The 144179-nt window shown below is 35.8% G+C and overlaps 1 protein-coding gene across 3 annotated transcripts; it reads left to right on the top strand.

Moving 5' to 3' along the window:
* The first annotated feature begins 34860 nt into the window (after window positions 1-34860).
* LOC149788596 (glutamate receptor-interacting protein 1-like) lies at window positions 34861-136762 on the top strand. Of its 3 annotated transcripts, XR_016424177.1 has the most exons (20): window positions 34861-35010; window positions 49593-49652; window positions 66876-66953; window positions 74665-74728; window positions 79414-79559; window positions 82557-82719; window positions 84295-84440; window positions 86918-87065; window positions 90342-90535; window positions 92519-92692; window positions 93316-93505; window positions 94590-94807; window positions 96097-96166; window positions 103696-103841; window positions 110767-110908; window positions 112471-112622; window positions 118092-118120; window positions 119898-120707; window positions 125059-126878; window positions 126927-136762. XR_016424177.1 is itself a non-coding variant. In XM_089974647.1 (19 exons), the coding sequence occupies exons 1-19, from the start codon at window positions 34962-34964 to the stop codon at window positions 125308-125310; spliced, it is 3231 nt and encodes a 1076-aa protein (XP_089830773.1). In that variant the 5' UTR covers window positions 34861-34961; the 3' UTR covers window positions 125311-136762. The 3 variants fall into 3 exon arrangements, 2 of the variants coding, with proteins under 2 accessions (XP_089830773.1, XP_089830774.1); XM_089974647.1 differs by having other exon boundaries at window positions 125059-136762; XM_089974648.1 differs by lacking the exon at window positions 92519-92692 and having other exon boundaries at window positions 125059-136762.
* The last annotated feature ends 7417 nt before the right edge of the window (window positions 136763-144179 follow it).

The following is a 144179-nucleotide window of genomic DNA, read 5'->3' as shown; positions in this document are numbered from 1 at the left end:
TAAATAGTTAATTTTATCAACGACAAAAATGTTGACATATTTTTCTTGACAGAAACATGGCTGAAAACATCAGGAGATGAGCCCAAATGTGCGGATCTAACACCCACTGGTTACTCCATCAAGTCGTTCCCCCGTAATTCTCGCGGAGGTGGAATTGCTGTCATCACAAAGAACTCCATGATAGAACGTCTTAACTACACCACAACATTCAATTTCGACCACACATTGTTTGAACTAGTCCAAACCACACTCACACTGGATGGAGCAAAGATCAGTCCATTTTTTCTGCCTATACCGCCCTCCTCCTAGTAGAAAAGACAAGCTGGCTGACTCTCTCTTTTTGGAGCAGTTTCCGAATCTCCTGGACTATGGAAATTCAATAGGTGGCAACCTGATTATTCTTGGAGATTTCAACTTTCACTTTGACTGTCCCTGGAAACTCAAATATATCAAAACTCATAGATTCCATTAATGTTTTCAACCTCAAACAGTCAGTTAAACAACCCACACATAAACATGGTCACATTTTAGACTGGATTCTTCACAGACCTGATGATAACATTCTACGGTCCTCCCTGGTATCCCATGACCTTGCATCAGATCACCTCTGCATTATATGCCATCGTGACGTATCAGTCCCTAACCCTCCACCTTTGTCTGCTACTAAGAGAAACCTCCGTATGATAAATAGAACCAAATTAATGCACGACATCCAAGCTAGCCTAACAACTTGCTTACCTCCTACCGAAGAACTACTCGATAACTGTCTGCGTTCATTACTTGACAAACATGCCCCAGCTGCCAAGTGCAGAGTATCAATTCAAAAGTGTTCTCCATGGTATAGCAGTGTTAGGGACCAGCTTCGCACTGCTAAAAGAGATCGCCGTAAAGCTGAGAGGCTCTGGCTTTCCACCAGACTCACTATTCATAAGCAAATCTATGAAGTCGCTAAGAAGAATGTCACAAATATAGTCCATGCAACGAAATCAGCCCACTACACTACTAAGATCATGGAAACTTCCAGCTGCAAAGCGCTCTTCGAGATTACTAACAAGCTAATGTCAAGGAACAAATCAACACCACTTCCAACTACCTTCTCTCCAGTCGACATGTTTGCAAATTTCTTCCATGACAAAGCACAAACCATTAGAGATAAGCTTGACACCACAATTTCAATTGACTCGTCAGTAGTGAATGGGTGAGATTAGCGACAATGGGAATTAGCATTAAAAACACCCCCCTGGGTAAGATTAGCGACAATGGAAATTTAACATTAACCACCCTGGGTAAGATTAGCGACAATGGAAATTTAACATGGGCAAAAAACCCTGGGTAAGATTAGCGACAATGGAATTTAACATTGGAGAAAGGAAAAAAAAAGGAAATATTGATTTTAGCGACAATGGCATTCGAACAATGGAAAAACAAATATCGATTCTAGGGACAAAGGCAATTGAACATGGGGAATAGAGTTTGGGTCTGTCTAGGGACAAGGGGAATTGAACATGGGAATAGAGTCTGGGTTTGTCTAGGGACAAAAGGGAATTGAACATGTTAGAAAAAAAAAACTACTTTAGGGACAAGGGGAATTGAACATGGGATTTTTTTTTTAAAAAAAAAATTAAAAAAGGGGTAGGCAATGGAAAGGCTATCTCTTTTCGAGAAATGTGGGTGGCCCTGAAAAGGGCCTTTGGGTTTATGTTAATATTAATATTAACATAGACGGCATCTGTCACATCTTCTTCTTCTTAAACTCCTTCTAACTGCAGGTCCATACACAAGTACCCTCTTGAGGCATCCTTGTCTTTCTATGTAAACTCTTCTCATCCATAGACTAGTATCTGTCCTATCAACAACAGTCCACTTGGACCGGACATACATGAGCATGTCCGTCCTAAACATCATTGAAGACACAAGGGTGGATGATTCAACTGTGGTCCACATCGTGAGGCGACGAGAACAGGTGAATCAATGCAGTGAACTGCGCTTATTTATAGGTAGAGGAAGGATTGAAACGGATTGAGTTCATTCACCAATCCGAACACGCGTTACAAAATTCAGTCAGTCCGCATCCAATCCGAAGAGAGCAGTCTGTGACGTCATGTGGTCTATATAGATTCGCTAGCGCCTGTGTGCTGTCAATCTATGCGACAGTGATTCAACATGACGGAAACTCAGAAAACGATCCATTGGGGTGCATCAGCAGTGGAGACCGCCCAAGGGAACCCGGACTTACTTTCAGAAGAGGTACATTGGGATTTTGTGGATTTTCTTACCTCGCAAGAATTTGTTCCGGAACCTTCGTCTCATTCTTCATTACCGCAAGTGGAGAATTTTAGACAGAGACAGAAAGAAGAATTGGAGAAATTTATGCAACGACAAAAGGAAGCGGAACAAGCTTTTCTCCTACAGCAACAGCAACAGCAACAAGAAGAGGTAAAAAAAAAACAACAACAAGAAGAAGTAGCAGCAAAGAAACAAGAGGGTGAAAATCAAACGGCCACGGTACTGTTGGACATTTTAGCGGAGTTAAGAAGTCTGAAACAAATGTATCAGACTTCTTTATCACGACCGAAGAGAATACGACCTTCCCGAGCTAAACACGCCAACCCTGTGACTAAGCCTATCGTACCATCCTTAGTGATTTCAACCCAATCATCATCATCAGAAGTAGGCCTTGGCCGTGGCAAAGGCTTAAGGCAGTTAAAGTTGATTGCTTAAACTCACCCCTACACCAAAAAAGGCCCTTTTCAGGGCCACCCACTTCTCTCGAAAAGAGATAGCTTTCAATTTGCCAATAACTCAAAAATCAACAAAAAAAACCCATTTTACCCTTATAGTACATGTCTGTGTATGAGTGCGTGAGTGTAGCTTCTTATTTAAAATAAAACCTCAAAGACACTTACCTTATATACTTAATGTATTCTTTTCTCCATAGTTACAATCCAATTCACAATTCACAACAGAACACTTTATAAATTACATTCACTTCTTCTGTTTCTTTTTTTACTCTCTCTTTTTTTCAATTTCTTCACCGTCACAGTCTTTTCCTCCTCTTCCTCCTCACTTTCTTCCCTTCTTCTTTTCTTCTCCTGTTTCTTTTTCTTCACCTGGCTGCTTTCTTCCTCTGAAGAATCTCTCTCTTCTTCTGAAGAATCCCTCTTTTCTTCCGACTCCTCTTGTTTCTTTTTTGGGCAATCTGGAGACCAATGTCCTTTTTCTTGACAATAATAACAGGTATCTTGACTTTTGTCTTTTCTAGCCCCTGTTTTTGTTCTTTTTTGACGGTCTGGACACTTTGAAGACCAATGCCCTTTCTTCTGACAGATATAGCAAGTATCTTGACTTTTATCTCGAAAGGAAGGAGAGTAGTCCGTCGGCTGGTCTGAAGAGAATTTTCTAATGACCCCTCGCAAAGCTCTGATGAAACTTTCCATCTGGGTAGTCTCTTCCATCGTTGTGCTCGGTTTGAGAGTGAAATGAATAGTGAAAGGACAAGACACACACCCTTTTTATATACGCTGGTTTGCCATGACTATAAATTAGTCTATGGTTTTTTAAACTTGAGTCATTTGACGTTTTGCACTCAAGATGAAACGATCCTATTCATTCGAGAAGAAAGAAGAAGAAAGTAAGAGGCAGAAACGTGATCTATCGCCTCGTACCAGAGCTGAAGTCTTGGCACAAATTCATGCCAGTGATTTTGAAGAGGACATGAGTGAACCAGAATCCGAACCCTCTAAACAAAGTTCACCACCCTTAGTCAACACTGAAAAGTACTATTCCATTCGAGAGACGGAAAAGCGCTCCTCTAGAAAATTTAGAACCACGGCTTACACCTACACAGTGAAGTTTAAAGATTTCAAGTCCGACGTACCATTGGAGAAAGCAGAAGGGTTTATCACCGAGATGTGGGATTCTTTGCTCACTGCACTCAAGCGACAATGTCAACCCAAAGAAGACGATCGCTTGACACTATCCATAGATCACGACAGCTTGAAATCCCCTGTTTGGATCGAGTTTAGCAGACCCGCAGAACTAACCCCTTCCAAAGTCATGGATAAGATTCAACACGTACAACAATCTAATGACCAGTTTGACATCACCGATGGTAAAGCCACACTGAAAATGGCCCACGTCTCTCCTCCTCAAGGGACCGGACAACGCAATAAGGTGTTATTGGTGAACGACCTTCGCAACACCAAAAAGAGTCTCGTCCAAATTCACAATTCTCAAGACCAGATGTGTTTAGCCCGAGCCATCGTTGTGGGACGAACCTATGCCAACAAGAACGACACGGTAGAATGGAAAAGAGCCTGGAAAACTATTCAACGATCCGACCGAGCCAAACAACGAAACGAAGCAGAACTCCTGTTACAACAAGCCGGACTGTCCAAAGACACAACCTGTGGCATTCCTGAGATGCAAATATTGCAAGATGTCCTAGCTCCACTCTACACCTTGAAAGTGCACCCTCAAGAAATGCGCGGACCTCTGTTGTTTCGAGGGAAAGACTTTAAGGACGGAAAATACATTCATGTCTATTATCACGATGACCATTTCCATACCATTACCACTATCACTGGATTCCTGGGATACAGTTATTACTGTGAGAAATGTGACTATGGCTATAACAATCGAGAGCAACACAAACATTGCTGATGGAAATGCCCAGGATGTTTGGCCTCTCCACCCTGTCTGAGCGAAGGACAAGAAAGAGTACATTGTCCTGCTTGTCTGCGCACGTTTGTCAGCCCTGCCTGTTACCAACAACATCTGAAGACGTAAGGTTCACAGCAGAAATGTGCTTGTCAACTGCTGAGATTGTGCCCTACGTGTCGACAAGGCCTACGTACCAACAGTACCAAGACACACGTATGTTCAGGAAAAAAAAATGTCACATTTGTCACCACATCGTGGACCTGCAACACGAATGCTACGTGCAAAAATACCAACCCCCACCAGAGAAAGAGGACGGTCACAAGAAGAAAGGCAATTTCATCTTTTTCGATTTCGAATGCATGCAAGAGACTGGCATCCACATTCCTAATTTCTGCGTGGCTCATCGAGCGTGCGAGAAGTGCATTCAAGAACCTATCTTCAGTCATTGCCCTCACTGCAGCAAGTTCCCGGAGGGCGTGAAAAAATCTTTCGAGGACCGAACACGTTAGCCGATTTTGCCCAATGGGTCTTAGATCCCATCGACAAGACGTGGAGCCAAGAGGACATCGAACGTTACGGAGATTGTCATCGTCATGCCACAGTGATGGCTCACAATTTCTCCGGATACGATGGACAGTTTCTTCTTAGATACTATACGGAACAAGGCACCGAACGTCCTAAAGTCACTTTGAACGGAGCCAAAATCATTTTCATGCAAGTGTGACAAGTGCAGTTTAAAGATTCGATGAGCTATTTGGCCATGCCTTTGAGTCGAATGCCTAAAACGTTTGGAATGACAGAAATGGCTAAAGGGTACTTTCCACACTTTTTCAATACGGAAGCCAATCAACACGCTGTTCTACCCCATTTGCCTGAGGCTCACTATTACGACCCCGACAACATGCGTACCGAACAACGAGAAGCTTTCTACGCTTGGTACCAGACTCACGCCTCGGACCCTTTCGACTTTCAGGAAGAAATGCTAAAGTATTGTCGTTCTGACGTGGACATTTTACGGCGTTGCTGTGGAAAATTTCGAGAACTGTTCATGGAACACGGAGGGGTCGATCCTTTGAAGGAAGCTTGCACCATTGCCAAAGCGTGTTCCTTAGTGTATCGACAACGATTCATGCCTGAAAACACCTTGGCTGTCATCAGTCCTCAAACGACCCACTATGTCAAACGTTAATACTCGGTCAAAGCCCTACGTTGGTTACATTACTTGTGCGACAAGGAAGACAAATGGATTCAGCATGCCCGCAACGGAGGAGGCGAAAAGACCATCGGAACGTATTCGGTCGATGGCTGGGACTTAGAAAACCCCAAGATCGTGTACGAGTTTAACGGTTGTTTATTTCACGGATGTCCCGTCTGTTACCCTGATCGTAGCACTAAAAATCAGTTTTTACAACGAACCATGGAAGACTTGTACCAGGACACTTGTCAGCGACGCCTAAAGTTGGAACAGCAAGGATACCAAGTGGTGGAAATATGGAAACACGAGTACGATCACCGTATGAAAACCGATCCCGAGTTTAAACGTGCCGTGGAAAGTTGCAAGCTGATGGACCCCCTAAACCCGAGGGATAGTTTGTACGGAGGAAGGACCAATGCCACCTGTTTGCTGTACCAAGCGGACGAAGAGAAAGGAGAAGAAATCAAATACTTGGACGTGTGTTCGTTGTATCCTTACGTGTGCAAATATTGTCCCTTTCCTGCAGGGCACCCACAATTGTTGACGGAACACATCGACCTGAAAAACATTCGACAATACGAAGGCTTGATCAAGTGTAAAGTTTTGCCTCCCACGAACCTATACCATCCCGTCTTACCTCACCATTGTCAAGGCAAACTGATGTTTCCATTGTGCCGTACTTGTGCCGAAACGTGCAAGCAAGACCAACCTTGTCAGCACACCCAGGAAGAACGGGCCTTGACGGGAACCTGGGTCAGCGTAGAATTGTTCAAAGCTCTGGACATGGGATACCAACTGTTAGAAGTGTACGAAATTTGCCACTTTCCCAAGACACAACAATACCACAAGGGTGACCCCACTCAGAAAGGCATTTTCGCCGACTACGTGGATGCCTTTTTGAAACTGAAGCAAGAACCCAGCGGCTATCCTTCCTGGTGTCACACTTCCGAAGACGAAAAGACATTCAAAGAGAAATACTATGAACAAGAAGGCATCTCTTTAGACCACATCGAGAAAAACGAAGGCAGGCGGTCGTTTGCCAAAGTGATGTTAAATTGCTTGTGGGGTAAAATGGCACAACGACCGTGTTTACCCAAGACGGAATATTTGACAGAACCTTCCCGCTACTTCCAGATGATTCACGACAAAACCAAATACATGAAACACGTGGACGTCGTTCGCGAGGATTTGATCTTGGTCAGTTACGAAGAAGATCTGGACTTTGTACAAGACGACCCCTTTGGAAATGTCATCATTGCGGCTTACGTGACAGCTCATGCTCGCTTAAAATTGTACGAAGCTTTAGAACTGTTAGGGGAACTTGTCCTGTACTTTGACACGGACAGTTGCATTTACATCCATCACCCGAGTCAACAGCACCCTGACATCGAAGGAGACCGTTTAGGAGCCTGGACAGACGAACATCCCGACGACAAGATTCTAAGTTTCGTCAGTGGTGGTCCCAAAAATTACGGCTACGAATACCGGGACCCACAAGGAGAATTGCACACGACGTGTAAAGTGAAAGGATTGACTCTGAATTATCGTACCAGTCGTGTGGTGAACTTTGGGGTATTGAAAGAAGCCTTGCAATCGGGAGAGGATGCAAACTTTAAAGTGACCACCTATCAACCGAACAAAATTGTACGTTTACCCACTCACCACATCGTCAGTCGACCCTTGGAAAAAGTCTATCAAATCGTGTACCAGAAGCGAGTGCGACTTCCCAATCATTTCGCCTTACCGTATGGACACGTCGGTATTGGTCTGTATATAAAAAGGAACCCTAGGCAAGATCGATAGTTCATTGTGACTACCAAGACCGAGCGAACAAGATGAATACTTTCAGAGAAACACAAAATAAGTTTAGACAGGCACAATTCAAGTGTGGGGCTTCTGAAGTGGAATGCGATTGTGAGCCTTGCGACTTTTCAACCTGTGTTAGTGACGGTGCCAGAAGAACCCGTCACCCAGGACAGGACTGTCGTGGACAGGCCTGAAAGACCCTTTCTGGGAGGACACTTGTGTGACCTTACCCCTTATAGAACTGGTCAGAACATTACCCAAAACATGTTGTACAGACACTTGTGTTTATTCCACGTTAATGGTTATCATGTGCCTTTTATCCTTGTACTTAAGCCTTTGGCTTTTATGTATTTTTTTTGTCTTTCGTATTCATGTTTGAAACATTCAATAAACGTGTTCTGAAAAAAAGTATATAAACTCTCGTCTTGTTTGTTTTCGTGTCACAAATGACATTCCAGACACTATGGCTACCTCTGCTGTCTCTACTCCCTCTTCCTCTACTGTCAAAGTCATCGACGAACACTTAGATCGTGCCAGTTGGGAGGCTTTGTATCTTCGCCATCCCTTTAACATGCTCATTGCTGGACCTAGCGGTTCAGGCAAAACCGAATTCGTCAAACGTTTGATCGAACATAAACATCATTTGATCGATCGACCTCCTCAGCGGATCGTGTGGTGTTACAAAGAGTGGCAATCGGCGTACAGCCTCTTGCGAGAAAGTCAAGGCGATTCCATCGTGTTTGTGGAAGGCATTCCTAAAGAAGACGACGGCATCGTCTCTGACTCCCGTCAAACCCATTTGGTCATTTTTGACGACATGTTAGGAGAAGACGAAGAAGAAATTAAACTGTGGTTCACGCGCAAAGGGCATCACCGTAATGCCAGTGTCGTTTACATCACCCAAAATTTGTTTCAACAAAGTAAAACCCATCGCACCATCAGTCTCAATGCACATTACGTGGTCTTGTTTAAAAGCCCTCGAGATAAATCGCAAGTGCAAGTCTTAGCCAAACAGTTAGGAACGCCTTGGCTGACTCAGGCGTACGACGATGCCACTCAAAATCCACACGCCTATTTACTCGTCGATTTGAAACCTACGACCCCCGAGGATTTGCAATTTCGAACCCACTTGTTTCACCACTGGGGCCAAGACGGAGGGCCTGTCCTGTACACGTCTCCGTCCTCGACTTAATTTCACTCCACAAAAAAAGATCTATAAAAACCTCAGACCCTTTTCGTCTGTCTCACACACATTTTGAACATGACGTCCCTTCAGTCGCATCTTCCCGTCAAATTGATTCGTGCCTTGTATGGCATCAGTCGAGAAACAAATCCACAAATACGAGCTCGTGTCTTAGAAGCTAGTCTCAAAGAAGTCTTACGATGGTTCACGGTGACGGCATGTCAATTACTCCAAGGGATCATTCAGATTCCTCATCAAACCAAACGCTTTTTTGATCGAAAGAAAGTCGCTTTGGTCCAACTGGCCGATCCTCGCATCGACACTCAAACCAAAAAAACAAATCATTTTGAAACCTGGAGTGAGCGGTACTCTAGGAGGGGTCATCATTCGCTCTCTCTTAAGATGGGATCCTAATGCCCCCAAACTTCTCCCCAAGAAAAAAGTCAAACGAAGCTCCAAGACGAAGAAAAAGACCAGGTCCCCAAGGAGAACTTCTCCAGTGGTGGGACCCTCCTCTTACCAGACACCACCACCCCGGAAAAAGAAAAGAAGCCCCCAGAAAAAGAAAAGTCCACAGAAGAAAACTAGTCGCAAGAGAGGCACTTCTTCGGCCAGGACGCAACTTTACATTCGCAAACCACGACCTGCCACGGCGGTGACTGCGTCTCAGGCAGCCTCACGTTCATCCACTTCTCCGTTGATGACGCCAAGAACTGAAGAGTACTTGGAGACGTTGATCACACCAAGAACATCTCCGTTGATGACCCCAAAAAGAACTTCCCCAGTGGCAGGACCCTCCAATTTAGTGGCAGTGGCTGCTGCTCACAAAGTACCTTCTCCCAAAATCAAAGTCCAAGAAAGCTCGGGCATGTTACAAAGTTTACTGGATTTGTCCAAGCAAGAACTGGCTCGATTTAGTCCGTTACGTACCCCTGCACGACGTGTCATGCCTGTCCTCAAACTGATACGACGTAAAGACAATCAGTGGCGACGCGTTCCAGTATAAAAAAGGTCTGTGACCAAGTAGGGGTATCAGTGTTTTTGGTGCTGAAGACTCAAAGATGTCACCCTCCAGAAAACATCCCTCTTCTAAACAGCCCCAAGGAAAGAAAAGAAAAGGTCTGCCTCCTCGTTTAGTTAAACATGGGGACATGTTATCTGTCCTGTCCAAAGCTTCTCCACCCCTACGAAAAAAACTCATTCAATCGGCCTCCAAAGAGGTCATCGATACCGTGTGCGAATGCTGTTTGAACGTCTTGAAAGGCACGATCCCTTTGTCCAAACACCAGAAACAATGCTTAGGTAAACATCGTCACGTTCTTCGGCAAATGGTTCAAAAGAAAATTCCCATTCGTCAAAAGAAGAAGATGTTGGTCCAACGTGGAGGCATTTTACCCCTCTTGTTAGGTCCCTTACTGAAAGGAGTCTTGGGAACCATGGTGGGAGGACTGGTGGGAGCAAGATAAAAAGGCCCTCATAAGTCCCAAGATCTCAGAATCGACCCCTGACAACCCCATGGAAGGACGAAAACTAGCTTTAGTGCCTTACAAACGATGGATGGAATACCATCGTTGGCAAGAACAACGCACCCCGCATTTACCTCCCAATCCCCATTTGAGCGAGATGTCCCGGTTACAACAAGAATTGCAGTCCTTGATGGATCGCCAAGATTTGTCCGAAACAGAAGAATCGCAAAAGTACGGTCAACTCTTGCAACGACTGCAACTCTTTCACCAGAAAGCTTTAGACGAAACAGCTCTACCCACTCTGAAAGATTTTAAGACCTTGATGAAAAGTCCAGCACCATCACCAGTACCAGTACCACCACTACCAGTGACCAAGACAGAAAAAAGAGAAGAAGAAGAAGAAGAAGAAGAAGGGTTTCAAACTCCACCAGAAAAAGTACGCAAGTTAACAACACCACCTACCTCCAGAATTGGATGGATTAAAAAGATGATGGCCACCCCTTCTTCATCACAAGAGAAAAAGAAAGTGAAGACAGAAGTGAAGACAGAAGTGAAACAAGAACCGATATCCCCCGCTCAGACATCCTCCTCTTCAACACCTATTGCCGGTCGCACACGCAAAGCATTGCAATCCAAGAAAGTATCCCAAGAGAAAAAGAGTAGCATCCTCCAAGAGTGGGTGTCTTATTAACACACAAACACAAAAAAAAATGGAAAAAGTCTTAGCCAGCATTTACTACGATCCCTCTCATCCTGCAGGTTACACAGGAGTTCAAAAATTGTATCGTGCTGCCAAAACTCGATTGAAAAGTCTCCGTTTACCTCAAGTGCAACGATGGTTACAAGAACAAGCTACCTACACTTTACACAAACCCATTCGACGCAAGTTTGCCAGAAGTCGCACCCGAGTGGAAGGCATCGATCATCACTGGCAAGCCGATTTAGCCGATGTCTCTCATTTGGCCAGCTACAATCGTGGCTACAAATATTTGTTTTGTGTCATCGACGTCTTTTCCAAATTTGCCTGGGTCGTGCCCTTGACTTCCAAATCGAGCAGCGAGTTAGTACGAGCCCTGCAACGAGTGTTGAAACAAAGTGGCCGTCACCCTCTTCGATGGAAAACGGACAAAGACACCGAATTTCTGAACCAAGCTTTCCAAAAACAATTAAAGAAACGTGACATTCATTTTTTTACCACCGAGAATCCCGAAACCAAAGCCAGCATCGTGGAACGTTTTCAACGCACTTTGAAAGAACGCATGTGGAAATATTTTACGCATCACCACACTCTGAAGTACATCGACATCTTACCGCACCTGGTGCAAGCGTACAACCAATCTTACCATCGAAGCATCGGACGTGCCCCGCAAGAAGTGACTCCCGACAACGAAGTGCTGGTGTTTGAGCGTCTGTTTGGTACGTCCCCGACGAGGGCTGTCCCCAAGAAAAGTGGAGAGTTGACCGTAGGAGATTGGATGCGCATTGGCAAAACCAAACGCACTTTCGACAAAGGTTACTTACCTAATTGGACGACCGAATTGTTTCGTGTCACTTGACGAGTGCATGGCCGTCATCCTGCCGTCTATAAATTGGAAGACATGAACGGAGAAGTGCTCAAAGGAACGTTTTATTTGCCCGAGTTACTACGTGTCACCAAAAAAGAAGACGACGTGTACGACATCGAAAGCATTCTCGAACGCAGAACCCGTAAAGTGGGCAAACGACGTGTCAAAGAAGTCAAAGTACGTTGGAAAGGATATCCAGCCAGTTTTGATTCTTGGATCGACGCTTCGCAAGTCATTGACTATAAAAAGAAGTGACCATCATGCCCTTTCACACAGACGCAGCTACGTCTACCACTCCTTCACCTAGTTCTTCTGTGCAAGATTTACAAAAACAACCCTTGTGGGTGTGGTGCGCAGAACGTGTGCCTAAAACGCAAATCGTCTTTTTCTGCCAAATCTTCGTGGTGTATTGTGTCATCGGGGCAGCCATTGCCAATTTGAGTTTGCAACAAGGAGACAAACAATTGTGGACCATTTTATTGAGCAGTTGCATCGGTTACCTGCTTCCCAATCCCTCCCTGAAATTCTCCTCGAACGGAAACCACGGGAACCTTGTGTCCAGTGCCAGTGCCAGTCACCACTCCAACCACAACCAGAACCCCATTTTGAGCGGAGACACGCCTCTGACGTCCAGGAACCCCTTGGACAGCCACAGAACTCTGGAATTATGAGTCACCAAAACCAATTTTACTTAACCTTACCCAGTGACAGTTCCATGGAGGTGTTTCCCCACAACACGTTGTGCTGTTCCACGGCCAAATTACCTCAGGCCATCCCGTTAGATCACGAAGCCCATTGGGAAGTGGCTTTGGTAGAAATGATTCACCCAACACAAATCAAAAACATCACTGAAACTCAAAACACTTTTGACGTCGAAATTCTGGACCCAACAGTGCAGCAAACAATGACGACCACTTCTCAACATAAATCACTTCCCAAGACCCCAATAACCCGCAGCAGCAGTGACACTTCTCCTCCTTTTTACATTTATCATTTTAAAATTAATTCAGGCCATTATTTTAGTGGTCAACATCTGGTGGAGGCCATCGCTGACAAATTCTATGCAGCCTTTGACAAAGTTCTGACCGGACTAAAAAAAGGTGTCACCATTGAGTACCACAAACTGTCTCACCGTCTACTCATCAAATTTGAAAGTGAGGAAAAAAGTATACGTATTAAATTTTGCCCTGAATTGTATGACATTTTGGGTGGAGACCTCAATATGGTCACGGATAAGCAGACCAAAAAGATTCACATAGCAGACATTGACAACAACGGGCATTTTGCGAGGTATTTTCGTTTCCCGGTAGAACTGAACCAGGGACTGAATTTGATCTTCTTGTACTCCGATGTGGTGGAGTACAACGTGGTGGGACACACCTCCGTGCCGTTACTTTGTGTCATTCCTTTCAAAGTAAATTCTGCCACGGCCACTGACGAGGAAAGTGGAAACACTTATCACGTCCACCGCGAATTTGTTCATCCTCACTATTTGCCTGTCAGCAAGTCGTATTTGGACACGGTCAACATTGCTATAAAAGGAGATTTGGGACAAAATATTCCATTCACCAAAGGAAAAGTCACGGTGAAACTCCATTTTCGAAAACGGTTCTCTCACGACTCGTAAGTCATGTATCCAGTGTACCGAGGGGTTGCTCGACAGCGAGGACACGGTTTAGGAGATATGTTAAAATCGGACTTTCGTTCGGTGGCTCCGGTGTTGAAACCGATGGTGACACGCGGATTGCACGCTTTGAAAGATGCGGCACTGACGCAAGGCAAAGAATTTCTCCAAAATGTCATCATCGACAAACAAAACCCTAAAGAAGCTTTCATAAGGGCAGGCAAAAATGTCTTGCTGCAAACGGGTAAAGACCTTTTGGGCCAACGAGACACACCTATTAATGCCCTGCACGCTACCGAGTTAGGCATTCAGCAAGGACAAGGCAGAAAGAGACGACGAAGAAAACATCCTTTCACCAGACTTCACACGTCTAAAGAGAGAAAGATCAAGAAAAGAAGAACTGTTCGAGACTTAGACGTTTTCGATTATTGAGACACAGCAACAAAAAAAAAATGATGCACCGAGAGTCATGCGCCTGTTCCAAGTCGGAACTGGATCTGTTTGCCATGCCCCCCACCATGATGACGATGCAAGAATCCCAGTGGGTGGAATTTCATCCCGTCTCCTCATTGACGGATTCCGCTCCCATCGAGTTTGAAATCAAGGGACAGCCCGAAGATTACATCGATCTGAATAGTAGTTACTTGTACTTGAAAGTCAAAGTTCTAGATAAGGGAGGAGATTCTATTAGCGGCGAAGAGAAAGTAGCTCCCGTCAACAATTTCATGCATTCCTTGTTCAGCTCAGTGGACTTGTACTTGAATAACAAACTGGTCAGCAGCAGCATGGATACTTACCCTTACCGTGCCTACCTGGAAAATCTTTTGACGTACGGAATAGATGCCAAGAACACCCATCTCAATGCTTGCGTGCTATGGGAACCTGACGAAGCGGGCGATTTTGATAAAACAGGTATTAGTGAAGACCCCAAAAAAAGCAGACACCAATGAGGGATTTGTAGAACGAAGAAACAAAATATTAAATGGAAAGAATTTAGAACTGATGGATCGTTTGCATTTGGACATGTGGTTGCAAGAGAAATATTTGCTGAACGGTGTAAATGTCCGCTTGAGACTGAATCGCAGCAGTGCAGCTTTCCATTTGTTGGCTGATGGTGATGCTACTACTGGTGGCAATCCCAAAAGCGAAATCGAGGAGGCCAAACTCTACGTACGACGCGTGGAAGTGTTACCTAAAGTGGGAAACGACATCAGTCAGACGTTGAGCAGAACGACCGCCAAGTATCCCATACGACGTGTGGAAGTGAAAACGTTCACCATTCCCGCTAACCAACAATCCATGATCGAAGATCATCTGTTTCAAGGACAGTTACCCAAACGTTTAATCCTTGGTATGGTCCTGAATTCAGCCTTCAACGGAGCCTTCACTCAAAATCCTTTCAACTTTCATCACTTCGACGTGAAGAAAATCGAAGTCAGTCGCGATGGCAAGACCTTGTGTACCCGACCTTTCGAACCTAACTTTGACAAGAAGAATTACTTGAGGTCGTACTTGTCCCTGTACGAAGCCACCGGACAGTTAGGAACCAACACCAGTCATGGCATTACGTACGAAGATTACGCAGAAGGCTATGCTTTGTGGGCTTTCGATTTCACTCCAGACCAGGGCAGCGACGAGGGACATTTCCACCCTATAAAATCCGGCCAGATTCGTGTGGAACTTCAGTTTACAGAACCACTGAAAGAGACAGTGAACGTCATCCTGTATGCAGAATTCGATAATACCATAGAAATCAACAGTTTGAGAGAAGTCATTCTAGACTATTAGAAGCTATGGAAGACTGCTCTCCCTCTTTACCTAGTGGAGAAGCTTTGAAGATGGAATGTGAGGAGACCGTGGAAGTAGAATCCCAACACAAAGACGAAAAGGACATCGTGATCAAGTCGAGATGTCCAGAACAAGAACAGCAATTGGTCTCCTACTGTGCTACATACCTGGCAGACACAATTACGATATGGATGAAGCATGATTACTATGGATGTCAAAACATCAAGCAAGAAGAAAAATTCAACGAATATCTGGACGAAGCTTGGAGTCTGTTTAAAAAAGACGTGTTACGTTGGTGGTATAAAGACTTGCGTGAACATTTCTGTCCTCCATTAACGACTCGAGACATCCATTACATCAATGCCCTCTTTGACAAATTCAAAGAGAAAGTCGAGATCGAAATTGATCACTTATTATCAGGAAAAGAACATTTAGTGACTTATTTTGATCGTGATTTTTCTAGAAACGATGAGAAAGTAAATCGTTGATTTTGTAACTAGTATGCTTATTTTGTTGTCTTCAGATAGGAAACGTAGTGTCCATCCATGACTCAATGACTTGCAACAGTAGAAATCACAGTTTCATTCACAACGTTGCCAACCCTGTTCAAAGTAGAGTGTAAATTGAAAAAAAATGTTTGTCATTTGAAAAAAATGTTTGATGTTATATTGTTGGATTATTGTTAAAAAATGTTAGAGTTCTTGGTTAATGTTAAGTGATTTTGAATAAAAAATGTGTTTTGAAAAAAAAATGCCTTTTTCTTATGTTTGGCTATAAGAATGTTGATTCATGCTCTTTGACTTCTTACTATCCCTCTCATGACACTCATTGAACGTTGCGGCTCGAAAACCGTGAAAGGGATGTTTTCCTTCACGTCCGCACTTTGACTTTAAGAACCGGGTTGTTTCCAGTCTAACCATCCATTGTCGACTCATCCTCCTACAAAGATGTGCTCCAAACTAGCTAAGCTAAACGAAGCCTACGTGAATTTGCATAGGGTCAGACACAGTCTGATACCGAAGCCAGAAGAGATAGAGAATGTGAGAATGTTAAAAGTTACTGAAGACCTGATAGAAGAGCTCTTCAGAGAAGAAGTGAACAGGGAGAAAGAAGAATGGACAGAGAAGTACAGACTTCAGAGACAGCAGCAGCAACAGCAACAACAACAGCAACAGCAGCAGCAGCAGCAGCAACCTGAACCTGACAGAGGCTTTGTCGATTGTCGTATCGACACCAAAGAGTTCTTCTTCTCTTTCCGAAGAAGCAGACCTATCGCCAGAAAGTCTATCCTCAGAGGACATCGCATTTTTAGAAACTAAAAGATTGCCATAGCAAACAAAAAAAAAAAACAGCCCTTTTCAGGGCTACCCCAATACTCTAGAAAAGAAATAACCATCAATTTGCCAATGTGTGTAGGTAGAGTAGTGTGAATATAAACACTGACTCTTTTTTTTAATAGTGCGAGTGTATGTGTTTGTGTGTTTGTGTTTGTAACATCTCACGTACGTTGGTGTGGATAGTAGATTAAGATCATGTTTTTTGGCTGTTTGAGGTGTGGGGAGAGTATATTTCGGGGGGGGGGGGGTTGATTGGATTGCTTTGCGTATAAGAATAGTATATTGAAGTGATTAATGAAAAAAATTTTTAGAATAGGAATGGGTAGTATAAAAAAGTGAGTGAGTGTTTCTTTTAGGTCCGCGCGTTGTTTGGTCATGATCTAGGCAAGATCAATTTTATGTTTTTAGGGGGATGTTTTCCTTCACGTCCGCACTTTTAGTATAAATTGAAACTCGTTCGGCAGTCCAGCTACCCTTGTTGATTGATCAACACCAGAATGAACACCAGACAAGCGAAACTGTTGAAACTTCATGTGCATCTGGATTATGCCAGGCGCCTGTTGAATGAACTGGCCGCGGAAGCCATTGTGGAAGATAAGATGGAAGGATGAAAGAGGGGGAGAGAAGAAACAAAGAAGAGGAGGAGAGAAGATACAAAGAAGAGGCGGAGAGAAGATACAAAGAAGAGGAGGAGGAGAGAAGAAACAAAGAAGAGGAGGAAAAGGAGAGAAGAAGAAGAAATTTCAGAATCCCAGAGACAGAAAATTGGGATTCTGAAGCTATTTATCCTCCCTCTGCTCTCTCCCCAAAGAAAGTAAAAAGCAACTGGAGAACAAGATGTGTATGTGGCGCCAGGCCTGGAAGGTGCCATCATTAACCAGGTGTCCATGAAGTTCCAAAAAACAGCCCTTTTCAGGGCTACCCAATACTCTAGAAAAGAAATAACCATCAATTTGCCAATGTGTGTAGGTAGAGTAGTGTGAATATAAACACTGACTCTTTTTTCATAGTGCGAGTGTATGTGTTTGTGTGTTTGTGTTTGTAACCGCTCACGTAAGTTTGTGTGAATAGTAGATTATGGGTTTGTTTATTGTTTCTTAGCGTATGTGGAGAGTATAGTTTGGGTTTTGTAACCGCTCACGTACGATTGTGTGGATAGTAGATTATGGATTTTGTTTATTGTTTCTTAGCGTATGTGGAGAGTATAGTTTGGGTTTTGTAACCGCTCACGTACGATTGTGTGGATAGTAGATTATGGATTTTGTTTTAATGATTTGGGTGTGTAAATAGTAGATTTGGGGTTTGTTTATTGTTTCTTAGCGTATGTGGAGAGTATAGTTCGGGTTTTGTAACAGCTCACGTACGATTGTGTGGATCGTAGATTATGGATTTTGTTTTAATGATTTGCGTGTGTAAATAGTAGATTTGGGGTTTGTTTATTGTTGCTTCACTTATGTGGATAGTATATTATATGAAATGAGAAAAGTAGGGGGATGTTTTCCTTCACGTCCGCGCGTTGTTTGGTCATGATCTAGGTAAGATCAATTTTATGTTTTTAGGGGATGTTTTCCTTCACGTCCGTACTTTAACTATAAGAACCCACAAGGTTTGATGTTCGAACCATTCTACGGAATAATAAAAACGAAGATGGTGGTTGCAAGTGAGTTGTTCAACAATTTGGTACATATATACAATTGGATAATGGATGGTATCTATGTAGTGGAAAGACTAGAAAAAGAATGGAAGATAGCAGAGTATCTGGACTACGTAAAATGCCTAAACGTAGCAAAAGAAGTGATAGCAGAAATGATAGAAGAGGAGGAAAAGAGATTGAGAGGTATGATAAATCCCACCTATGTCTGAGTGGGAAGCCTAAAGGAAGCACTTGACAATGCAAGCAAAGTCAGGTGCTTTCTTGAAAATATGTCACATGGGACAGAGTGCTCTTTTGTGGAGAGAGGTCAGGAAAGACTGAGGAAAGGAGAGGAGTTGATGAGAAAAGTGATGGAGGTAGAGGTAAACAAGATTAAAGAGAGATGGAAAAAGAAAGAAAAGATCAGGAAAACAAAAAGAAACAGGCTGATTTTGAAAGGCTAAATCAGAATTGGATCAAAGTCCAGGAAAAGTTTAGAGCCTTGGGCCATCCAGACTGGATGCCAGAGGAGAAAAAGAAGAAGAAAGGAATAATGGAAAAAGTGAGGACTTGGTGGAAGAAGTGGAGGAGTTAGAAGAAGAAGAAGAAGAAACCCAAAAGGCCCTTTTCAGGCCACCCACATTTCTCGAAAAGAGATAGCCTTTCGATTGCCTACCCCATTTTTAAATTTTTTTTTTAAAAAGAAACCATGTTCAATTCCCCTTGTCCCTAAAGTAGTTTTTTTTCTAACATGTTCAATTCCAATTTGTCCCTAGACAAACCCAGACTCTATTCCCATGTTCAATTCCCCTTGTCCCTAGACAGACCCAAACTCTATTCCCCATGTTCAATTGCCTTTGTCCCTAGAATCGATATTTTTTTTTCCATTGTTCGAATGCCTTTGTCGCTAAAATCAATATTTCCTTTTTTTCCTTTCTCCAATGTTAAATTCCATTGTCGCTAATCTTACCCAGGGTTTTTTGCCCGTGTTAAATTTCCATTGTCGCTAATCTTACCCAGGGTGGTTAATGTTAAATTTCCATTGTCGCTAATCTTACCCAGGGGGTGTTTTTAATGCTAATTCCCATTGTCGCTAATCTCACCCCATTCACTACTCTCGTCGTCACCATACAGTTGGGATACAGACTTTGAGTGGCAACCATTAGCAGCATTTGAACCTGTCTTTATGGTTTTCGTACGTACAATCGTGATGAAGAGTGCACCAAAGTCATGTGAACGTGATCCAGTTCCAACATCACTGCTGCTTGAGTGCTTAGATCCAGTATTGCCTTCACTAACTGATGTTATTAATACCTCTCTCTCATCTGGGGATTTCCCATCATTTTTCAAAACTGCCGTTGTAAAGCCTCTGCTGAAGAAAGCAACACTAGACCATAACGATTTAAAGAACTACCGCCCAGTTTCTAATCTCCCATTCATTTCAAAAATCTTAGAAAAGGTTGTTCTATCCCAGCTTGTATCTCATCTAAATTCAAGCAGTCTTTTTAGCAATGTACAATCTACTATTCGCCCTTGCCACAGTACTGAAACTACTCTTCTAAAAGTAGTTAATGACATTCTCTCTGCGTTGGATAGCGGAGAGATTACAGTCCTCACCCTCCTTGATTTGTCTGCAGCATTTGACACAATAGGCCATGATATATTACTTCACCGTCTCCAGCATGTATTTGGCATTTATGATACAGCCTTACTGTGGTTCAAGTCCTACTTGGTCAACAGGACACAAATTGTATCTGCGAATGGAATACACTCCAGCCCAGTTGATCTATGTTGTGGTGTTCAACAGGGATCTGTTCTTGGACCTGTTCTCTTCATTCTGTACACTCAGTCGCTCTCAAGTGTCATAGATCATCATCCAGTGTCTCACCAGTTGTACGCTGATGACACCCAGCTATACAAATCTAGCCACCCAACTGAAGTTGATGCTACCATCCAAGGTGTAGAGAGGAGCATTTCTGATGTGAAATCATGGATGGCTTGTAACAAGCTGCAGATGAATGATGATAAAACTGAGGCCATTCTGATCATAACACAAAGACTTTCTCATTCACATCCTTTACCTCAAACAATAAATATCAAAAACGCCAACATTAAATCCACACAATCAGTACGAAACCTAGGTGTTACTCTGGACAGTACTCTCACATTGCACCAACATGTCATGAACATATGCAAGGCTGCATCTATTGAGCTGAAACGCATCAGCTCCATTCGCAAATATCTTTCAGTTGATGCCACTAAAACACTTGTGTATTCATTAGTACTTTCAAGACTGGGCTATTGTAACTCAATTATGTCTGGTTCATCTCAATATCTACTCCAAAAACTTCAAAAAGTTCAAAACACAGCTGCTCGGATCATACTTAGAGTACCACGATCAGAGCACACTTGCCCGCTGCTCTGTACCCTACACTGGATATCCATTCGATCCAGAATCAAACACAAAATGTGTTCTCTGTGCTACATTTCACTGTCGGACTCTAGTCCAACATGCCTATCTGACCTCACCCATGTGTACACACCAGCCAGATACTTACGCTCCTCTTCTGACAATCGTATACTCATTATTCCCACTATGAAAACAAAGTCATATGGACAGCGTTCTTTTGCATACCAGGGCCCAGCAACGTGGAATGAATTGCCCACTGAACTTAGACACAAAAACACAGTGATCACATTCAAGAGGGCTCTCAAAACTCACTTATTTCGACAGCAAGAACAAACTTAAAAACCTAATAATGTTTCCTACCTGAAATATTCTCAGCATGTTTTTTTATGTTTTAATGTTTTTCTAATTTCTTGTTGTTTGTTTTTGTAATAATATTATTATGTTTCTTATCTTATACGTATTGTCTAATGTTGTAAATCGCTTAGAGCTTCTAAAGATTATGCGCTATACAAAGTCATCATTATTATTATTATATGTAACAAAATGTATATATATAGTACTGATTGGGAATTATATTAAATATCAGCATGTATGTATTCCTACACCATATACAAGCTGCAAAGATGGATATTTATCCATTTTTTTAGAGAAAATATCTTTGAAAGTCAAAATGAGACCTCATTTAAAATACATGAAAACAAATTTCTATGAATTATTGCGCCCTTTGGTCAATCAAACTATTCATTTTGGATCCAAGCAGTTAATTTATGTGTTTATGATGGGGGTGACTTTCTAAGTAACACATACCTCCTGGTATAGCTTTCTGTAATTGTTTATACCCACATTTATATGATATTTAATCAAAGGACAGAAATGCAAACTTTATACTAGATGCTACTCAAGTTGTCTACTAAATCATTTTAAACTGTCAGAGAATGAAATACAAGTCAAGGGATAAAATATACTTTCACCTGGTATATGTACCCTTGGATGTAAGAAAACAGCAAAATGATATAAGTTGGACACAAAAAAAAAAGATTCCGTTTAATTGTTCAGCTGGTTAAGACATTGATTGATGTAGTGCGGCATTGTGGCCTGAGCTGATATTATGGGAATTCTAATTAACCATTTTACTTTATGCATTATTAATTACTACTAATAATTGTTAAATGTTATTCTAAAGATTACACCAGAAATATTTAAACAGATTATTTGAATTTAACTTTGTACTACTGATCTTTACATGGTTACGTATCCCACATAAGCAAATATCCATATATTTTAGAATGTTTGGGATCAGACGTTTACACAGTATAGGATGTCATTTTATCTATAGTGAATCTGTATGGCACATATCTGGCTGTGTGCACGTAAAATATCCCAAAATGTTATTTTTATCATGAATATACTAAGGTATGGTAACGACCGCTCCGTTGGCCAAGTGGTTAGAGCGTCCGCCTCGGATGCGGGAGGTCGTGGGTTCGATCCCAGGCCGAGTCATACTAAAGACTTACAAAAATGGTGCTAACAGTTGCCTCGCTTGGCGCTCCACATTAAGAGGTTAGTGTTAGGACTGGTTGGCCTGGTGTCAGGATAATGTGACTGGGTGGGACATCATGCTGCATGTCTGTGGCATGATGCCTGAGTGCTAGACATCACTATAAACTGCCACACTGCAGATATCGTAACGATATGACTGAAAAATTGTTAAAGCTACGTTAAAAAATCCAGAACACATCACATCACAGGTATGGTAACATGTTTTAATTTAGTACTTAGACAGAGTGCGATATTGTAGTTTCGGCTGATATCAGATTCTAATGAATCATTAAACTTGGTAACTATTAACCGAGACTCTTAAAAATACACTAATAATGTTCGAACAGATCATTTGAATTATGTTTGTACATTTGATTTTAATAAGTATATGGCACATGTCTCACACATCCAAATGTCCATCATTGTGTACAAGTTTTGGGGATCAGAATTTTCACATTTATTTGATGCTCTACGACCTATTAATACCTATAGTTGATCTGTAAATCCACATTTTCTTGTACTCACTTGTAATATCCTAGATTGTTATTTCCATCCTGAATAAGACTGCCTATAGTAGTATATTTTAATTTAGTACATTGTCACGTATTTTTCCTCTATAATGGAATGTACTAATGTTTGTCTTGAATTTTATGATACCTGGTGTACCTAATTACTTATTAAGCATGTAAATAAATGGCTAAGTAAAGTTCTGGGAACGTGGTATATTTTTGGGATGATTTTAACACTATAATACATGACCATCGCTTCACATTTCTGAGTGTAACTCTGAGAGCAGCACCATTATTCAGTAAAGAATAGCCTCCCCGGAACTGTGTTTTCATAATACATTGTCACCATTTGTGGTTATCGACATTGAAATGGAATGTATTTTTGCTTAAAAAAAAACGTGGTACTGGTCCCATCAAAATTTTTAATTTGAGTGCCATTATTTATTCTAACAACTGCCTGACTACCGGACACAATAAATGTTGATACTCGTACCTGTCATTGTTTCTTTAGTGTATAAACCTATATGCATTTGAACAGGCATATTGCAATTTGCTGCAAAATTCACTGTGAATTATCTTATTTCACTACCCCTGGGGAAAATGTTATCAGTTGTACAGATCCAAACTATCATTTGTTTTAAATACCATTCATTAGTCAACTTTGCTGACTAAAATTTGTCAGTTTGAATTTTAAAACTTGTATGAAAGTTTAAATTTTCTTTCAAATTTAGTTTTCTAAATTTAAATGTTTATTTAAATTTCTATTAAATTTAAGGTATCAATGTTTGTTAATTTCAAACATATTATGAGACAGTCTTCACCTTGTATTACAATTAAGTTTTACACTTCATTGAAACATTCCTATAATTAAGGAAGATGTAGCAAATATGATGATGGTTTCTCAGAAGCAACTTGCACCCTGTGCAACACCAGCACCACAAACTTTCTGACAGCTGTCACGTGTCTTGTTTGCTAGGAAATTCAAAAAGACTTCATGTATAAAGTTGAAATAGGTGTGGCATTCAAATATAAACGTTTGACTAAAATTGGATATAAATAGTTTGGCATGACTCTAATCAGATCACAATTATCAGTTCGGCTTCAGTACCCAATAATGTTTTCCCAGTCTATTTATAAAGCTTTTTCCTGTCTCCTTTTGGGCATGATACAATAGTTAGAGTTTGAAAATCTTGGTATGGGTTTAAAGTTAATTTGTGTTCTTCAGAATATGAGCTTATGGTGTGGTTGTCTGTGTGTGTTTCTGCGATAGAGCACAGTGAGTAATAAAGCCTTGTGGATGATCCGGAAGTGAAATCTGTGTTAAATTGCACTTTGTTTTGTTTACAGTCCAGCCTGTCAGAAAAATACCAGTGAATCAATGATAAGAACTTTACTGAGAGTTCATCTTTGAAAGTACATTATAATGAGATATGCTTTATTATCATTTGGACACAAAGAAAATTCCGGTACTAAGAAACAAATGTAGAGAATATTAGTAGTACAATTAATTGTGTTCTGATTCCAGATCACGGACCTTTTAGGTATCTGTTAGGTCTATTTGTTTTATACCTACATCTCTATTTTAGTTTCTTCATTTATAGGCAACATAGGGATATATGCAGTGCACGTTCTTTTAATTTAAAAAAAAAAACGAATGATAAATTTACATTGAGAGCAGCAGTACAAGGTAACGATCTAAAGCAATATAACTACAAATATTTGCCACGCCTTTGTATCAACGATTTTCATTGGTTAAAATCGAATCAAATATGGCAGAAAAACGGATAGCATTAGTTTGTAACACCAGAAATTAAATATGTACTTATTCATGAGTACTTCTTTATGATTTTATAACATTTGTAAACGATGGTTAAAATACATCTGTGTAATTTATTTTCTGAGATTCATTATTATTACAACAACTATGCCTAATTAAACGGAATGAACTTCATATTTACTTGAAAATCGATTGTACACTGTAAATGGAGGGTATATGCTTCACTACGGCCCTTCATGCAGCCTGTCATAGATTGTCACGCTGTATGACATCATCAATCCAATAAAATATGACTTTCGGTTCTAAATAAATAGCAAATTACAATTTTTTCTCTTGAAGATGAGATAATATATACAGAAATACCTCGTGCATTCGCGTTTCTGGATTCGCGAATTCACGGATTCGCGAAATTTTCATTGGTACCCTCTACGTACATGTTTTCTTTATTTTATTGAATTGAACCTTCGTTATATGACTTCTGTGACATATGAAGTTTACCTAGTTTACCTTCCTGACAATGACAAAGAAAACGTCAGTCATTAAGTTTACAGTCCCATTCGTTACTTGGTTTTACCTTACTGTGAGTGCAAAAGAAAACGGCAGCCAATGAATTAGTATAGGGGTAATATTAGTATACATGTACCGTACTGTAAATGCGCTAGTGTGGCAAATACCCATTAGGCGATACTGTACTCTATTTTTACGTCAACCATTTATTTCTCTTTTTAAGGGTAATGTATTAAGCTAACTTTTAAATGAAATTAAAGTGATTTGGGAGCATGATTTGGGTCATATTTAGGGTTTAACCCCTAGAAATAAGCATTTATTAGCATTTTTAGTGACTCGTACCAAACATTCGCGATTCCTCCTGATTCGCGACTGGTTCTGGAACCTAACCTCGCGAATGTTCGAGGTATTACTGTATTGCCATAAGAACACCATTAAAACTATCACAGAATGAATAAGACCAATATTTTCAAAATGTGTCCTAGTGTCAGTTCTCATATATTGAATATATGTAATGATACTAGAGGCGTCGTAACTATTGACTGTGATATTAATGGTACTAAAGGCGTCATACCTGTTGACTGTGATATTAATGGTACTAAAGGCGTCATAACTATTGACTGTGATATTAATGGTACTAAAGGTGTCATAACTATTGACTGTGATATTAATGGTACTAAAGGCGTCATAACTATTGACTGTGATATTAATGGTACTAAAGGCGTCATAACTGTTGACTGTGATGCATATTAGTTCTAATTTGACATGATTTATTCATTTTATTATAATTTTTGTTTTAAGGCTTAGGAATATTTAGGTTCAGCAATACTTCGGATAGCCACGAAATCCAATCAACGGGATCGAGAGAAGGACTAAAACAGAAACAAGTAGTCATACCATCCTAAAAATCTTCAGTCAAAAACCTGATGCACACAAATTATGGGATTTGTCTTACAAATTACGTCAGCTCAGTTGTCCAAATAATGTTTTGTTCGACTTTTAGAAAGTAAGTATCATCGGAAGAGTATGCTAAAATCCGATGAGACTACCATTGCTTTACTGAGAATAATGATAAACAATAACACAATAATAACATAGTTCGTGATGTATAGAAATTTATTTTTGTTTACATCTTGTCAAATACACAACGTCAGACTTGTGCGTAGTAATGGTAACTATTTTATATTTTCATATTAGTGGTATCCTATCTGAAGAAAGGTTCTTGGTAATAAACGAGAATATGCATTGAAAGGGAACTATATATATATATATATATATATATATATATATATATATATATATATATATATATATATACATACATACATACATACATATATATATATATATATATATATATATATATATATATATATATATATATATATATATATATATATATATATATATATATATATATATATATATATATATATATATATATATATATATAATTTCTGTCTGCATTATGTCTCAGAAACGTGAATGGATGAAACTGTTCCACTGAAGATCCTGTTTCCTGAAATGAATCATTCCAGCAGATTATAAACCAAGCTAACTTTCATAATATCATAACAAATGTGCTTCGTGAATGTTTGACGTTTCTTTCGATCGAATGTGAATGTGCCACTATACATATACAGGCACATGAAGCAATATATATTAATGTTTAACACACACACACACACACACACACACACACACACACACACACACATATATATATATATATATATATATATATATATATATATATATATATATATATATATATATATATATATCACGCAAATATTAATATAAATTGTTATAAGCATCTATACATATAAGTGAGCGTGTAGCTACAACTAATTGAAAGATTATTTGCTGTAAATACTGAACTCCGATCTCAATGGATGTTGTGAAGGGGAGTAATCACAATAGGTCTGTACTGGAAAAGTTAAGAGATATTCTGCAGTTACGACCCTTCTATTCACATTTTACCAGTAAGAATACCGATTATGGTTCTAAAATATGTTTGAAGAGAGTTATGTAATCAAGAATATCACTGACCCACATAATAAAACTATGTTCCTCAAATTAAAGTGTGCACACCCGTCCTAGAAAACCAGTACCTTAATGCGTCTTCCTATCTCAGGAAGGAAATAAATGCTATCCAATGTTGACTTCAAGGTTTCCATCGTTGACTTCGAAAAAGAGAATGTAGTGATCTGAAATTAATCTGACAAGAAGAATATTCTCGATGCACATGAACAAACTGAAAAAGGTTCCTCGCTATAAAGTGTGCACGCTTGTCATGGAAATCCAATACGATAATGCGTCTTCCTATCTGAGATAGGGACACAATGCTAGGCAATCTGTGTGTGTGTGTGTGTGTGTGTTCCTATAAATTTCTCTCTTTGAGCAGACTTCTGTAACCTAAAACATAACTGACGCACATGATGAAACTACAAAATTCAAAGCTGCCCACTTATCCTAGAAATCCAATAACTTCGTGCGTCTTCCTTTCTGTAGAAACGAAAAGGCCTCAAAGTTCTGTAAACTCCCTTTGAAGAGACATCCGCGTTCTGAAATCTGTGTTTTTTGAAAGAGTGTTCTCTAATTAAGAATATGACTATGACGTACATGGTAAAACTATGTTCCTCAAATCAAGGTGTGCATATTTGCCATAGAAATCGAATAAATTAATGTGATTCACTGAGAAGGGAATAAATGCTGAAGTCAATGTTTCCATCGTTAAAATTTGTGTCTTTGAAAATTTGTTCCATCCGATAATGAAGGGACTACAGTACCATCCGTCGAATGGTGAAATTGATAAGAGAAAAAGAAACTTACTGATTGATGGGAGTAATCCAATAAGTATTTGTCCTAGAAATCAAATTAGTAATTGTCCTAGATATCCAATAAGTAAATGTTTCTTCCTCTCTGAATAATGGAACAAATACGCGGCAATCCAATAACTTAATGCGTATCCTTCTGAGGAAAGAAATATATGCCATCCAATGCTGACTTCAAGGTTTCCATCGTTGAAAAATGCGTCTTTGAGACAATGTTCCATCCGAAAATAAATAGCCCGCAGTATCATGCGTAGAATCATTAAATTAATCCGACAAGAAAATGATTACTGAATAATGTGATGTATACAACGATGTGCATCAAATTAAAGTGTGCACACTATTCCTTGAAACTGAATAATTTAATGCTTAGTCCCCTGTGAGGAAGAGGACAAATCTCACCAATATTGACGGCAAGGTTTCCAACGTTGAAAATGAGTGTATTTTTATAAATATCTTCCATCCCATAATTAGAGACTGCAGTGGATTTCTGAAATGAATGCAACAAGAATAATATTATTGATGTAAATGATAAAACTATGTTCCTCGCAATAAAGGGTATACATGTGTCTAAGGAATCCAATAAGTCCTTGCCTCTTCCACTCTAAGTGAATAAATGGCATTCATTGTTGACATCAAGGTTTCTAACATTGAAAATACTCTCTCCGAAAATATGGTCCCTCCTCTCCTAAAGATAGTGCATTGCCATCCGTGAGGTTCTGACATTAACCCGACAAGAAGATAATGCATATGATAAAACTATGTTCCTCACAACAATGTGTGCATACTTGTCCAAGCCATTCAATAACATAATGCGACTTTCTCTCTGAGGAATGGAATAAAGGGAAGCAGTCTTGACGTCCATGTTTTCCGTCGTTGAGCACGTTGTGTATGTGTGCATGTGTGTGCGCGCACGTGTGTGTGTGTGTGTGTGTGTTCAATACAAGATCTGAAATCTGTGTTTGAAGAAAGTTCTCTAATTATTATCATTGATGCTCTAGAATGCCACTAATGCACATGACAATACTATGTTCCTCAAATTAAAGTGTGCACGCTTGTCCTAGAAATCTAATAACTTTATGAGTCTTTCTCTCTGAGGAATATTGTATCATCAAAAAAAAGTTCCATCCAGTAATAAAGAGACTGAATTACCGTAAGTGGAATTCTGAAAGTGATCCGGAAACAGACAATTACTGATATATATGATAAAAGTATGTTGATCACAATAAAGTGTGCACACTTGTTCTAGAAATCTAATAAATTCACGAGTCTTCCTCTGTGAGGAAGGGAATAAATGCAACGCAATCTTGACCCCAATGTTTTCCATTGCTGAAGAAATTGTGTTTGTGTCAGTATTCAACGAAAATTGTGTTTGAATGGAGTTCTGTAATCAAGAGTATGTATGTGGCACATAACAAATTAATGTATTTCAAATTATAAAGTGAACACTTGTCCTTAAAATCCAATAACTTAATGCACCTTCCTCTCTTAGTAAGGGATTAAATGCTATCCAATGTTGACATCATGGTTTCGAACGTTGAAAATAGTGTATGTCTTTGAAAACATTTTCCATTCGATAATAAAGAGACTGCATTGCCAACCGTGGAGTTCTGAAATTAATGCTACAAGAAGAATATTATTGATGCATATAATAAACCTCCCAACAAAGTGTGCATACTTGTCCTAGAAATTCAACAAGATAATATGTCTTCCTCTACGAGGAAGGGAATATTTGCAAAGCAATGTTGACGTCAAGGTTTTTTTTTATTGTTGAACAAATTGTGTTTGTATATGTGCTCAAAGAAAGGTCTGCAATCTGTGTTTAGACAGAGTTCTGGAATCGGAAACATCACTAATGTACATTACAAAACTGTGTTCCTGAAACTGAAGTGTGCACACTTGTCCTAGAAATCCAATAACTTAATGCGTCTCGTTCTCTGGGAAATCGAGCAAATGACATCCAATGTTGACGTCAGGGTTTCCATCATTGAAAAATCTGTCTTTGACAAAGTGTTCCATCCTGTCCTAAAGAGACTACAGTAATGTCCATCGAGATCTAAAATTAATCCGACCAGAAGAATGTGATTGATTGAAATGATAAAACCATGTTCATCGCAATAAAGTGTGCACACTTGTTCTTGAAATCTAAGAAGTGAACGAGGAAGGAGATAAATGCAATGCAATCTTGACATCAATGTTTTCCATCGTTGAACAAGATTTATTGTATGCGTGTTCAAAGAAAGTTCTGAAATCTGTGTTTGAAAAGAGTTCTTAATAAAAAATATGACCGAAGAAGGGAATATATGTCATACAATTTTGACATCAAGGTTTTCTTTATTGAACAAAGCTTTATGAAGATTTGACTTTTGTCGAAACAAGTCCTTCTGTCAAAATCATTTATGAAGATTTGTATTTTGTCTGAAGCGGCTCCATGAATATTATTTAAGACAATATGACCTTTGTTCAATGAGGCTCTATTAACATTATTTACGAAGAATTAACTTTTATCTAAACACGTTCTGTCAATATTGTTTATGAAGATTTGTCTTTTGTCTGAAGTATCTGCATCAATATTATTGAAGAAATCATGACTTTTTGCTCAAAGAGGCTCTATCAACATTATTTATGAAGGTTAAAAAACGCCAGATAAATAGTAGTTACGAATCAATGTACTTTCCTCTACTCTTTTATAAAGTCTCTACCGATACTGTAGTACACTGTAGAGACCAAACATACTTAGCAGTTATTAATATTATTATGGCATATCTATGATTTGACAATATTTTCCAAATCAGACTCAGAAAACTTTGATTACTTTTTATGAGTCATCAATTGAACTGAAAACACAAAGAAAGAGGTAATTGTTAATTTGTTCATAAATTGCAGTGCTTACATACACACTCCATAGAACAGATTTCTTTGAATATGCCAGTGTAGCCTCCGGACGGGAAGTCATTATCACAAGATAATTTCAACGATACAAATTAACTCTTAATTGGTCAAATTGGCTTCTGCCAGTTTAATTAAATCTAAACTTTTGTTATTCTGCACATTGGCCACGGCTGACCAAAATATGAAAAAGTTTAAAGTCGTGGGGGAAAATAAGGCGTCAGGGAGACGCATCACATAGAGAAACAGTGCATCCTTTCAAGCTTTCACGCGTATTTGACCCTGAAGCTAGGACACTGAGATTACAGTTTGTAATTCAGTTTCTGATTTGTTTCAATTGAATCCAATTAGTTTTACTCTGTAATCCATCAACGATATACCATGCCTATTTTGTTTCTTAATCAGATCTATTAGGGTCACTTAATATGAACATATAATTGTTTCTTGAATAATGCTAGACAGCTACTATTGCCCCTCTAATATTTATTACAGCCATTGTATTCAAGAATAGCATATTAGATAATGCAGCCATTTTCATGTCATGTCCCGACAGGCCATTCTTTTTTTTCCTTTCTCTGTTCGATAATTTACACAGTATCATATTGTTTTCTTCTAGACAAAAAATATATGTTTCTTACACACTACAAAGATCAAAACATTCAGTGACGCTTTTCTTTAAATATATTTTGTGTCAGGAAAACGTTAATTATTAAACCCAAGGAAATATAAAAACCAATGTCAGTGATATATATAAATCTTAGAGATTCAGTGTTCAACTTTATGTTGAGAACGAGCTCTTGCTGTAAAGCATTTATTGTCTGTAGCTTGAATTTAGAATAACAAAATGCAAACGTTGAACCCATCATATTTAAGTTGTGTCTAGGATGCAGTCCTTCGTTTGTTACATGAAGAATAACATCCCCTTGTGTCTTTATACAAACTGTCTAACTTCACTCTTAAATCAACATCACCCACATTCTTATGATTCAGTATTATTAGAAGATCGTAAAGTACCTTAAATCCAGACATTGGATTAGTATTCTGCATCAAATGAATCTTCTTTCTTTTTTCCCCCAATTATAATCGATTTTCCCCTTTTATGCCATCCTTCCTGACGTGTTATACTCATTTCTATCCAGCATTGAACGATCTATTTTTTTTTTATATTTCGGTTATTACTTCATCAGGAGTACCACTGAAATGGAAGACCCTGTTTTGTTTATTTCATTTTTCACCGCATTTATTTCTGTTGAAAACTCTTGATTCAAATCTGCTAAATTATTCTGTCACATTTCATAATTCTGTTTGTTTCCTCAATGCTATATTGAACAACCAGTTATATTGAACAACTTGTTTATTTCAGCTTTCATAGCATATGTTTCTGTTCGAAACTCTTGATTCAAATCTGCTAAATCATTCTGTCACATTTCATAACTATGTTTCCTCAATGTTATTTTGAAGAAAGTGTTGTGCACCATTATTACGTAGACTAGACACCAGTTATCAGGTCGGATGTCTCAGTGCTAACCTCTATCACGCAGTTCAAGACCTGTTCCTATTGGTCATATGTGCCCAAAATGATTGTTTTGCAGTTCTGCTTCTGGGAATCCTTGGGGTAGAACATCATTAGAAACTTGACGTCTGCAAACCTCTGCTAGTGGCATTCGAAGACGAGTCATTGGGGCTGGGACCGATCTGCTGTTGGAGTCAAACCTTTAGGGTTCCACTACTCGACGAAGCGGTCCCAGACGAGTCAGATTTTTCTTCTGGAATGAGCCCGAAAGCTTAGATCTGATGCCATTTTGAGGCCGAGAATTTAATTTCTTTCAGGCTTGGCTGGGGATCATCGATTCGATGGCTAGTGTTATGATCTATTTCTTCCTGTTGCTCGCTGACGACTTTGAAAACTTCCGATTGACCGAACATGAATTATGTTCTTGTTTAGGGCTATTAGGCATTGAGCAAGTTCTTTAAACCAGCACGGCTGGTTTCCTAATTATCTTACGAGAGGGAAAGAAAGCCAAACTCGAAGTGACTGGTTTGCTGGGGCTGTGATGGTTGAGAGGGCAAGGGTCTCTTCGGTTTAATAGCGGATTGCATTTTGTAGCTGCTTTAGTTGGTGCCGCTGCTGCTGCTGCTTTAGGCGGTGTCTTAATTTGATAGTTTTCTTCTTATTTGTAAACTCTGTTGCCTCAACTTTTTTCAAATATAATTATTGTTTTTTCCTTTCTTTCTTCTTTTCGTCCCCTTGCCTGGTCCCTTTTGGAGTGGAACTCACTGCAGATGTTAAGATTGAAGGCAATGGGGTTTGTAGCACCGTTACTGAGATTGATGCTGGGGGTAGATTAAGTCTTGGAGGAGTTATTGAAGCCTGGCTTCTGTAATGGGGATGCTTGGTGGCGGTCTGGTCTGCGTTTGTGTTTTTCGCTCCCTTTGTTGTCCCTTTATGATACCTCCCTGTTCCGGTTTTCCTTCGGATATTGTTGCTTGAACTATCCTCCCAGATTAACAATAGCGTAGTAGGTTTTGTCAGAACCGATATCGAGGCCTAAACCCGTTATCGCGTTAAGGAAAACACCGGCTGTAAGGGACATGCCTGCAACGCCATGTAAGTACTATTGACCAAATTCTGCCCAGTTATCTGTATCGGCTATCATTAACGACCAATTGTGTTTTAGCCAAACAAACCATTTTTTAAATTTTCCTAACCATCACAAATTTAGAATACAATTACGGTTACATAATGACGTATACTTAGGAATAAATTGATATAAACATCAGCTCCAGGCACCAATAGTTAAAAGTTTGGTCAAGGTAGTTTTAATCGAGAATTGATCTTGAACTGTGGCCAAATTTATGGATTACATTTGTAATTATGTAGATATTATCAAAATTGGTTTTTATATCAAAATGAAAACCCTACGGCAAACTGATATCTTCTTTTAGCCCTTAAAAGGGCTGCTGACTTCTTGAGGAGTTGTTATTGTTAGAAGAGGTGGCTGTTGGAATATTCGTTCTCTTTGGGGTGTATTGGTGGGGGTGTTCGCTAATTGGGTCTGCGTGAATTGCTCCCTATGTTGCTGAACTCTCCCTCTGGGGTGGGGTGCTTATTCTTGTACTTGTCTGTCTTGGAGTGATCATTTCCCATATCATAGTGGTCCTCTTTTCCTGGATCCTCAGACTTCAACCAAAAGCTTTTCAGGATTAATTTTGCTCAGTCTCCCTTCGCATTGCTTTCTTTTTGGTCAGATACAGCACGTTCCTCAAATCTTCAGTATGGTGTGCAGCAGATGGTTGGTCTTCATGTAAAATATTCGGTCCTCGCTCTTTGAACTGATAAAAAATGAAAGTAACCAGTTCGGCTCTTTGATGGGCAGTAGGGTAATGATTTGTCTCGCCTGTCTCGTGGAGTTGATAGCAGTCCCTTACACTGATATTTTCTGTTGCCTTGTCTTTGTTGTCATGGTTGAAGCAGTAGAGGTATTTTTTGTTGTTACTGCCGCTGTAACCGACGCTGTTTAATAATTTAATTTCACACATTATTTAGTAATGTTTTAAGTAGAATATATACTAATATAATTGTCACTTAAATACTATTATAATTAGTGCTTCGTTATTTTGATAAAATATTACATTCCTTTATTCTTTGTTTGTGACTGCCGTATTTTATAATTTAGATCTGATTGGTTGTTTTGTAAATACTTTCATTGCTGCCTAAGAGCAGGTATATTTGCTAGCATATGTACTAAAATCATTCGAAACATCAATGGCAGAAACTAGAGTACTTTGAAAAAGACGGTATTCATCTAAATGATGATGGACAGGTCTTGAATACTATTTTTAAACTTATTCTTGTGATTTTATGCACTAAAATACTTGTGTAGAGACAAACTATTTTTTAAATTTCGTTTTAGACTTATTATATATTTTTCTGATTTTAATGTTTTCACCAATTTTGCAACACATAGAATTAACAGATCATTAATATTAAATACGTTTATTTATTTCCTGTTGTAACCTTTCTTCAGGTCAAGGGCGAGGAACCAGAGCTTAACGTTCTACTACTTCAAGGGGAACGAAATTTATTTTAGCACCGGTATCGGCACTTGGGTGTTAATTTTATGAGTACACCGGTTGCAGTTTGTACCGAAAATGTTTGGATGATTGCTGACATTCTTTGGCGTACAATCATAAAATGTGAAAATTCAGTAAAAAGGAGCAGATCTACGGGACTAGGATGCCTCTTTGGAGACCAGACTGCCTCCGTGGGTCGATACGGGAGCCTGGTAAGTTGTACACTCAGAGTTCTCCACGCGATTTTGAAAGTTGCAGTGCTGCTTTCTGTAGTCAAGTCTCAATACTAAACAGTAGTCTCTTACCTTTAAAATAGTTGCAGACTTTATCCTTAAAGTGGGAGTCATAATAACGAGATCTTTTCTCCACATGCAGTAATTTAATTATGCGTGTATTGTTTTGTCGCCAATATAAATGTCACCAGATTGCTAATGCATTTTCATTGTGAATATTTATTAAAAACGATTGAAAATCAAAGCAATTAACAGTGATAATTGTGATTGATTAATTAACGGTTCTCATTGACCTTACCTTTTCATTAATTAATTTTTTTATCATGGTGTTATCTGCATATTTCCAATTAAAGTCAGTATCAACAAATTGATTAAAGTTCCACTTCTTCCCATGTACAATAGGGACTTGGAACAAATTACCATCAAAAATTGCAGAAGCTCCTGACTTGGTAACTCACAAACAGGAGCATTCCAAAATCACATTCTAATGAACTAGTCAGCTACAAGTAAGTTCTAGTGATTCTCATGGCTATGCCGGTTGAGATTCATTATCTAATCTCCACTATAGTTGCCTGATTGGTCTGAGTATTAAGGGATGAAAACGTACACTGACACACTTTTTCTTCTTTCTGCCCGTCATTACTCTTCTGACTGACCTTTTGCTTTACTTTATCTTTGACCACGTACCACCCATTGCTTAATAGTCTGTGTTAGCTTTTTTATAGATATTTACACCATAGGGCATGGCTTTTAATAGTCCTACAGTATACACGATATTTTTGTTTTGGTGCTATGTCTTACTGCCAAAATAATAGCCTTGTGTATCATGTTCCTTATTCGACTGACAGGAGAACAAGATGTAGCACTTTCAGGAGTATCTCACACACTTGGCAGCTCATATCAACCCTCTTCTGTAAATTTAAATCTAATTGATTATATACTTTCTTTGCTGTTTTATCCTGATAGAATCAAAATCTGACAATAGTAAATGGATATACATTCATGTTCTATTCATTTGATTGGAATGCGATGGAAGATATGAATTCTGATATCGGATTAGAAACGAATAAAAAATATGCTAATATTTAGATAGCTTCATTTTGTTTAAGATATTAAGGGTCACAGGCCATACTCTAACATTTTTCTTTTTTTATGTCAGATTTGCATTATGTGATTACAAGTAGTTACACTTGCACAAAAAGAATAAAAAAATGAGTAAAGAAGAAAGAATGTAATTACTCAAAATAGAAGTATACAATGCTATTACGTCCCTTTAGCAATGCTTTCCCACCTATAGAGGACACCACTCAGAAATGACGTACATTTATCCCCAGAAGACTAAGTAGAAGCTTCATTATTAAAAAAAATCTATACACTTAAAAGAATCCAAAGGAACCAAACTTGGCTTCCGTGTGTTGGCAGACTTTATTATTAAAAAAAAATCGGCAATATTAAAAGAATCCAAAGTCATTTTCTTGGGTTGGTTTGATTTTTAATAAAATAAACTTTGTATTTGATGTCCTGTCGTTAAGTTTAAGCAATGAGTTTATTGCTTGCTGCCAGTTGTGTTTATTCACCACCCAGGCTTCTATTTGTTTGCCATATGTAATCATAATTGATACAAATGGGCATTGATGTTTGCAGGGTAAATAGTATAAACAGCAAGAACTTGCTTTAATAATGCTTTTGTAATCCATGGTAGAGAAAAGATTAACATTTGCACTCACAGTGAATGTAATTGCAAATAATGATTTTCATTTGCGAGATATCATCATATAGTTAACCTGGATACAATACAGTTTTGCACCTTATAATGCATTATGTGTGAATGGCAGGTGCCTTCAAGGAATCATTTGATATTTCCATAACTTTTGCAATTTTCCTATCTGACATAAGCGATACATACTACAGTAAGGAAGCATAAGCCAGCCGGTATCTGCTGCATATACGGAGTTTGTGGATATAGTTTTTTTTCTCAATAATTTCACATGATGAGAAAAAGAAGGAATAAATTATAACAATGCAAGGGTAGTTTCTTTTATTTTATTTTCAAATAGGTGTTTTTTTAATCTATTTTATTGTAACGTGCAATGGGGGGGGGCAGGCACAAATTCAACACAAAATAATTTCGTTTCTTAAGTCTTGGGACATCTAACCTTGAAGAAAAAAGTTTCACCATAATTCTGGGACAGGAAAAAAGAATTATTTCATTGTGTCACATCCATATGTAACACAGTACACCATATTTGCTGTACAAAAGCATGACCATAAGATGTATCACCTATATACATGTATTTACATGGACAAATTAAACACATGATTGGCTAGGTTGAATAAAGGGGATAAATGTATGTGATATCTGTTTTTGGCATGCAGAAACTACTGATTGTTTACGAAGGTTGCCAAATAATTGTTTTCATTTTAAAAAGCGGACTTTTAAGCCTAATTAAATATTTTTTTGGTGTGCATACATATCAAATGTGTTTTTTTATGACTATTATGATATTACATGTTTGTACAATATATGTGGCCAGTGACCTTTGACAGTCCTTTTAACCAATTTTGACATTTTGGATTTCCATTGCATTCTGAAATGTAGGTCAACCAAACTAGAAAACATGTCCATTTGCTTGTGTGAGAATTTTAATTTATTTGAAAATAGACATTAGAGTAAGCAGAGTCTACCTAAATCAATATAACTTTAATTTCTGGGAATGCTTCATTATGTGCTGTCAAGTTTGTGAGATATTCTTGAAAATTTGGTTGCTCGTTCCAGTGTCAATCAACATCCGAATATGTGACACAAGGCCATTGTTTGAGCATTAGTATGTATGACCAAAACAAATAACATCTGATATGTCTTACATTGTAGGACTAGGCTGTCAAAATTGCTTATCTGGCATATGCACTGAAAGGAAGTTGCACATACCTGTCATAGACAAATGTTGTTGTAAGGTTTTAGTATGTATGACCAAAACAAATAACATCTGATATGTCTTACATTGTAGGACTAGGCTGTCAAAATTGCTTATCTGGCATATGCACTGAAAGGAAGTTGCACATACCTGTCATAGACAAATGTTGTTGTAAGGTTTAATGCCATTTTTCAGCACACAATAGGCTATACATGGCGGCCAGTATTAATGGTGTAGGAAGGACCCGGGAAATCCCCGGAAAGAACCACCGACCCTCGAGAAGCTACTGGCAAGCTTTCTCACATACCCACATTGGCCGAATCCGAAACTCGAACCTACGCAGACGGAGGTGAGATGGCAGTGATCCGTAATGGAGAGCGCTTTAGACTACTCAGCCACTCGTCTCCCCCATAGACAAATGTTAACATTTTTGGGAGATAAATAAGTTTTGAGGAGGTGATTAATATTGACAGTCACTGTGGTGAACGAACAACTGCAGTAACCCCACAAATTTTCTGCATGAGTGATGTATGAATAATAAGATTGATAATCAACATATTTTTACATTTTTAATTACATTTCATGAAGTAATATGCAATTAGATAGTTAAAACAGAAATAGAGGCAGATCATGTTCTCATTGTCTTCTTTCATTTATATAATTAATTATACATTTTTCAAGAATCAAGCCAGAAGTGTCTATGAGTGAATGAGAGAGACAGAATAGTGCATGCTGAAAGAAATCAGTATATAAAAAACCCCACATGAAAACTGTTGGTAGATGATGGATTTGGTTGAATTGATTTTATGTGCACTTACAAAATTAAATAATCCAGTTAGAGAGGTTAGTGTGTGCCGGATGAAAATGAATACAAACTACTAACACAGATAGATGAGGAAAGAGGCAGTTGCTATTTTGTGTGTGTGTGAAACATGATATTACCTAGTTTAAATGGTTGAGGGAGGGATGGATCCAAGATATTTGATACATGTATGTTTGGATTAACAGCAGAGTTCAGACTTAAGCATGTTCTTTTGACATTGACACAGTAAGAGTCACTGGCCCCATAGAAAAATCCTGCTTTGCTAGGATGGTGCATAGAAACCCATAAGTGATGCACTCTTGGTACTTGAATTGGCTGCTGCTGGTACAGTTACTGATAGTTAAAGAACGATCATCATAAATGGTAAACTTATGTAATTGAAGCAATGCAATATGAGATGAGCACACTGCTTAGCTATGACAATTTGGTTGAGAGATATTGCAGCACATGTATACAATTTTGTATATTAAGTGGGGCTATTTTGAACACAAGACCGTAGACCAGTACTCAGAAAAAGAGTGTTAGGAATGAGTAGCACTGTTTTGTATGATGACCGAGTTGGCATTTAGCAGTTACAAATTGGCCTGAAGATGATAATACTTGCAGTGTAGCCCTTACCTGAATGAATGGTTAATGCATTCTGCGTGGCTGCAAAATTATTACTCAGAGGCAAGACAAATATTAAAAAGTAATCATTGTGATGACTTTGTAGCCTTTATATTCGTGTTAAGAGTGAGAAATATATCTTTACTTATTTAGATAAAAAATGTAGTATGTAAATTATGTATTACAGAACAGTCAACATAATTCAGGATTCATTGTTTTGTCAATAAAAGATCTTCATTTTGGATTATAAAAGAATGGTTTTTTTTACTGTGTACAAAATAACATTGCTATTAGAGCAGTCATAAATATTTTGTTTAAAAAAAGTCATTTTTGTGGTCTTTATCTAATTTTCATGTAGTCACTAGCAGACTTGAAGAAAAAGTAGTAGTCGATGTCAATTTCTTGGCCAAGACCTAGACTACATTGATGGGTAATTGATCCCATCAGGCCAAGTCCTAGACTGAATCCTGATTGATCCAAAAGCACCCAGACAACATTATAATTGTATGTAGTACATATACAGTATGTATGAGAGAGGGGACACAGACAAACGTGTATCTATGAAGTAAGTCCGAGTAGCCTTTGGATGGGTAGTCCTTTTCACAAGATAATTACAATGATAAGAACTATCTCTACATTGGTCAAACTTGCTTCTTGCCAGTTTAATTTAGTCTAGCCTTTAGCTATTCTGCAGATTGGCCATGGCTGACCAAAATATGAGCATCCTGAGAGAAAATGGGTCATGTTGCATGTCACCGAAATGTGTAATGGGTCAAATAGCATGTCCTTTGAGAAGTTCATGATTTTGACCTGGATACTCATGTGTCTGAGAGCCCTGTGACATACAAAGTGAAACATTTGCTTCAGATGTTTAAATGAAAGTATCTATTTCATTAGTCTGGGTTTCCTCTGACCCATATAAATGTAAATTTTTTGAAAATGAGGTCTTAATGGTCAGACCATACTTAGACTACTATATGAGAAGCAACAGGTTATGACCAATCAGTTCACTGTAGTAATTAAATGATCATTAATTTATGTTCTGCTGTTATTCTTTTGTTATGTATATTTATATATTTTTTTACTCTTGGTACATGCTTTTATCTAATTTTCATATTTTTTCATGGCTGTAAATTGTACACAATATCTTTAGTTCTATTTTGCCTACATGACCAGCCAGTGTGGGTATGTGAGAAAGCTTGCCGGTAGCTTTTCGTGGGTTGGTGGTTCTTTCCAGGGTTATCCCGGGTTCTTCCTCCACCATTAATACTGGCCACCATGCATAGCCTATCGTGTACTGAAAAATGGCGTTAAACCCCACAACAACAACAACCTACATGACCAGAGTCTGTTAAGCATGAAAAATTACATAAGATCTATAAATAGATGCTGATTTATTTGTTGATAACTGCTAATAATAATCTTAATAAAAAGACAATGGTGCATTTGGACAACTTTGGGTTAATTTCTCATTGGCTGATGGGGTTTGGATAGTTCTAGAAGAATTCAGTAACTTCCCTTGGTTGGGCAAGGTCTCCTGAATGGTCAGTTTTAAGGCAAAATGAATAGTAAGATCCATCACATGGGGTATATTGTGAAATATAGGTGTTGTTGTTGTTGGGGTTAATGCCAGTTTTCAGCACACGATAGGCTATGCATGGCATCCAGTATTAATGGTGGAGGAAGAACCCAGGAAGTACAGGTGTAATAGTGTATATGTATAAGGAGAGAACTGAGCAATCAGTTTCATTCCTATTTTGGAGTCATTTTCATTTCTTTTGTTCTTGCAGATGTGTTTTTGTTATACTTAGATATTATTTAAGAGGAAAAGCATTTGTTTGGACTGTTCAGTGGAAATTGAAAGTGCTCATTATTTGGACTGTACTATTATTCTGGATCTGTTGTAAATGAATCAAGGGAGTTATGCACAATGCTGTCTTAATGTCGTGATTCTTGGTGGACCACCAGTACCTTTCTGGTTTTGAAATTTATAAGGAACTTTTAATTCTTTTGAACTGTAATAGAACTTGATCAGGATTATGTTGGATTCACTTCATAATGCTTTAAATTCCTCTTACATCTCTCTCATTTTCAATTATAACTTTGATAATAAAATTATTTATAAAGTTTTATAAAACGTGCTGGTTTTATCCATTCTGTTACTTATTTTATGACCATAAAGTCATTTCATATATATATATATATATATATATATATATATATATATATATATATATTGATTAATGAATTTTGAAACAGTTTTGGAATTTAGATTAAAATTTTTAAATAGCAAGTACCCTATTGACATTATTAGTAACGCTTTCCAAAAAGTATCTTCTCTTACACAACTTGAATCTTTACAATGTAAAATCAGAAATAGAAAGAAGATATCATTCCTTTTTTATTGAATATAATCCAAGTTTGCCTAATATAGGTAAGATTATCAATAAATATTGGGATTTATTAAAATTATCATGTGAAGCAAGTGTTAAATCGCTACACGAAAGCAAACCTACACTTGCTTATAAAAAGAATAAAAATTCTAAAGATTTCCTAACTAATTCTAAACTAGAAAAACCATCATATGAAAAGGGATCATCAACTAAATGTAATATACCTAGATATTCACACTGTTCTTTTACTAATGAAAATACTTCTTTCAATAGTAATAATGTGAAAGAAACTTTTAATATGTGTTGTGATACTAATTGTGCAACATCAAATGTTCTTTATTTGATCAGATGCCAAAAATGTGTCATCCAATATATTGGACAAACCAGTCAACAATATCTAAACGTATGAACCAACATTGATCAGACATAAAAAAAATTATATTGATCAATCATTTTTATCTCATGTTGCGGCACATTTTAACATGAGTTCCAAATACTTTGCAGCATTTCTCCTTTCAACCTATTGTTATAGCTGATTCTGAGATGGAATGTCTGCTAAAGAAAACCTGTTGGATTCACCGTCTTAATACGGTATATCTAAAAGGTTTAAATTCCAAAACACTGTATGACATTTATTAGTTTTTTTTTATAATTATGTCCCCTGTTTACTATTAGTTAAGAATATTTTTATATTATTCTAATTTACAGAATAACTTAATTAGTGAAATTATAAACTAATATCATAAAAATAAATTTACTAATTCTTTAAAAATGAAATGTTATTTTAAATTAATTCTTTTAAATTATGATTAATTATTTATAAAATACTTGATTATAAGTATATGCACACCATATTTATTTATTATATTAATTGAGTTCTTATTAATAATCATATATTGAACATTCGTCAATAATATTTATAGGTTACAACATTTTTGTTGGAGAATATGAACAAGTTATTTTGGATGTAACTACTGCATGGCCTTGGGAGTGCAGTACGTACATGTATATTCATCGGACAAGTTCATATTTTCACATACAAATACAGTAACCTTTTTATTATATGCTCATTTTCTTATTCTACCTAGTGCTTAATTATATTAACAAAATACACTTCAAGAAACAAAGTAACTGAATGTATGCCATATTCCAAACTAAATACACAAGCGCAGATTCATCATTACACAACAACAACGTTATTACTGCACACATAACTCCGCCCAGATAAATTTTAATTTAGTTGCGTGCTCGACATAACTTTCGAAAGAAAATGGTGTCTAGTTAAAATTTAAATTTTTAGTCATATTGTGAATGAATGCGCATTGCAACAACTTTTACATTTGATTTGGAATAAATAGATTTTAATATTTTTGTCGATTCTGCGAAATTTCATGATTATGTACTGGATTTATATGTGACAATTCCACATGAAATATATCGGATTGAAGAAGTGAGGGAGAAGCATATTGACATCTGCAAATGTGTTTCTGTTTTTGTAGTTGAATGTTTGAAATCATAATGTTGGAAAAATATGAAGTCTTTCAATTGCAATTATCAAGAAGACACTATGGAATTTAATGCTTATTTCAATTTGAGTGCAGTAAGGAGGATGTAATTGCCCTTATATTCGAAATAACAGTACAATTTCGAAATGTGTAATCAAGATTGAGAACCAGAACTGTAAGTATATATTTTTTGCCCTTCTTATTGCCAGCTAGAGAAGACAATGTATTCCTTGTTACTTGTATGCTATTTGTAAGGACCCTTACTGGTGTCTACTGTAATAGCTATCCTAAATCCGAAAACATTGTATCAAAAACGTTAACGCGGAATCTGCCAAAGCAGCTGGCATATGGCAATCCACTAAATATCTACTTTACTTCATTCAGAAACAAATTTAATCAACCAAAATGTAAAGCGTCTACTACGCGTGTGTACATGATTTGTTAACAAATCAAAAGTGCTGGCGTCTGTGTCCATTGTTGGTTTACATTAGAAAGTAGTTACATTATGTACATGAATGCAATATGAAGGTATGCAATATCGTAAAATACTGAATGATTCTGACAACGTAAAGTTATCGGAGAAAAAGATGAGCATATAATAAATCAAGATATATTATTTAATATATACATGTAAACTGGATCTTAAAGATAAATATACATCTCTATCTAAAAAAATTATGAATAAATAGAGATATACAGTTTTATTAATATTTTTATTATGTATAATGCATATTTTTTTAAAAATGTAAAAAATATGTATATTATTTTTTATATTTTTTCAAAAATTTGCATTATACATAATAAAAATATTAATAAAACTGTTTATCTCTATTTATTCATAAATTCCTGAGATAGAGATGTACGTATCATTAAGATCCAGTTTTATGAATTTGTATGTATTAAAATATCATTAATCTGTGTTGTATATACATATTATGTGTAAATTATTCGCTAATGAATAAGACAGGTTAAAAATCTAACCTGTGGTGTCATATTGTTTATATCATTGATGACTTAGAAACAGAATATATTTGACAACATAAGCAGTGATATTGAATTCAGTTTGAACTTAGTCTGATGAAGCAATAAAGCCAAACCGGTCACACAATCTATGTGTTGGTGTTGTTCATTTTATTTATATATATATATATATATATATATATATATATATATATATATATATATATATATATATATATATATATATGACCCAGGTGTGTCTTTGTTGTGAATGAGTGAGCGATCAATCTCAGTGCACAGAGCACATTAAGGGGATGCTCACATTGATCCCATGCCACCTTATAAAATCCATTGGCACTTCTCTTGTCTCTGAACGAACAATACCTTACTCATCCTACTTTTGTATATGCCTATAGTGATAGTTGTATTTCAAGAGAATTGTAATGTTTGTAGATTTCGTATCTTTGTATCTTTTATGTTATTGAGCTGATATATTGAAATACCAATGTGCAGGTTGTGTATCAGATTTGTCTCGTTTGTAGTATTATATATTAAGTATTCATTCTATTTTGAATTAGGTTTATCTGTATGTTTCCTGTTGGTTTATAAGTCCCATGACCAGTTAGTGTTATAGTTATTTCTATTTAAGCAATGCCCAGCTCACATATTCATATATATGTATGTGTAGTTGAAGACTTGTAAACAGAGCTTTCTCTCTTTTTCTCTCAAATAAAAAAGAGAGAAGTGGATGACAGACAAATGAATCATAACCATGGAGGAACAAAGGAGTCTCTTTAATTATTATGTACAGAATCACTTGCTGCTATTTAAGTAATGGTGAATTTGATGTTTATCTTAGTGTAGAATCTGGAAAAGGCCAGTAATGATTGATACAACTGAACATATACAATAGAACATGTACCGTGATGATAACTATCTAACTCGCATGAACTGCTTTATACAGTCAATTAATGCAGTGATTATTGCAAACCACATGAGAAACCTGATATGAAATCAGGGTTCACATAGTACCTTGAAAAGTTCTTGAATATCGATTCATCCTTTAAGAATTTTTGAAAATCGTTTTTAACTTGAAAAGTCCTTGAAAATAAGCCATGGTCCCTGAAAAATATAAAATTAATCGACAGACAAATGCACAAAATAAAACTGTTGGCTATTGGGTGGTTTACAGCACATGACCAATAAGATATACATGTATATAATTGCGTGCAGAACTGATTATAGATAGCATTAAAAAGTGCATGAATCTTTTCCATTGATCATTCTTCTTTGTTGATTTATTTTCTATAGCACTGGAACATCTTTATACTTTTACATCATAGTTTGTAGGCTGCTCAAACTCTCAAAACAAAGAATAATGAAAAATATACACAAAAACGGTCACAATTTGTTCTTACTGTACGTCCAAATTTCTGATTTTTGGCATACGATCTAAATTCAGAAGTCTGCTGGAAGTCTATTATTGACTTTTTTGGTATTGAGACTAAACTTTGGGCGTATATTTTGGCTATATACCTGTTAACAGAAAGGCTGCTTTCTCCATGTCACTGAATTAAACTCTTTTATTTAAGGAATACATGTACTCTGGTTTGTTTTGTGTACAGCGATACCTGAGGGTGATTTATGTATATTGTGTCCTATTTTGAAAAAGTGAGTTTGGTTCATCCCATGCTGCATGTCCGAAGTGCTCTTGATGGGATGAACCAAATGTCTACAATGCACAGACTGTCTGTGTATAAATACCTCACCGTATGTACATTTCTTTACAATATAAAATAGTCTTGTCAGCAGTGCCAGTCTGCTTCAAGGACTTGCACATCTTCAGCTTTAGAGGTATGTAAGTTTATTAATTTCTACTCTATGAGTTATAACTACTGTATTACCACATTTATTCTTGTATGTTTGCTATGTAGCCTTGGTTTACGCATTATAATGCACATATTTCTATTCTTGTTTTTGACTTAGCAATGGATTTGTATTAGTAATGTAAAGCTACATTTTTTTAAAGAAGTGTTCAATATAGTAGGATTCGTATCGAGCAGGATTAGGTTTATTTTTGAACCTGTCATTTTGTAATTGTTGTGCTGATAATGTAATCTATATAACTTACTGTGTATAACATTATTACGTTATTATGCCCGTGTCATGTATAGTACACGGTATCGGATATATTTTCAGCTATCAGTGACCGGAATGTTTAGTGTCGAAATGTCCGGAGTGTCTGGAGGGTCTAATGTCCAGGGTGTCCGGAATGCTGTGTCTGTGACTGGGATGTCCAGAGGGTATAATGTCAGGGGTGTCCAGAACATCTACTGTCTGTGACCGGAGTGTCCAGAGGGTGTAATGTCCAGGGTGTCCGGAATGCTGTATCTGTGACCGGAGTGTCTGTTTGTGACTGGAGTGTCCACAGGGTATAATGTCTGGAATGTTTAATGTCCAGGGTGTCTGGAATGTCTACTGTCTGTGACCGGAGTGTCCAGAGGGTATAATGTCCAGGGTGTCTGGAATATCTACTGTCTGTGATTGGAGTGTCTAATGTCCAGTGTCCGGAGGGTCTAATGTCCAGAATGTCTACTGTCTAGTATCCAGGATGTCCGGAATGTCTTTTGTCCGTGACTGGAGTGTATGTGTCTGGAGTGACCAGAGGGTCTAATGTCCAGAGGGTCTAATGTTCGGAGTTTTCCAAGTGTCCGGAGTTTGTAGCAGCTGTGAAGCTGAACTGTAGCAGTCGTGGAGATAAAACAGTGTACTGATGATCAAGTGTATTGTGGTGCATGTAATTTGTTAGCCGTGGGCTAATTTTGGGGTTCGTAAAACCCAGTGTATCTTTCGGGACTGTAAAGATAAGTTTGTATATCTGTCCCTCTTTTTTATCACCATAATTTCTCTACCTGAGTGAATGCATTTTACTACATGAGTAAAATTTCACATGGTTTACTACCTGAGTAAACTTTATCCATCGTTTCATTATCAAATTGTCTTTATATTTGCTAAATTCATTTATTTGTATTTTTCATCATTACGTCTGTGCATTCTTATGTTAATTATATATATATATATTTGGATTATATATACACGCACATTTTCATAATTAGTTGCTCATTCAAGTCATCCATTATTAAACATTGTATTTATATCATCGTCAAAAGTGTTTTGTTGTGAATCCGAAAATCACACCCGGTTATCTTGTTACACTCCACAATGTACTTACATCAGCTTGTAAATGTACTTGTAGAATTTTTAAGAACAAAAATGAAATTTCACGCAAAAGTGGCAGTTACATAATCTGTAAATTACAACATACATTGTACTTGGGAAACACATCTGGAATGTTTCATTTTACACTGATTTATATAAGTAATCAGTCACTGAATATGATGACAGGATACAAGACGTTAGTACAGAATCAACAAGGGGTCAGATTCCAAACCACATGAGTTATAGTCACCTTATTAATTTGTAGAAAGGGTGTGGATGTTTTTGACAATCTCCTTTTCACTCACAGAAATGAGTGTTTGTGTACACAGCAGTTGTTTTGCATCTACAGGGTGAATGAGTTGGTTGTTAGTCATCTTTGCTTCACATATGCAGACTGGATCTAGATAAAATTTTCCTTGCACGAGGAAGTTGCACTATTTCTTCTGTGTGAAGATAACACCATACTACCTTCCAAATGTATGTAAGGACATGAACTTGGTAATAAAATATTCTAAAGTCATTCATACAATTTAAAACAAAGGGCATGATGACCAGGATGACCTCTGCACCTGATCAAATAGCATCCTGAAAAGGTTGAATAAAAATCAATGACAACTAACAGATAATCTGTCTTTTTTTTTTGTATCTTGTCAAGAATGAGAATGACATGAGCAGATGATAAATCTATGTCTGTAATCAGCATATAATAAATACAACCAGTCAACAAATTTAAAATGGAACCACCCTATTACATGTACTGTGAGACCATCTAAAGATGGGAAGATGATTACGGTGATATGTGTATCAAAAATGTATCTTATTGTAGGCTGTATATTGTGAATCGTACTGTAGCTGCAGAGGTGAATTGTTTCATCTCTGGTTTTAAGTGGGACATAGCATTAACATTCGTCTTTCAGATGGTGGCAGTCTCAGTAGTTTAGGTTTTGGTAAAACTTGTTCACTTTCCTAAACTCCTTGATACTTTCATATCATACATGGCATAAAGCGTCATAAAGCTAAGATAATTCATTCTATGATAAATTCAATTTCCGGTTTACTTTGAGGTCAAGGTCATATTCATATATAATTTGCTTATTAAATAAGAGTGTGGAAAAAATTATTAAAAGATATTCTGACTTAACCAGTTTAATTCAAGCATAAATCTGCAGATTACATTGTTTTGAGTCATTATGTCTACACAAGCCTAAATTTTATAATTTTAAAGCCAGGGTTAACAGTGAGACAAATGAGTCATAACATAAAACGTCACATTTATTTTATATGAACCTTATTAATAAATAAATAATGAGTCAGATCCCTTTTACTTAACTCCCCCCAGCAGTTAAACCTTATATTCCTTTGAACAAGAGAATGACAGAAATGATTAATGGCCTTGTTATAAAATCGTATTTAACATTTCAAATAACCCAGAATTGAAAATCTTACTCAGAATCAGCAAATGCATCCTTTTGATTGGTCAAAATAATTTTAGCACAAAACTATTAGCATTAGCTACCACTCCAATTTCCTAGTGGTTAGAGTGTCCACCTCAGAGGCAGAGGTTGTGGGTTCGAACCCCAGCCAAGCCATACCAAAGACTTATAAAAATGGTACTAACAGCTTCCTCACTAGGTGTTCAGCATTAGGAGGTTATGGTGTTTGGACTGGTTGGCCTGGCATCAGAATAATGTGACTGGGTGGGACATCATTGGACATTGTCTGTGGAATGATGCCCCAGTGCTAGATGTCTGTGGAATGATGCCCTAGTGCTAGACATCACTATTAACTGCCACACTACAGACATAATTAGCAATATGACTGAGATAATTTTAAAGCTACGTTAAAAATCCAAATCACACTCACTGAGCTTTAGCTGTTTGGCTCACACTTTAGAATTTAACAGTAAAACCTGACATTTTATTTTGAGTGACCACCTGTTACTTGTCATCAGATTCTTAATCATGAGATCACTGTTGATTTCTAATTTAATGTGGTGACCTCAATAAAGAGACCACTTAGAGACAGTTTTTGTTGGCAGAGTGTGGTGATCTTTCAGGACATGTTTAACTGCAATTGAACAAAGCCCAAAAGAATGATAAGTGTGTCAGTCATCATTTAAAAAGAAATTCCTCTATTTCAGATGCCATCCAGTACCGCCCTGCTACCAATGGTGGATTTAGTGGAATCCGTGGAGAGGAAGGTATATATTCTTTATCATTATTAGGATTAATTGTTTTCTGGCTAAGATTGGAAAAGTAATGGTGATTGTGCGTGTAGTTCTTGCTTCATTTTGAAAGAAAAGCACTTCCAAACTGTCTTGGTTCATTGGTATGTTTATCCAATTGATGCGAGGTCATTCAACAACTGATGATTTGTTTTACTTTCTGAATCACACGTAAGAAATTACCGACCTATCGTATTTTTTGATTATTAGAGCTCTGTTCATAGTCTTTTTGAGAAGACCTGAGCCACATTAAACAACAACAACAATTAGAGTTACTTTTATGGCTTGGTGTGGTGAATCTTCATGTCGTTTTATTGCTGATCTACCTGTTTGGACTGTGATCCAGGGACAATATCTAAAATTGGTTATACATTTCAGATGTCTTCTTGCTTCAAATGTAAAATTTGATCCCAAAAATATTTTTAAAAATGTCACATTGATTGATTTTTCTTTTTATATTTGACCTTTGACACATACATATGCTACAGCCATTTATGATGAGATAGAGTTACTGACAGCTGAATCCATAGACAAGAAGCAGATCACAAAATCCATTATGTTTTTTTGTCATCTAAGGTGCTTGTCTTTGCAGATCTCTCAAATGTCTGAATTCAAGTCTTGGCTGAGCCAACATGGATATGTGAGAAAGCTTGACAATAGCTTTTTTTGAGTGAGTTGCACTTCCAGGGTTCTTCCTCCACCAGATATGCTGTCTTGTATAGCTTAATATGAATGGAAAAATGGGATTAATCTCTGCAAAACACATCCAAACTATCAAACTTAATAGCTCAGGTGATTGTATTTAACAGTGTTATATGATAGTGGGTCATGAACTTTTAGTAAAAAGTGTAAGAAGTGGAGGAAACCAGAGAACCCACAAACAAACCAGTGACTTTCCAGGACAAATAACCATTACCTTGTGAAAGCCACAACCAGGAAACGAACCTGGGACTACAGAGGAATAGAGCAAGTGTTCTGTTGTGACATTAATCAGGTCCCATAAAATTTCTGACAAAGTCATTACATCATTTTAAACAAAACGAAAAAAAAACCTACAGTTTTTCTTTTTTTTTGGTTTCGATACATTCTTTTTTCTGATACATCAATGGATCATGGTAATTTCACTTTAAAAAACATGGTAGGATTGTAAATTTCTTTATTTATTCAACCTTTGGCATGAGTCATCTGATGGGAGGAACTGTGAAGCCTTTGTACTCACCACTGCAGCTACTGTATTATCTTTTTGTTGATCTTACCATAAATACAAACTTGTAAGAAGCACAGCTGATATAAGGGTTCAGACTGTCAGCCGTTAGTTATAAAAGATACTGAAGTTACAGCATCACATGCCAGGGTACTTAGACTGAAGAATGATCCCAGTCCAAGTCAGACAGGTCTCAGTGTCAAAAGCATGCAGAATTCCAAAGCTTAGCAACCCACTCTTGAATATTTACAACTTTTCTTCCCCACAAGATGATATGTCAAAGTTCCATTCCCAGTCACACTTGAAAGACACATGCTTGCAATAAATTGTGTCACCTGTGACAGTGACTTTGACTTACTATTGGCTGGGATACTATCTGACCTTTTGACCTACTACATGTATTGCTAGGGATATTATTTGGCCTTTTGACCTATTATTGATTGGAGTATCCTTTTTTTTGCCAGGTAGAACTGTTTGCGTAATCTGTTCATATTCACTAATAAAAAGAGATACATTGACCATTTCTACCTATGGTCCAAGGTGTATTTACATAAAAATACTATTTCTTGTCTGTACCACCGTTTTTGCAGGTGAAACAAATAAACTTGACAATTGAGTAGGTACAGCTTTCAGATCCATGAGTCAGAGGTCAACAGTTAATCTAAGAACATTACAGAAGGATTACTATATTTTTTTATGATAAGCCACCACCTCCCCTTTATAAACTTTCAGCAAATATTTACTAAAGATATATTTGATAATAAGTTCACCTCTTAATTAGTGAAACTTGAGCAGACTTTTCCCAACACTTATGTGATGGAGAAATACTGTCTGAAGAGTGATGTCCTACATTATATTTTTTATGTGATACTTTTTCAAGCACATGAGGTAAAATGTTTTTAGATGTAACAAAATTATTAATTCAGTTTGAATTGGGTGTTGTTGCATTATTATGTGACACTGTGCCAACAGATCATGACCTTTTACTATTCTATAAGGACGGTAGGACCTAGGAGTGTATACAAAGTGACTTAATTGAATCTTTTGTAACCTGAGCTGCCATTTCACAGGATGGGTTTTCTTCAAGAAGTAATGGGGTCTATACAAGTTTTACACAAGATTTGTTATATGCAGGCTGAGAGGCTGACAAATTTAGAGCAGTATGTACCAAACAAGGGCCGGGGGGGGGGGGGGAGATTCAGTTTACTGCCAAATTATAACAAAAAGTAGGCCAAAAACTGTTGTCTTTTGTGTACTAGCATGGGCATGTGCAACCTATGGATTGCAGGCTGGATCTGGCCCCATGACATGGTTTTATCCACTTTTTGATCACAGGGTGTGACTTAAAGATATGCTTATGCAACCCATTCCCAAGATGAATTTGCACATGCCTGCACTAGCAGCATGTACATTGACCTAAAAAATCCCAACAAACTGTTAGCTGGCTAGGTAATAATGGTAATTGAAGGTAATTAGTACCAAATGTTCTAAATACACATATTTGTTTATCATCCATGATAGTTTATTTCCCTTTTTCATGCTCTCAATTTCTTTTTAATTGGTCTTGTTTGTATGTATTTGGAGATTAAAGGACATATATTTTTCTGTCAAACACGGAATTATAATGCATGTAAGTTAGGAACTTTTAAATTACATACATATAAATCTGAGTTTTACAGAATTTATGCAGATTTCAGAAGTGGTATGGTACTGTATTATTAATGTGTAACTGGTTTCCAGCTAAAAGGATGGATATTTTGATGCAATATCAGCAGAACTGATATTAATTTCTTAAAGATTTGATTTGGCAAAATTTCTCTCTGACTGTACTTCTAGGTAATGACATAAATTTTACATTAGTAAGTGGAAATATATAAATAACCTTTTTTGTAAAGTACTTTTTGCTACTGCTACATACCATATATTATATATTTGCCATACATAATGCTTCCTGTTGGCTATTGTTTGCAAAGAATTATTTTAGATTAAATCTTCTCATGAAAACATCCCAGTTGTGGAATCCTCAAACTTCACCCACCTACTAAACTTGCCCACTCACCCCCAGTCAATAAATAGTTCATTCAGCATTTTACAAAGACTGCAGACATGGTCATGTGCAAAGTGTTGACAAGTTGCACATGATGCAATAAATTTGATAGGTATTGCAGTCACATGTCTATTTGATGGCAGTTACATTTTTTTCAGAAAATTGGTAATCATTGCAGTTGCATGTCTAATTGATGGCAGTTACACCTGAAGCAATAAATTTGATAGATATTATAGTTGCACGGCAAAAAATCCAGGTAGTTTTGCTGTATATAACATGTATGTATTCATGTCATTATAATTTGAAATTTGCAGCTGATTTTCAATGTATTCTCCAATTAAAGGGGCTATTTCTGTGTTTGTTATTCAATTTTTGACATACATAGATCAATAGAAAACAACCTACCATTCAACATAAAAAGTTATGGGCATTGTGTTACTTAACACAGATGTAAAGTGAACTGTAGCAAAGTTTGGATGTTAAGATATGTCAAAAACTGGCTTTCTGTCCAGTTAAGCCTCACATAAAATGTTGCGCCAGGTGTGATTGGAAAGAAATCAGTTCACGTATCCTTGACAACAACTGATATTAGTGTTGAGCATACAGACAGTTAGCATACAGGCTGTGTTTTATTATCTGGGAGACTTATTTTCACATAATAATCAAAAACAGGTGTACAAAATATAATCATCATGTATCCCGTACCTGGTAGTGATATAATCATATATCCTGTACCTGGTAGTTATGTACAAAATATAATCATATATTCTGTACCTGGTAGTTATGTACAAAAAATATAATCATATTTCCTGTACCTGGTAGTTATGTGCAAAATATAATTATCATGTATCCCGTACCCGGTAGTGATGTTCAAAATATAATCGTCATGTGTCCCAACCTGGTAGTGATCATTGAATTTGAAATAGATTGTGTGCACTTCACAGATCACTGCTCAACACAGTTGTTATCAGGGCTGGATTTCTTTCCATGGCATGTAGTTTATATATAGTCAGATGTTGGTGACTTTTTCTTTCTCATGAAGTAGATTTTTTAATCTTCTGAGTACAAGGTCTTTGCTATGACAGACTTTATATTTGGATTTAACACAAAGTTTTGCTATGACAAACTTCATACATGTATTTGGATTTAACACAAAGTTAATAACTTTTTCAAACCTTTGTAAAACACATTCATTTTTTTTAAACCTTTCTCTGTCAGAATTAATATGTCAACAGTTTCTTGACTGATTAGGCAGAGAGGTAGTGGTCTCAGATGGGATGTGTTCTGATTCCAGAAAACAGGTTTGCTTTTTACAGAAGTAAACAGGAATGACCAAAGGTGGTTTTCATTAGGGATTTTCAGTTTTTGGGATGGTTGCATTACAGTAGAAAGTTAATGTACATATATGTTTTAGAATATATGTATTCTGACTAAATATTTTTTTAAATAATTTAGTATATGTCATATGTTTCAAATGTTTCTTCTGAATATTGTTGTATATATACTGTACTTTTTAATTGCTTACATGAAGAATATTTTGTTTTGATGCTTATGGCTCGTTAAAATTCTTGTATATATTGTCATATAAATTATTTTAAGTGAAACCTGACTAATAAATATTATGTATCCTTTGAAGCTAAATTCTTAAAGACTGCAACTAAATCAACAAGTTCACTTGAAAAATTGAATGTAAATTTCAGTCGTCCTTTCTGATTATAGAACAGAAATGTTATTATGTTTTCATCCTTGAGTCATTAATTTGAATAGATTACCAAATAGATCAGAAGTTTACAAATATAGGTTAAACAATTTACATTTAATAATAATAAAGGTAACAGTTCACCAAAAATAAATCATGTAATTTATTTAATGAACAGGTATATATTTTTTAAATAGTTGCAATTTACTGTGTACACAATGTTATGTTTATAGCTAAATCTAATCAAAATTTAGCTTAATTTTTCTAATATCATTTGTTGTGTCAGCATTTCATCCAAGATGATAGTTATTCCCCCTTTTAATTAATTTTTATGTTGTATACAATGATTAACACACTTATTTTTTCAGTTTGAATCACCATAATTGCCCCTATATCATATCAGGATTAATTTTCTGGTTTTGATAAAATATGCATCATAAGAATTTTTTTGATGCCATCTATTGTAAGTATATTCCCATTGTTCGAGTTTCACCCATTTTGTATTGTATGTTAAAATGGATTGTTCTAAAAGCATGCATGTACCAAAACACTGGTTGTGGGTCAGACAGTAGACTGCTGAAGGCTTGCTCATGTTGCCTGTGTCATTAATATGTTTACTTTCTGCAAATGTACAAGAAGAGATTATTTAGCAAGGACAAGAAACTCCTACACCCAGCTTCTTCTGAATGCGCTGGTAAGTATTTGAAGCTTGCTTTCAAGTGGTGCTTGAATTTGGTGGAATATACTAAACATTTGATAGGAATAAACTATTTCTCTAAATATATTTGCAAAAGTACAGTGTGTGAGCTTTCTCATAGACAGAAAGTACAGATATTTAAAATTGTAGGTTGGGTCTATTGTGAGATAAATATGATCATGCATGCAAAACAAATTATCCAGGAAAATCCATCCCATTTATACATGGTGCACCTGTGTGACACAGCCAGTCTTGTGCACAATACTGGCTACTCAGTGTTAAAATGTTCCCCATTCAAGGACAAGATTTAATATGGCATGCTATTAATTTTATCCCTATCAAATGTTCATTAGTTCATGCACACACAAAATGGAACCTGCATACAGCAAACTTAGGAACAAATGAAGTTATTTCATTATGAATTTAATTTCATTGAAAACCCCCATTAAAATGTGAATAAGGACTTAATTTTCAGCATTTTGTTGTGGACAGGATCCAATATTCATATATAGAGGTCAGAGGTCTTAATCGGATGCCTATCCATTGTATTAGGCTGCATGTATTTCATTCCGCTAGATATACATGTATGCTGATGTGGGGCCGTATAGCTAGTGTCCTTTCTACCTTAACAAATGTCATACATTTGACCTCGTGTTATCTACACGATTATTAGCAGGGGCTTCAACCTCTAGGAGCCGAAAGCGCAAAGCCTATTGGAAAGTGCAAGAGTATGTTCCCATTGAAAAAATAACCAAAATCTGGAAGCCCATATTGCCAGCCCTTTTTGGCATTCTAGATGGTAAGCATGAACCATATATGCACCAGAATATTACATGTACTTTATCACCTGCATAATCAAGGTGAGATATAGTTTTCACTTTACCATTAGCAGCAGCGATGTCATCAACAATGTTGAAGTTTTTTAGTAACCAATAAAATGAAGATCTTTGCTAATCTCATTGCAGGTAAAAAAAATTATATGCAAATATTGATATATTTGAAATTCCTTTTTTACCTGTTGTGCCTGCTTAAGCTTACAGCTTAGTTTATCAGTGTCAACAGTGTTAAAGTATTCTCTTGAAATGTTTGAAGGTCACATGCTGTATATTCAGCATTGGTTCCTTTGATATGCAAGGAATTCTTTTACTGTCTATTCATGGTCAACAATTTTAAAGTTGGAAGTGAAAGTTTATGAAAGTCAAATACAGGTGTTATATTGAGAAGCAGTGTTGCACATTGAGCATGGAATTATATGTTTCCTGCACATTTTGGTCCTGCGATCCCCAAATATTGACTTTGTGTTCCCTACAGGGTGCACATTTTGTCATGAAAAATTGAAAAATATATTCATGCAATTTTTATTTAGTGGGTGTCTTCAAATTTGGAAAGGAGGCGGGGCAGGGGCAAAGTGCAAGGCTCTGGTGCAACACTACTGACAAGCTTATGGATGCAGTGAGACAATGAGTTCCAGTCTTTTTAATCCTAAAAGTGCAGAAGTATACAAAATATAATATTTTAACATTTCCCATGTAGCCAATTGCACATTTCTTCATGCAATAAATATTATGCATCTAATAAGCAAGATACAACTTAAACAATTCTCACATGATTTTCATTTATATATTTTAACATTTCACATATAGCCAGTTGCACGTTATTGATACAATGCATATATTATGTCCAATAGGCAAGATAAAAAAATGATTTTCATTGCAAAACATTAAGTCTGAAATAAACCTTTTGGGTTTGAGTCACATGATTTTTATTGTGAAACATTAAGTCTGAAATAAACCTTTTGGCTTTGAGTCACATGATTTTTATTGCAAAACATTAAGTCTGAAATTATTCTTTTGGGTTTGAGTCACATGATTTTTATTGCAAAACATTAAGTCTGAAATTATTCTTTTGGGTTTGAATCACATGATTTTTACTGCAAAACATTAAGTCTGAAATTATTCTTTTGGGTTTGAGTCACATGATTTTTGCAAAAAATTAAGTCTGAAATAAACCTTTTGGGTTTGAGTCACATGACTTTTGTGAAACATTAAGTCTGAAATTAACCTTTTGGGTTTGAGTGGTTATCAGAAGTCGTGATCGTGATTCTTCTGAGTAGTTTATTTTACACAATGGACAGGACTGGAAAAATCCCTTCTTCACTAGCTTTAAACAAATCAGAAATTATTCCAGGCAAGTAAAATTTGATGTCATTTGTCCATAAATTAATGTATAATATTAAGGAAATTATAGAACATGTGCTTCGTGAAGAAAATCTCAATTCTGGAGAAAGAATTTTTGATAATTTTCATATTTATCTTGCTCTCAGTGCCATGTGACGATATAGTTTTTATTACCACTAACAAACTAAGCAGAATGTATCAAAGACCATGACAAAATGTGACTTTGCTTATAGAAAAAATCTGCAGTTGACTACTCTTTTTAAGGTCACCCCTTCTACACCATAAAATATCCAAATACGAGGGATGGCCTTTCCAGAGGAGGACTATATTTGTGAGAAGAATGTGTATTTGTATGAAGAAAGAAAGTTATATGTGACTTCAAAGCATTTAATAGATAGACTTTATTTCAAGTGAACATACATTAGCAGTTCTTAATTCTTAAGCATCAAATATTTATCCAACTAAACACCCCTTACCCACCCCCAGCAGTCATTTGAATCTTATTGGATTTATTTCATTATTTATTTATTCCAAGTGAGATGTGCAGATAGCATATATATATATATATATATATATATATATATATATATATATATATATGTGTGTGTGTGTGTGTGTGTATATATATATATATATATATATATATATATATATATATATATATATATATATATATATATATATATATGTGTGTGTGTATATATATATATATATATATATATATATATATGCTATCTGCACATGTCAATTGGAACAAATAAGTAATGAAATAAATCCAGTAAGATTCAAATGACTGCTGGGGGGGGGGGTAAGGGGTGTTTAGTTGGATAAATATTACTTTTTCATTAATGTAATTAAATCATAACATTGCACATCAAACAGGTGGAGTATAAGTCTCATAGTATTTGAAGAGTATTGCTTTTCTTTTCACAAACTTTTATTTTCAAATACCAGGCTGAGTACATGTGCCGACTTCCCTGTATGAAATTATGAAGAACCTAACTGTTATAGCCTTTTCATTGTGTGAAACGTTTTGATAACTTATTTTTTATTGTTGGTTTTCCTTTCAAAATTTATAACAATTTGTACACCCATATCTAAATAGGCTGTTCATTTCTTGATATTCTACCAGTCTTTGGTACTATTCCGGCATGAGGTATACTCAGAAGCCTTGCAGTTTATTAATGAGATTAGGATAATATTTGGTGTTGCCATGATTATCAGTAAGTGTGAAACTTCTGTTGTCAGGCTCCACTTATCAGTGCAAGACTCGTAATCAGTTTTTTTATTTATTCCAATTAAAGTGTAAAGGAAGCTGACAATATTTGTATAATTCTGTGGTCCTAAAGTAAGTAAAAGAAAAGTGAAAAAATCCAACAAATTTTATAGAATTCAACAAATAATTTATTTCCATACAATACACAGTGAAAATTTAAAAAGAACTTAACAGTAATTGTGAATTAAATCCCAAATAGTTTTAAATGTTCTGCCATATAAAGTTCCAATTGAATGTGGTGATGTGTTAACATTCTCTTAATGTATTACAGTAATATTATTCAAAATATATTTGTCTGAATTCACTAAAATTCCAAATTAATGGTATAGTACATTTTAATGGGAACCCCCCCCCCCGTCATTCTTTTTACACTCACCCACACCCCCAAAGGAATTTATTCTAATACTCCAGTGATAAACTCATACTTGATGTTTAAAGGTCCCCCCCCCCCCATATTTAGACAGTGTTGTAAATTTTAATGTGGGAAAAGCACATCAGATGATAAACTTGTTGCAGTTTTTAAAAGTGAATTTATGCAGCTGGGTTTATTGGAGAAAGGTGCCCCGAGTTGCCGAGTGATCTAAAGTGCTCTCTGTTATGGATCACTGTCATCTCACCTCTGCGTGGGTTCGAGTCTAGGATTCGGCCAATGTGGGTATGTGAGAAAGCTTGCCAGTAGCTTCTCGTGGGTCGGTGGTTCTTCCCGGGGTTTTCCAGGGTTCTTCCTCCACCATTAATACTGGCCGCCATTTATAGCCTATCATGTGCTGAAAAATGGCGTTAAACCCTACAACAACAACAACATTATTGGAGAAATACTGTCATTAAAGTTGGTCCATTCTTTCCTTACAGTCAATCCCATGCCATTTTTTTTATCTCATCCCTGAAGTTTTAATAGGATATACAATTTTTAGGAAATTTACATTGGAGTACCACATGAATCAATTTGTTGCCCTCTCTTTTTTACATTATATATAAATGATTTTCCAAAGTGTTTGAAATTGTGTCTATGTGTGCAGATGATATATTGGAATACATTATTGTTTACAGATATTAACATTGTTGACAGCTAACAAAAGGAAGATTTACAATATGCTATAAAATTGCTGTATGACAACAAACTTTGAACAAATTTACAGAAAACCCAGTTAATGCTTATATCTGTTTAGCACAGTGAGCAGTCAAATGTACAGAATTGTGCATAGAAGTAAATGTTACAATGAGCAGTCAAATGTACAGAATTGTGCATAGAAGTAAATGTTACAATGAGCAGTCAGATGTACAGAATTGTGCATAGAAGTAAATGTTACAATGAGCAGTCAGATGTACAGAATTGTGCATAGAAGTAAATGTTACAATGAGCAGTCAAATGTACAGAATTGTGCATAGAAGTAAATGTTACAATGAGCAGTCAAATGTACAGAATTGTGCATAGAAGTAAATGTTACAATGAGCAGTCAGATGTACAGAATTGTGCATAGAAGTAAATGTTACAATGAGCAGTCAAATGTACAGAATTGTGCGTAGAAGTAAATGTTACAATGAGCAGTCAAATGTACAGAATTGTGCATAGAAGTAAATGTTACAATGAGTAGTCAGGTGTACATTGTACTTAGAAGTAAATGGTACAAATTTGAAGCCGTTAAATTTGCAAAAACTGTAGGTTTCCTTATTGATAATACTTGAACATGGTACAAACACTTTTTGAGACACTCTCTTATAAAAGTAGAAAGTTGGAATTTTGAAGTGTTAGCGGTTTTATGTCTGATCAGTTGATCTGAAAAGTGTTTATTGTTTTCCGCATTTTATTTATTACTGTACTGATTTGGGAGAACACTAATTCCATTTACATGCATAGACTATACAGGTTACAGTGTGATTTTAAATGTCAAAGATATTTTAATATCCGCATAATCTTTTTCAACAGTCACAGATGGATGCCAATTCAAGATTATATTGATTTTACAAAAACTGTTGTTACCTTTGGGGTATTAAATAATTTAGCACCAGAGTACATGTAGCTTAATAAAACTTTCTTCCCTAGAAGAATACCCAAGGTATTGATAAGATGCTTAGCATTCCCTCCTCCTGTCACAAGATGAAGCCGGGTTGGGACTGGATTAGGGAAGATACCAAAAGCAACTGTGTTTACAAGATGTTTATTTATAAACGCAATTTAAATATTAACAAATCTGACACCATTATAAACAAAAAGATATGGAGAATTATAAAGTTCCTAACATGGAACTATCTACAACAATTAACTCAACGAGAAAAAACTCAAACATGAATTTAACAAATGGAATTTCAAACAAACATGAATTATGTCCTATCACTGATCAACATAATAAAAGTATATGATCTACACCCCAATATAAACAAAGTCTTGAATGTATCGTTCATACAACGATACTGAAATGCAGGTAAATTTGAATGTATTGTTCATATAACAATATTGAAAAGTATGTAAATTTGAATGTATCATTCATATAACAATATTGAAAAGCATGTAAATTTGAATGTATCGTTCAAATAACGATTTTGAAATGCATGTAATTATGAACCTATCGATCGTTCATATAACGATATTGCAATAGGAATGCATGAAATTATGAACAGATATCAATAGCGAAAATAACGTGGAACACAATATATATAACTATTGTGGCGCAAATTTGACGTCCAAGATGCAACTCTCGTTCCACTCGCTCTCGTCAGTGGCCAGAGAAGCACCCATGCACGGTCTGCTCCTCTCAGTCTGTTGAAGGATCCCTTGAGAGCCCTCACATCAATCACAGACGGTCGTGAAGCCCTGGTCCGTTGCATAGAGAAAACCAGTACACTCTTCCAATCCAACGTCACCATAACACAGCATATACGTCACACGAATCCACACAGAGTTCATTGACTCCACATCAAACCATTATAAGGCATGGCAGCATGTATAAGGCATGGCAGCACATATAAGGCAGCTCTACAACTGGAGATTTGCTCCCGTAAAGGGGTAAGCTTCCTGTCAAGACTTGGCGTAATGTAATTTGGTTATAGAGAATTTGCTCTATATGTACACTAGCCGTGACAGATATGCGCAGCTAGGTACTTAGGTTTCCCGCTGCATGGCCTGAGTTTCGCTCAGGATTTCGAAATAACTAGAGCCGAAAAAATATACCACCCTCGGGTGACGCTGTACGCGGCAATGAAACCTGAGTACATTTTTGACAACATATACATATTGATATAACTCATACACAATTCCGTGATATCTCCTATTACTTATTCCCCTAATGTTAATGTGATCAGGGAATGGATTCAAGGAGAAAGTGGAGTTTATGGTAAATTTTGTTTTCTGAGGATACTTACTTGATCAAATTACTTGAAGACCCTCCCATCCACCCCATAATGTGAGCATCTTCGTTGGTGTGTGTGTGATTTGGATTTTTAATGTAGGTTTAACAATTATTCAGTCATATCGCTATGATGTCTGCAGTGTGGCAGTTTATAGTGATGTCTAGCACTGGGGCATCATGTCACAGACATGTTGCATGATATCCCACCCAGTCACATTATCCAGACACCAGGCCAACCAGTCCTAACAGTAACCTTTTAATGCTTAGCACTAAGCGATTCAGCTGTTAGTACCATTTTTGTAAGTCTTTGGTATGACTTGGCCGGGGATTGAACCCACGACCTCCCACATCCAAGGTGGATGCTCTAACAACTAGGCCACTGGAGCAGTCATCTTCGTTGGTAATTTTCAAACTTAAAATTAGACAACACAAAGTTGTGTCAAAGGGAGGTAATGGGCAAGAACTATTGTCCTTTTGATATATGATATAGAAATAAAAGACAAATGTCCACCTTTTAGTAGCGCTGCATTTGGGAAGTGGCAGCTTATATCCCTTATGTTAATGTGATTGGCAAGTATTCTGAGGGAAACATAATTTACTTTAAAGTTTGCTTCTGAAGAAAGAATGGATTGGATTTCAATATTTTTTGTACTTAATGATCTAAATGTATTTCTTTATTGTATAAATATAAGACTAGCATCAGATTAGTGGTGGACCAGTTTCCTAGTAGAAACAAATTTATCAGTGGGTACTATGAATTCACTGTTATTTGTGGTACACAACCAGTTTTGATGCATTTGGTGGCTCATTTACCCAGGTCAAGGCCAGTTTTCGTGCATTTAGCGGCTCATGTACTAATGTTAAGGCCAGTTTTTATGCATTCATTGATTCACATACTGATGTCAGGGTCAGTTTTCGTGCATTTAGTGGCTCATTTACCTAGGACAAGATCATTTTTCATGGATTTAGTGCTTTCTGCTCCTTGGACAGGTCCAATTTTCATGGATTTAGTTGTTAACGTAGTAAGGATATGGCCAGTCTTCATTGATTAAATGGTTCATGTACCAAGTCAAATGTCAAAATTTCATAGATTTTGTGGTTCATGTACCAAGTCAAATGTCAAAATTTCATAGATTTTGTGGTTCATGTACCAAGTTAAATGTCAAAATTTCATAGATTTTGTGGTTCATGTACCAAGTCAAATGTCAAAATTTCATAGATTTTGTGGTTCATGTACCAAGTCAAATGTCAAAATTTCATAGATTTTGTGGTTCATGTACCAAGTCAAATGTCAAAATTTCATAGATTTTGTGGTTCATGTACCAAGTCAAATGTCAAAATTTCATAGATTTTGTGGTTCATGTACCAAGTCAAATGTCAAAATTTCATAGATTTTGTGGTTCATGTACCAAGTCAAATGTCAAAATTTCATAGATTTTGTGGTTCATGTACCAAGTCAAATGTCAAAATTTCATAGATTTTGTGGTTCATGTACCAAGTCAAATGTCAAAATTTCATAGATTTTGTGGTTCATGTACCAAGTCAAATGTCAAAATTTCATAGATTTTGTGGTTCATATACTAAGTAGAATGACAATGCTTTGGAAAACTTGGTTCCTAATGTGGACAGTTTTTAAAAAAATGATGTTTTAACAGAAAATGGCCCTAAAATGAATGTATTGATTTATTTTCAGTTTATGACAATATTTATATTTAGTTGGGGATGGGGGTTGGTATGGGTGTCTCTACTTTTAAACACCATTTGCCTTAGAGTTGGAAGGGTTGGAGGTACCCTCATAGATTTTGCTGCAAAGAGTTTTCAGACATAATGCTTTAATTTTAATGATAAATCACAGAGTTAGTCAACTCTTGTATTGCCAACATCTTGAAAATCTTATCACTACTCCATCTGAATGGTCATCATGAACAATGGCCTTTCACTAAAAGACTTCAATATGATATCTAGTTAATCTTAAAGATCTCAGTATCGCTGCTTCTTATGAACAAAAGTCACATGGATATCGGTTTTTCACCAAAAGACTTCTTATGATATCTAGTTGATCCTAAATGAAAATTGTGCAAATGTGAGCTCCAATATGGCCACCATGTTGGCCATCTTGAAAATTGTGTATTTTGCTACTCCTTCTGAATTGACTGTATTATGAATATGGGGATTTTACCGAGGGCTTCTTATGATGTCTGCTTCATCATAAATGAAAATGGTGCCAATCTGACACCCAATATGACCATCATGGCAGCCATCTTGTAGAACGCAGTATCTCTACTAAATAACGCAGTATCTCTACTAAATGGAAGGCCATATTGACATCATGTTTTCACCAAAAAGGATTCTTATGATACGTGTATCTAATTAGTCTTAAATTGAAATTGTGCCAATCTTACATCCATTATGGCTGCCTTGATGGCCATTTTAAAAATCTTATTATTGCAGCTTTTTCTGAATGGATGGACATTTTCATTGTTGCATCCAGGCAGCACGATTACATTATTTCCCCATTATTTGATCAACTTCTAAATGGATGGTAATTTTCAGTGTTACATCCAGGCAGCACGATTACATTATTTCCCCATTATTTGAGCAACTCCTGCAAGAATACCAGTTTAAAGATGGAGAACTTGCATAAAATATATAAAATTACTGTGTATTTTAAATAATGATGATGTGATATTCATATTAAACATGTAGTAAATTAAAACAGTTTTTATATTATCTTGCATCCAAATGTACCAGCCTCCTTTCCATAAGGCAGTTTCATTCAGCATGGTTTATATATATGGAAATTGTCCAATGCACATATGTATGTAATGATATTGAAATTGTGATCACATGGCAGGGACATATCTCTTAGTACTTAGCACTATCAAGTGTTATCTCATTACATAAAGCAGGTAACTGATTTTGTTGTTTCTCTGGAATGCTGGCAACATGAAGGATGTACATGTAAATGTCTTCCTGCTAATGTCAGTACTGGTGCAGATATACCAGCCAGATACTGGAGATGGAGAAATGAAAGATTATTTACTTAGAAGCCCCATTAAATGGTAAGTTAGGATAAATGGTTGAGTATGCCCTCCCCTACCCCCCACCCATCCTCCTGCCCCCTTTACGGTAAGCTATGATGGTTGCTGACAAGGAGTTTACACTAAAAGGGTTCTTATAATATCAGGTTACTCCAGAATAAAAATGGTGTCAATCATACATCAAATATACGGTAGATGCCACTGTGAGCAATTTAAAAATCTTTGTATTACTTAAGAATATCAAATATGGTTTTAACACTCAACAATTAAAATGAAAAAAACAGGTGTATATGGAAATTCTTTTTTGAGCAACAAAGAATCAGTCTTTTCAAGGGACTCAAATTCTCTGTAATGCTTGTTTCTTTTTTTTAAAGAAACTATACAGGATAAATATAGCAGCAAAATAGCAGTAGTTCTGTTTTTCTGTCTGGTAATGCACTATGTGTAGCTTTATGATAACATAGGGGTAATCCTGTGGAGAGCTATAAATAAAATATATGTGTGTCAGCTTATATGAGCCTTCAAGCAAAGTATATTTTTTATGGAGGACCTTCAATGCCTACCATATATACTTGCTTATAAGTCAGGTCAAACTGCAAACAACAAAGCTCCTGATCTACTGTAGCATAATGCACCTGCAGATCAGGATCTACCTTGTTTGGTCTGCTGATTACTAATAACAAACTGCACTGATCCAGATCTGTTGGTGACAGCAGATTTGAGTTTGTGCAGTTTGCTCATGATCTCATAAGTGAGTATACATGGTACCTTGTCACATGACTAACATAACTCATTTTCTTCTACCTTAATTTGCATGTAGTTCTGGATCTATTGTGATCTCATCTGAGACCTTTAGTGTCACAAAATTTTAATGCACATGAATTTGTACAATTATTAATGAATTTGAATAAATTTAGAGAAGAAATAATGAACAATAATACAGCAGTAAGGAGAATCTGGACAAATGGCATGTTCATCAATTTTAGTACAGACCAAATACGCATCTTTGCATAACCAAAACAGTTGATACCTATGAACATTTTTTTAATTAATCATTGCTGTAAATTGAACATGAATATTTCTTGAAAGCATCTAATTTTCACTGATTTTTCTTTTTGAGAATTTCATTTGTCACTTTTAGATTTTGGCCTAGAAACCATGCACATGTTGTCCATATTGTTTCATGGATATTAAAAGTTTGTAAACGAAAGGGTTACATAATAATGAAGTTCTGCCATTTGTCTTCAGAGTCATGTATCCCATTCATTTCTTAAGGGAATGATCTAGATCACTTTTTCCTGATGAACGTTTTTAATTGAGTTAGATTTATGGCAACTGTATACTAATTTTTGGGCACCTAACATAGATGCTAATTTTTGTTGGTTAAATCTTTAAGTGAATATTTAATTCTTCTCGTGTTGCTAAATTTAATTTTTTGGGAAACTGTGTTTAAGTTTTGCAACATTGCAAAATTAGGATTAATTAAAACTGCATTTGACATTTAATTCCTTGGCAGCACTTTACACGTGATATTCATTAATGATGACTGACTTCCTAAAGTTATGAAAAATGTTGATGCAGAAATCTCTTGTGTTCTCAAATGTAGCTGCTATACAACTGACTAATTAGGTGGTTAGACCATGTTTTGCTCATATGTTGAGACTTTAAGAAGTTTCAATCTGCCTGTCTAATATGGTTGTCTCCCTTACAGTGCCAGTAGAAAATCGGGGCACTACACTGGTTGAGCTTTACAAGAAGGAGGGGTATGGCATGGGATTAATAATTTCAGGTAAGTAAAACAGCTTGAATTATATGAAAGATCAAAATACCAATTTGGATTGATTTTCACATTAAATTTTAGGTTGCTCATTGAGGCATAGAAGAACTTAGCTACCATTGCTGCTAGCTTTAGGTAATATATCATTATGGAATATAGGTAGAGTTTTCTTTTGCATTAACGTGAATTACCTGAAGAACACTAGGTTACAGTGACCTTTTTCTTTACACAAATGAATTTATTTCAATTTAGCCCCATGGTAAAAAATTTTTACTGGCAAATCTCTGTCTTCATGTTACTTAATTGCAATATTTCTTGCATTATTTTGACCTATCCAGTAGTTTGTAGGTGACAGTGACCTACTTTTTTTACACTGATGAAAGTAGGTAAAAGTTTGCAAAAGAGATTTGCTGTTCTTGCACAAATTACTATTTTCTTGACAGATTAATCCTAGGCATTAAAGTTTTGTCCTCTTTGCAAAATTCTGGCTGTAGCCATAATATCTGCACAGAAATTGTTTAGGTATTCCTTGCATCAGTGCATCCTCCTCACCTCAAGGATACATTAGTCTCAATGACTTACAACTCCTGCAATAATTCTTTGTATTTTTTCCAGAAGTTAGCATTGGCATGTTTTTGTTCAAGGGGAGAAGTGGTACTGTTATGTATATTTGATTTAATTTATATTTAATTTAATTGTTTGTTAGCTTAAATTTTTGTTTATTCCATTACATGATATTGTAATATAAATTTATTTACTGGATTTGATATTTTCCAGAAATTCATTTTCCAGAAATTCAGTTCAGTTTGACCAGACTGTTTTTTTTGTAAACACTAATAACATAAACTTTATATCTAATGCTGACCTAGTTCCTGACCTTGGTTCAGAATCAGTAAAGTTTTTAAAAAAATTCTTTCTCAAAGTAAAATTCATAAAGTGAAATCAAGGCCATACTTGGAGTATATGACAGATAATATGTAGCAATTGTTTCAAACTCTGGTTTTTCCAGTTTACTAACCCAGATCAAGGCATCTGTTTTGTGCTGTAGCTAGATTTATTATTGATATATTTGAGAAATAATAGTTATTCTTGCCATAACACATGAGAAGTCGGAGTGTTTTGTGTTGTGACCAGGTTTTATTTTGACAAATTATTTTGTTTTCTTCAAATTATTTGGATTTGAAGAGATTATTTTTCCCTGGAAATACTTGTGCTGTAAATTAATTCTTGGACATGGACAGTTATCAAAATTTACAAAGAATTCAAACATTGGAATATTTTTTTCTGTTGTTGTTGTTGTAGGGTTTAACGCCATTTTTCAGCACACTATAGGTTATACATGGCGGCCAGTATTAATAGTGGAGGAAGAACCTAGGAAAACCACGGAAAGAACCACCGACCCACGAGAAGCTACTGGCAAGCTTTCTCACATACCCACATCAGCCAAATCCGAGAATTGAACCCAGACAGACAGAGGTGAGATGGCAGTGATCTGTAACGGTGAGCGCTTTAGACCACTCATTAGTTTCTATGATTCAGCAAAGAACTGTTGACACATCAGTATGGCCCTGAGCACAGCATACATCATTGCCTTCCATTTTGGATTTCATTGGGATTGAAACTCAGTTTCATTAGGACTTTTTATTACTTGGTCTTCTAATTTATAATTCTTGGAATATTCTTATTCTTTGTCTTTCATGAAAAAAATGTTGTACAAGCACATGTTGCAAAAAATACTTGTTTTCAGCACTTGATATGACAAATAACCTGTACCAGATATTATACATGCTGTAATGTTTTGTATAGAAATTATAAAATAATATTTAATTATTAATAACTCTGGAAAGATCTGTCTTGTCATCCTAAAAATGCATTCATTGTATGGTTTATTTATCATGCTGTAACATGTTCCTATAGAGACTGAATGTGTAAAGAACGATCAGCAACCCAAAATGTACAGCAGTATAAGCACTAAGTCTAAACAGCTATGTGACGTATCATACATTATGCAAACTGTATGTTTGTTGAGTAGGAAATATGGAAAAGTTTTGTAAAATTCAAGAAATATTTTGTTCCTTAGAATACAGAATAAAAACTTACAGCAGTATGAATTAAATCCCAAACAGTCCTAAAAGTTCTATCACAAGTGCAAATGTATTTCAGTGGTGTTACAAATAAATTCCAATATTGAACATACTGATGTGCCAGTAGCCTTGATTGTGCTAATGTGCCAACAGTTTTGATGTGTCACAGTGATATAATCCAAAATGTCCTTGAATGAAATCACAATAATTCCAAAATAATGATTTAGTCTCAGAACTATTATTAAATCACTTTGTAATTTCATGGAATATTTTAATAATCCTCCCAAAGTAAAAACAAAACACATGAAATAAGACTGATTCCACCTTGGATGTTAAGGTAGGAATGAGTAATTTTGAAGTAAACAACAGTAATTTAAAAGCTTCAGTGCAATAACAGAGGGAAATGGGATAGCCCTTGGCCTTAATATGCCTTTCTAGGATATATTTATATATATATACTACCTAAAGAGCATAGCTCATGGTTTGATCCATTAGATTTGTGAATGGTTATGAACATTTCTCTCAAATAAGTGTTTAAGATATGATAATGATAGTTTCAATACTACATGACTTAGGTTTATTGTGGATATCACATTCAGTCATTTGCTTAGTTGAAAGTTTATTTTGTGAGTGAAAGATCTCAGCCACATCATCAGCTTTATTATCTCTACTTTCAAATGGACCAAACAACTTGTTTAGTTCATCCACAGACAAATTGAATAAATCAAAAGCTCCGGCATCTGTTTGTTTACAATCAAACGTAGTTGCCAAAAACATGATACTATTTTTAGACATGTGTTGTGCAGTATGAAGCAGTCCAGTATGGAGAAATACTGCATGATTCTGACAATGTAAAGTTAATGGAGACAAAAATGAGCATATAATACTTTTTTTAAATTATGGTCGTTGTCTTTTATTCTGACACAATCCATTGTATTTTTGTTAAATTAATCTTACAATTAATGCAGTTTTTCATCACTTTGCAAATATATTATTTGCCATTCATGTACTTGGCATCTAGAGATGAAACACATATCTGAACATTTGAATCAGAGCCATAAAGATCATATTCATTGTTGATGAATAATTGTTTCAACTCAGATGCATACATGGGTATTAACCTCATCTTGTACATAAGATGTTTCAACTCAAATGCCTACATGGGTATTAACCTCATATTGTACATAAGATGTTTCAAGTCAAATGCCTACATGGGTATTAACCTCATCTTGTACAACATAAGATGTTTCAACTCAAATACATACATGGGTATTAACCTCATCTTGTACATAAGATGTTTCAACTCAAATACATACATGGGTATTAACCCCATCTTGTACATAAGATGTTTCAACTCAAATGCCTACATGGGTATTAACCTCATCTTGTACATAAGATGTTTCAACTCAAATGCCTACATGGGTATTAACCTCATCTTGTACATAAGATGTTTCAACTCAAATACATACATGGGTATTAACCTCATCTTGTACATAAGATGTTTCAACTCAAATACATACATGGGTATTAACCTCATCTTGTACATAAGATGTTTCAACTCAGATGCATACATGGGTATTAACCTCATCTTGTACATAAGATGTTTCAACTCAAATACATACATGGGTATTAACCTCATCTTGTACATAAGATGTTTCAACTCAAATGCCTACATGGGTATTAACCTCATCTTGTACATAAGATGTTTCAACTCAAATGCCTACATGGGTATTAACCTCATCTTGTACATAAGATGTTTCAACTCAAATACATACATGGGTATTAACCCCATCTTGTACATAAGATGTTTCAACTCAAATGCCTACATGATTATTAACCTCATCTTGTACAACATAAGATGTTTCAACTCAGATGCATACATGGGTATTAACCTCATCTTGTACATAAGATGTTTCAACTCAAATGCCTACATGGGTATTAACCTCATCTTGTACATAAGATGTTTCAACTCAAATACATACATGGGTATTAACCCCATCTTGTACATAAGATGTTTCAACTCAAATGCCTACATGATTATTAACCTCATCTTGTACAACATAAGATGTTTCAACTCAGATGCATACATGGGTATTAACCTCATCTTGTACATAAGATGTTTCAACTCAGATGCATACATGGGTATTAACCTCATCTTGTACATAAGATGTTTCAACTCAGATACATGGGTATTAACCTCATCTTGTACATAAGATGTTTCAACTCAGATGCATACATGGGTATTAACCTCATCTTGTACATAAGATGTTTCAACTCAAATACATACATGGGTATTAACCTCATCTTGTACATAAGATGTTTCAACTCAAATGCCTACATGATTATTAACCTCATCTTGTACAACATAAGATGTTTCAACTCAGATGCATACATGGGTATTAACCTCATCTTGTACATAAGATGTTTCAACTCAGATGCATACATGGGTATTAACCTCATCTTGTACATAAGATGTTTCAACTCAAATGCCTACATGGGTATTAACCTCATATTGTACATAAGATGTTTCAAGTCAAATGCCTACATGGGTATTAACCTCATCTTGTACAACATAAGATGTTTCAACAAAAATACATACATGGGTATTAACCTCATCTTGTACATAAGATGTTTCAACTCAAATACATACATGGGTATTAACCCCATCTTGTACATAAGATGTTTCAACTCAAATGCCTACATGGGTATTAACCTCATCTTGTACATAAGATGTTTCAACTCAAATGCCTACATGGGTATTAACCTCATCTTGTACATAAGATGTTTCAACTCAAATACATACATGGGTATTAACCTCATCTTGTACATAAGATGTTTGAACTCAAATACATACATGGGTATTAACCTCATCTTGTACATAAGATGTTTCAACTCAGATGCATACATGGGTATTAACCTCATCTTGTACATAAGATGTTTCAACTCAAATACATACATGGGTATTAACCTCATCTTGTACATAAGATGTTTCAACTCAAATGCCTACATGGGTATTAACCTCATCTTGTACATAAGATGTTTCAACTCAAATGCCTACATGGGTATTAACCTCATCTTGTACATAAGATGTTTCAACTCAAATACATACATGGGTATTAACCCCATCTTGTACATAAGATGTTTCAACTCAAATGCCTACATGATTATTAACCTCATCTTGTACAACATAAGATGTTTCAACTCAGATGCATACATGGGTATTAACCTCATCTTGTACATAAGATGTTTCAACTCAGATGCATACATGGGTATTAACCTCATCTTGTACATAAGATGTTTCAACTCAGATACATGGGTATTAACCTCATCTTGTACATAAGATGTTTCAACTCAGATGCATACATGGGTATTAACCTCATCTTGTACATAAGATGTTTCAACTCAAATACATACATGGGTATTAACCTCATCTTGTACATAAGATGTTTCAACTCAAATGCCTATATGGGTATTAACCTCATCTTGTACATAAGATGTTTCAACTCAAATGCCTACATGGGTATTAACCTCATCTTGTACATAAGATGTTTCAACTCAAATACATACATGGGTATTAACCCCATCTTGTACATAAGATGTTTCAACTCAAATGCCTACATGATTATTAACCTCATCTTGTACAACATAAGATGTTTCAACTCAGATGCATACATGGGTATTAACCTCATCTTGTACATAAGATGTTTCAACTCAGATGCATACATGGGTATTAACCTCATCTTGTACATAAGATGTTTCAACTCAAATACATACATGGGTATTAACCTCATCTTGTACATAAGATGTTTCAACTCAGATGCATACATGGGTATTAACCTCATCTTGTACATAAGATGTTTCAACTCAAATACATACATGGGTATTAACCTCATCTTGTACATAAGATGTTTCAACTCAAATGCATACATGGGTATTAACCTCATCTTGTACATAAGATGTTTCAACTCAAATGCCTACATGGGTATTAACCTCATCTTGTAAATAAGATGTTTCAACTCAAATACATACATGGGTATTAACCTCATCTTGTAAATAAGATGTTTCAATTCGGATGCATACATGGGTATTAACCTCATCTTGTACCTAGGATGTACAAGGGGCATTTGAAAAATATGACTATTTTGTAAGAAAGTATGTTTCTTTGAACCTGTTGATAAATATAATGCCAATCAACAGACAAAATAACATTGTATATGATCTGCAGCTGCACATGCAGCTTGCCTGACACCTGACACCTGGCACCTGCAGATATATGAGTGTGATGTACCATAATTAAATGAGAGTGATATAAAGTTGTTGGAGGTTAATAATTATGATACTAACATAATGTAACATCCAGGCTCTGTTACAGTACTCTTTAATCGATATCAAGGCTAACATGGATAAGCTTTACATAGTAACAATTTTGAGGTGGCTTCATCGTTGTACTAGTGGTTGTTAATCCATGGAAGATGACCCTTGTTCTGGAAGACTGTCTGTGATTGTTGAGTAGGACGTGGCTGCTGTTAAGAGGCTAGTGGATAAAGATGCTTGACACGCAGTGGATCATGAATCAGTGGATTCGTCGGCTGTTTTTAATATACTGAAGAACCATTTGAAGCTCAGACTAGTTTGTGCAAAATGGGTCCCAGATTTGTTGATGGCTATTTGTTGATGGCTAATCAAAAACAGACTGGGGTTAAAATTGCCAAACAGCTACTTGCCAGATATGGACAAGTGACAAGACATGGTTGAATAAGATTGTCACAGGTGATAAAACATGGATTTACAGGGACATCACTAGTTATTACATATGTATGATGGGCAAAACTGGCTATGATACACATATGGCAGGGACAGCACTAGTTTTGATACATGTATGGCAGGGGCAACATTGGTTATGATAAATGTATGGCAGGGGCAACACTAGTCTTGATACATGTATGCCAGGATAACACTAGTTTTGACACATGTATGGCAGGGGCAACACTGGCTGATACATGTATGGCAGGGACTGCACTTGAGTTTTCATGCATTTATGGCAGGGGCAACACTGGTTTTGATACACTTATGATGGGCACCATTGGCAAATATACACATATGACAGGGGACTGCACTAATTTTGATACATGCATGACAGGGGCAACACTGGCTATGATTCATATATGTCAGGGAGAACACTAGTTTTGATATGTGTATGATGGGGAACACAAGCTATGATACATGTATGGCCAGGTCAGCAATAGTTTTGATCCATGTATGACAGGGGCAACACTGGCTATGATTCATATATGTCAGGGAAAACACTAGTTTTGATATGTGTATGATGGGAAACACAAGCTATGATACATGTATGGCCAGGTCAGCAGTAGTTTTGATCCATGTATGACAAGGGCAACACTGGCTGTGATACAAATATGGCAGGGACAACACTGGTTATTGTACATGTGTGGAATGAACTAGGTGTAGTATGTGTCAGAAAAGGGATAACAGTTTTTTTTATCAGTCTACCTGAACTTCTTTATTGCAATAAAATAATTGATGCAGACAATTTATATTTCTGAGGAGTTGTAAATTGTTATCTTCTTTTGAGCAATTATACTTCATTTCTTATTGATTCTCTCACTTCTTTGGTACAGGAGGCACAGACAAAGGTATTCTTCCTCATGTGTCCAATATTCGGCCAGGAGGTGTTGTTCACAGGTAAAGCATAAGCTAGATTTCAGCAGTAAGACCAGAATGTTCTCTTTGCTTTTCTCCCATTTTCAATCCATTGTGTTGACATGCATTGCCCTCCTTGCCCCACCTCCAGAAATACATATACATAAAAGCTGTAATATCAATGTGTACATCTCTTTTTATATTCCAACCATTAAACAAAGCTTCAAATCTTGATATGTTGGATTATTTAACTTAATTGAAATGGGTATTTTTTTACATGGTTATGGGTCCAAGTCATCCAAAATTGCACTCAAATTGATAGAATGGTGTGCAAAAGGTTACACCTAGTGAGTTAAATATCCCAAAGTAAAGGTTATTATATAGAAACATACAGGAAGCAAAAGTCAGTCACCATTTGACCATAAAAGCTGAATGGGTATTTTAACATAAATCCAGTTTTAACAAGGTAAAGATCACAGATTCCTATCGTATTCATATACATTGAGAAATGTAAAGTTGAAGTGTAAACGTTCATTACATCTGACCATAAGGTATGGCCCTGTGTTTGGTGTGTGACAAGAGTTGTTTGTTTGTATGTTATCCATCGGCATTTGCTATTTTAAAAACGAGTGGACAAAGATCTCTGACAAGATGAGCTTTTAGATTTATACAAATGATGCTGATCTGCAATCAGACATGGCCACCATTACTAATAATTGAAAAACATTTAGAGGAGTTTCAGAACCAATGAACAGAACTTAACCAAATTTGATGGAAATTGTTGAGGCACAAAGAGGTTTTAGTTTATATAAACAGTTTTGATCTCTCAGATATGGCCACTATTATGAAATATAATAAACTTACATTGCTTTGGTTTTGTGGTTTAATGCCATTTTTCAGCACATGGTAGAATATACATGGCAACCAGTATATTTAGTGGAGGTAGAACCCAGTAAAAACCTCTGACCTATGGGAAACTAATTTAAGGCTTTCTCACATACTGATTTTAGATAGAGTCCAGACTTGAACAGTCAGGACTTGAACCCACATGGCCTGAGGTGAGATTTGAGTGATCAGTACAGGTGAGCACTATAGCAGACCTGCCAACTCTTATGATTTTGTCTAAATCTTACGAAATTTACCCTTAATATACGAACTTACAGCATACATGCAAAAACTTCAGAAAAAGGATCATTACCAAAAAATCCAGAATTATTTTCATGGTGTTTGATTTGGATCCAGGTTTCATAGTAGAAGTAGTGAAATTGGTCAGGGAACCAGACTAACTTTACAGCAGCACATCAGATGGTTTAAACTGCACATATTTGTTCATGCTAAGCGTCTGCATGATCAAACTGTTGATCATAGAATTTTTTTAAAAATGGCATCCAGCAAGAGATGCATGTTTAAGACAAAAAGGGAAATAAGCCTCTTGAAAAGTGTTAATAATCAGCACAAAAAAATAAAAAGGAAAAAGGAATATTCAGATTCTTGTGAATATAGCTGGAAGGGACACATGTTTATTGGATATCACACGCCAATTTGAGTATGATTCATGGCGGGAAATATGATTGCCATCGTCATGTGAAATGGAAAAAAGAATTTCCAAGAATTATTAGTTGAGAGATAGCAACAAGCCATTGAGCTCCATAGGGTTTGAAACTAAAATTTGTGCAACTGTACTAGTGGTAAATAAAGTCTACACATACTTTATAAACTTTTCAGTTGAACATAATGTTTATTGTCGCTGCACATTCCAAATACTGAACGTTTGATTATGTTTTCCAGCTTTACAATAACAGTTTATGATATTTTGTTACACCTTACTGAAAACTGGTCAAACCTATGGAGAAAAATCAACTGCCTTACTGAGACCAACTCGTCGGGGTTGGCAGGGCTTTCAAATGCTTACAAATAATGCTGATCCACTGTCGAATTTGGATGTCATTACAAACAATAGAAAACCCTTTATATGGCTTATTCTCAAAAGCTGGTCAACAAGAATATGGGCGAATTTGACAGAAATCACTATGGCATAATGTTTGATCAACTGAGGCTTATCTGCCATCAAATATGGCTGCAATGACTAATGTAGAAGAACCTTTAACTGACTGCTCAGAAATGATCCAAAATGATTGGTCAAATTTGAGTGAAAATCATTCTGGCATAGAGAACTTTCAAGTGAAATCATTTTGGCATTGAGAGCTCTCAAATCTGTACAGATGAGGCTGATCTGCTGTCAAACATAGCAGCCATTATTAAAATTAAAATTACAGTGAGTGGATCTTTAAAATGTATCTACAGATTGTGACCAATTCTGACAGCATCCTGATATGACGGGTCATTATAAAGTTTTTTTTAATGCAGTTTATGCCTGTCCACAATCTAGTATGGCCTCCATTACTAAAAATAGAAAAACAAATTTTAAAAATCAGCTGAACAACATGTTACCAAAATTGACATTGTACTCTGCCTTGAAGTTGATTAATATTTTATACATATGATGCAAATCTTCTATCAAATTTGGCCATATTGCTAAAAATTTAAATGCATTTAAACAACTTTTCTCAAAAATACACTCAGCAGAATTTGACAAAGTTTGTAAGCATTTTGGAATAGAGGCTGTTCAATACTGAACAAATGATACTGATTTGCCATCAAGTATTTATGAAGGCTAAAAAAATCAGAAACCTTGAAATGGATCTTTTCATAATATAGTCAGTCAGCTGTTTTGGAAAGCATCTTACTGACTGAGATTTCTTGGTCAGTATTTCTCATGCATTTGGCAGATGTGAACTCAGGCCCATTTGCTTCACTGCATCATTGTTACATAATTAATGAGCTCACATTATAATTTCAACACAGGAAACCTACAAGGCTATCTTATGGCAGGTTATTAAGTTGCTAATGATTTCCTGAGTTGTCATGTACTATTTATTGACTATCGTTCTTTCACAGCAGTATTCTTGTTGTTATTAAAATGCATAGAAACTTGAATTGTTATAATTCAGTAAGATATAGAAAGCACAATGACATATTACGTTCAGTTTCAGAATTCACAGCATTATGATGCACTGAGGTGACAAGTCAAGTCATATTGATGACATAACAATGCCACGATGATGTCATTTTGAGCCATTCAGTAAATGTTGATTTTACAATAGCAGATACCCTTAAGATAATGACCAAGATGTCAGTCTTTTCTATTCTTTAACAAGCAGAGAGAGAGAGAGAGAACACATTTTCATTTATGTGTGTTAACCTAATTAGGTTGTTTCAAGGCAAAATAGCAAGCACTTATTGGTACAATTGTGTTAAACCATCTCTGCAACTCACAAAGGAAACTAGATTGACTAATGTTGTTAGTTGCCAGTACATGGCACAGTTTCAATTTCAGTTGCTTCAATTACTTCATATCCTTTAGACATTTCAAGTGTGCTTGTGTTTTGAGATGACGACAAAACATAATTAAAAACTGGATATATAGAGCCTGCAGCAGACGTCCTATATAGCAGTAACTGACTACAGTAAACATGGTTGATGTTTAACACCTGATGTCCATGTCACAGCATGGTTTGTGTTTCAGGATAGTATTGTGTGTTTTGTTTTCCAGCTAATGTCTATCCTAAAATTGGAAAAATAAGTGGACTTCATTACATGCCAATCATTCTTTGGAGGAGGAGAACCATTACCCTATGCGAATGATAAATGGGGTTGTAGTAGCCTAAGCCCTGTGTATTTTCTTTGCCATAGTTATAAGTAGATCACAGTTTCAGATGGCTTTCAAGGAGGCAGAAATAAAAATCACTTTTGATCCATGCTTTACTCAAGAATTTATGAGCTTATTAAGTTTATGTTTGCCATAGGAAAATGATGCAAGCATTTCATGTACCCTAACAAGTTTAAACATTTTGAAAGAAAGCCTAAAGGGGTCATACACACACTAGTATTAGTTTTGCGATGCAGTGAATACTTCATTAACATTTGAAAGAAAGCCTAAAGGGGTAATACACACACAAGTATTAGTTTTGCCATGCAGTGATTACTTCATTAACATATAATTAGGTGCATCCTTTTTTGTGTGCTAGCACATGTGCATATGTCACTTTGTCCTTATTCCATGATCTACTGCAAATTCATACTGCCCTTGTAAGTTTCCTAGACATCATGATTATGCCCTTCAATTGTAAATATTCTAGTCGCAATAATTTGATGAAGTTGAGTCATGTTAGCTTTAAGAAAATGCTAATGATAAAGCATTCTGGTTCTATTGAAAGTACATTTCTGATTGTATGAATTTCATGTATTTTGATAAGAGTTTATTGTGTGCAGGTACATTTGCATTTATTTCTTGTACTGTGATTTGAGTATATTATATGTAGGTCGATTTCTCATTGTACGAATTTCTTATAGTGTGATTTGAATGTATAACATGTAATTAGATTTCTCATTGTATGAATTTCTAGTACTGTGATTTGAATGTATAACATGTAATTAGATTTTTCATTGTACGAATTGCTAGTACTGTGTTTGAATGTATAACATATAATTAGATTTCCCATTGTACGAATTTCTAAGACTGTGATTTGAATGTATTACATGCAGTTAAATTTCTCATTGTATGAATTTCTTGTTTTTTGTTATATCTGTAAAAGTAAGTAGATTTCTCATTGTATAAATTTTTATTATTGGTATATGAGTGTATTACATGTATGTATACTTCACAGGTCAGATACTCTGGAGGTGGGAGATGTGATTTTGGCAGTAAATGGGATCCGCACCACCAACATGAAACATGATGAGATTATCAATCTACTGAAGAATGCAGATGAAAGGGTCGTGCTAGAAATAGAGTATACTCTCCCCAGTCCTGGTGGGTACCAGACTTCTTACACATATATATTTTTGTATCTCACCTTCTTTCCAGGGCTGCAGTTTTAATGTATTTCACTACTTGAATCTTTGTATGAATGGAGAAAAACTCACTAGTAAGATCCTGTTTCAAAAGGCAATATTGTTGTTAAAAACCAGATAAAAATCAGCTTGTCACCATATATTTATTCATTAGATAAAATCTAGGTCTTAAGTTAATAGCGTGTCCACTTTTCCCCGCTACTTTGTATATAAATATATGTTTTCTTATGTGTTATGCATAAGTTATACTAGTGGACGTTGCTAGTTGTTTCTCTTTTAGTGTGCATGCAATTTACATGTAGTTACCTAGTTTGGGTCTGCAATTTCTAAAGTCATGACTGCAAGTATGAATGTGTGTATATACATGTATGTGAATAGTGTATGTTTGAGATAGTAGTATTTCATTGCTCGCTATACATTGATCTGTACATATATCACAGAGGGCCTTAAAGTAGATAAGTTATATTATGTATCTAATTGGTTTATCCTCGTTAAATGGAGTCTTTATTATTATTGTTATGTTACTATGATTATTATTATTATTATTACCTCAATCCAAGAGTTAGAAGAATACAGGAATGACAATACTTATTTTTATCAGGATTGAGAAAGGACATACTAGGGACAACCATTTCATTTTAAGAGTATAATCAGGATAACGTATGACACAAATATCTGCTAAAGAACTATTGCATAGAATGTCATCAGAGGAGACAACAAAACACTGTTCCAAATTTAGGGTAAAAACAGGTACATTTTTCTTCATTTGTGAATGACAGGGTTGGGCAGGAAGGAGATATCCTATTTCCTCTTGAAAATATAATGATGATGCCCAATCCGCTGTTTTTGTCCAGAAATTCCAGTAATTGTGTCAGATTACAAGATAATCAATGCTGGCACTACTGATTACCAAATTTCCAAAGGCAATTAAAATTTTCAGATCTTGATTCATTTCAATTGAAGCAACATATTTGGCAATTGATAATTTAGGTACCTGTGCTGTCATAAATTTTCTTTTACCATGATGGCACTGATGCCTGCTTGTATCATTTTTTCTTTTTTTTAGAGTATAAATGATTAAAGGAACTAAATTTCTTTACTAAAGAAAGTGCAGAAGTACATAATTTAGTAAGTTCTAAAAAAAATTGTAATGGTTTTAAAATAAAAATGTTCTGAATAGGAGAGGCATTATGTATGAAATACCAGTTAATAATTGATAATAACTAAGGTTGAAGAGGAGCCAGATCTTGAATGAAAAATAGGATCCAGATATAGAATGGAAAATTGGATCCAGATCTGGAATGAAAAATTGGATCCAGATCTGGAATGAAAAATAGGATCCAGATATGGAATGGAAAATTGGATCCAGATCTGGAATGAAAAATAGGATCCAGATCTGGAATTGATAATTGGATTACGTATCTGGAATGGAAAATTGGAGCCAAATCTGGAATGAAAAATAGGAGCATGATCTGGAATGAAAAATATGGAACCAGATCTAGAATTGCATTGTTCAGTCTTTCTCAAATGTACTATATAATTGAACATGCCAGTATTTTTTAGGCAGAATTTTGCTACTACATGGGAAACTCTAGCTGCAACTGAGATAACATTAAAACAAAAGTAGATATGGGGAATCCTGTCTATACTCACTTATAAGTTGAGTCCAACTGCAAACAGCACAGGCCCAGATCTGCCTTTGCGTTATGTGCCAGCAGATGTGGGTCTGTGCCATTTGTTATATAGTACAAGTCACAAAGGTCATGTTGGCATTCAAGACCGACTATTTCAGTAATGGGTGTCATGTTTAGAATTTTGATCCTACATTCCTTTAAAAGGCAAGAATTCACTTCATTTTGATTCATATTCCTTTGGAAGGTCATTATTTAGCTGCCCTGAGAGGTGCGTACGTGGACACTTTTGGATGAAATTAACCTTAAGGTGTGATCCAGTACATTTTGGATTGAATGTTGCGAGCTGTGATGTCACAATGAAAGCTACGCATATTGATAAACAAATTTGTATTACCCTCGATTGTGACGATTCCACTCGACATGCTTTTATTTTGACGCAAGTTTAGTACATGGCCACCATTGTAAAAGTCCATAGCGATAATTTTCATGTGGAAGTTTCTTGGTGACAGTTAACATGTATGGCATTCAATAATCAGGATTGAAAAGACTTTTGTTAAAGAAAATTAGTGTTACATTTTAAAAGAACAATTGATATTTAATTTAAAATGAGTAAATGTGCATACATGACCCATGTGACTTGTACTATAGGAGTATTCAGTAGAACAGACAGCATAGACCCAGATCTGCCGGCATATTGTGCCATGGCAGATCTGGGTCTATGTTACCTGCATATTATGCCATAGCAGATCTGGGTCTATGTTGCCTGCATATTATGCCTTGGCAGATCTGGGTCTATGCTGTCTGTATATTATGCCATAGCAGATCTGGGTCTATGTTGCCTGCATATTATGCCATAGCAGATCTGGGTCTATGTTACCTGCATATTATGCCATAGCAGATCTGGGTCTATGTTGCCTGCATATTATGCCTTGGCAGATCTGGGTCTATGATGTTTGTAGCTGGACTTATAAGTGAGTACTGACAGTACTTTATTAATTCAGAAGATCAAAATGTTGGGCAAATCATTGTTGGTGTATTAAAAATTCCTGTCGTTAACATTCATAATGTGCATGAAGAATGAAATTATTGTCTTGGCTTTATGGTAATTCTTATGACAATATTAAGGTAGTCATTTTAAGTACCTAATAAAATCTGAATGTTCAAGGTACCTGGTTGCATAGTTTTCAGTTTCATATAAATGTTTACAGTTTTTAACTTAGGGACTCTTTTTCTAATCGTATTTAATTGATAAGAGATTAGTTTCATTTTTGCATCATTGTAAGTCACTCAGCTGTTAACCCACATGTATCTTGTTATTTCAGGTCCAATGAATATGATGTCAGTGAGGTGTAAGCAGCACACAGTCAGGCTGGACAAAGATGGCTCAAGTTTTGGATTCACTCTAAGGGGTGGCGTTAACAAGGATAACATGAAAAGTCGGCCCCAGACTATCACGCAGATCCGACCTGGAGGCTCCGCAGACAGGTATGTTGCCATAATTGATATCTCTCTGTTCGTTGATTAATGAAGAAAAATAATATAGTTATCATGCACAGTATGTACATACATATACAGTCTTATATGGTCCATACAGTTTTTGTTGTTTTGATCTGTGATTTGGTGACATCAGCCAGACTGAAACATGAGAATTACATGTGCTATTTGAATACTGGGTTTTACAATTAAAAGACTTTGATTTTTTTGTAGATGTTCGATATATAATTTAGGTCTTAATAATTGATCATGTAAAAAGAGCAAATATCAGTATTTGCCTACAGCCAACCTTGTATAATCGTGCATAATTTTGTTTGCTGTTTTAAGTTAAATGGCTGTCACTCTTGTAAGTTAGAAAAGATGTTGTGTACATTATTAAAATAATGTTATAAGAATGAGAATAGAAAAAGGAATGTTGATGAAAATAGCTGTTCCACATAAAGGTAATTGTTCATTAAGTCTTTAAATTTGTGGCTTGTACCAATAATGAAATTCCCAAAAGTTGTTTTTGCCTGGAAAATTTTGAGTTAACAGAAATATATATTCATATTGGAACACAAGTTTCTTAAGTCATCTCAAATTTAATTGAGTACTAAATTGAAAACTTAACACAGAATTACTACTTCTAAATTTAATTTAATAACTAAATTGAAAACTTAACACAGAATTACTAGTTGCATATTTAATTTAGTAACTAAATTGACAACTTAACACAGAAATAACTGGTTCCAAATTTAATTTAGTAACGAAATTGACAACTTAACACAGAATTACTAGTTCCAAATTTAATTTAGTAACTAAATTAACAACTTAACACAGAATTACTAGTTCCAAATTTAATTTAGTAACTAAATTAACAACTTAACACAGAATTACTAGTTCCAAATTTAATTTAGTAACTAAATTGAAAACTTAACACAGAATCACAACTTCTAAATTGACTTTAGTAACTATGTTGAAAACTTAACACAAAATCACCACTTCTAAATTTCATTTAGTAACTAAGTTAAAAACTTAACAAACCACAGAATCACTACTTTCAAATTTAATTTAGTAACTAAATTGAAAACTTAACACAGAATCACCACTTCTAAATTTAATTTAGTAACTAAATTGAAAACTTAACAAAGCACAGAATGACTACTTCCAAATTTAATTTAGTAACTGAATTGAAAACCTAACACAATCATTATTTCCAAATTTAATTTAGTAACTAAGTTGAAAAGTTAACAAAGCAGCACAAAATCACTACTTCCAAATTTATTTTAGTAACTAAACTGAAAATTTAACACAAAATCACTACTTCCACATTTTAACTTAGTATCTAAGTTGATATCTTAACAAAGCACAGAATCACTACTTCCAAAAACTAGAAGAAATCTCTCGAGATAGTACAGTTTTATTTGTAACTTCAACAACACATTAGCAAGTCTAGTAGGACCTAAATTCTTCTTTGATAAATCCAGGAGTTAGAGAAGTGGGTATGACTTACATATGTTTCCAATCAGTAATTTCCATGTAATGGGACTAGATCAGACCTTATGAATTTTAATTGTTTTTCTGCAGAGAGGGTTCCCTGAAGCCTGGAGACAGGATCCTGTCAGTGAATGACTACAATGTGTTCAGCTTGACACTAGCAGAGATGATGATGCTACTGCAGCAGTGTGAAAACCAGGCCCACTTCACTGTAGAATATGACATCTCCATCATAGGTCATTTGCTTTGAGTTATTGCAAAGGGGGGGGGGGGCTTTTTCATCTGAACTACATAACTACAGTGAGATAAACCTGGCAGTAAAGTATTTGAAAGTCACATGTCTTCTGCATCACTTGCTACAGTCAAGGTGAAACAATAGGATTATATCACAAGATGTCTAAAGTTTATGTGCTATTCTAGGAATTCCTGTTCCTGTCTTTTTTGTCTCATGTGTTTAAAAATATCATTGTGGACAATGTAAACAGTTTGCATTAAAGTTTTTTCTTTAACTCTTTACCTCATAGAGTGTATGGCTTTTCAGCCCTTCGATATGCCTTTTGTAAAGTTACCCAGTGCAGTACGCTATAAATAGAACACTGTAACCTCTTCGACTCCATACACATAGGCCTGCCTGTTAACTGTTAAGCAGTTTAGTGTATGTTATGTTTTTAACAGCAGTTTTAACCAGTTTACATTTCTAGCTGTATAATTATTTTTGAAAGAAGAATTTTTTATGTGCTATAAAATCTTGAACCTGTTCACCGTCAAGTCTGTGAAGTCGTGTGACCAACTGTAGTTGCCATTTCTCATACTCGAAATTTACAAGTTCTTTGCCTGTGTCCACATCACTAAATCATCAGAATTTGATAATTGATAAAAACTGATTGCTGCCTGCATCAATATCAGAGCCTTTAACTAAGTTATTGAAGCTTTCATAGTTGTGATTCTAATTGTGAAAACTTCGTAAGTACTGAATGAAATCCGCGACCTCCAGTTTGGAGAGTGGAGAATGCAACTCAGTTACTTTAAATAGTAGATTTCAACCAGAGCATAAATGGTGACCACGTGATCTGACGTAATGATCATTCACACAAATGAATGTAGTATATAATACAGGGTTTTCCCTGAAGGTGGTACTACAAAAACCCGGCTCAAAATGGCTGATGTTTACAGCAGTCGTTGAAAGATGCTTTCATGAGAATGGTGTAGAGGCATCAGAAGGCACTTCCATTCGAATCGGGTAGAGGCATCCAAAGGTACTTCCATGAGAGTGGAGTAGAAGTGTCCAAAGGCGCTTGCATAAGATAATGGGTTAATTCAGTTATCTACGTAAGTGGCTGCAATGAAACAGAAACTTTAGGACAACATTACTGTGGGTAGTAAGTTGACGCTGACAATGCTGTGAGTACCTGTCTTGCTTGTCTTACCTGCGTAAGCAATATGCTTGGTTCATCATTGTCAACAATGTTAATGATCTGTGTCAAAATTTTGAAAAGTCAAATATCTTCAGTATCAGATGCTGTATTTTTCAACTGAAAATTTAAGATCATGTTACAAAAGATCAAAGGGGCCCCGAGTGGCCGAGTGGTCTAAAGCGCTCACCGTTCCGGATCACTGCCATCTCACCTCTATCTGCGTGGGTTCGAGTCCAAGGCTCGGCTAGCGTGGGTACGTGGGAAAGCCTGCCAGTAGCTTCTCGTGGGTCGGTGGTTCTTCCCTGGGTTTTCCAGGGTTCTTCCTCCATCACTTATACTGGCCGCCATGTATAGCCTATCTTGTGCTGAAAAATGGCGTTAAACTCTAGAACAACAACAACAACAAAAGGTCAAAAGTAGCTGATGTGCATGTTTCTGTCTTGCCTGTTTCACATACATGAGCATAAGATCAATAATAAGTTCTGTGTCAAAGTTTATGACAATCAGGTACAGGAGTTATACTTTTACAAGTTTTCAGACACAGATGAGATAATAAAGTCCGCTGAACACTTTTTGTTTGCATAAATATGCCTTTGTAATCATTTAGGTATTATATGACCTAGAATTTGTTTGCATAAATATTCCATTGTAATGATTTCAGTATTATATGACCTAGAATTTGTTTTAATGATTTCGGTATTATGTGACCTAGAATTTGTTGTTTGCATAAACCTGCCTTTGTAATGATTTCGGTATTATATGACCTAGAATTTGTAATGATTTCGGTATTATATGACATAGAATTTGTAATGATTTTGGTATTATATGACCTAGAATTTGTTGTAATGATTTCGGTATTATATGACCTAGAATTTGTTGTAATGATTTCGGTATTATATGACTTAGAATTTGTTGTAATGATTTCGGTATTATATGGCCTAGAATTTGTAATGATTTCAGTATTATATGACCTAGAATTTGTAATGATTTTGGTATTATATGACCTAGAATTTGTAATGATTTCAGTATTATATGACCTAGAATTTGTTGAAAAAACTGTTGGCTTCCACTGCTCTTTAGAATGTTTATTTAGGTTTAGTTTTATTGATTTGGTATGACAAAGTCATTTGTTAAGAAGCCAAAGTCTACATGGGTATGAAAAGACTGTGTTCAGCGAGCATTGATTAAAATAGGTAATTTTTTACTTGGGTAAAGGACATGTCCTACAGATACAAGTTTCATAATCTATGAGCTATATAAAGATTTTAAGCACATATTGGGTGTTTTGTTTCCATTAGATGCTGTGCAGAAGGCAACAGGTCCCTTGTTGATTGAGATTGACAAGACCCCTGGAGCTGCCCTTGGCATCAGCCTGTCCCATGCTCGTCACCAGGGACATCACTGTGTCTGTATAGACAGCATCCGTCCCATGAGTGTTGCAGACAGGTGAGTGTGATCTTACGGTTCTGTTCAGTTTTGTAGGGTGTACATGCCATTAGCATCACGTATGGGTAGACATTAAGTTCTGTACATTCAGTGTACATGCCATTAGCATCACAGATGGGCAGACATTAAGTTCTGTACAGTCAGTGTACATGCCATTAGCATCACAGATGGGCAGACATTAAGTTCTGTACAGCCAGTGTACATGCGATATGCATCACATATGGGTAGACATTAAGTTCTGTACAGCCAGTGTAAATGCCATTAGCATCACATATGGGTAGACATTAAGTTCTGTACAGCCAGTGTACATGCCATAAGCATCACAGATGGGCAGACATTAAGTTCTGTACAGCCAGTGTACATGCCATAAGCATCACAGATGGGTAGACATTAAGTTCTGTACAGCCAGTGTACATGCCATAAGCATCACAGATGGGTAGACATTAAGTTATAGTTATGTATATCTCTCTGTGTAGTCACCAGGAACATCATTGGCTGTACAGCCTGTATACATGCCATGAGCATTACAGATGGGTAGACATTAAGTTCTGTACAGCCAGTGTATATGCCATAAGCATCACAGATGGGTAGACATTAAGTTATAGTTCTGTATAGCTGTCTATGTAGTCACCAGGAACATATTGTCTGTACAGCCAGTATACATGCCATAAGCATCGCAGATGGGTAGACATTAAGTTACAGTTGTACAGCTCTACACTGTCACCAGGAACATTATTGTTTAGCTGTTATACATGCCTTGAGCATCATGGATGGGAAGATTTAAGGTCTAGTTCTGTGTAGTTTCAATTAGCCATCAGGGACATCATTGCAGAGAGAGAGAGTGCACATGCCTTGAGCATCAGATACAGTTAGACATGAAGTTATAGTTCTGTACAGTTCTACATAGGCATCAGGCACATCACCATCTGTACATATGGTATACATGCCATGATTATCACTGATGGGCACACATTAAGTTATAATTCTCTACATAGTCACCAGGAACATCATTGTTTGTATAACAGGTATAAATGCCATGAGTATCACAGACGGGTTAACATTAAGTTATGATTCTTTTTAGTTGCTGCACATAGCCACCAGGAACATCATTGCCTGTACAGATGGTATACATGCCATGGGCATCACAGATGGGCTAACATTGAACTATAGTTTTGTGCAGTTCCACAATGCCATCAGGAACATCACTGTCTGTACAGAGAGTGTATATACCGTGAGCATCATACAGAGAGATGGACATCAAGTTATCGCTTTATATCATTCCATATAGCCACCAGAGACATCACTGTTTAGACAGCATACACTGCAGGAGTTTCACATGGAGGCTGGTGATATGTTCTGTAATTACTAATTGCCTGCCTACCCCAACTGTCCGCTCTGGTGGCCTAGTGATTAGAGCATCTGCCTCATATGGAGGGAGGTTGTGGGTTCGAACCATGAGTCGTACCAAAGACTTCTAAAAATGGTACTAACAGCTGCCTCACTAGGCACGCAGCATTAAGAGGTTAGTGTTAGGATTGGTTGGCCTAGTGTCAGGATAATGTGACTGGGTGGGACATCATGCTAAATGTCTGCGGCATGGTGCTTCAGTGCTAGACATCACTTTAAACTGCCACACTGCAGACATCATAGTGATATGACTGGAAAATTGTTAAAGCTACATTAAAAATCTAAATCACACACACACCTACCCCAATTCCTAACCTCTTGTTAGAAGCAGGGTTGATAATAGTCCTACAGAGTAAGATTACCAATTTTGTTTTCACACAGTAACTTGGATTTTCTATCATGTCTAGTTACCAATCATTGTGGCTCGCTTTTGCAGTTAGGAAGAAGTCTACTGATTTAGGGGTCAAAAGACAAGGTTACTGTGACTGGAAAAGGAAAATGGTTTCTGCACAATAGCATTAGTTCCACTTCACAGACCTGGACCATAAATATTGAATGGCATCCCTGGAAAAAGAAAAATAGTTTTTGCACAAAAATGTCAGTTCTGAACCATGTACTCCTTCATCATTGTTTGTGGATGACTTGCATGTAGGGTGAGAAAGAAGCCTCCTGAACATGGGTATCAAAGGTCAAGGTCACTGGCTGAAAGAAGAAAAAAGTTTTGCGTAATTATAGTTCTAGACCAAACACCCAGACCAAATTTTGTAGAAGATTTGTGCTTAAGGTGTGAAAAAGGACAATTGATTTTGGAGTCAACAAGTCTGAGGTCAAGATTTAATTAAAAAAATGGGTTTTGCAAAACAACTTTTGCTTTATTATAAGTTCCTTGACTGAACTTGTTGACGGCTTGCACTTATGGTAGTAAAGAAGCTTATAGATTCAGGGATGTAAAGGCAAGAGAAGTGACAATCAGGGTAATAAGTCTAATAAGAACACAGTGGCTCCCTTATAGTAATTTTAGTTTAAGACCGCATTGTGTGATCAATGGTCTTGGTCATTGGGACTTACTGATCAGCATCTCCAGAGTTAACCCAGTCCGTTTTTGTGCCTTTACATTGCAGTATAATTTGTCTTTTGATTGGTCGCATACACCATTCTGCATAGAACAGGTATACGGTTCAGCACAGTAATCAGATAATCATATTGTTGTGCTTGGATGACGACCATGTGCTAGCCAACTCATTGTTTAATAATGCTAGGGTTATTGATAGTTGCATGTACTATGCTTAAGACTTTGTCAGTCTCCACATATGATACACCTGTACACTTTTAGTAAAGAACAACGTATTGGAAGCCACCAAGCTCAGCGGTGTCAATTCTAGGATTGCATAATTGTAGGATTCATGAGAATTTCATTACAAAACATTATGCAAGAAACTGCTTAAAAATCCCACTTGCTAGATGTACCTTTATTTCTTCATTAAATCCTTCATGTGTGTAAAAATCCTCGCTCCCTTCCTTTCTGTTCCAGTGAAGGTAGCAATTTTGCCTCCAGAATTTTCAGTTTTAGAATAACCCTTGGCCCAGTTGTATTCTGGTATGTGTAGATTTTCCATTTTTGTCTTCATTATTTTCAGCTGGAAAGCCACAGATTTATGTCATGCAGTTATCTCAGTTTATCTAAAGATGTAGCTTTGAGATTAGCCCATCATATCTGTGCGTATTAAATAAACTTTCCTAATATCTGTTTGGTTCATTGCCTAAATCATGTGATCATTTTTTCTTGCATTTGACAGCTGAATGAAATACATCAATGACATCGACTGCATTGTAAATGTCTGGTTTTCGTATTTAATGTCATTTTTCCAGGTGTGGAGCCCTTCATGTGGGAGACCACATCATGTCTATAGATGGTGCTAGTGTAGAACACATGACTGTTGCTGAGGCAACCCAACTTCTGAAGTCCAATGTAGGGGATCAGATCAAATTTGAGATTCTGCCAGTCAGACTGATGGAAAAGAAATTCTCTGCCTCTCGTGATTCTGTCTTTCATCGTGGGACAAGTAAGTTCCCATTCAATTGCTGATCAGCGTAAATTAAATTGACTTAGGCAATGTTTTACATGATACAAACTAGTTAAAATTTTATTTTTTCAAGATCAGATTTCTGTTTCTGTTGATTATTTTTTATATAGATTTATTTCATTTTGAATTTATGTTTAATGGCTAATCATTTTATTAGAAGAATTTAAAGCTATTTTTATATGGCAGTTTGTTATGATGTCATTGTCTCTATTTGTCTGTTACCAGATTTGTTTTTACACAACTACAGTTCACCTTTATGAATAGCTTATACTTGAAGTAAGAAAAAAAAATCCATTAATTTAGGGTCATAATGTCAAAAGAAAAGGTCAACAATTGAAAGAAGAAAATGGTTTTAGCACAGTAACATTAGTGTATACACCCTATATCTGAACCAGAAAGCATTGTGTATGCCTTGCACAAGGTATAAAGAAAGTGACTGTTGATTTTGGGGTCAGAACTCAAAGGTCAAGATGACTGAAAAAAGAAAAGAAAAATGGTTCCACAAAATAACATTTGTTCACAGAACTGGACCAAATTTTGCAGGTGACATGCATTTGGCTTAAGGAAAATGCCTAATGATTTTGGGGTCAAAGGATTAAAAATAAAGGTCACAGTGAATGAAGGAATAAAATGGTTTCTGCACAGTAACATTGGTTCTACATCTCTGGGAGAAACTTTGTTGATCATGATCATTGTGGTTTGATGAATGGATTTTCTTGAATAAGTTTTGTTTTTGAGTAAGTTTCATGACTAGACTTTCAGGCAGGCTTGCACTTAGGATAATAATAAAACATTGATTATGGGGTCTAAATATCAGTGGTCATGGTAATGTTAAATAAGAAAACTGGTTTCAGCTGTGAAAGTTTAGTTCAAGACCACATACCTTGGCCAGAGGTCTAGGTCACTGAGACCTGTTGGTCATACCTTGATCAAGGGTCAAGGTCATTGAGACCTATTAGTCATACCTTGATCAAGGGTTTAGGTCATTGAGACCTATTAGTCATACCTTGATCAAGGGTTTAGGTCATTGAGACCTATTAGTCATACCTTGATCAAGGGTCTAGGTCATTGAGACCTATTAGTCATACCTTGATCAAGGGTCTAGGTCATTGAGACCTATTAGTCATACCTTGATCAAGGGTCTAGGTCATTGAGACCTATTAGTCATACCTTGTTCAAGGGTCTAGATCATTGAGACCTATTAGTCAGTATTCCTCAGGGTTAACAGTTCCCAGCTGATGCTTACATAGAGGACTTTTAAAGACTGGGTGGGTGCAAAATGTTCCATACTAATGTGAATTGCAGTATAGATATGGTTTGATTTTTGTTTTGCTTGCAAAGCATAAGCCAGACACGAGTATTATGTTTATGAGAACATTGTTGTTGTTGTTTTAAACATCAAAGACAGGCTAATAACAAATTTTATAGTAGACTTGAAAAGAATTCACCAGGTAATAATTTATTGTTTTGGAATTCGAAGATCATTATGATGTTATAAAACAGTAGTTCAGGAAGCCTTTTATGCAGATGTGAATTTCACAGTAGGATGTGACTTGAATAGTTTCACTTGCACTATGGGTAAATTAAATTTAACAAATACTTGGTCAAAAGTGGTTCACTTTGTCATCTAATCAGGTCACAATTTATCATTTAGTTAATATAATATTTGGACAGATTTGAATTTCTAGAGACATTTAGAAGAAAATTATAATACACTATGGTCATGTAAAATCCTAGATTGATTTGAAGACAAAATGGTGATGGTACTGTGATGATTTTAGCAATGAAGTTATTTTTAGCATGCAGAGCATTCTGTGCATGCATTGCATGATTTGAGGTAAAGGGGGGATATGTTGTTTTTAAATATTTACCTAATTTGCTTTGTATGTATTTATATGGCTTGATCACATTTTATATTTTAAACAATGTAGGATTAGTTCCCAGCTTTATATATTATTGTAGCACCTCACCTTCCCTCCATAATGCCAGCCATTTCCTCCCCTGTCCTGCCCACCTCCCCCTCTGCCAATGGCCTGGGCCCCTCCAAAAGCTTCAACACCCTTCGCCGCAATCCCTCTGATGTACAGCGCCGAAGGAAATCCTGGGTCAAGACAGACAGGAAAATGGCATCCTGTGGTGTGTATTATGTGTGCTTATATATATTTTTGATACACTTGGATACTCTGTGTGTGTCTGTGTGTCCGTGTTTGTATGTGTGTGTGATATATCATGAACTAAATGGTGTATTTGTTCTTCGTCAGTGGCATTTATGCACCTATGCAGGTCATATTTTTAGGTCATGGTATTTGTTTACTATGTTATTTATTTGTGCATTTTAAGTTGTTTTATGCTTATGTGTGTGTAAGTAAACTTGCATGATTGTATTAATGAGTGTGATTTGCCTCAGTTCAGACACAAAATAAATGGCACATGTAATTTTCACTATGTCATTCCCATGGACATTGTTGACATGACCCCTTTTTGACAGGAAATAATTCGGTTTGACCCATTTTCATACACAAGCATGGTTTTATTGCTGTTATACTGACAAAAAAGCACTGTATTTTAGTAGAGTTGATCCTGAAATCACTGTGTGATGCAGTGGCTAGAATGAAAATGTCTACATTCATGTTTTGCTTGATAAGTTTTGTCCAGGTAGATTTAGTTATGCATTCATTTTCCCAGTGTCATAATCACAAATTTGAATGACTTAGAGGCCATAAAAATGATCAAATATATATCTTTATTAAACATTTTAGTGTCAGTGGCCTCCACCAACTCGGTCTTTGCAGCCAGTAATCAGGTGTGTCGTACAGAGATAATGGAGGTGCAGTTGTATGGAGACAGAACAGGGCTTGGACTAAACCTGGATGGTGGGACATTCTCCACCTGCATCTTGGAGGAACCACCCATCATCAGTGTTATTGAAGAGAATAGTGCAGCAGAGAGGTAAAGGTTTTCTTATCCAGGGTTAAGTATGCCAGAGCTTTTCTAAATAATTTGTTTGTAGTAATGGCACAAAATCAGAATATAAGCTTCAGGATGGAACTGCAACCTTCCAAGATTGATGAACAATAGCTGTAGGAAAGATGAGCTTATAGTATGGTCATCCAAAGTCATAATATTACTATCAGTGGTATTTCACTCCAACCCCACTATCTAGGGGCATTCCATTCAGGTTTGGCTCTTGAACCTATTTCTCTTCAAACTTGATTGGTATGTTGCCCCTAGGTCAGGGCAGCCCTATTTTGATTTGTATGTAGTAAGATCAAAGGCCTAGGTAACCAGAATAAGTCTTTATTTCTGCTGAATAAATAATTCATAACAATTTTATTTCGCTAAGCTTTCACACTGAGTATAATGTGGGTCTCATTAATTTGGGGATCATAGATGGTTATCAGATATGTGAAATTGTGATTTTTCTTTGTTTCTTTTCTTCATTTTCCATTGTCGGATTAATCATTAACTTCACCAGTAGTCTGTATCTAGATAGGTCTGTGGTGATTTGAGAGTGGAAAACAGACACTCCCAATTAATTAGGAATCAAAGGTTTTAGGCTTAGGATCTGAAGTTGTTACCGTAGTTTCAGCATGATAAGTTAAAGTCTTGAATCTGTTGTTCATTAAAATCAAATTTCTTAGATGGATTTCACCTGTGCAGAGGTAACACTTTATCCTTGATTGGGTATCAGAAACAAAAGGAAAATGAAAATGCTTGGAGGTAATGTTTGATTTGAGGTGGGCAGGAGATGTGAATCATCCACTGATTTGATGGCTGTGTTTGTTGCTTCAGTTATGCAGTATAAAATTTTATTTCTAATGCTTTGTTACTTATGTATCATCATGCTGGAACCTGGTCACCATATATTATGCTGCATTTAGTTGGTTTTGGCTTAGAAATTAAAGAATATCCATTACCAGGTAATTTGTTTGACAGCTTTATGTGTACATTACAGACAGTTGTTGAGAGATTGTTGTTGTTTCATATGTGGTGTTAAGTGACATAATATTGAAGCTTGGTGTTGGTGTTTCAGGTGTGGTGTACTGCAGGAGGGAGATCGCATTCTGTCAATAAATGGACAAGACCTCACAGAGAAGACGATGGAGGAGATTAATGTGTTGCTGCGGGAATCCTGGCAGACCTGTTCACTTGAGGTGGAGTTTGATGTCACTGATGCGGTGACTGCCAGCCATGGAACTTTTATTGTTAAACTTAGGAAGAAATCCAGATGTCTGGGACTCAGTTTGAGAGGCTAGTTTTGTGTATTTATATTGTATCTGGAGATACTTTACACTGGATTTGAATTCATCCTCGGAAGACTGATATTTTGAGTCTTGATTCTAATTTTTTTCTTTAATAAATAGAAGAAGCATTAGCAGCTTCTTTCATATGAAAACCGTTTGTAAGGTGGCAGCATTTGCAATGTTTTTTTAATATTTTTTATTGTCCATGTAATAGGTTGACCATTTGATCGGGGAACCATCCAGTGTCACCTTAAAATCTCAGATATTCTGGGGACAATAGATGCAGTGTAGGAAAAAATAAAACATGCACTTGCACATGCACAGATTCGTATAGTACAATCTCTTTCTGTGAGAGACAATACAAGTAATTAGCATCTTGGTGATATAGACTTTGTGATATTACAGTCTTTTGTTCCTGTTTACCTTCCGATAAGACTCAATGAAATTCTTTCTGGATAGCTATTAGCTTATAATGCAAACACATTACACACCATAGCATGAGGCATTAAATTTTTACAAAAAAGTACACTTATCAGCATTGGGCAATTTTATTTTATACAAAAATGAATTCAATGGTAAAATTCTTTGAGTAACACAAAATTGAAGTCATTGTAATTTTGATTTTCTTGTTATATTAAAAAGTTTGGCATAAATGTCAGGCCATATATCCATATTCAGATTGAAAATTTCATTCCATTCATTTTCACTAGTTGGTTTAACATCTTTTTTCAAAAGTGATTTGTAGTAGTCTTTATGTACTTTATTGTTATAAAATACAATTTCTAATGGAAAGGGATAAATGGTATATCTAACTGTAACTTTTTACATAAGGATTTTACACATTGAATTATACCTTAAACGGCCAGGAAATTCATATTGAGACCATATATAGCTTTAAAGCTATCAAAGTCAGTCATAGTTCCCTAATCTGTAAGCATATCACCAATATAGATTACATTATAGTTCAAAAACCATTTCCTATACAAAATGGGTACCTTGTTCACTACTATAAGGGTGTTCATCCATAAATGAATTTTCATAAAATCTTTTCCTCTGTGGGGTATATATGCCTCTGTTAAAAGTTTCCAAGCCAGTGAAACATGATACAGTGTTTTGTTTATTGAATATGCCAGATACAAGAGTCAAGCTTTCATTGCAGTTTATAGAGAAATATTAGTTCAGATTTTAAAAAATGGTACTGGTTTGTGAAATTCTGTACTCTCAGCTTCCATTAGATGGGAAGCATACATTTGTAAAAAAAATTGTATCCTGATATATTTTTATCTGTTATTTCAGCTTCTCTTAAAAGGAAAGCAAATGATCCCTTGATAGTGGTTGAGGTTACAAAGGGCAGTGTTGCATACAGGTAATGTTTGATTTGACTATGATAATAAAAAATCTTGTAATTGATATAGCCTAGCATGCATCAGCTTTAAAAGATCTGGACAGATCAGATTTTCTGTGCACAGTTCCTTGCTTGTTTGAAGCCTAAGAGTTTCCCTACATCTTTTTACAATTCATTAGTTATTTAAAGCCCAAGATTTTCTTTACATCTGTGCATAGTTCATTGTTTTAAGCCCTAGATTTTCTTTACATCTGCATAATTATGTATTTTTAGCCCAAGATTATCTTAACATCTTTGCACAATTCATTATTTGTTTTTAAGTCCACATCAAATAGAGCAAATACTTTCCTTTGATTGCCAGAGGCTGTACAAATTGTTTGTAAATATGCATTCATAAATGACCATATTATGTATTGTAAGAACAAATAAATCATTTAAAGCATTTTTAATTTTTTTAAATCAAAATTAAATATGATCCTCATCAAATAAATTTATTTTAGTACTTCCTTTAAGAAAATGAATATTTAGACATCATTGAGTAAATAGATATAAGTTTGAATATTAATGCAAAATGAAATTATAAGTAAATTCATTGTGTATCTAAGCTCTCTCCTCCAGGCTTTTTTGTACATTAAACAGCATTTGTTTGCATGGCTTTCAGCAAGTTATTGCTTGCAACAGTTAGTTTTTGTCATCTGACATCACAGACTATCTGTTTATGCATTAGGATTGTTAGACTCTTGGTAAAATTTGGAAATTAACCTTATGAAGGTCAAAATGTTATGAACTGACTGCAGTGATAGTTTTTGTCATGGAGTCCTACAGAATAAAAAAGTTCTGTTTTTTATGGATCTCAGATATAGTTATCAGACAACTAATTATTTTACATCCAGAGAACCAGTCTATTGGTTGGGGAATGAAAAAACAGAGTACTTTCATATTTTGAGATGCATATATTGGCTTTGAAATGGATTTAATTTTTTTCCCCATTATACATTTCATAAATTGCAATCTGTGTACAACAGTTTACAACAAAATATTTCCTTTTATTATGATATCCTGTTTTTAAATTCCCACGGTCAAAACAGCATATGGACTGTTGGTGTGAGACTTTATTATTAGTGCAGATCAGGTAGTGCCCTCTTCAGCAGTCCAAGGCACAAGAAAATGCTGCAAAACAGCATATGGACTGTTGGTGTAAGGCTTTATTATTAGTACAGATCAGGGAGTGCCCTCTTCAGCAGTCCAGGGCACAAGAAAATGCTGCAAAACAGCATATGGACTGTTGGTGTAAGGCTTTATTATTAGTACAGATCAGGGAGTGCCCTCTTCAGCAGTCCAAGGCACAAGAAAATGCTGCAAAACAGCATATGGACTGTTGGTGTAAGGCTTTATTATTAGTACAGATCAGGGAGTGCCCTCTTCAGCAGTCCAGGGCACAAGAAAATGCTGCAAAACAGCATATGGACTGTTGGTGTAAGGCTTTATTATTAGTACAGATCAGGGAGTGCCCTCTTCAGCAGTCCAAGGCACAAGAAAATGCTGCAAAACACCTGTATCTCAAGGTTAAAAAGAATTCTCTAACTCAAATAAATCAAAGGATGTGTGGTTTGTATGCCAGTCAAATTAAGAAATTAATATATTAACATCAAGTTCTGTGGGAAAATGAATTAGTGATCCTCTCCCTATAAAGACAAGAACTAGGCCAGATTTTGTTAAATTAGATTTAATTCTCAATTTAACATTTGGAGGTGATGTTCTTGCTACAAAAACAATATCTAAATTTGCCAGTTGAAGACCATCCTCTCCCTAAATTGTGCAACTGAGACCAAAAAGACAGTTGGCTTATGTGAGAAGCTTGTAATGAATAGGGAATCAAAAGAAGCTGTTTATGGCAAATTTTTTGATCCATGAACCAAAACTTTGCCTGCCTTTACAGACTGATTTTAAATATTGAATTATCCTGGACCAATGAAACTGGATGTAACTTGTATCTTTTCTTAAAGATGAGTTTATTTTATCAAATTATGACTATCACACATGCACAAAAAGGAACTTTGGTTTTTCTGTGATAACATGATTACTTTTCCCACCATCCATCAAATGAATGTCTTCGACCCTTTCCTATAAGGATACAAATTGCCTCACTTTCTTCATTAGACATGGTGTTTACTAAAAAGTTAATCATACATATGATTCTGATGTTCCTAATAAACATTAATTTTTCATTAATTTAATTTTAGCTGATTTTTGCACTTGTTTTGGTTGGATGCATATCATCCATTTAAGCCATGACATGCTGTACACTGCCTGTTACTAAGATTAGTTTGTATTTTTAATTCTAATAAGGACACTTGTTATATTAAGGGCTGTTCCATTGAAACATACATGGTACCCAGGGAAGGCAGTTTAAAACAATATGTGTCAAGGTACTTTGGTTCACATAGTTCATGTTAAAATGATAAGAAAATTCTAAATTGCATCACTGGGTGAGTACCGTATTTTAAGAGTGCCTTCCCTGTATGTTTTAATGGAACAGCCCTAAGCTTCTGGCCTTTTGGCCTTGCAATGACAGTCAAAATATGTAAAGGAATGTAAGATTAGTTGAGTGGTTACCCTCCTTTCTACAATTCAAAGACTTGATTCAATTAAATTCCATAAATCTTTTGAGAAACTGATTTAAGTGTTTCATAGAAGCTGCAAAATTTCTAAAATAAAATCATTTATGGGGAAAATTCATATCAAAGGTAATTGCTTAAATATTTGGTTACAAATTTTTACTGAATTTTGGTTTAATTCTCTTTAAGAGATAAAGATGAGAAAGATGACTTTAAATATTTATAATTAACATAACATGTATTTAGAGGTGTATTGGTATTTGCTTGTGACAATAAAATAGGAACAAGATTATAAGTGTCTTCCAAGGTATGATAATTCCTTAGATCATTTTTAATCTAATATTTCATGAATCCTACTAACCATCTGTATTTAATCTAGTACTACATGAACCCTGCAAGCTATCTATATAAAGTGGAGTACTACATGATCCTTCCAAGACATCTCTATCTGAGTACTACATGAACCCTCCAAGACATCCCTGAGTAACTACATGAACCCTCCAAGACATCTTTATCTAATTGAGTACTGCATAAACCCTCCAAGCCATCTGTATCTGAGTATTAAACCCTCCAAGCCATCTGTATTTGAGTACTACATGAACCCACCAACCCATCTGTATTTCATTGAGTACTACATGAACATTCCAAGCCATTTGTATTTCATTGAGTACTACATTAACCCTCCATGCCATCTGTATTTATTTGAGTACTACATGAACCCTGCAAGCCATCTGTATTTAATCTAGTACTACATGAACCCTGCAAGCCATCTGTATTTAATCTAGTACTACATGAACCCTGCAAGCCATCTGTATTTAATCTAGTTCTACATGTACCCTCCAAGACATCTGTATCAAGTTGAGTACTACATGAAAGGTCCAAGACATCTCTATCAAGTTGAGTACGACATGAACCCTCCAAGACATCTCTGAGTACTACATGAACCCTTCAAGTCATCTGTATCTGAGTACTAAACCCTCCAAACCATCTGTATTTAATTGAGTACTACATGAACCCTCCAAGGCATCTATGTTTCATTGAGTACTACATGAACCTTCCAAGCCATTTGTCTTTCATTGAGTACTACTTTAACCCTCCATGACATATGTATTTAACTGAGTAATACATGAACCCTCCAAACTATCTGTATTTAATTGAGTACTACATGAATCTGCAAGCCATCTGTATTTAATTAAGCACTATGTGAACCCTCCAGGTCATCTGTATTTGATCAAGTACTACATCAACCCTCCAAGCTCTCTGTATTTTATTTAGTACTAATATTAGTACCCTTACTTGTACCTCGTGGACAGGGTACTAACATGAGCATATACGTGTTAATTGAGCAAGCCAGGTGTGATTCACACCCGGCGCTCTTTTAGCCTAATAATAACACTTTAAACATATTCCTTGCATATAATCCAATAAATCGAGTATTCCTCTTATTTAATACTGGAAGTATCGAAAATCATTGTAGAAATAGTTGTAAAATCTCGTGTACCTTTTTTAGCCGATATTTTTGTTTAGATCATCCTCCATATTATTTCAAATAATGATTACTTCCGTTCTCAGCCTCGTTTGTTTGTGTGCCATTTAAAGACATTGACGCCTTATTTGGAAATGTAAACAAATCGTAGTAAAAATTTGGTGCCGTTTGGGTCAGAAATTCTGCGCATTAAAAGTAAATACGGTTTATCGGCAACTTTGAAATTCACCAAGAAGCAATTATTCGCACTTGATTGATAATAATATAGCACAGAATATCGAAAATATGGTCTGACAAGCCTTATGTAGAAAAGGGGTCACGGCGAGAGTCTCGCGTTATTTGTCATGGCGGACAGTATAAAGTTAGAGTAACCATGCCAATTTATTTTATTGTGTAAGGGCTTAATAAATTCAAAATAAGCCAAACTTCTTTCACAAGATGATTATACTTATGTAGTTGATTTCTACACTGTTTGTTTTTCTGACTTTAATGATGATTTTTTTTGCTCCATTACATGATATGGGATCAGTTCGTAGCCTCAACCACAACAATATCAAGTTGAGGCTACGACATCGTAGCTATATTTTATTGAGTACTACTGTATCCTGCAAGCCATTTATATTTCATTGAATACTATATGAACCCTCCAAGCCGTCTGTATTTAATCTAGTTCAACATAAACCCTGCAAGCCATCTGTATTTAATATAGTATTACATGAACCCTCCAAGCCTTTTTTTATTTAATTGAGTACTACATGAACCCTCCAAGACATCTGTATTCTCAAAACTTGGAATGCTTGTATTGAGGTTTGGATGTTGAAAAAAGTTGGGTCTCATAATCTTGTTTATTCTTGCAACATAACCTAACCTTGTGGTGCAAGTTTGGAACCATGTTATTCAAATATATTACCAGAGCATTATAAATTAGGAGTACATCCACTACTTTACACATATTCCCCCTCCCAACCTGAAAAAAGAAATCTGCCAAGTCTTTCAGTTATTTTAGCAGAATTGCTAGAGGTGCTAAAGTGTCATCTGCTTGTCAGAGTGGAAATAAGACAAATCTCCCCATGGATAGAGTAAATGGTGCCAAATTCCCTTAATTCCTCAGTTACTAATATTGCTTCTTTTGAGGCCTTGCAAATGCCAAGAAACAGTTTAAGCTGGCTGGAGACATTCATTCTATCCATATAAATTGTCTTGGGTGTAATTCAGGCCATATGTTTTTTGTATACACTGGATGGAAGATGTATGGGCAAACCTCTCTGCCAAACAACTAAAGGGATTAGAGGGCTAAAAAGTATACAGTCCAGGATGTGGACACCATAAGCATTGTTACCAAGGCCACCTTAGTCAACTACTTCCTCTTAGCTAAATCCATGAAGTCGGAAAACTCAGTTATCCAGCTCTGCCATTGCCCTCATCACCACAAACAGAACTGGTCTTAATGGCTTTACTTTTAGGGTTACTATCGGCTTGTTATAGTAGTCAAGATGAGTTGAATAATGTCTTAAGCTTTAAACTGGTTGTTGTGTGTGGCATAAGGTATCATTCTACAGTTTTCACTGCTTGCTCTGAGGTGCACATGGTATCAGTCTACAGTTTTCACTGCTTGCTGTGAGTGGCATAAGTTATCAGTCTACAGTTTTCACTGCTTGCTGTGAGTGGCATAAGGTATCAGTCTACAGTTTTCACTGCTTGCTGTGAGGTGCACATGGTATCAGTCTACAGTTTTCACTGCTTGCTGTGAGTGGCATAAGGTATCAGTCTACAGTTTTCACTGCTTGTTGTGAGTGGCATAAGGTATCATTCTACAGTTTTCACTGCTTGCTGTGAGTGGCATATGTTATCATTCTACAGTTTTCACTGCTTGCTGTGAGTGGCATATGTTATCATTCTACAGTTTTCACTGCTTGCTGTGAGTGGCATATGTTATCATTCTACAGTTTTCACTGCTTGCTGTGAGGTGCATATGGTATTGTTCTACATTTCACATTGCTTACTGTGAGTGGTACATTTTATCATTCTACATTTCACACTGCTTTCTGTGAGTGGCACATGTTATCATTCTACATTTCAGACTGCTGTGAGTAGTACATGGTATCATTCTACAGTTTTCACTGCTTGCTGTGAGTGACATATGTTATCATTCTACAGTTTTCACTGCTTGCTGTGAGTGGTACATGGTATCATTCTACAGTTTTCACTGCTTGCTGTGAGTGGCATATGTTATCATTCTACAGTTTTCACTGCTTGCTGTGAGTGGCATATGTTATCATTCTACAGTTTTCACTGCTTGCTGTGAGTGGCATATGTTATCATTCTACAGTTTTCACTGCTTGCTGTGAGGTGCATATGGTATTGTTCTACATTTCACATTGCATACTGTGAATGGTACATTTTATCATTCTACATTTCACACTGCTTTCTGTGAGTGGCACATGTTATCATTCTACATTTCAGACTGCTGTGAGTGGTACATGGTATCATTCTACAGTTTTCACTGCTTGCTGTGAGTGGCATATGTTATCATTCTACAGTTTTCACTGCTTGCTGTGAGTGGCATATGTTATCATTCTACAGTTTTCACTGCTTGCTGTGAGTGGCATATGTTATCATTCTACAGTTTTCACTGCTTGCTGTGAGTGGCATATGTTATCATTCTTCAGTTTTCACTGCTTGCTGTGAGGTGCATATTATCATTCTACATTTCACACTGCTTGCTGTGAGTGGCACATGTTCTCATTCTACTGTTCACACTGCTTGCTGTGAGTGGCAGATAGTATCATTTTACCTTTCACACTGCTTGCTGTGAGTGGTACATGGTATCATTCTACATTTCACACTGCTTGTTGTGACTGGCACATGGTATCATTCTACATTTTACGCTGCTTGCTGTGAGTGGTACATGGTATCATTCTACATTTCATGCTGCTTGCTGTGACTGGTACATGGTATCATTCTACATTTCACACTGCTTGCTGTGAGTGGTACATGGTATCATTCTACATTTCACACTGCTTGCTGTGAGTGTTACATGTTATCATTCTACATTTCACGCTGCTTGCTGTTAGTGGTACATGGTATCATTCTACATTTCACGCTGCTTGCTGTGAGTGTTACATGGTATCATTCTACATTTCACACTGCTTGCTGTGAGTGTTACATGTTATCATTCTACATTTCACACTGCTTGCTGTGAGTGGTACATATTATCATTCTTTAGGTTTTATAAATTTCAAGAGTTTAATTTTCCTTTGGTGGCATATTCACACAGACATTACATTTCTCAATGTTGTCATCCAGATTTATGGCATAATGTGATTAGGAAAGGACATATCTTTTTCTAGTTGATGGCATATATATTGATGACATTTACCTTGACCACATTTACATGAGTAGAAGAGCCTAATGATAATGACATTTTTTGTTGCATATATTTACAGGTGTGGTTCTATTCACCCAGGAGATCGGGTACTTTCCATCAATGATTCTCGTACTGAAAACCTCAGTGTAGAGGAAGCCATGCATTTGATAGATACAGCTGAAGACATCATCAGGTTAAAGATCAAAAGGGAAGACCCTTATACTGGTAAGTTTGACCATGTTGGATTACTTTTGGGGTAATCAAATACAGAAATATTTCTCTGACATGGACACTGTTGGGACCAAAAAGATGGACCCATTTATGTAGTTTTGATTGCACTAGAGTGTCCTTATGTAGACTGATGTTTAGTTTGATCAAAATAATCTTTTTGGGGGCTGATTTTTGCATTGCACAGACTAGTCTTATATGGACTGATGTTTGCATTTCACAGAATGGTCTTATTTGGGAGGCTGATGTTTACATGGCACAGACTGGTCTTATATGGATTGATGTTTGCATTGCATGGACTGGTCTTGTATGGACTGATGTTTGCATTGCACAGACTGGTCTTATATAGATTGATGTTTGCATTGCACAGACTGGTCTTATATGGATTGATGTTTGCATTGCATGGACTGGTCTTGTATGGACAGATGTTTGCATTGCACAGACTGGTCTTATATGGATTGATGTTTGCTCTGCACAAAGCAGCCTTATTGTGAGGCTGATGTTTGCATTGCACAGACTGGTCTTATATGGACTGATGTTTGCATTGCAAAGAATGGTTTTATTGGGATGCTGATGTTTGCATTGCACAGACTGGTCTTATATGGACTGATGTTTGCATTGCAAAGAATGGTTTTATTGGGATGCTGATGTTTGCATTGCACAGACTGGTCTTATATGGACTGATGTTTGCATTGCATGGACTGGTCTTGTATGGATTGATGTTTGCTTTGTACAGAATGGTCTTGTTGGGAGAAACCAATTAGGTGAAATTGTACTGAAATGCTTAACAAGAGCATCATAAAAGAATTTATTATTTACCTAAGTGAAATATAGAGAGTTATTGGCACAATAATTTTCATAATTTTTCATTCCTATATCTTCACATGTGAAAAATATATCATTTTAATTAACATTTGAAAATGTATATTTCCCATTATGCCAATTGACTCTTGGTTGTGTGTGCCTACAAAGGTTGCATCTTCAGCAACAAGAACAAGTACTTTGTGAGATAGAACAAATTAATAGAAACTGCCTTACATACCAGACATGGAAATTAATCTTTCATAAAGATACTTGACCTGATGCCATTCACATCTCTCTGAAGTTATTTCCCTTTACAACGTTAGACCCAGTGTGGTGCTTTGCTGAATTGGACTTGCATTGTATTCAGATAGGGTCAAACAGTAGGTCAAACCATATGTGACTGCTTTCTTGTAAGGTATGTTTATATGATCAGCCTATGAAAGTGTGATGAATTTACGAAAAGGAGGTGGGGTAAGTGTATTTTGCTGAAGAGTGAGTTTAATCTAAACTTCATTGCTGGGGAAAGTTTTGTATATAATTTAAAAAAATCATTTTCTATGCTATTACTGGGTTTGTTTCTTCATGTACGAAAAACAATACATATTAACTTGTGGCTTTGCCACTTTCTAAATTGTCACTTTGGTGGTACCATGCTGTGAAATATATCCAGTATTAACGTAAAAAAATACTCTCTATCTAGATAACTACTTTGTGATGCTCTTATGCTTTGCACATATATCTCACACCAAGCATTCCATTCAGTCAGACTACTTTGTGATGATCTTATGCTTTGGACATATATCTCACACCAAGCATTCCATTCAGTCAGACTACTTTGTGATGCTCTTATGCTTTGCACATATATCTCACACCAAGCATTCCATTCAGTCAGACTACTTTGTGATGCTCTTATGCTTTGCACATTATATCTCACACCAAGCATTCCATTCAGTCAGCTGCGTGGGTTCGAGTCCAGGATTCGGCCAATGTGGGTATGTGAGAAAGCTTGCCAGTAGCTTCTCGTGGGTCGGTGGTTCTTCTCGGGGTTTTCCCGGGTTCTTCCTCCACCATTAATACTGGCCGCCATACATAGCCTATCGTGTGCTGAAAAATGGCGTTAAATCCCACAACAACAACAACCATTCAGTCAGACTACTTTGTGATGATCTTATGCTTTGCATATGTATCTCACACCAAGCATTCCATTCAGTCAGACTACTTTGTGATGCTCTTATGCTTTGCACATTATATCTCACACCAAGCATTCCATTCAGTCAGACTACTTTGTGATGCTCTTATGCTTTGCATATATATCTCCCACCCAGCATTCCATTCAGACTACTTTGTGATGCTCTTATGCTTTGCACATTATATCTCACACCAAGCATTCCATTCAGTCAGACTACTCTGTGATGCTCTTATGCTTTGCATATATATTTCCCACCAAGCATTCCATTCAGTCAGACTACTTTGTGATGCTCTTATGCTTTGCAGATATATCTCACACCAAGCATTCCATCCAGTCAGACTACTTTGTGATGCTCTTATGCTTTGCACATTATATCTCACACCAAATATTCCATTCAGTCAGACTACTTTGTGATGCTCTTATGCTTTGCACATATATCTCACACCAAGCATTCCATCCAGTCAGACTACTTTGTGATGCTCTTATGCTTTGCACATATATCTCACACCAAGCATTCCATCCAGTCAGACTACTTTGTGATGCTCTTATGCTTTGTACATTATATCTCCCACCCAGCATTCCATTCAGTCAGACTACTTTGTGATGATCTTATGCTTTGCATATATATTTCACACCAAGCATTCCATTCAGTCAGACTACTTTGTGATGCTCTTATGCTTTGCACATATATCTCACACCAAGCATTCCATTCAGACTACTTTGTGATGATCTTTTGCTTTGCACATTATATCTCACACCAAACATTCCATTCAGTCAGACTACTTTGTGATGATCTTATGCTTTGCATATATATCTCACACCAAGCATTCCATTCAGTCAGACTACTTTATGATGCTCTTATGCTTTGCACATTATATCTCACACCAAATATTCCATTCAGTCAGACTACTTTGTGATGATCTTATGCTTTGCACATATATCTCCCACCAAGCATTCCATTCAGTCAGACTACTTTGTGATGATCTTATGCTTTGCATATATATCTCACACCAAGCATTCCATTCAGTCAGACTACTTTGTGATGCTCTTATGCTTTGCACATTATATCTCACACCAAATATTCCATTCAGTCAGACTACTTTGTGATGATCTTATGCTTTGCACATATATCTCCCACCAAGCATTCCATTCAGTCAGACTACTTTGTGATGATCTTATGCTTTGCATATATATCTCACACCAAGCATTCCATTCAGTCAGACTACTTTGTGATGCTCTTATGCTTTGCACATTATATGTCACACCAAATATTCCATTCAGTCAGACTACTTTGTGATGATCTTATGCTTTGCACATTATATCTCACACCAAGCATTCCATTCAGTCAGTCTACTTTGTGATGATCTTATGCTTTGCATATATATCTCACACCAAGCATTCCATCCAGTCAGACTACTTTGTGATGCTCTTATGCTTTGCATATATATCTCCCACCCAGCATTCCATTCAGACTACTTTGTGATGCTCTTATGCTTTGCACATTATATCTCACACCAAGCATTCCATTCAGTCAGACTACTCTGTGATGCTCTTATGCTTTGCATATATATTTCCCACCAAGCATTCCATTCAGTCAGACTACTTTGTGATGCTCTTATGCTTTGCAGATATATCTCACACCAAGCATTCCATCCAGTCAGACTACTTTGTGATGCTCTTATGCTTTGCATATATATCTCCCACCCAGCATTCCATTCAGTCCGACTACTTTGTGATGCTCTTATGCTTTGCACATTATATCTCACACCAAGCATTCCATTCAGTCAGACTACTTTGTGATGCTCTTATGCTTTGCATATATATCTCCCACCCAGCATTCCATTCAGTCAGACTACTTTGTAATGCTCTTATGCTTTGCATATATATCTCATACCAAGCATTCCATTCAGTCAGACTACTTTGTGATGCTCTTATGCTTTGTATATATATCTCCCACCAAGCATTCCATTCAGTCAGACTACTTTGTGATGCTCTTATGCTTTGCATATATATCTCACACCAAGCATTCCATTCACTCCGACTACTTTGTGATGTTCTTATGCTTTGCATATATATCTCACACCAAGCATTCCATTCAGTCAGACTACTTTGTGATGCTCTTATGCTTTGCATATATATCTCACACCAAGCATTCCATTCAGTCAGACTACTTTGTGATGGTCTTATGCTTTGCATATATATCTCACACCAAGCATTCCATTCAGTCAGTCTGATCTTTAGCATCTTATTGAACAGTTCCATTTTATTTTACTTGGCGACTTGAACAGCCATCATACATTTTGCAGCTGTAAAGATATTGATGGGAGAGAAAACAAAAGATGTTACTTCAGAACACAATCTTGCCTTTTCAATAACAAGCCATATATCTGTCATCATCCTGCCACAGAATCCTACTCGTCCTTAGATCTGACCATATGCAGTGCATCTCTTTTACTTTACTTATATTGGTGATGATTTTTGTGTGAGTAGCCACTTTCTTTTATGCTTAGGAAGTATTACTACCAAACCTGAAGTTAGGAAATCACACCACCAACCTCAGGTTAGGATGTCATACCACCAGACATCAGGTTAGGAAGCAATACCACCAAACCTCAAGGGCTAGGGCACAGATGGAAATTAAACGAGGCTGATTAGGAAATTTCCTCTGCAGATCAGATTAGATATTTGTTCATTTCAAAAATGTGGCTTCATTATGCTTGAAGATATGTATTCAAGAAAAACAAAAAGAGGACATTAAAAAGTTCAGGTTCAATGCAGCAGCTAAAATTCTAACTTCATATGAAAATACAAGATAAAGCTTGTTGTACTGAAGAAGCAAGAGGATCCTATGTCTCTAGATTGAATTCTTTTAAACCATAATGGAATATAGTAAGATAGGTAATTGGGAAAAATTAACACAGGTGTATATCAAGCACTAGAAGAAACTTTATGAACTGATCATGATTATATTAGAAATTTTGAATACATTGGCAGAAACTTTCATCATAAACTTCTCCAGGAAAACTATTGTACAAACATCAGTTGTATCAAAATCCAGAAAAATGTTCCTTTAAATTTCAAATCTGGTAATGCTAAAGATTATAATAAACCTTTCACTCCCAGAGAACTGCAGGACTATCTTGATTGAGCCATTGACTCTAAAGCAGTACCCGATCACTAATACCTAAAACAGCTCACAATACACTGCTTTAGCATTCACATGCCTTCCTGTTTGTTTGTATCCCAATATTGATTTTAAAAATGAAAAGTATCAAGGATACAGAAAATGCACAAAAATTAGTCATTTCTTTCACAAATTTTAATTTTTAACCTGATTGTCGCTTAGGAGTCCCTAACACTGTTGACTTATGGCACTTCAAAGCAAATGGAAGCTGTTGATGTAAATATTCAGACAGGCTGCTCAGTGTCCTTTTCTGATTTCTAGGCAAGTCCATTACAGTAAAAACTGTGTTGTCTGATTTCTAGGCAAGTCCATTACAGTAAAAACTGTGTTGTCTGATTTCTAGGCAAGTCCATTACAGTAAAAACTGTGTTGTCTGATTTCTAGGCAAGTCCATTACAGTAAAAACTGTGTTGTCTGACTTCTAGGCAAGTCCATTACAGTAAAAACTGTGTTGTCTGCATCCGATATTTGCAGTGCCTAGTTTTAATATTTCTGAAACAAATTGAACAAATAAAATGGAGGTACTATTGTATACATGTGTTGAAAGAGAATAATTACAAGATTGAAAGCATTATTAAGATTATCAAAGACGGTGAACTACATTATATATGTTGCTTGAAAACATACATCCCCATGCAAATATAGTAACTCCGTTACTAAACAAACTCCCATTTGATTTGAAATGCCAGCAAGTTTTCAGTGTTTGGGTGGGACCTATAACCAGCAACAGGTTATAAATTATAAATTGATGAATGAAATGATTAACCTTTGTGCAGTTTTATTACCTCATTGCCTTTTGTTTTAAAAAATTGGAATGGGAGTACAAACAAATGGGAGGCTGTGTGAATACTATGGGAGTACAAACAAATGGGAGGCTGTATGAATACTATGGGAGTACAAACAAATGGGAGGCTGTATGAATACTATGGGAGTACAAACAAATGGGAGGCTGTATGAATACTATGGGAGTACAAACAAATGGGAGGCTGTATGAATACTATAACTTGTAACTGGTGATCATCATGGCAGGAAGCACCTGTGTACCTAGACCTGGAACAGATTATGCCAACCCTTCCATGCCATATTGCTATGCCAACAGACTAAGCTAACCCTTCCATGCCAGTGCTATGCCGAAAGACTATGCCAACCCTTTCATGCCATAGTGTTATGCCAACCCTTCAATGCCATAGTGCTATACCAACAGATTATGCCAATCCTTCCATGCCATAGTGCTGTGCCAACAGACTGTCAACATTTCCATGCCATAGTGCTATACCAGCAGACTATGCCAACCCTTCCATGCCATAGTGCTGTGCCAACCCTTCAATGCCATAATGCTATGCCAACAGACTATGCCAACAGTTTCATTCCATAGTGCTGAAACAAATAACATATTTTTCTAACTGAATATTCAGCCAGCATTTATTCATATTTGAATATTTGTGGTGATGTCATCATAAAATGCTTACTAGTGTCACTCTCAACTTGCGTTGAATCAGAAGCCATTAAACCAGAATTCGTAACAAATTCTGTAAACAATTGTGGCCCATGTAGCTTGTAAATAAATAGAGCTGTCTTGTTATCCAGGCTCCTGAATTAATAAACCTCAATACCCTTCTTCAATTAAAACAGTGTATAATTGTAAAAAACAATTTTTAAAAAAAGATACAATCATATGATATTGGAAATATCTAAACACATTTCAGAAACTCTTGGAATAAGACTCTCTGTCTCATGTATTTCAGATGCGAGTGGAGAGGAATGTGTTTCATACACTGTGGAGCTCCAGCGCCATGGTGGTCCTTTGGGCATCACCATCACAGGGTCTGATGAGGCCTTTGATCCCATTGTCATATCAGAGCTGACACTTGGAGGGCTGGCAGAAAGGTTAGTAATTATTTTTCTACTCTGCTGGGATAGTTTAGAAAAATAAACAACCAGATCAGGGTGTGGAAGTTTTCATTTTACGGATGATTTTAATTTACAGTCACAATGATGTACATGGGATTAATTTTTGGAATGAAGCCAAATAAACTGGAGAAAGAGTTTACGTACTTCAGGTCTCTTTTAGTTCGATATTATTAACATATGATTTTGTTTTTATATATAGAAGTTAGTCTTGTTTGGTTTTTGAAAGACAGCTAAGAATTCAAATTTTTTAATAATGCATGGAATAAACCCAAGATACAGTGCAAATTTTTTCAATGATAGGACTAATCATATATTTCCAGTTCCTTGTCAGGTGACTAAACTAAATCAAAATTAACTGTAAATGTGTCACACATTGTTCAGTGAAAATGAGGGTTCTGTGGGATTCTTACAATCATCTGATGCATACTCACTTTAGTAAAGGTGTAAGATACAGAATTTAGTTTTTATATGCCCACCTTGAGGCAGAACATGTTATGTTACTGGTGTTGTCTGTCTTTCCATCTAGTGCTGTTAACTTAACTTCTGTATACTATCATTATTACCGGGGCCCTGAGTGGCTGAGTGGTCTAAAGTGCTCTTCATTATAGATCACTGCCATCTCACCTCTGTCTGCGTGGGTTCGAGTCTCAGATTCGGCTAATGTGGGTATGTGAGAAGGCTTGCCAGTAGCTTCTTTTGGGTTGGTGGTTCTTTCTGGGGTTTTCCTGGGTTCTTTCTCCACCATTAATACTGGCCGCCATGTATAGCCTATCATGTGCTGAAAAATGGTGTTAAACCCTACAACAACAACAACAACTGTCATTGTTACCATGGGTTAATATTGCTTTACTTCTAATTGCTAGCATTGATATAAGCTGGTATGTTAACGGGAATGCTACAAATAAAACCCCAACCTAACATTGGTGTTTAACTTTGTAGATTTTAATAGGGATCCTGTTGTTTCCACAGATGGATTACTGTTTGTTGGGTCTTTACATTTATGGTTTGCAACGTCCATAAAATTCACAAAAATTGGTACCTTGTGAAAATCCAAGAAATTCACCATATAGGCAGTAAAATCTGTCATGATAGACCACCACTTCTGTCAACAAAAATAACGGTCTTTCAAGACAGGTGGTCTCTAGTTAGAGGTTGAAGAGCAGTAATACTGTTGATCTTTGCATGGAAAACCCAGTCCTTCATGAAATGTGGTCTTCCATAGCAGTGATTCTTCAGGACAGATGGTCTTCCATAACAGTGGTTATTCTTAACACAGTGTTTCAGAACTGTATACCATCATGGAAGGTGGCCTTCCAGAACAGTTATCTTTCAAGATAGGTTTTTCGTAAATTTACAATCTCTACAATAAAAATCTACATTTTTAACTTTCATGTGTTTGTTACTTAACATAAAAGTAGCTATCAATCATATATTTGATTTCTTTATAAAACATACATTCTGCAGAGCTTGCTTTTTATTTTAACTAGTTAAACCATATCAGTAAAGTTCAGTTAGTGACGTATCATATGTTTTAACAGGACAGGTGCTATCCATGTTGGAGATCGCCTTCTGGCAGTGAATGGTGTGTACACCCGGGGTCGCACCGTCACCGATTCAATGCATTTGTTACAGAGTGCCGGAGATCGTGTTACACTAAAAATAGCCAGACCAGCCAAATCCAGTGTAACAAGTGAGTCATTGTTAACAAAATTCATGTATTGTAAATCACAGATTCTTAGCACGCATAAAATTATGTGGAACCTAGCAAGGGAATAGACATTAATCAAATATTATTATGTTAAAACAGAGTAAGTAAATTTGAAGGACTAACCACATGGATGGTTCCTGATGCTTGTTGCCAGAGTTAGTTGCCACCATTGCAGTGGGATGCAATGATAATGAATATAAAGATGGGACTGGGGGCTTTGGTTTTCTAAATGATTTACTGCAATTATTGATATTATGTTTATAAATTTATTTGAAAATTCCCCCTTTCACCACTATGTTTCCTGTTCTGCTCAGTTTGATAATACCATTGTCCCAGGAATCAAATCAGCATTTAATTTCATCTGTGTTTATGAAAATCATTACTGCCAAAACTGTACATGTTTTGCTCAGTTTGATAATACCTTTGTCCCAGAAATCAAATCAGCATTTAATTTTGTCTTTGTTAATGAAAATCATTACTACCAAAGCTGTACATGTTCTGTTCATCGTTGATTTGCAAATATTGTATGACTCAAATAAGTTGTGTTCAGACATTTGGAAAAAACAATTTGTCACTAATATGCTATAAACAGACACTTGCAAAAATGGAATGCCACCAATAAGCTATGAAGCAGATATGCTGCCCGGGTGCATGAATGCAGGAATCAAGCAGAATTTGTATGAATTCACATAATTTGAGAATAGTTTATAGTTGTGCATATAAAAATGTACACTGTGCAGTATACAATTTTTATTTGACTGTTAAGCCTTAAAGTGTTTTGTGCAACATAAGTCACATGACCAGTAGAGATGTCATAGCACTTGTCATGATATCTGTCTCTATTCTTGTAGGTAACTGTTTAGTTTTTCTGTTTCTTTAGTGTTAAATGAATAGCTGTAAAACTAAACTTGATTGGCACATTATGCCCTGGAACAAGCATTCTGCACTAGTTTGAACCTTGTTTCGAGGAATTTTTACAAATGCTTGTATAAAATATGGGTTACCTAAAATATTAAATGTCTGATTTCTAGTGTGGGTCATCTAAGATGACAATTTCATTTTGCAAATATTGGCTGATGATATTGCTGATGACAATGATGTTTAATGTTATGAACTATATCAGATTATTTGAGTTGAGAAAATGCTCATGAAGATTCCAGTGAGTAATTTTGAAACCAAAAAAGATGTTTGATGTTGAATATGAATCTGATGTACATGATGGATTGATTAAAACAGACAGCATGCACATCAACCCCTCTTTAAGTGGCATTTAGAATTTAACTGTAGGAAAGACAGAAAACCAAGTTTAATTAAGATACAGCAATTTAAAAGTAGAATGGAGCTTTCATCTCTTTTTTCAAACATGCTGCAAAACTATATAGCTCTATAAGGTTTAAGATAAATTGAATAAATAAGTATCTAAAATAAAATGTAATGATATTTAATGGATCAAAATATATTTGTTTTAAAAAGGACACTGTGACATTGATGGGCTTTAAACCCCAATAAATCATGATGGGGCATATAAGACGGACACTGTGACCTTGATGGGCTTTAAACCCCAATAAATCATTATGGGGCATATAAGAAGGACACTGTGACCTTGATGGGCTTTAAACCCCAATAAATAATTTAGGGACCATATAAGAAGGACATTGTGACATTGATGGGCTTTAAAGGCCTATAAATCAGTATGGGGCATATAAGAAAGACACTGTGACATTGATGGGCTTTAAACCCCAGTAAATCATTATGGGGCATATAAGAAGGACACTGTGACCTTGATGGGCTTTAAATCCCAATATGCCAGTAGCTTCTCGTGGGTCGGTGGTTCCTTCTGGGGTTTTCTCTGGTTCTTCCTCCACCATTAATACTGGCTGCCATGTATAGCCTATCATGTGCTGCAAAAATGGCGTTAAACCCAACAACAACAACAACAACAACAAATCCCAATAAATCATTATGGGGCATATAAGAAGGACACTTTGACCTTGATGGGATTTAAACCCCAATAAATCATTATGGGGCATACAGGAAGGACATTGTGACATTGATGGGCTTTAAAGGCCTATAAATCATTATGGGGCATATAAGAAATCTGGCTAATAGTCAACACAGCATTGATTTAAGAAAGTGAAACTTTGGCAGAGTCAGCTTATGTCAGTGAAAATTGTTGTTTTGGAGCATAAGTATCTGAAAGACAGTACCTATGAGCTGTGGAAAAGTGTATATAACAACCATAAAGAGCAATGAGCCATGGAAAACTGTACATAACAACCATAAAGAACAGTTGCCCAATTTGTTCAAGATGGCTAAGCTAGTTATGTATATGCCCCTTCAGACAGCTGACTGAAACACAGATCTTTGCAAAAAAACAAATCATACAAAGAAAGGCATAGTTTAAACTCAGAAACAACCAACAGATTAATGTTTATACCACTAGAGGCAATATCTTTGAAAGATTTTGGTTTCAGTAGAGCTCTTACAGAGTGGACCAGGTAGAAAGAGAGTTTGAAGTATGGCTGTTTCCTCCTTCATATTTTCTCACTCCCTCTTATTTTTGTGACAAAAGGGGAACTCCCACCTTTAGATAATATCCTGGCAGCATTTCTAATGAAGAGAAATGTACTAAATTTATATGCTACCAGTATTGTGAAAAAGACATTTGCTAAAATTATATGACTATAATTATTATGATTTATATTATGTACATAAATATGCATACTTTATATATTACTTTACCAATGTATGCACATTTCCTTAGCAACTACATAACCAGATCATCTTTGCATTACTGTAGATGACTACATATAACTTAGCCCTCCATTTGTGTGCAGAAAGAAAGAAGAAGTTGTCTCTATCCACTATAGCAAACAACAGTAATTTGGTTGCCTGTAAAACCAAGGGAACTAACTCTACAACAGGAGTTCAGCTTTTAAGTGGAGACCAAAATAAAATTTCATTAGTGTTTGAATGACTTTTGTATTTTTATAGTTATTAAAGTGAAAAAGTAAAATATGGCTGATATATCATTTAGTCATTTATTTTTATTTTCCTATATATATGTGTGAAAGTACATTGGATTGGCAGTAAACATTCCCTTGGCTTTTATGTTTTCTTGTCGGCGGTATTATTATAATAGCAAGCAGAATATTTTAACATGTAATGAGAACACGCAGAGTCAACCTATCTCTTCATGCTTTTGCAATGTTTCTATGTCATTCACTTTTGAGAATTTAATACCGTATTTCATGTATTTTTTCATACCCTTTAATTTTTTGTACACAACCCAGTTATCAAAATAATAATTATTTAAATGTATCATAATTTTTTGTACATACCACTTTGTATTTTTTTTAAAAATTCATTAAATTATTGTACATTAAATTTCTACTAAGAAGATTTACGTTAGCAAAAAAGATCGAAAATACTGTATTGTCATTTTGTTTTTACAAAAATTAATAATTAATTGTTGGTGAGAAAATACAATGATTGATGCATAATTATGGGCAGTAGTAGCATAGGTTTGGAGTGTCTAACTACCCCCCCTCCAAAAAAAATCATATTGCAAATATATTTTGATATATATATGTAAATTCCGACAAGTTTAATCATGCAATGAATCTGAAAATGTGTCCCAAGATTCAGTTCAAAATTCTTAGTACATGTCAGCGTTAGTTTTAGACTGCTTACTTTACTAACTCTCCTGGCCGTAACTAACTGGCCCCCCCCCCACTTGCAAAAAATCCTGCAGGCCCCCATGTGCATAAGCTCTTTTATTGTCATTACAATATCTACTGGTGTTTATTAACAAATGGACAAAGGACTTCACAGATCATCCCTTTAAGTATTATTCGTTAACTAGTTCTCCTTATTAAGTCTGTCACCATAACAAAACACCACATACATTTTAAAACAAGTTTGGAAGCCTTTGATGTTTTCTTATCCAACAAAAATGACATCTCAGTACATGCTAAAGTGAAGACCACCGACTATTGGACAATGAGTCTTATTGTTTCATTATAGTCATACAAACATAAAATTTAAAAACCTTGTCATTTTCCATTGTAAATTTTAAAGTCACGGACTCTGTAAAAAAAAATTTGTATATATACATATACTATCTTTTAAGTGCTTGTTCTGTTTTGACTTGCATATAACTAACTTTTCATTGCAAATCTATTCTATGATATACCCCACTATTATCTTCATTGGCGAGTTCTGATAGCAAGTAATGCATATGATAACTTGTCCTTATAACATCTGTATAAACAATGGCTTCAATAGCGCATTGACAGATTTTCATTTCCCTAAAGAGAGGCTCATTTCCCGACTGGCAGCCTTGTTGATTTGGCCTCTTCTGCCCATTCTTGCCCTCAATCTGGTTTCAGCTGGATAACCAAAGTGCTAAGCATGTTTAATTACCATGTAAATAACACTGCATAGCCATGTGGTTGTTGTGGCAATGTACATCGTAATAATTACAAGAATGAATTGTTGATTTAGTCGTGTTTATTGATAATGGAATATAGTAGGGTCATAATACATGAGGATTATCACAATTGTCAGGAAACTGAAAATAGTCTTGTTCTCTTTGCAAAAGCTACAAATAAAAACCACCTTGAATAAATATGGTCTTGTACACTGAGAAAAAATGTCAACTCTCTCACACACAAAAGCTTATGCACGCGCTCACACGCATTAACTAAAACGTGATTTCAAGTTCTTTTTTTATTGCACTTTGATAATGAGATTACAATGTATTTGTTGCTGTAAAAATACATGCTGAATTAATTTCTTGACAATGTGGACTCGTATCATTGCATACAATTTACCAATAAATAATACCCATAACTAATACATGTTCAAACCATCATAATCATTTTGCCAACATTACACAACATAACAGCTACATATGCTCTAAATGCAGATGAGCTTGCACACAGAGACATAATTCTCTCTCTCTCTTGTTCACTAATAACAGCAAAAATATTTTTGAGTACTTTTATTTTTATTGTAATTAGATTCTTGAGTTGAGAGCAGAATGAGACAGAAAATATACGTATACTTTGTATGTTTGTATCGATAGGTTGTCGAGTAGCATGTGTTGCATAGAACTTGTTCAGGTACGATCCCTTTATTTTTTGTACATGGTCAGTACCACCAAATAATAATTATTTATTTTACATATAATTTTTCTTACACTGAAAATAATAATTATTTTGTCGTAAATGAAAAATTACATGAAATATGGTATATCATTGTGGATGAATGAATTATAAAACTGAGTCTTGGTCTTGAATTCTGGCATGTGCACCAGATGGGATTTTGACAATCGTAAGTTTAGCTGCATTCTCAACACATAAAAGTAGTTGATGATTGCCAGCATATTCATCAGCATTCTGTGCCTGATGGATTTAAACACAACCTCTACTCTGTTTTATTTTACAGTGGAGAAACCATGCAGAAAGAGTGTCTCAGTAAGTATGCCCGTTTCTTGTATGACCCTTATCAGTAATCATATGGGTAAATGTTAACATGAATTAAACTTCGATTTTGGTTTTTTTCCTTCCTCTAAATTTAGTAAGCAAAAGGCAATAACTGAACAGTGACTTAACTCACATTGCTGGAACTTTAGCACTATTATTATAATGGGAAAAATGCACTTGATTATAGATATTTATGCCCTTGAAAGTTTTGAATATATTCTTATATCCTTGTCTGATAAGGAAAACTAGAAATTATATAATGCAGTAATAGACTCATGAGGCCTAATTGAGATGTCAACCATACACAGTAATAGACTGAAGAGGTGTAATTGAGACATCAAACTTATTACACAGTAATAGACTCAAGGCTTAATTGAGAAATCAGATTTATCATTTAGTAATAGATGCAAGAGTCTTAACTGAGACAACATAAATCATACAGTAATACATTAAAGTGGTCTAATTCAGACATCAAGCATATATGACACAGTAATAGACTCAAAAGGCCTAATTAAGCCATTAAATGTATCATACAGTAACAGACTCAAGAGACATAATTGAGCTATTAAGTGTATCATCAGTAATAAATTCAAGAGGCCTAACAGAGACATTAAACCTTATACAGTAATAGACTCAAGAGGCCTAACAGAGACATCAAACTGTATACAGTAATATACTCAAAAAGCCTAACAGAGACATCAAACCTTATACATAATAGACTCAGAAGGCCTAACAGAGACATGAAACATCACACATCAGTAGACTAAGAGGCATAACTGAGACATGAGACCTCATGCAGTAATAGACTGAAGAGGCCTTGTAATTCGGATATCAGATGTTATACAGTAAGACTCAAGAGGCTTAATTGAGACATCACATGTATCATACAGTGTTATGCCCAAGAGGCCTAACTGAGACATCAGACATATACAGTTACTGTAATAGATTCAAGAGGCCTAATGGAAACAACAAACATCATACAGTAATAAACTCAAAAGGCCTAATTGAGACATCAAACATCACACAATAATACACTAAGAGGCCTAATTGAGACATCAGACATCATTCAGTAATAGATTCAAGAGGCCTAATGGAAACAACAAACATCATACAGTAATAAACTCAAAAGCCTAATTGAGACATCTGATGTCATACACTAATAGACTCAAGAGACTAAATTTAGACATCAAACATCACACAGTAATACATTAAAAGGCCTAATTGAGACATCAAACATCATCATTAAGAGGCCTAATTGAGACATTAGATGTCATACAGTAATAGACTCATGAGGCTTAAGGCATCATATAGCCATTATACTGTAAATCACTATAATTTCATGGGTATAAAACTATCATGGGCATTATCTTGATAGAGGGACAAATAAAAACTGTTAACAGTTATTTCTCCTAATGACTGACCAAGCTTGCTTTGCTTGGATAAAACATCTAAGTTGTGAGTTTATTATGAACTGGAATATTGGTGTCTCATTCTAGAAGGTATGTTGTAAAACAAGGAGGTCAGATTAATCATAATAGGAAGTAATTTCCATTTAACTGAACTTCACAGAAATAATATAAAGTGACAAAATTAAAACTTGAGAATTTCAAAGAAAGTTGTCATGTCTGTCAGAAGATTATCTTAGGTTGGGTTATATCTTCTGTTTATAAGAAACAGTACCTGACAGCCAAGGACTTTAATTTACACATGTATGTAGAAAACAAAACTATAAAGAACTTACTCGAACTCCCATTTCTTCTTGCTGCAGTCAGACAAAGAGGAATCAAGAACTCCAGTTAGAAGTGTTGACAGTGCTTTGGAATCGTGGGATAGTTCTGGGCAAGAGATAGCAGTGACTTCTAATGGACCTGGGCTGCACCCAGTGCAATCTGCTATAATACCCCGAGTTAGTGATACACATGTGCGTCCACGACCATATTCAGATGATTCACTGGACACTCCCGAGGGATTTGATCAAAAATTGGCTGAACTTAGGATATCCGATGATGCATGGGAAGGTGACTTGGAGAGTAGTGAATCAAGTCCTGATGATTCAGCAGATAAGTGGTCACAGTCACTTGAACAGTATAGTGGACAGTCAGAAATGCTTCAACAAATAGCTAACAGTATTAGGGAAAAAAGTACAGTCAGTTTAGACAGGAAATCTCTATCCATAGCAGGCAAATATACAGTAAAAAATAGAAAAGAACGAAATTGGTCGCATAGTACTAGTCGAGGTGCACATAGTGAAGATGATCTTAGACCAAAATTAGGAAAAGGTAAACAGAGAAGAGATAAAAAGAGGACAAAAGGGTCTCCTCTTAAATCCAGTACACTGGGAACCATGTATGGTAACACTTCGGAATCCTCTATGGGACTTCAGGATCATGTTAAAACAGAGCTGTCTCCCAGGCCAATCCAGCTTCAGAAGGTGATAATGGACAAAGAGACAGTGATGGAAGACTTTGGATTCAGCCTGTCAGATGGATTGTATGACAAAGGGGTGTACATTAGTGCTGTAAAAGAAGATGGTTATGCTGATATAGCAGGATTACTGCAGTTTGATAGAGTCTTACAGGTAAGCATCTGGCCTTTTAAAGTTCCTATTTATGTTTGATATAGTCATACGGGTAAGCATCCAGCCTTTTAATGTTCCTGTTTATGTTTGATCTGAACAGCTGTTAATACCCCTTCCTCTGGATGTCTGTATCTAAAAGGTCTGAAGGAACTTTCTCACTTTCCATATAGTATAGGATCTCTGATACAGGTATACAGTTCTATAAAATAAGGCATCAATTTGCCCCTTCTTTGGCAAATGTGCTTCAAGTTTTGAAAGATTTGGTGAAATCTCAAGATTTACTCATAAACCTAAGGTGAGGTTAGAGTAGAACCATATATATATTGCCTTTTCTGCAAAGATGTCTTAAGGAAACCAAGATGTATCATTATGTCCAGATAATTTCTTCCACTGGCATGACATTTGGTAATGTCATGTCTGTGACATTTGGTAATGTCATGTCTGATAGTCTTATCAACTGATTTCCTCAATGGATTAATATCACAGGTTATGCCAAATACCTGGTCACTTAAAAGGTGTGGGTCATAGGGGTTGCCTTGAAAATTTGTTGGACAGAGGATTGACATTAATTGCTCTTGAAGCTGGACCTGCCAACCCTTCAAATTTTACCATAAGGGTTACTGCAGTGACTCTTAAATGATGAACTTAAGAACAATAATCCAAAAATATAAAAATAGGATTATTGAGGTCAGATCCAGACGTTGCCTTGACCAGGTTTGATACAGATCTGGGTTTAGTCTTATTGGCATTGATCAGGTAACCAGACAGACATTAGAGCAGGCACTTAGATGTTTGAATTCACTCATGTTCATGAAAAGTGCCCACACGATCAAGCTTTTATTTTTATGTTATAACTTAGACTGAAGATCTGGAAATGTCATAAAAACAAATCGAAGGCAAACTGTAGTTTTAAAAAATCTAGTATGGTGACAAATGCAGTTGTTGGACATCATGTGTCAGCTTGTATATTACTCACAGGAATATTGGTCATGTTGGGAGAGATTATTACTGCAATCACAGGAATAAGAAGACAGCTAGAGATCTAGCAAGAACTCATGTCCCCCATGAAGATTAGAACTGCACTTTCTGAAAATGAACTAGAGGTCATGAAGGCCAAGATGTACCTTACAAACCTCTTTGTTGAACATAATGTAACTGTCTCTGCAACAGACCACAGTTCTAAACTTTCGAACACAATTTCAATTTTGACAGTAGCAATATGTGCTTTTTTGTCTCATATATCCATTTAATCCTACATTCTTGCTCTGGCATTCAAAAAGGGCAGTTCAGTCCATATTTTCTTAACAAACACCCTGATTGGAACTATTTAGGTATTCTTTTTTATGTCTGTGCATTAATATTTCTTAGATGCAATGAATCTAACTTTCATATATCCCAATTGTATTTGAATTATACAGTAAAGCTACAGTTATTTGAAAGCATAGAAGAGGAGGCATGTAATAAAAACAAAACCACATTTTGTTATGACTCAGTTGAAAGAACTCATTTGATATGGCTTATCAGTGTGTCTTGGTGTAATGGCCTCAATTGATATCACACTGCCATATCAGACTCATTCTGTCTGATGATTTGGAACAGTACACCAATGTAGTTTTGTAGATGCACCCTACTGAAAATTGGACAAACTATCAGTGTCTTAGTGAGAAAGTGAGTTTTGGGTTGGTGGGTTTGTGAAGTCTTAATATTCTACTGTTTTTTGTAATATGGTGGAGGCCATTGGAAAGATATATGTGACCTTTAGATGACAGAGGCCATTGGAATGATACCTCTGTACCCTGAAATGGCAGAGGCATGAACTTGAGATGATAGAGGCCGTTGGAAAGATGCCTTTATGTATGACCTTGAGATGTCAGTTGTTGTTTTAGGGTTTAACGCCATTTTTCAGCACACAATAGGCTATACATGGCGGCCAGTATTAATGGTGGAGGAAGAACCTGGGAAAAGCCCAGAAAGAACCACCAACCCATGAGAAACTACTGGCAAGCTTTCTTACATACCCACATTGGCTGAATCCGAGATTCAAACACACGCAGACAGAGGTGAGATGGCAGTGATCCATAACGGAGAGTGCTTTAGACCACTCAGTCACTCGGGGCCCCCTGAGATGTCAGAGGCCATTGGAAAGATATCACAATACCTTGAGATAACAGAGGCCATTGTAACAATATATATTTGACCTTGAGATGACAGAGGCCTTTGGAAAGATATATGTATGAGTTTGAGATGACAGAAGCCTTTGAAAGGATATTGCTATGACATTGAGATGACAAAGACCATTGGAAAGATATCTCTATGACCTTAAGATCAGATCCTGAATTTTAATTTCAAGAAAATGAAACGAACATTGTAAAATTGGAAGAGAAATGTAGCACTTTATCTGATTAATTTCTGTATAATTGGTACAATTTGTTTGACATTCTTTCTCATCTCAGTCAGGAATGAATGCTTAACATTGCCTGCTGTGTCATATAGCATGACATGTTAAATTAGAAAACTAGAAACATTTCTTCCAGACATGGTTGCTTTTCAGTAATACAGGCAACTTCATCATAAAGACGTGGCTGGTGTCAAAGGAAACAGAACTATTTCATGAATCAAAAACTTAAGCATGAACTTGCATGTGATGCCTTGAGCCAAATCATTATGAAAATTAAGATAGTCAACCTCACAATAGGCATTTTAACCACTGAAGAAGTATCTTGGGTTTTTATATTTTAATGATGTGACTCTTAATTTATTTGACTCCCAACAATATCTCACAAAGATTTCATTTGGAAAGAAAGGCACTGAATGAGGTTCTATAAGATATATATATATATATATATATATATATATATATATATATATATATATATATATATATATATATATATATATATATATATATGAAAGACACTGAATGAGGTTATATATCATATTTTCCAAAAAGTAAAAAAAAAATTGATTAATGTGGCATTTTCTTGTGTCCATTGTATTGACTTAATTGAACTTATTTAGGTCAGTGGAACTATCATTAGTATCCTAATTAGGGCAGAAGTATTGTTTTCTGGTGTACAGATGTATATCATTGGCTTTACTCCTGCAAATTTAGTTTACTCAGGGTAGCTTATAAAACAAATTCTACAACATTTGACACTAGATATAAGAGTGAATCTGAAAAAAGAATGCAACTTTCCCGGTTCTAACACATAATGGATGTTTTTGTTAAAAAAGATGAAAAGTTAATAGCCTATAGGACTGACACATAGGAACTGAAATGTGATGACTTATGGAACTGCCAAATAGAGGTTGAAATTGTAATGGCCTATAGGACTACCTCATAAGGGCTGAAAATGTACTGCCACAGAGGGATTGAAAATGTACTACCCCAAAGGGACTGAAAATATAAAAATATTCCCTATAGCAATGCCACATAGGGACAGGAAATGTAATGCTCTATAGGACTGCCTGATAGGGGCTGAAAATGCAATTACCTGCTGAACTGCTACATATGCATTGAAAATGCAATGGCATATAGCACTGCTATATGTAATGGTCTATAGGACTGTCTCAGGGTCTCAAAATGTAATGGTCTATAGGACTGTCTCAGGATCTAAAAAGGTAATGGTCTATAGGACTGTCTCAGGGTCTCAAAATGTAATGGTCTATAGGACTGTCTCAGGGTCTCAAAATGTAATGGTCTATAGGATTGTCTCAGGGTCTCAAAATGTAATGGTCTATAGGACTGTCTCAGGGTCTCAAAATGTAATGGTCTATAGGACTGTCTCAGGGTCTCAAAATGTAATGGTCTATAGGACTGTCTCAGGATCTAAAAAGGTAATGGTCTATAGGACTGTCTCAGGATCTAAAAAAGTAATGGTCTGTAGGACTGTCTCAGGATCTAAAAAGGTAATGGTCTATAGGACTGTCTCAGGATCTTTAAAGGTAATGGTCTATAGGACTGTCTCAGGATCTAAAAAGGTAATGGTCTATAGGACTGTCTCAGGATCTAAAAAGGTAATGGTCTATAGGACCGTCTCAGGATCTAAAAAGGTAATGGTCTATAGGACTGTCTCAGGATCTAAAAAGGTAATGGTCTGTAGGACTGTCTCAGGATCTAAAAAGGTAATGGCCTGTAGGACTGCCACATAAGGAGAGTCATAATGTCACAGTGCCAGAAATTTTAGTTTGGCTAGTCAGAAAGCATGTCACCTTCACAGATGTGTTAGAACATAAAATAAGAAGTAAAAACTGAATATAATTCTGGAATGGTTTTAAGCCATGCTTAATGTGTTTATATTGATGTTGTATAATCACGCAAGTTTATCACCCTCAGATGCCCTTATTTCAGGTTAATGGGAAGAAGACTAGGAATATGGACTGTTTTATGGTTGTGCCTCTGATTGCTGAGGCAGGAAATCATCTGGAGCTGGTTGTGTGTCGAAATATACTGACAGGGGACAAGAGAATTCCCTCCCAGGACTCGGCTACTGATTCTAGTGGGCCATCAGTCACACGTAACTGTGTATCTGTGGCAGAGGAGCCTCATTATGAGAACGTGAATTCATTCATCAACAGGAGTTTGTCACCTAAATCGGTGTGATAGGCACACAAAACTACATATCAGACTTGGTCTGTGTCATTAAAAGAATGAATTTGGTACAGTATAGGAATATATTGAGGACATCAGGTCAAAACATAGTCATGCATCATATCAAGCAAGTTATTTAACATTATTTAGAATTAAATGTGAATGTGCTTTTGTATTTATTACACACCCCATCTTTCACCTTTGACAGATACACTTTAGTATGAATGGAATCTTTTGTGAATGGAATTCAGAACAAATTTGGATTTACCAAAAATTTTGATTCTGGGCATTTAGGAACATCAAGGATACATCTGAGGCAGCAGATGTTGGAATTTCTTGAAGTTTATGGCAGGAAGTTAGACTGGATATTACCCTTCAAAAGCAGCTTTATACAGAGACCCACTTTTTGATAGATCTTTGTCATCTTTTAACATTATTGTTTACTAAACTAAAATTTTGTTATTTAGGTACCTTGCCTTGTAGATGTTAATCAGATTTACTTATGAAGATAAATGTTGTTAGATTCTTATGTGCAGATTCTTTTTTCAAATGTGTGTTGTTTACCTGAAGCTGTTCCACTTAAAGAAACCAGTATTCTAAAAGTAGTAACATCAACAGGGCAAAGAAAGAAAATATTTTATAGTTAGCTACTTATTTCATTTGCCATAATAGCTTCACTATCACATTTTGGCAGCACAGATAATCACCAGCATTACACTGTCAAGATATTACTCGAAAGATCAAGCCAAATAATGGTGCAGTTAGGTTCAATAGCTGTGAAATGGATGATTATCACTAGCAGACAGCTCAGTAATGGTAATGTTAAGTTAAATAGCAGTGAAATGGATGATAACCACTATAATGGTAAAGTTAGGTTAAATAGCTGTACAGTGGATAATAATCACTATAATGGTATGGTATTGTTAGGTTAAATAACAGTGAAATGGATGATAATCACTATAATGGTAATGTTAGGTTAAATAACAGTCAAATGGATGATAATCACTCTAACGGTAATGTTAGGTTAAATAGCTGTACAATGGATGATAATCACTATAATGGTAATGTTAGGTTTAATAACAGTCAAATAGATGATAAGCGCTATATTGATAATGTTAGGTTAAATAACAGTAAAATGGATGATAATCACTATAATGGTAAAGTTAGGTTAAATAGCTGTACAATGGATAATAATCACTATAATGGTATGGTATTGTTAGGTTAAATAACAGTGAAATTGATGATAATCACTATAATGGTAATGTTAGGTTAAATAGCTGTACAATGGATGATAATCACTATAATGGTAATGTTAGGTTTAATAACAGTCAAATAGATGATAAGCGCTATATTGATAATGTTAGGTTAAATAACAGTGAAATGGATGATAATCACTATAATGGTAAAGTTAGGTTAAATAGCTGTACAATGGATGATAATCACTAATTGAGCTCAGTAATGGTGCAGTTAGGTTAAAAAGCTGTGACATGAATAACCATCACTAAGAAACAGCTCAGTAATGGTAAAGTTAGTTTAAATAGCTGTACAATGGATGATAATCTCTATAATGGTAATGTTAGGTTAAATAGCTGTACAGTGGATGATAATCTCTATAATGGTAATGTTAGGTTAAATAGCTGTACAATGGATAATAATCACTAACAGAGCTCAGTAATGGTGCAGTTAGATTAAAAAGCTGTGAAATGGATAACCATCACTAAGAAAACAGCTCAGTAATGGTAAAGTTAGTTTAAATAGCTGTACAATGGATGATAATCTCTATAATGGTAATGTTAGGTTAAATAGCTGTACAATGGATAATAATCACTAACAGAGCTCAGTAATGGTGCAGTTAGATTAAAAAGCTGTGAAATGGATAACCATCACTAAGAAACAGCTCAGTAATGGTAAAGTTAGTTTAAATAGCTGTACAATGAATGATAATCACTATAATGGTAATGTTAGGTTAAATAGCTGTACAATGGATGATAATCACTATAATGGTAAAGTTAGTTTAAATAGCTGTACAGTGGATGATAATCACTATAATGGTAAAGTTAGTTTAAATAGCTGTACAATGGATGATAATCACTATAACGGTAAAGTTAGTTTAAATAGCTGTACAATGGATGATAATCACTATAATGGTAAAGTTAGTTTAAATCGCATTTAAATAGCTGTGAACTGGATTATCATGAAATCATATTATAATGACTTTAATGATGTAATATTGACTGCAATGGAACCTGTCTTATTGGAACTTCTAATGTGGTCATGGGAGGCTGTTTGCCCTGATTTGTACATGTTTTCATGATTTAAATATCAGGTATAGAGTCAGCTTGTGTGGTCTGTCTCAAGATGAGATGTCCTAAAATAGATTTTCATTAGCATTGGTTTAGCAATATATCAATACAATGTTATAATTATTTAGACAATCAGATATATTCTTAGAAGAAATAAATACGTAACTGCTTTGCATGGCATTGTGGTTCTGTATCATGTCATTAAATAGGCAAATGTTGATTTGCGTGTTTGATGTACCATTAAATTTGAAACTGTTGTCAAAATTGCTCTAACATCATTCTAAGTCATTGCCATGCAGGGTAAGTTGTAGAGATTTTGTTTGCATTAGTAACCATGATTTTATGCTTCGATGCAAAGTTTATGACATTTCATGCCAATGAACTGCTTCTTTACCTTTAAATACTCAATATTAAAATATGCTGTTTTAATACGATTTATCAAAACTTGCCAACATTTGAAAACAGACGGATAGTTTATACATTGGTGCATTCAGTATAATTTTCTAGAAAGCTTTGTATAAATCAAATTTAGTACAAAATCAGTCAGAAAATATCATGCTTAATATTAAACCTAATTAGGAACAAAATTATAAACAGCAACTTGAATAGGATATTTCAAAGTATACCAAAATATTGACTCACTTTAATCTCAGGGATTTACTTTTCTTACTGTCCTGACATGTAAAGAACATATGATCAACATTATGGGTAATTGGAATACAGTATCTCATGCATGTGGTCAACAGTATGGGTAATTGGAGTACAGTATCTCATGCATGTGGTCAACATTATGGGTAATTTGAATACAGTATCATGCATGTGGTCAACATTATGGGTAATTGGAATACAGTATCTCATGCATGTGGTCAACATTATGGGTAATTGGAATACAGTATCTCATGCATGTGGTCAACATTATGGGTAATTTGAATACAGTATCTCATGCAGGTGGTCAACATTATGGGTAATTGGAATACGGTATCTCATGCATGTGGTCAACATTATGGGTAATTGGAATACGGTATCTTATGCATGTGGTCAACATTATGGGTAATTGGAATACAGTATCTCATGCATGTGGTCAACATTATGGGTGATTGGAATACAGTATCTCATGCATGTGGTCAACATTATGGGTAATTGGAATACGGTATCTTATGCATGTGGTCAACATTATGGGTAATTGGAAAACAGTGTCTAAGGCATGTAGTCAACATTGTGAACATATAGAATACAGTATCTCATGCATGTGGTCAACATTATGGGTAATTGGAAAACAGTGTCTAAGGCATGTAGTCAACATTGTGAACATATAGAATACAGTATCTCATGCATGTGGTCAACATTATGGGCAATTAGAATGCAGTATTTCAGATTTCAGGAATCCCCAGAATCTAGAATAAGATGGCATGTACAGATCATGTCATGAAGCATTAGCCTACCATTTTCACTTTGTAAGATTATGAAAGATTAACACTTCATAATTATCAAAACAGAATTGAACATTCATCCATTAGAAAGTCAATTTTGGAATCTCTGCATATCAAAAAACACGTTATGCATGTGGTATTTAAACAGCGTTATAAATTGTAACTTGCAGCTTCCTGTTAAGCATAGTCAGAGTTTCGGATTTTTAACAGCAAATAATGATTTTATAACTTGAGATAATTTTGGTGCATATCACTTCGTTACAGATGAATATGATTTTTATATGAATATAGCCTCTAAGATCATATCATACTGTGTATACCAAAGCATATCAAAATGAAATTATGTATAATTACTGTGTGTATGCATATTTATTGATAACATATTTTCTACAGGAAGGGTTGGGACGGGGCAACAAACATCTTTACCCAGGCACATCACAAGATATGGATAAATTACTAGTTATTAATGGGTTAATCAGTTTTTTAATTTCTGTACCTTCACATTTGGTTTGTAGATTTGATATGTTTAATTTCTATACCTTGACATTTCATTTATAGATTGGATATGTTTAATTTCCATACCATGACATTTGGTTTATAGATCGGATATATTTAATTTTCATACCTTGACATTTGATCTCTAGATTGGATATGTTTAACTTCCATACCTTGACATTTGGTTTATAGATTGGATATGTTTAATTTCTATACCTTGACATTTCGTTTATAGATCACATATGTTTAGTTTCTGTACCTTCACATTTGGTGTGTAAATTTGATATGTTTAATTTCCATACCTTGACATTTGGTTTATAGATTGGATATGTTTAATTTCCATATCATACCTTGACATTTGGTCTATAGATTAGATATGTTTAATTTCTGTACCTTCACATTTGGTCTATAGATTGGATTTGTTTAATTTCCATACCTTGACATTTGGTTTATAGATTGGATATGTTTAATTTCCATATCATACCTTGACATTTGGTCTATAGATTAGATATGTTTAATTTCTGTACCTTCACATTTGGTCTATAGATTGGATTTGTTTAATTTCCATACCTCGACATTTTGTCTATAGATTGGATGTGTTTAGTCACCATACCTTGACATTTGGTCTGTAGTTTGGATGTGTTTAATTTCAGTACTTTGACATTTGGTTTATAGATTGGATGTGTTTAATTGCCATACCTTGATGGAAGTTTGGTTTGTAGATGAATATGTTTAATTTCAGTACCTTGACATTTGGTTTATAGATTGAATGTGTTTAGTTGCTATACCTTGACTGATGTTTAGTTTGTAGATGGTTATTAAATTGCCATACCTTGACTGCATTATGGTTGGCAGATGGATATGTTTAATTGTCTTAGCTTGACTGAAGTATGGTTTGTAGATGGATATGTTTAATTGTCTTAGCTTGACTGAAGTTTGGTTTGTAGATGGATATATTTAATTGCTGTACCTTCACTGATATTTAGTTTATAGAGTGGATATGTTAAATTACCTTACCCCTTGACTGAAGATTGGTTTGTGGATGGATGTGTTTAATTGGCCATACCTTAACTGAAGTTTGGGTTGTAGATGTATGTGTTTAATTGCCGTACCTTGACTGAAGTTTGGGTTTATAGACTGGATATATTTAGATGTCATACCTTTCCCATTATTCTAATAACATATAAAGTGCAATATTTAAGGCCAGTAAATAACTTCAGTAGTTGTTAAGATCTGCTCATTATTGTCATCATCTGAAATATATGTCTAACCATAAAATTTCAAGTTAAATACCATTTGTCAGCCAGTCTTAAATATCAAATACGACTTCTTGCCAGAACTTTTTCTCTCTTATTTACAGAAAATTCCCTTATGTGTTTAGAAGTCAACTTATAATTTGAAAGGCACGAGAATAAAATAAATAGATTTGCCTATTCTCTAGTTTTGTTTGTATATGTACTGAAAACTCCTTGCCAGCATCATTGGAAACTTACTGAAATTAGAGAATTTAGTGTTGGTGCCATAAAACGTGTAAATTAATCCAGATGTCCCTGCTTAAATGATATTCTGGCTTTATGCAGTTTCCACAGAAAAAAACGGGATTAAATATTTGTTCACGTCCACTACAAAATATCGCATCTTTTTTCAGAAACAGTAAGATTCTGATTGCCTACATAAAATTGCAATACTCTCGATACTTACTTGCAAGTTGGTTCCAAATGGAAACAGCAGTGACCCTGATCTGCAGATGCATAATGTTTTAGCAGATGAGGGTGTGTATTGCTTATTCTGCTGATTACTCCTAACAAACTGCATAAACCTACAACTTCCAGTGCATTTTGTGATGGCAAATCTGGTCTTTACAGTTTTTAGTTGAATCGGTGTTTTTTTGTTTTGATTTTTAACTTAGCTTTGACATTTTTAGTCATAATGCTGTGATGTCTACAGTGTGGCAGTTTATAGCGATGTCTAGCACTAGGGCATACTGTTGCAGATATGTAGCATCATGTCCCACCCAGTCATATTATCCTGACACCAGGCACCAGTCCTAACACTAACCTCTTAATGCTGAGCATCAAGCAAGGCAGCTGCATGTACCATTTTTATAAATCTTTTGTATGACTCCGCCAGGGTTTGAACATGTGACCTCCTGCATCTGAGGCAGACTCTTTAACCACTTAGGCTACCAGAGTGGTTCAGACCCATTGAATATATATGGTATTCGAATACGAAATGTATTGATCATTCTGACATAATCAGGTAAATTTATATCGGGCTTGCTATACATGATTTGGAGCCAATGTTCTACATCGTTATCATACGCATTGTTGAAGCAGAATTTAGTTTTCAGAAAATCTCTCTCTAGCTACTTTATATGTATTTCATATGCAGTGGCTGCCAAAAGATATAAATTATTCTGTGTATTTCACAAAAATTATTTGTGTAAGATTATCTGCTTTGCCACTTCTTGATAAAATCATTACATGTAACAGCCAAATGTGCAAGATAATTTTCACTAGAATTTTCACTATGTGCAACAATTATAATGTAAAGAATATAGAATGGCACACACAAATTGGTTAATTATGATAATTGTACAATGTGTTGCTTTCATGGAAAACAACAAGACTTAGTTTATATTTTTAGCAAGTTGATGCTGGAAGAAGTTCTCAATAGTTATATTAAAATATTGATATTTTGTATTTAAAATTTTAAGTTATATGAAATGGGAGTATGCTGTAATTCTTAGATTTGTTTTTTACACTGCAGGCAGTGTATTTTGGATAGTAATCCATTTCTTTTCTTTCCACCAAGGCAAGTGAAGTTACCTTTTCAAAATGGTGAGGCTTTTTTGTAATGTAAGGGTTTCTTTAATGTATATATGATATGTCTTATTTAAATAGTGCTCTATACATCTTTTACATCTATAATGTACATATATACTGATCAAGATTATACAATGAAATTTTTATGAGATCCTATTGGTGTACATGAACCAATCATTCCAGTGCCTGCTTTGCACTGAATTTATATACTGGGTATTTCATGGAATTGAATGTAGTTGATTATAACCTTTTTTGTAAAAGGAATATTTATGAAAGTTTGAACAAGTTTACCATGTATATAAATTTTTTTACACTTTTGTATCTAGCTATTATTTGTAAATGCCATGATCATTGCATGCTAACAGATGTTAATAGAAAACCTTGAGAATATTGCTAATCATTCAATCCAATTAAAATCAGGTCTCTGCTGTCCTATGTGAAGAGATGACAGTACTGCTTAGGGATAATTTTCTGGCATTTAGAGTCACACTTCTAGAGTTTTCATCTCAGGGCTTTAAATTTACAGAGACGACAAAATCCGAATTTGGTTGGTCCTGTAGCTGCAGTCCAGATGACCGCCAGACCTAATTAAGCCTTAGGTTGGCTGGATTTACTAGTGAATTTTGATGGTAATAAGATTTTAGTAATCATCTTAACCTAATAGAGTGGTCATGGACCAAGTGACCATAGGCTGCATTACTTTAAGTAGGAGAATGGGTTATCATTCACAAAGGAAATTCAGTCATTCTTCCCTAGAAGAATACCCAAAGTATTGGTAGGGTACATAACTCTCTCTACTATTACCTATTTTCCTAATGTAATTGTGATAGGAGAATGTAGTAAAAGGAGAAAGCAAATTTTGTAGAAAATTAGGTTATTTTGAGAATACGTACCTGATCACATTACTTGAATACTCAGCTATGTAAGTATTCTTGTTGGTGGTTTTCTCAGCTTAAAAACTGATGACAGCTGGTGGTGGTAAGGAGAGGTCATAAGCATGAGTGATTGCCCTTTTCTATCTGATGTAGATAGAAAAGACGAAATTTCATCCCCTAGTAGGTCTGTTTTCAAAAGGATAGCAGGCTCTTATTCCTAATGCTAATATGATTGGTTAAGTATTCTTGGAGAAAACATAATTTGCTACAAAGTTAGCTTTCTCTGACACTGATTTGAATAGTCCTTAAACTTGATTGGTGTATTCATCATAGAGGTTACTATACACAACAGCAGATGTTTCACACTCCAACGATTAAATTATTTTTTTAAATTTAATTCAGCATCTTATTTGTGTGTACATCCTTAAAATTTTATGTCTGTATTTTTATTAGGAATATTAATCACCTTGGTTATTTACTGCTGGGTTAAGGTGATCTACTTCATTGCTATAGTGACTATGTCAGAGTTTTGGTTCATGCCACAACTGAGCAGCGAGACATAGCACGTTGTGTAATTTTTGTTTAATCAGCAGACACAAGTTATCTGCAGTTTTAAGTATTTGTGATTTGTTTTGATTGCACTATTTACTAAACAAGTCCCACAAACCCTTGCTTGTTCTGATGTTAAGTTAAATACGTGTTATGACATACATAGCCATGTCTGTGATAAAACAGTGTTCTGAATTAAACTCTTCACAAATTTAATAACATTAGGATGATCCATTTCTGCCTTGATGTTTGATTAAAATAATAAAATGCATGTCAAGATGTTCGTGTGATGATTGTGTCAAACATAAATGAAGAAAATAGGACCTTGACATTATTGGCTCATCTCTATGAAGTATAAGCCATGGCATCGATGCCAGCACATGCAAAAGCTCATACATTGATACAATTTCATTGCATCTCAGCCATTCGTTCATCTTAGGTCCCAGGCGGCAGCAGTGTGGAATGGGTTGCATGGCAGCTACCCATTTTAGAGGAGGCTTTCTTTGTATATATGTGTAGATTATTTGTATATTCTTGGTTAAGTTTTTACATTTAGCTCTGTTTTTATGTACCCTATACACATACCTAGAATCATGAAACTAGATGATGGGATGCTTCTTGATGAATGCTACACCCTAATCACAAAAACAAGTCATTGTGACCCTTATTTTAGGCTTCACTGCTTTGGGTTTAATTTTGTGTATTGAGATTATTTTTCTAAAACTGTGAGTTCTGAAATGACAAACTAATTGTTGTATGAATCTTTGTTTCGAGCCTACATTTTATTGATTCAGATTAGGTTTTTGTCACTCGTTACCACATGGGCTTTGTTTGTCACTCATTACCACATGGGCTTTGTTTGTCACTCATTACCACATGGGCTATTTGTACCCTGTTTGCATTACTAGTATACCTGGAATCATGAAACTTGGTCACAGTGAGCCATAGTTCTTACATCACTGATTCTTATTAAAGTTTTTGTTTTAAAGTTTATCTTTCAAGGATTTTCTGTGCTAAGGTTGCTTTGACCCACATTTGACATTTAACTGGCTTTGGTTAAGTTGTCGCATTGAGCTAATATTTTGAGTTTTTTGCATGCTGTGTACATACTGTCCAATCTGGAATCTTGAAACTTGGTGAGGGATGCATCTTGGTGAGGATTTCTCTCTTACTGAAGAAGTAGGTCATTATGATTTATTGCTAACATATATTAAAGTTTGTGTTTTAAGTTTATTTCCCAGCTCTGTTCATGCTTGAATCATAAAACTTTATAATGATATGTATCTCTGATAGTATGACACCCTTGAATTAAAAAGGTAATGGTGACTTGCATTTATATTTTACTGGCTCAGGTTATGTTTTTGCATGTAACCCAGGACTACTTAGATTTTTGATCTGCGATATGCATACTATCATACCAAGAATCATAAAACTTGGTGAGGCGATCCAGCTAGATAGTGGTTAATCCTTATTGAAAAACAGGTCTCTGTGACTTGTATCTCATGCTTCACTAACTTTGTTGAAATTTTGTTTCAAGTTCATTTTTGGTACTCATCATGTTAGATTCATGAAACCCATAAAGTTACATAATAATGACTATACATTTTCCATTGTGATTAGGTTACGCTGTACAGGTTAACTGTTATTGTGAATGAGTAGATATTTAGGGTTGCTATACATCCTCTTTTTTCCAGACATATCCTTTTCTTCAGTCCTTAAAATCATACAGATAAATGATACAGATACATCCAATCTGTGGAGCATCCTCTTTTTTGAAAGTTCAGATATGGTTACGCTCTAATTATCAGAAAAGTAGACTGCATGCATATTATGTGAAGCTTTAGCTGTAGTGACTAATCAAAATAATTACTGATGCATGAACTGTGTGATTATCACTTTAGGGTTACTCAAACTCACTGTATTCCACCCAGTAAAATCTGGCTTATAGGGGTGGATGATGATAATATCGCTTGAAGATCTTCGGAATTTGATTTTAACAAAATACACTCTGGTTTTATCAACTCATTATAGTATGTCTGCCTAGATTTGAATGAAAATGTGTGTGTGTGTTCTATGCCTTGTTGAAAGAGTCCTAATTTCATAGATTAGGATGACTTGAATCTGAATTTGTTTCTGTGATAATTGTATAATGGTTGCCGGAGAAAACAAAATACTTCCTGAAGATGAGCTATGTAATCAACTATTATATACTGATTTTAGCAGTGGAATCAGCCATTTTATAAATTATGATTTAATATTGAACAAGACTGGGTAAAAGTCAGACTATATCTCTAAACATTATTTCGACAACTGAAGTATTAATTTGCAGAAAAATATGCAAAGAAAGATAGAGTCCGATCCAACTGACTTGTGAAAAGCTGTTTATAAACTTGTATAAATTGTTACACAAACTTAAAATTATCTTTTATAAATAATTATTTTATGTTTTCAGTATTTAAAAATATCCTCCAAATATTGAAATTAAAAAATATCAATAAATATATACTTTAGAATTTAGTTTTGAGGATACATGATTGAAATTGATCATCATTAAATATGGATAACCTTTCAAGATAGAACAGTGCCCATGTCTCATTGCATCTATGCAGCCATTGAAAAAGTAAAGTGTAGCAGTTCCGTACAGACTGTGCAATAGTGTCAAATAATATCATGTAATATAGGATTTGTAGTGAATCTCAGTCTTCCTTCCATTTTACTCAACATTTTGATATTTTATGTATTTGATTTGCAACCGTATACTCATCCCTTTAAGCATTTTTGTCTTGATGATGAAGTAAGTAGCCAGGTGCTACCCTAATGACATTTATGTCATGGTGTACACTATAATGTCCAAACAATTGTAATTTGCCTGCCATTTTATAAGTTTTTTTCCATTGAATGATTGATTGATGACACACTTTGATATTCCATGTTAATGTTGTATCTTATGTCATAAAAATGAGTGAAATAAACTTAAAAATAAATTTCATAGTCTCACCTGTGATTTTGTGATACCTTGTAGTGAATTTAGCTTTACTTGGCAAAGACCAGAATACCATATTTTGTCCTGTGTCCATAGTCAGGTATTTGTTATATTTGCTTTTTTATTGCCACTCTTTCAAAACTACTTGAAGGAAAAATCATGAAGCTTGGCACACCCTTTCATCCTAATTGAAAACCCCACATACATGCAAAATAGTTGCCATGGTAGCCCTCCTGAAAATATTGTTATCATTCCTGATAAATGTGGTTATATCAACATGGAGTTCTCACTAAATGTTTGTTTCAATATTTGGTTTGTCTTCAATAAAAATGGTGCAAACTGGCCTCCAAAATGACCACCATGATGTCCATCTTGAGAGTCTTGTAATCACTACTGTGCTTGAATGGTTATATTGACCCGCAACAACATGTATAGTTGGTCCTGAATGGAAAATCCAAATGGACTGATGCTATAAAGCATTTTCTAGGAATCCAAGATAAGTCCATTTCTTCTTTGTAACTGCTGAGTATTGAGACCATCCACAATATTCTTCAGAAACTCCAGCATACCAAATTTTGTAAACACGTGTTTTCTTTTGTTACAGTACAAAATTCTTTGTCATGGCTTTTGACCTTGAACATGACTTATCATGGATAGATCACTAAAAATGTCTCAGACAAGGTCAAGATACAATCACAGGCCAGATTTGGTCAATCTCAGAGTAGTATTTCTGGGAAACGAAGATATTGAAGTGATATCATTCATAAAAATCCAGTAAGTAGTGATAAGAAGGTCCTAAGCTGAACTTTTATGACTGTTTGGGATTTAATTCACAGTCATCTAAGTTCTTTTTAAATTTTCACTTTGTATAATAGGGAAATAAAATATTTGTTGAATTTTACAAAAATTGTTGGTTCTTACTCTTTCCTGGTACTTAGTTTAAGGTCATAAGAATCATATCAAAATGACCATCAATTCAGGAGGAGTAGTGACAAAAAATGTTTAAGATGGCTGCCACATTCATTGTTTGAGGGGCACCATTTTCATTAAAAACAAACAGTGTAGAAATAACCTGCCATTAAGGAGTAACATTAACAAGATTTTAAAGATGGACACCATCATGGCCATACTGGATGTCATATGAGCAATATGTTGAGATGGGACCAACTGTAAATCATAAAAATTCAGGCATCCATTCTAGAGGAGTAGCAATAACAAGAGTTTCAAGATGGCCATCATGGAAGCCATACTGGATGTCAAATTGGTCCCAGTTTCATTCAAAATCTAGTAGACATGATAGATGTCTTTTAGTGAAAACCTCATGCCATTATGTCGATCCAGGATCTAGTAGACATGATAGATGTCTTTTAGTGAAAACCTCATGCCATTATGTCAATCCAGGATCTAGTAGACATGATAGATGTCTTTTAGTGAAAACCTCATGCCATTATGTTGATCCAGGATCTAGTAGACCTGATAGATGTCTTTTAGTGAAAACCTCATGCCATTATGTTGATCCAGGATCTAGTAGACATGATAGATGTCTTTTAGTGAAAACCTCATGCCATTATGTTGATCCAGGATCTAGTAGACCTGATAGACGTCTTTTAGTGAAAACCTCATGCCATTATGTTGATCCAGGATCTAGTAGACCTGATAGACGTCTTTTAGTTAAAACCTCATGCCATTATGTTGATCCAGGATCTAGTAGACCTGATAGATGTCTTTTAGTGAAAACCTCATGCCATTATGTTGATCCAGGATCTAGTAGACATGATAGATGTCTTTTAGTGAAAACCTCATGCCATTATGTTGATCCAGGATCTAGTAGACATGATAGATGTCTTTTAGTGAAAACCTCATGCCATTATGTCAATCCAGGATCTAGTAGACCTGATAGATGTCTTTTAGTGAAAACCTCATGCCATTATGTTGATCCAGGATCTAGTAGACCTGATAGATGTCTTTTAGTGAAAACCTCATGCCATTATGTTGATCCAGGATCTAGTAGACATGATAGATGTCCTTTAGTGAAAATCTCATGCCATTTTGTCGATCCATGCATGATTAGCAGCAATAATATTTTCAAGATGGTAATGATGGCAATCATATTGGCTTTTGGATGGGCACCAATTTAATTTAGGATGAACTAGATATTATGAAAAGTCATTTCAGAGAAAGACCCTGTGACCATTAGTTCAAGAATAGTAGCAATATGATTTTCAAGATGGCTGCTGTGGCAACCTAGTTGGATGTTCATGGGCCACCATTCTTTTATATAGGTCAAATTAGGATGAATGTGTTTGTACATTTTCATGGCAAACCTGCAAGTAGTTCAGGTCAAATTAGGCCTTGGGATGAATGTGTTTGTACATTTTCATGGCAAGTAGTTCAGGAGGAGCAATGGTAGGAAGCATGTTAATGGATGAAGGATATCATTGTCAGGTCAAATGTGTGCATCCACCAGAATAAGAGACATCAATGTCATTTAGTCAGAAATTTTACATTTGTAGCGAGTGTTTTGTAGACCTCAACAGTGATATAAATAAAACTTAACACTATACAGTCAGGAATTTATAGTCAACTAGAAGCAGATGATAATTCATTTAACCAGGAAAGATTTCATTTGTAGAAACATGTAAAAAAAAAAATCACTAGAATATTGTTTTCTGAAATATCTCAAAAGAATTTCACAAAAATGGGCAACAGATAACTAGTCTCTGATTGACAAGCAATTGGGAGTGATCATACTTTCTCTTCTTGTTGAGTGTAGTATTTCATAATCCTGGACAATCTTTCCAGGAGCTGAGTACAAATTTTAACCAGTCTGTGTTAATGTTTCTAGAAACACTTTGTACAAAATCTTCAAGAATTTAGTATTCATGGTATTCACTGTAGGGAAGTCAGATATGTTTTTCTCAGCTAAACCATGGACTACATCATGTACGGCATGGTGATAAGAAAGACATAACAGTTGAAAACCCATTGGTATTTAATGATGAAATTATAGTGGTTTTGGAGGTAAAATCAATAAAGACTGTCAAGCAGAATGTTCAAGTCTGTACATTTGTACACTTCACATTTAACAATATTTTGCCAATGTACTGGTGGTAGTGCATTACCAACAGTGGTGTTTAAAATCTGATGCCAGTTAAAGGCAAAATTTATTATACTAGCATGTGTGTTTTCGTGATTTAGATTTTTAACATAGCTTTAACAATTTTTGTCATATCACTCAGATGTCTGCTTTGTGGCAGTTTATAGTGATGTCTAGCACTGGGACATCATGCCACAAACATTTAGCATCATGTCCCACCCAGTCACATTATCCTGACACCAGGTTGACCAGTCCTAACACTAACCTCTTAATGCTGAGCAAGGCAGCTGTTAGTATTATTTTTATAAGTCTTTGGTATGACTTGGCCCGGGGTTTGAACCCTTGACCTCCTGAATCCAAAGCAGATGCTCTAACCAGTTAGGCCACTGGAAGGGTCAATTATACCAGCATATTTTAATGAAAGTTTGTGGACAGTTATTGCAACAGAATTTCCAAATGGAAATTATCCTTCCAGTAGGATAATTAATCAGCCAACTTTGCGGCAAGGACAAAACTACAAAAATTGTTAAAATACCAAATCAATAACACGACCAGCTCAGATCTGTACTTCAGTATTTTATTGCAAGCTTGATTAAATACTACAAGAAATCAAACATAGGGGTCATCTCATTGGTACTCTTCTTGATATTTAGGTGTTTATCAAGCAGTCTTGCACTGGAGAACTTTAAAGTGCCATTACCTTAGCAATTACAGAATGTGATCAGAGTCAAAGATTAGGTTGTGTAAAAATAGCAGTGGAGTTAGTTATACTCCAACAATTTCAGTGCACTCACTTTTGACTTGTACTGTATATCAAAGGCTCCTGTTCTAGTACCAGTAGAGCTAATGATGCCAAACTGACAGCAAAATAAGCTGCCACGATGTCCATCTTGAAAATCATGTTCTCACTATTCTGCCTACATCAAGTTTTATCAGAAATACCTCCAATAATACATAGTTGTTTCTAAATTAAAATGGCACCAACCTGATTGCCATTATAACCTTCATGGTTTCCATCCTGAAAATCTTGCTATAATTTCCCTTCCTGACTGAATGGTTGTATTGACATGGGGTTTAACAAAAAGAATGCAGTGGCCATCTTAAATACGTTTTATTACTACACCTCCTTTGCAATGTGTTTACTGATATTGGGTTTCACTGCAAAACATCTTGCAATATGTCAGTGAAATTTGTCTTCTCCTGACATCTAAAATAATTATGACAGTATCTTGAAATGTGTCATTGAAATTGGTCTTCATCTGGCATCTAAAATGATGACTGATATCTTGCAATAAATGTCATTGAAATTGGTCTTCATCTGGCATCTAAAATGATGACTATGATAATTTGCAATATATGTCAATGAAATTGGTCTTCATCTGGCATCTAAAATGATGACTATGATAGTTTGCAATATATGTCAATGAAATTGGTCTTCATCTGGCATCTAAAATGATGACTATGATATATTGCAATATATGTCAATGAAATTGATCTTTATCTGGCATCTAAAATGATGACTATGATATCTTGCAATATATGTCAATGTAATTGGTCATCATCTGGCATCTAAAATGTTGTTGTTGTTGGGTTTAACGCCATTTTTCAGCACATGATAGGCTATGCATGGCGGCCAGTATTAATGGTGGCGGAAGAACCCAGGAAAACCCCGGAAAGAACCACTGACCCATGAGAAGCTACTGGCAAGCTTTCTCACATACCCACATTGGCCGAATCCTAGACTCGAACCCATGCAGACAGGTGAGATGGCAGTGATCTGTAATGGAGAGCGCTATAGACCACTTGGCCACTCGGGGCCCCCGCATCTAAAATGATGACTATGATAATTTGCAATATATGTCATTGAAATTGGTCTTCATCTGCCATCTAAAATGATGACTATGATAATTTGCAATAAATGTCCGTGAAATTGGTTTTCATCTGGCATCTAAAATGATGACTGATAATTTGCAATAAATGTCAGTGAAACTGGTCTTCATCTGGCATCTAAAATGATGACTATGATAATTTGCAAAAAAAGTCCGTGAAATTGGTGTTCATCTGCCATCTAAAATGATGACTATGATAATTTGCAATAAATGTCAGTGAAACTGGTCATCTGGCATCTAAAATGATGACTATGATAATTTGCAATAAATGTCCGTGAAATTGGTCTTCATCTGCCATCTAAAATGATGACTACGATAATTTGCAATATATGTCATTGAAATTGGTCTCCATCTGCCATCTAAAATGATGACTATGATAATTTGCAATAAATGTCAGTGAAACTGGTCATCTGGCATCTAAAATGATGACTGTGATATATTGCAATATATGTCAATGAAATTGGTCTTCATCTGCCATCTAAAATGATGACTATGATAATTTGCAATAAATGTCAGTGAAATTGGTTTTCATCTGGCATCTAAAATAATGACTATGATAATTTGCAATATATGTCAATGAAATTGGTCGTCATCTGGCATCTAAAATGATGGCTATGATAATTTGCAATATATGTCAATGAAATTGGTCTTCATCTGCCATCTAAAATGATGACTATGATAATTTGCAATAAATGTCCGTGAAATTGGTCTTCATCTGGCATCTAAAATGATGATCGTGGTAATGATCTTTAAACATTCAATACCATCTAAACCTGACTGCAAAGCAGAATCATCATAGAGCCTTCAATGTTCTCACTACATGTAAAGGGTCCTAAATAAAAATGGTGATGATCTGATCTTTTAAATGATCATCATGTTGGTACATATCTAGGTTCCCACTAAAAAGTCCTGGACCAGTATCCAATTTTTTTCAGTAATCTGAATGTTGTATAATATTAACTGTGGTGGTGATTTGCTCTCTTCTGCATGAATAGTTGCATTGATGTGCGGTTTCCACTAAAGCATTATTAGAATAATTATATAGTTGATCCTAGTTAAAATTGTTCTGATCTTACTGCCCACACATGTGCCTTGGCAGCCCTCTCGAAAATCTTTGTTATTGCTACATTTCCTGAATGGATAATTATATACACATGAGGTTTTCACTATAACAATTCTTATGACAATTATTTTGGTACTAAATGCAAATGCTCATCTGACCTCCAAAGTGCCAGCCATTTTGCTATCACTTCAGTTTAATAGTTTGTCATATAAACATGTTGTTTTCACTAGAACACTGCAAAATCATCTGCAGTTGGCCCTAAATAAAAATTGCACCCTTCTGACCTCCAACATGGAAGCCATCTTGAAAATATTCTAATCACTCTTTATTACATAGTTGGAACACTTTATATGTAGTGTGCAGTTTAATATTTTTAATATGACAACATGTCAACATATCACTTTACGTGAATCTGATTGGTCCAAACAAGCCCATGACATTATTCACAGTATTCTCTTTACTGACTGGCTTAGACCATTGGAGTTTTTCTAGGCCTGCCTTCTGAAACTTTTTTGTTTTACTATTACTATCAACATTAATGGTGGCCATGTTTCAAATCAATTTGTCCCGCTGGGATTCATTACACACAAAACTAATGGTATGAATAACTGGATAGAGGGCTCGAAAGGAAGGATCCCACCTTATGACAATAACAAGTGTAATTAAAGTGTTAACTTATAGGACAATGCTAACGATATTGTGTTGTCCATTTTGTGAATCAATTACTCTAGGAGCATTGGTAAAATAAGGTCCCATCAGTCAGATTATGTCGAACTTACCACACGGGCATGTCACAAATGAAATTGGTTTGGTCAATGGTCAAATATGGGGTGGGGGATTGTAAATGAATCCCAGCCCATGACAAGCATGATTTAAATGATAACTTAGTAAATAAACTCATCTCTGTTTAGCGAAGAATGTGGACATTTGCTGGTCTTCCAATTGACCAAGTTCCCCAATGAAGCATTTATTTCATAGAAAATGTTGCTTATTATGTGATGCAATTTCAACTCTAGATAGAATTTGTCTGCAGTACTGTTCCAAATCAAATAATGCAAATATCCAGTCACAATTACATTAAATCTGTAATTTCTGCATCTAGTAATCATCTCTTCAAGAGAATATCCAACAACTGGGATGCTTAGTAGTGGAACTGACACACTTTAGGTTAAAACATTGTAAACATTCCAATTAGTGGATATATCTGTTCTATGGCTTGTCTAATCTAGCATGTTTGAATGATGTGATATCATACTGTACCAGAGTTTTCAATGGAGATCCAGTGTTGATTAACGATGACCTGTGTCAAATATTCTGTTGATTTGGAATGTAAGCTGCTCCATGAATTATAATTTGTAAAAAATCTAATTTT

This window comes from Sinohyriopsis cumingii, chromosome 11 (genome assembly GCF_028554795.1).
Source record: "Sinohyriopsis cumingii isolate HCF-2022 chromosome 11, ASM2855479v2, whole genome shotgun sequence".
In the NCBI taxonomy this organism is placed as follows: Eukaryota; Metazoa; Mollusca; class Bivalvia; order Unionida; family Unionidae; genus Sinohyriopsis; species Sinohyriopsis cumingii.
Note: the sequence above shows the minus strand (reverse complement) of the source record. Positions and strands in the feature narration are given on the sequence as shown.

What these genes read in the sequence shown, in the direction of transcription:
- LOC149788596 (XM_089974647.1), top strand. Translation starts at nt 34,962, where the DNA reads ATGCCTCTTTGGAGACCAGACTGCCTCCGTGGGTCGATACGGGAGCCT. An exon ending in CCCATGAGTGTTGCAGACAG is followed by an intron (nt 87,066 to 90,341) that starts GTGAGTGTGATC and finishes TCATTTTTCCAG; the next exon opens with GTGTGGAGCCCTTCATGTGG. An exon ending in AGTTTGATAGAGTCTTACAG is followed by an intron (nt 120,708 to 125,058) that starts GTAAGCATCTGG and finishes CCCTTATTTCAG; the next exon opens with GTTAATGGGAAGAAGACTAG.